This window comes from Cyanistes caeruleus, chromosome 38, assembly GCF_971803275.1.
Source record: "Cyanistes caeruleus chromosome 38, bCyaCae1.hap1.1, whole genome shotgun sequence".
Classification (NCBI taxonomy): Eukaryota; Metazoa; Chordata; class Aves; order Passeriformes; family Paridae; genus Cyanistes; species Cyanistes caeruleus.
The window spans coordinates 1,344,683-1,481,478 of NC_141739.1; the positions used below are offsets into that span (position 1 = coordinate 1,344,683).

The window sequence follows — 136,796 nt, forward strand, 5'->3', positions numbered from 1 at the left end:
CGTTGGCAATTCCCCAAATTCCCGTTTTCCATCCCCAGTTTTGTTGGAAATTCCCCAATTTCTCTCTTTTTATCCCAAAATTTTGGGGAGAATGCCTCAAATTCCCACTTTTCATCCCAAATTTCATTGGGAATTCCCCAAATTCCCACTTTTTATCCCAAATTTTTGAGGGCAATTCCTCAAATTCCCACTTTTTATCCCAAAATTTCGTTGGGAATTCCCCAAATTCCCATTTTCCATCCCCAATTTCATTGGGAATTCCCCAATTTCTCTCTTTTTATCCCAAATTTTTGCGAGAATTCTCCAAATTCCCGTTTTCCATCCCAAATTTTGGGGATAATTCCCCAAATTCCCATTTTCCATCCCAATTTCATTGGGAATTCCCCAATTTCTCTCTTTTCATCCCAAATTTTTTGCGAGAATTCCCCAATTTCTCTCTTTTTATCCCAAATTTTGGGGATAATTCCTCAAATTCCCGTTTTCCATCCCCAATTTTGGGGAGAATTCCCCAAATTCCCGTTTTCCATCCCGAATTTCCTTGGGAATTCCCCAAATTCCCGTTTCCCATCCCCAATTTTGGGGATAATTCCCCAAATTCCCGTTTCCCACCCCAATTTTGGGGATAATTCCCCAAATTCCCGTTTCCCACCCCAATTTTGGGGATAATTCCCCAAATTCCCATTTCCCACCCCAATTTTGGGGATAATTCCCCAAATTCCCGTTTCCCATCCCAATTTTGGGGATAATTCCCCAAATTCCCGTTTTCCATCCCAAATTTCATAGAGAATTCCCCAAATTCCCGTTTCCCACCCCAATTTTGGGGAGAATTCCCCAAATTCCCGTTTTCCACCCCAATTTCCTTGGGAATTCCCCAAATTCCCGTTTCCCATCCCAATTTTGGGGATAATTCCCTAAATTCCCACTTTTTATCCCAAATTTCATTGGGAATTCCCCAAATTCCCGTTTTCCACCCCAAATTTTGGGGATAATTCCCTAAATTCCCGTTTTCCACCCCAAATTTTGGGGATAATTCCCCAAATTCCCGTTTCCCACCCCAATTTTGGGGATAATTCCCCAAATTCCCGTTTTCCACCCCAATTTTTGGGGATAATTCCCCAAATTCCCACTTTTCATTCCAAATTTTGGGGAGAATTCCCCAAATTCCCGTTTTCCATCCCAATTTCCTTGGGAATTCCCCAAATTCCCGTTTTCCATCCCCAATTTTGGAGATAATTCCTCAAATTCCCGTTTCCCACCCCAATTTTGGGGAGAATTCCCCAATTTCCCGTTTCCCACCCCAATTTTGGGGATAATTCCCCAAATTCCCGTTTCGCACCCCAAATTTCTTTGGGAATTCCCCAATTTCTCTCTTTCCACCCCAAATTTCGTTGACAATTCCCCAATTTCCCGTTTCCCACCCCAATTTCGGTGGCTGGGTGGGGGCGGGGCGGCCCCGGGGATTATCCCGGATTTTCGGGCGCTCCTGACATCCCGGGATAAATTTATCCCGATAATCGGGATTAGGGTGGGGGAGGGGCGGCCACCCCAGCCCCCGGGAAAAGGGGGGGGAGGGGCGGGGGGGGAGGGGCGGGAAAATCCAGCGGCTGGGGGAGGGGTTTGATATCAAAATCCAATTATTTGATATAAAAACCGGGATTTTTCAACAACGAGAGGATTTTCCATGGGATTTTCCCGGGTTTTATCCAAAAAATTAAATTATTTTGATATAAAAATCCAATTTTTGCCCACTTGGGAGGGATTTTGATAAAGAATTCCCGGGTTTTGATAAAAAAATCCCGATTTTTGATTAAAAATCCCGATTTTTGATAAAAAAATCCCGATTTTTGATATCAAATTTAAGGGTTTTGATAACAAATTCCCGATTTTGGTAAAAAATTCCCCATTTTTTATCACAAATTCCCATTTTTGATAACAAATTCCCATTTTTAATATCAAATTCTCGATTTTTGATAACAAATTCCCATTTTTAATATCAAATTCTCGATTTTTGATAACAAATTCCCATTTTTAATAACAAATCTAAGATTTTTGATAACAAATTCTCCACTTTGATAACAAATTCCCGGCTTTTGATATCAAAATCCAATTATTTGATATAAAACCCGGGATTTTTCAACAACGAGAGGATTTTCCATGGAATTTTCCCGAATTTTATCCCAAAAATTGAATAATTTTGATATAAAAATCCGATTTTTCCCCACTTGAGAGAGATTTTGATAAAGAATTCCCGGGTTTTGATTAAAAAATTCCGATTTTTGATAAAAAAATCCGATTTTTGATATCAAATTTAAGGGTTTTGATAACAAATTCCCGATTTTGGTAAAAAAAAATCCCATTTTTTATCACAAATTCCCGATTTTGATAAAAAATTCCCCATTTTTTATCACAAATTCCCGATTTTTGATTAAAAAATTCCCATTTTTATCACAAATTCCCGATTTTTGATAAAAAAATTCCCATTTTTAATAACAAATTTAAGATTTTTGATAACAAATTCTCCATTTTGATAACAAATTCCCGGGTTTTGATATCAAAATCCAATTATTTGATATAAAAACCGGGATTTTTCAACAACGAGAGGATTTTCCATGGGATTTTCCCGGGTTTTATCCAAAAAATTAAATTATTTTGATATAAAAATCCGATTTTTCCCCATTTGAGAGGGATTTTGATAAAAAAATCCCGATTTTTGATAAAAAATTCCGATTTTTGATATCAAATTTAAGGTTTTTGATAACAAATTCCCGATTTTGGTAAAAAATTCCCCATTTTTTATCACAAATTCCCATTTTTGATTAAAAAATTCCCATTTTTAATAACAAATTTAAGATTTTTGATAACATATTCTCCACTTTGATAACAAATTCCCGGGTTTTGATATCAAAATCCAATTATTTGATATAAAAACCGGGATTTTTCAACAACGAGAGGATTTTCCATGGGATTTTCCCGGGTTTTATCCAAAAAATTAAATTATTTTGATATAAAAATCCGATTTTTCCCCACTTGAGAGGGATTTTGATATCAAAATTCCCATTTTTGATAAAAAAATCCCGATTTTTGATATAAAATTTAAGGTTTTTTATAACAAATTCCCGATTTTGATAAAAAATTCCCCATTTTTTATCACAAATTCCCGATTTTTGATAAAAAATTCCCCATTTTTTATCACAATTTCCCGATTTTTGATAAAAAAATTCCCATTTTTAATAACAAATTTAAGATTTTTGATAACAAATTCTCCACTTTGATAACAAATTCCCGGTTTTTGATATCAAAATCCAATTATTTGATATAAAAACCGGGATTTTTCAACAATGAGAGGATTTTCCATGGGATTTTCCCGAATTTTATCCAAAAATTGAATAATTTTGATAAAAAAATCCGATTTTTCCCCACTTGAGAGGGATTTTGATATCAAAATTCCCATTTTTGATAACAAATTCCCGATTTTTGATAACAAATTCCCCATTTTTGATATCAAATTTAAGATTTTTGATAACAGAATCCCAATTTTAATAAAAAATTCCCAATTTTTAACAACAAATTCCCATTTTTAATAACAAATTCCGCGTTTTTGATCAAAAATTCCCGATTTTGATAACAAAATCCCAATTTTTGATAAAAAATTCCCCATTTTTTATAATAAATTCAGGTTTTTTATATAAATTTCCCGATTTTTAATAACAAAATTATGATTTTGATAAAAAAAACCCGATTTTTAATATCAAATTCCCGATTTTTGATAACAAATTCCCATTTTTAATATCAAATTCCCCATTTTTGATATCAAAATTCATTTTTTGATAACAAAATTCCGATTTTTGATATCAAATTCACGATTTTTTATATCAAATTCCCATTTTTAATAACAAATTCCCAATATTTGATATCAAATTCCTGATTTTTGATAACAAATTCCCGATTTTTGATATCAAATTCCCCATTTGGATAAAAAATTCCCGGTTTTTGATATCAAAATCCCCATTTTTGATATCAAAATCCCCATTTTTGATATCAAATTCCCCATTTTTGATATCAAAATTCAGATTTTGATAACAAAATTCCGATTTTTGATATCAAATTCACGATTTTTTATATCAAATTCCCATTTTTAATAACAAATTCCCAATATTTGATATCAAATTCCCCATTTTTGATATCAAATTCCTGATTTTTGATAACAAATTCCCGATTTTTGATATCAAATTCCCCATTTGGATAAAAAATTCCCGGTTTTTGATATCAAAATCCCCATTTTTGATATCAAAATCCCCATTTTTGATATCAAATTCCCCATTTTTGATATCAAAATTCAGATTTTGATAACAAAATTCCGATTTTTGATATCAAATTCACGATTTTTTATATCAAATTCCCATTTTTAATAACAAATTCCCAATATTTGATATCAAATTCCCCATTTTTGATATCAAATTCCTGATTTTTGATAACAAATTCCCGATTTTTGATATCAAAATCCCCATTTGGATAAAAAATTCCCGGTTTTTGATATCAAAATCCCCATTTTTGATATCAAAATTAAGATTTTGATAACAAAATTCCGATTTTTGATATCAAATTCACGATTTTTTATATCAAATTCCCATTTTTAATAACAAATTCCCAATATTTGATATCAAATTCCCCATTTTTGATATCAAATTCCTGATTTTTGATAACAAATTCCCGATTTTTGATATCAAATTCCCCATTTGGATAAAAAATTCCCGGTTTTTGATATCAAAATCCCCATTTTTGATATCAAAATCCCCATTTTTGATATCAAATTCCCCATTTTTGATATCAAAATTCAGATTTTGATAACAAAATTCCGATTTTTGATATCAAATTCACGATTTTTTATATCAAATTCCCATTTTTAATAACAAATTCCCAATATTTGATATCAAATTCCCCATTTTTGATATCAAATTCCTGATTTTTGATAACAAATTCCCGATTTTTGATATCAAAATCCCCATTTGGATAAAAAATTCCCGGTTTTTGATATCAAAATCCCCATTTTTGATATCAAAATTAAGATTTTGATAACAAAATTCCGATTTTTGATATCAAATTCCCGATTTTTGATATCAAAGTCCCGATTTTTTATATCAAATTCCCATTTTTAATAACAAATTCCCCATTTTTGATATCAAATTCCTGATTTTTGATATCAAAATCCCCATTTTTGATATCAAATTCCCCATTTTTGATATCAAAATTCAGATTTTGATAACAAAATTCCGATTTTTGATATCAAATTCACGATTTTTTATATCAAATTCCCATTTTTAATAACAAATTCCCAATATTTGATATCAAATTCCCCATTTTTGATATCAAATTCCTGATTTTTGATAACAAATTCCCGATTTTTGATATCAAAATCCCCATTTGGATAAAAAATTCCCGGTTTTTGATATCAAAATCCCCATTTTTGATATCAAAATTAAGATTTTGATAACAAAATTCCGATTTTTGATATCAAATTCACGATTTTTTATATCAAATTCCCATTTTTAATAACAAATTCCCAATATTTGATATCAAATTCCCCATTTTTGATATCAAATTCCTGATTTTTGATAACAAATTCCCGATTTTTGATATCAAATTCCCCATTTGGATAAAAAATTCCCGGTTTTTGATATCAAAATCCCCATTTTTGATATCAAAATCCCCATTTTTGATATCAAATTCCCCATTTTTGATATCAAAATTCAGATTTTGATAACAAAATTCCGATTTTTGATATCAAATTCACGATTTTTTATATCAAATTCCCATTTTTAATAACAAATTCCCAATATTTGATATCAAATTCCCCATTTTTGATATCAAATTCCTGATTTTTGATAACAAATTCCCGATTTTTGATATCAAAATCCCCATTTGGATAAAAAATTCCCGGTTTTTGATATCAAAATCCCCATTTTTGATATCAAAATTAAGATTTTGATAACAAAATTCCGATTTTTGATATCAAATTCCCGATTTTTGATATCAAAGTCCCGATTTTTTATATCAAATTCCCATTTTTAATAACAAATTCCCCATTTTTGATATCAAATTCCTGATTTTTGATATCAAATTCCCCATTTTTGATATCAAAGTCCCATTTTTAATAATAAATTCCCCATTTTTGATATCAAATTCCCCATTTTTGATATCAAAATCCCCATTTTTGATATCAAATTCCCCATTTTTGATAACAAATTCCCCATTTTGATAACAAATTCCGGATTTCAAAAGCTAATTAGTGAGGTTTGAGCACAAATAATCAATTTTTCCTCATTAATTAATGAGATTTTGGCACAAATAATCAATTTTTCCCCATAATTAATGAGATTTGAGCACAAATAATCAATTTTCCCCCATAATTAATGAGATTTGAGCACAAATAATCAATTTTTCCTCATTAATTAATGAGATTTTAACGCAAATAATCAATTTTTCCTCTTTAATTAATGAGGTTTTGCCACAAATAATCAATTTTTCCTCATTAATTAATGAATTTTTGGCACAAATAATCAATTTTTCCTCATTAATTAATGAGATTAGAGCACAAATAATCAATTTTTCCATGCTAATTAATGAGATTTTAGCATAAATAATCAATTTTTCCTCATTAATTAATGAGATTTGAGCACAAATAATCAATTTTTCCTTATTAATTAATGAGATTTGAGCACAAATAATCAATTTTTCCCCATAATTAATGAGATTTGAGCACAAATAATCAATTTTTCCTTATTAATTAATGAGATTTTAACACAAATAATCAATTTTTCCTCATTAATTAATGAGATTTGAGCACAAATAATCAATTTTTCCTCATTAATTAATGAGATTTGAGCACAAATAATCAATTTTTCCTCATTAATTAATGAGATTTTAACGCAAATAATCAATTTTTCCTCTTTAATTAATGAGGTTTTGCCACAAATAATCAATTTTTCCCCATAATTAATGAGGTTTGAGCACAAATAATCAATTTTTCCTTATTAATTAATGAGATTTTGCCACAAATAATCAAATTTTCTTCATTAATTAATTAGATTTGAGCACAAATAATCAATTTTTTCTTATTAATTAATGAGATTTGAGCACAAATAATCAATTTTTCCCCATAATTAATGAGATTTTGGCCATTGTCACCCCCCATTGTCACCCCCCATTGTCACCCCCGTGTCCCCCCGGTGTCCCCTCCATGTCTCCCCATTGTCCCCTGCATGTCCCTTGGTGTCCCCCCGTGTCCCCCCGGTGCCACCACCCGTGTCCCCCCCCCCATTGTCCCTCCCTTGTCCCTTGGTGTCCCCCCCGTGTCCCCCCCGTGTCCCCCATTGTCCCTTGGTGTCCCCCCCGTGTCCCCCCCGTGTCCCCCATTGTCCCCTCCATGTCCCTTTGTGCCCCCCCGTGTCCCCCCCGGTGCCACCCCCCGTGTCCCCCCATTTTCCCCCCTCGTGTCACAGTCATTGTCCCCTCCGTGTCCTGCCATTGTCCCCCCGGTGCCATCCCCGGTGTCCCCCCGGTGTCCCCCCATTGTCCCCCCCGGTGTCCCCTCATTGTCCCCCCCCGTGTCCCCCCGGTGCCATCCCCGGTGTCCCCCCATTGTCCCCCCCGCTGTCCCCTCATTGTCCCCCCCGTGTCCCCCCGCTGTCCCCCCGGTGTCCCCTCATTGTCCCCTCATTGTCCCCCCGGTGTCCCCTCATTGTCCCCTCATTGTCCCCCCGGTGTCCCCTCATTGTCCCCTCATTGTCCCCCCCGTGTCCCCCCCCGCTGTCCCCCCGGTGTCCCCCCGCTGTCCCCTCATTGTCCCCCCCGTGTCCCCCCGCTGTCCCCCCGGTGTCCCCTCATTGTCCCCTCATTGTCCCCCCCGTGTCCCCCCCGGTGTCCCCCCGCTGTCCCCTCATTGTCCCCCCGGTGTCCCCTCATTGTCCCCCCGCTGTCCCCTCATTGTGTCCCCCCCGTGTCCCCCCCCGCTGTCCCCCCGGTGTCCCCGCGTGTCCCCGCGGCCCAGACGTGGCAGCTGGCCCGGGATTAGTGTCCCCTCCCCTCCCCTCCCCCACCCGCGAGGGGACAGCGCGACTCGGGACCCCCCAGTGTCCCCCGGGAGCCGCGGCCGCGTCACCCCCGTGTCACCCCCGTGTCCCCATTGTCACCCCCGCGTCACCCCCGTGTCACCCCCATTGTCACCCCCGTGTCCCCCCCGTGTCACCCCCATTGTCACCCCCGTGTCACCCCCATGTCCCCCCGTGTCACCCCCGTGTCCCCCCCGTGTCACCCCCGTGTCACCCCCATTGTCACCCCCGTGTCACCCTCATTGTCCCCCCCGTGTCCCCCCGTGTCCCCACCGTGTCCCCCCCGTGTCACCCCCGTGTCCCCATTGTCACCCCCGTGTCCCCCCCGTGTCACCCTCATTGTCACCCCCGTGTCCCCCCCATGTCTCCCCGTGTCCCCACCGTGTCCCCCCCGTGTCACCCGCGTGTCCCCCCCGTGTCCCCCCCGTGTCACCCCCGTGTCCCCACCGTGTCCCCCCCGTGTCACCCCCGTGTCACCCCCGTGTCACCCCCGTGTCACCCCCGTGTCACCCCCGTGTCCCTCCCGTGTCCCCCCGTGTCCCCCCGTGTCACCCCCGTGTCCCCCCCGTGTCACCCCCGTATCCCCATTGTCACCCCCGTGTCCCCCCCGTGTCCCCCCGTGTCCCCCTCCGTGTCACCCTCATTGTCACCCCCATTGTCAACCCCGTGTCCCCCCCGTGTCACCCCCGTGTCTCCCCATTGTCACCCCCATTGTCCCTCATTGTCACCCCCGTGTCACCCCCATTGTCCCCCCATGTCACCCCCCGGTGTCCCCCCCCACTGTCCCCCCATGTCCCCCCCATTGTCCCTCATGTCCCCCCCGGTCCCCCCCATTGTCCCCCCATGTCCCCCCCGTGTCCCCCCCATTGTCCCCTCATGTCCCCCCCGTGTCCCCCCCATTGTCCCCTCATGTCCCCCCCGTGTCCCCCCCGTTAATTGGCGCGCTCGGGATTAGCGGTCCCTGGCCAATGTCACCTTTGTCCCCCCGGATTAGGGGGTGACATCACGCGGGTGCTACTTAAGGCTCCCCCCGCGCCGGGGGTGCCTCCCCTGCTGCCACTGCCGCTGTCCCCTGTCCCTGTCCCCTGTCCCCTGCTGCCACCGCCGCTGTCCCCTGTCCCCTGTCCCCTGTCCCCTGCTGCCACCGCCGCTGTCCCCTGTCCCTGTCCCCTGTCCCCTGCTGCCACCGCCGCTGTCCCCTGTCCCCAACACCCCTGTCCCCTGCTGCCACCGCCGCTGTCCCCTGTCCCTGTCCCCTGTCCCCTGCTGCCACCGCCGCTGTCCCCTGTCCCTGTCCCCTGTCCCCTGCTGCCACCGCCGCTGTCCCCTGTCCCCAACACCCCTGTCCCCTGCTGCCACCGCCGCTGTCCCCTGTCCCCTGTCCCCTGCTGCCACCGCCGCTGTCCCCTGTCCCCTGTCCCTGTCCCCTGCTGCCACCGCCGCTGTCCCCTGTCCCCTGTCCCCTGCTGCCACCGCCGCTGTCCCCTGTCCCCTGTCCCTGTCCCCTGCTGCCACCGCCGCTGTCCCCTGTCCCTGTCCCCAACACCCCTGTCCCCTGCTGCCACCGCCGCTGTCCCCTGTCCCTGTCCCCTGTCCCCTGCTGCCACCGCCGCTGTCCCCTGTCCCTGTCCCCAACACCCCTGTCCCCTGCTGCCACCGCCGCTGTCCCCTGTCCCTGTCCCCAACACCGCTGTCCCCTGTCCCCTGTCCCCTGTCCCCTGTCCCCTGTCCCCTGTCCCGTGTCCCCTGTCCCCAACACCGCTCCTGTCCCCAGCACCGCTGTCCCCTGTCCCCAGCACCGCTGGCTCCGTGTCACCAGGGCAGGTACGGCCGGGCGGGGGCGGCTGGGGGGGTCACCGCGACCCTGGGGACACGGGGACAGGGCCACCGCGACCCTGGGGACATCCCGGGGTGGGGACAGGGCCACCGCAGCCCTGGGGACATCCCGGGGTGGGGACAGGGCCACCGCAGCCCTGGGGACATCCCGGGGTGGGGACAGGGCCACCGCAGCCCTGGGGACACGGGGACAGGGCCACCGCAGCCCTGGGGACATCCCGGGGTGGGGACAGGGCCACCGCGACCCTGGGGACACGGGGACAGGGCCACCGCGACCCTGGGGACATCCCGGGGTGGGGACAGGGCCACCGCAGCCCTGGGGACACGGGGACAGGGCCACCACAGCCCTGGGGACATCCCGGGGTGGGGACAGGGCCACCACAGCCCTGGGGACATCCCGGGGTGGGGACAGGGCCACCGCAGCCCTGGGGACATCCCGGGTGGCAGCAGCTGGCGGGTGGGGACGCGATGGGGACACGGTGGCCAGCCCCGGGGCGATGTCCCCTGGCAGGGGTGGCCCTGTCCCCCGGGCTGTCCCCAAGGCCGTGCCGGTGCCACCCTGTCCCTCTGTCACCGGGGACCGTGGGGGACACAGGGACACGGCGGGGGTGGCAGCCAGGTGTGCCGGGGGGGCTTGGGGACACCGGGGGGACACTGAGGGGGACATCGAGGGGTTTGGGGACACCGGGGGGGGCTCCAGGGGACACCGGGGGGCTTGGGAACACTGGGGGACACCGGGGGGACACTGGGGGGACACTGGTGGGGACAGCGTGGGGACACCGGGGGACACGCGGCTCTGGGGGTTGACAGGGACAGCTCAGTGTCGCCCCGGTGCCATCGCTGTCCCCGAGCTGTCCCCGCACTGTCCCCCCGGTGCCATCGCTGTCCCCCCGGTGCCATCTCTGTCCCCGAGCTGTCCCCACGCTGTCCCCGCGCTGTCCCCCCCTGTCCCCGCGGTGCCATCGGTGTCCCGCCGGTGCCATCGCTGTCCCCGCGGTGTCCCCGTGTCCCCGCAGCCCCCCGGTGCCATCGCTGTCCCCCCGGTGCCATCGCTGTCCCCCCGGTGCCATCGCTGTCCCCGTGTCCCCGCAGCCCCCCGGGTGCCATCGGTGTCCCCGCGGTGTCCCCCCGGGTGCCATCGCTGTCCCCCCGGTGCCATCGCTGTCCCCGTGTCCCCGCGGTGTCCCCCCGGTGCCATCGCTGTCCCCCCGGTGCCATCGCTGTCCCCGCGGTGTCCCCCCGGTGCCATCGGTGTCCCCGTGTTCCCGCAGCCCCCCGGGTGCCATCGCTGTCCCCCCGGTGCCATCTCTGTCCCCCCGTGTCCCCGCAGCCCCCCGGGTGCCATCGGTGTCCCCGCGGTGTCCCCACGGTGTCCCCTCTGTCCCCGTGTCCCCGCAGCCCCCCGGTGCCATCGGTGTCCCCGCGGTGTCCCCACGGTGTCCCCACGGTGTCCCCACGGTGTCCCCTCTGTCCCCGCTGTCCCCGCGGTGTCCCCACGGTGTCCCCTCGGTGTCCCCGTGTCCCCGCAGCCCCCGGCCATGATGTCGTACCTGAAGCAGCCGCACTACGGAGTCAGCGGGCTGGGCCTGGAGCTGCTGCCCCCGCCCGTGGGGTACCCGGGTACCCCGAAACCGGGGGGACCCCGAAACCGGGGGGACGGGGGGATGGGGGACCCCGAAACCGGGGGGACCCCGAAACCGGGGGGACGGGGGGATGGGGGACCCCAAAACCGGGGGGACCCCGAAAGCGGGGGGACGGGGGGATGGGGGACCCCAAAACCGGGGGGACCCCGAAAGCGGGGGGACGGGGGGATGGGGGACCCCAAAACCGGGGGGACGGGGGGATGGGGGACCCCAAAACCGGGGGGACCCCGAAACCGGGGGGACCCCAAAACCGGGGGGGAGCCCGAAACCGGGGGGACGGGGGTGGGGTACCCCAAAACCGGGGGGACCCCGAAACCGGGGGGACGGGGGGATGGGGGACCCCAAAACCGGGGGGACGGGGGGATGGGGTACCCCAACACCGGGGGGGAGCCCGAAACCGGGGGGACGGGGGGCAGAGGGGACCCCAAAACCGGGGGGATGGGGGACCCCAAAACCGGGGGGACCCTGAAACCGGGGGATGGGGGACCCCGAAACGGGGGGGACGGGGGGATGGGGGACCCCGAAACCGGGGGGACGGGGGCATGGGGTACCCCAAAACCGGGGGGACGGGGGACCCCGGGGACCCCAAAACCGGGGGGACGGGGGGCGGAGGGACTCCCCCGTGGGGTACCCCAAATCCCGGGGGCCCCTCCCCAAATCCCGGGGGTCTCTCCCCAAATCCCGGGGGTCTCTCCCCATTCCCGGGGGTCCCGAGAGTCCCTCCCCACTCCAGGGGGTCCCGGGGGTCCCTCCCCAAATCCCGGGGGTCCCGAGGGTCCCTCCCCAAATCCCGGGGGTCCCGGGGGTCCCTCCACACTCCCGGGGGTCCCGAGGGTCCCTCCCCACTCCCGGGGGTCCCTCCACACTCCCGGGGGTCCCGGGGGTCCCTGCTCAACGCGGGGGTCCCTCCCCACTCCCGGGGGTCCCGGGGGTCCCTCCCCAAATCCCGGGGGTCCCGGGGGTCCCTCCCCACTCCCGGGGGTCCCGAGGGTCCCTCCCCACTCCCGGGGGTCCCTCCACACTCCCGGGGGTCCCGGGGGTCCCTGCTCAACGCGGGGGTCCCTCCCCACTCCCGGGGGTCCCGGATGTCCCTCCCCAAACTCCGGGGGTCCCTCCCCACTCGAGGGGTCCCTCCCCAAATCCCGGGGGTCCCGGGGGTCTCTCCCCACTCCCGGGGGTCCCGGGGGTCCCTCCCCACTCCCGGGGGTCCCGGGGGTCTCTCCTCACGGCCGGGGGTCCCGGGGGTCTCCGCAGGGACCCCCCGCAAGCAGCGGCGGGAGCGCACCACCTTCACCCGGGCCCAGCTGGACGTGCTGGAGGCGCTGTTCGCCAAAACGCGGTACCCGGACATCTTCATGAGAGAGGAGGTGGCGCTGAAAATCAACCTGCCCGAGTCCCGCGTGCAGGTGAGGGACACCTGGGGACACTGGGGACACTGGGGACACTGGGGACACTGGGGACACTGGGGACACTGGAGACACTGGGGACACTGGGGACACTGGGGACACTGGGGACACTGGGGACACGGTACCCGGACATCTTCATGAGAGAGGAGGTGGCGCTGAAAATCAACCTGCCCGAGTCCCGCGTGCAGGTGAGGGACACCTGGGGACACTGGGGACATTGGGGACATTGGGGACACTGGGGACACCTGGGGACATTGGGGACATTGGGGACACGGTACCCGGACATCTTCATGAGAGAGGAGGTGGCGCTGAAAATCAACCTGCCCGAGTCCCGCATGCAGGTGAGGGACACCTGGGGACACTGGGGACACTGGGGACACCTGGGGACACTGGGGACATTGGGGACATTGGGGACATTGGGGACACGGTACCCGGACATCTTCATGAGAGAGGAGGTGGCGCTGAAAATCAACCTGCCCGAGTCCCGCGTGCAGGTGAGGGACACCTGGGGACACCTGGGGACACCTGGGGACACCTGGGGACACTGGGGACATTGGGGACATTGGGGACATTGGGGACATTGGGGACACGGTACCCGGACATCTTCATGAGAGAGGAGGTGGCGCTGAAAATCAACCTGCCCGAGTCCCGCGTGCAGGTGAGGGACACCTGGGGACACCTGGGGACACTGGGGACACTGGGGACATTGGGGACATTGGGGACACGGTACCCGGACATCTTCATGAGAGAGGAGGTGGCGCTGAAAATCAACCTGCCCGAGTCCCGCGTGCAGGTGAGGGACACCTGGGGACACTGGGGACATTGGGGACACTGGGGACATTGGGGACACTGGGGACACTGGGGACATTGGGGACACCTGGGGACACTGGGGACACTGGGGACATTGGGGACACTGGGGACACTGGGGACATTGGGGACACTGGGGACACTGGGGACATTGGGGACATTGGGGACATTGGGGACATTGGGGACATTGGGGACACTGGGGACACCTGGGGACACTGGGGACACGGTACCCGGACATCTTCATGAGAGAGGAGGTGGCGCTGAAAATCAACCTGCCCGAGTCCCGCGTGCAGGTGAGGGACACCTGGGGACACCTGGGGACACTTGGGACACCTGGGGACACCTGGGGACACTGGGGACACTGGGGACATTGGGGACACTGGGGACACCTGGGGACATTGGGGACATTGGGGACACTGGGGACATTGGGGACACTGGGGACACTGGGGACACTGGGGACACTGGGGACACCTGGGGACACCTGGGGGGACACTGGGGACACTGGGGACATTGGGGACATTGGGGACACTGGGGACACCTGGGGACACCTGGGGACACTGGGGACATTGGGGACATTGGGGACACTGGGGACACTGGGGACACTGGGGACACCTGGGGACACCTGGGGACACCTGGGGACACTGGGGACATTGGGACACTGGGGACATTGGGGACATTGGGGACACTGGGGACACCTGGGGACACTGGGGACACTGGGGACATTGGGGACACTGGGGACACTGGGGACACTGGGGACACCTGGGGACACCTGGGGACACTGGGGACATTGGGGACATTGGGGACATTGGGGACACTGGGGACACTGGGGACATTGGGGACACTGGGGACACTGGGGACACCTGGGATACCTGGGACACCTGGGGACACCTGGGACACCTCTGGGGACACCTGTGGGGACACCTGTGGGGACACCTGGGACATTGGGGACATTGGAGACACCTGAGGGGACACCTGAGGGGACACCTGAGGGGACACCTGGGACAGTGGGGACATTGGGGACATTTGGCACACCTAGGACACCTCTGGGGACACTGGGGACACCTGTGGGGACACCTGTGTGGACACCTGGGACATGGGGGACACCTGAGGGGACACCTGGGACAGCTCTGGGGACACCTGGGACAGCTCTGGGGACACCTGGGCACACCTGTGGGGACACTGGGGACACCTGTGGGGACACTGGGGACACGGGTGGGGACACGGGGGACAGGAAGGTGGGGTCACCTGGGGGCCGCGGGGGGAGCAGGTGAGTCCCAGGTGGGGACACGGGAGGGGGGGGCGGGGCTCGTTATGGCCGCGTGTCCCCATGTCCCTTTGTCCCCCCGTGCCTCAGTTTCCCCGTGTCCCCCCCGTGCCTCAGTTCCCCCCGGTGCCTCAGTTTCTCCCCGTGCCTCAGTTTCCCCGTGTCCCCCCGTGTCCCCCCCGTGCCTCAGTTTCCCCCCCGTGCCTCAGTTTCCCCCCGTGCCTCAGTTTCTCCCCCGTGTCCCCCCGTGCCTCAGTTTCCCCCCATGCCTCAGTTTCCCCGTGTCCCCCCGTGCCTCAGTTTCCCCCCGTGCCTCAGTTTCCCCCCGTGCCTCAGTTTCCCCCCCGTGCCTCAGTTTCCCCCCCGTGCCTCAGTTTCTCCCCCGTGTCCCCCCGTGCCTCAGTTTCCCCCCATGCCTCAGTTTCCCCGTGTCCCCCCCGTGCCTCAGTTTCAACCCCGTGCCTCAGTTTCTCCCCCGTGTCCCCCCGTGCCTCAGTTTCCCCCCCGTGCCTCAGTTTCTCCCCCGTGTCCCCCCGTGCCTCAGTTTCCCCCCATGCCTCAGTTTCCCCGTGTCCCCCCGTGCCTCAGTTTCCCCCGTGCCTCAGTTTCCCCCCATGCCTCAGTTTCCCCGTGTCCCCCCCGTGCCTCAGTTTCAACCCCGTGCCTCAGTTTCCCCGTGTCCCCCCGTGCCTCAGTTTCCTCCCCGTGCCTCAGTTTCCCCCCGTGCCTCAGTTTCCCCGTGTCCCCCCGTGCCTCAGTTTCCCCCGTGCCTCAGTTTCCCCGTGTCCCCCCGTGCCTCAGTTTCCCCGTGTCCTCCCGTGTCCCCCCGTGCCTCAGTTTCCCCCCGTGCCTCAGTTTCCCCCCGTGTCCCCCCCTCCCCCGCCAGGTGTGGTTCAAGAACCGCCGCGCCAAGTGCCGCCAGCAGCAAGCCCAGGGCTCGGGCCCCCCCAAACCGCGCCCGCCCCCCAAAAAGAAGAGCTCCCCCCCCCGAGACCCCCCCCCGGAACCCCCCCCGCTCCCCTTCACCCCTCCCCCCGCCCCCCCCGGCCCCCCCAGCGCCCCCCCCGTCTCCATCTGGAGCCCCGCCGCCCTCTCCCCCCTGCCCGACCCCGCCGCCTTCCGCGGCTTCGGGGGCTCGGGGGGCTTCGGCCAGAGCTACCCCGCCTATTTCGGGGGGCTCGACCCCTACCTGTCCCCCCTGGCGCCCCCCCAGGTGGGCGGGCTCAGCCCCCTGGGACCCCCCGCGGCTTTCGGGGGGACCCCCGGGCTGGGCTTCGGGGGCGCCGGCGATTGCCTGGAGCTGAAGGAGCCGGGCGGCGCCTGGAAGGGGAACCTGGGCGGCGCCGATTGCCTGGAGTACAGGGAGCAGAGCACCTGGAAGTTCCAGGTGTTGTAGGGGGGAGCTCCGGGAGGGGCGGAGGATCCCCGGGAGGGGCGGAGAATCCCCGGGAATACCGAGAATCCCCGGGAATAACACCGGGAATCCCCGGGAGCGCCCAGAATCCCCGGGAATAACACCGAGAATCCCCGGGAATAACACCGAGAATCCCCGGGAATAACACCGAGAATCCCCGGGAATAACACCGAGAATCCCCGGGAATAACACCGAGAATTCCCGGGAATAACACCGGGAATCCCCGGGAGCGCCCAGAATCCCCGGGAATAACACCGAGAATCCCCGGGAATAACACCGAGAATCCCCGGGAATACCGAGAATCCCCGGGAATAACACCGAGAATCCCCGGGAGCGCCGAGAATGCCCGGGAATAACACCGAGAATCCCCGGGAATAACACCGAGAATCCCCGGGAATACCGAGAATCCCCGGGAATAACACCGACAATTCCCGGGAATACCGAGAATCCCCGGGAATAACACCGAGAATTCCCGGGAATAACACCGAGAATCCCCGGGAATAACACCGAGAATTCCCGGGAATAACACCGAGAATCCCCGGGAACACCGAGAATCCCCGGGAACGCCGACAATTCATTACCGGGGGGCCGATAATTAATTACCGGGACTACCGACAATTCCCGGGAACACCGAGAATTCCGGGGAGCACCGACAATCCCCGGGAACACGGACAATTCCCGGGACCACCGACAATTCATTACCGGGGGGCTGATAATTAATTACCGGGACCACGGGCAATTCCCGGGACCATGGACAATTAATCCCCAGGAACGCGGATAATTAATTCCCAGGAACGCGGACAATTCATTACCGGAGCGCGGATAATTAAATCCCGGGGGTGCGGATAATTAATTACCGGGACCACGGACAATTCCTGGGACACGGATAATTCCGGGGGTGCGGATAATTAATTACCGGGGGGCCGATAATTAATCCCCGGGACCACGGACAATTCCCGGAGCGCGGATAATTAATTACCGGGGGGCTGATAATTAATTACCGGGGGGCCGATAATTCCCGGGACACGGATAATTAATTACCGGGACGTGGATAATTAATCCCCGGGACCACGGACAATTCCGGGGGTGCGGATAATTAATTACCGGGGGGCCGATAATTAATCCCCGGTACCACGGACAATTTCCGGGGCGCGCGGATAATTCCCGGGGGGCCGATAATTAATTACAGAGATAATTAAATCCCGGGACCACGGACAATTCCTGGGACACGGACAGTTCCGGGGGTGCGGATAATTAATTACCGGGGGGCCGATAATTAATCCCCGGGGCACAGACAATTTCCGGAGCGCGGATAATTAATTACCGGGGGGCCGATAATTAATCCCCGGGACCACGGACAATTCCCGGAGCGCGGATAATTAATCACCGGGGCGCGGATAATTAATTACCGAGACACCAATAATTAAATCCCGGGACCACGAGCAATTCCCGAGGCACGGATAATTAACTACCGGGGGGCCGATAATTAATTCCCAGGGCGAGGATAATTAACTACCGGGGCACCGATAATTAATCCCCGGGGCACCGATAATTAATTCCCGAGGCACCGATAATTAATTCCCGAGGCACCGATAATTAATCCCGAGGCACCGATAATTAATTCCCGGAGCGCGGATAATTAATTCCCGAGGCACCGATAATTAATCCCGAGGCACCGATAATTAATTCCCGAGGCACCGATAATTAATTCCCGAGGCACCGATAATTAATCCCGAGGCACCGATAATTAATTCCCAAGGCACCGATAATTAATTCCCGAAGTACCGATAATTAATCCCGAGGCACCGATAATTAATTCCCGAAGCACCGATAATTAATTCCCGAAGCACTGATAATTAATCCCGGAGCGCCGATAATTAATTCCCGAAGCACCGATAATTAATACCGATGCATCGATAATTAATCCCGGAGCGCCGATAATTAATCCTCGAGGCACCGATAATTAATCCCCGAGGCACCGATAATTAATTCCCAAGGCACCGATAATTAATTCCCGAGGCACCGATAATTAATTCCCGAGGAACCGATAATTAATTCCCGAGGCACCGATAATTAATTCCCGGGGCACCGATAATTAATTCCCGAGGCACCGATAATTAATCCCCGAGGCACCGATAATTAATCCCGAGGCACCGATAATTAATTCCCGAGGCACCGATAATTAATCCCGAGGCACCGATAATTAATTCCCGAGGCACCGATAATTAATCCCCGAGGCACCGATAATTAATCCCCGAGGCACCGATAATTAATTCCCGAGGCACCGATAATTAATTCCCGAGGCACCGATAATTAATTCCCGAGGCACCGATAACTAATTACCAGGCGCGGATAATCAATCCCCGGAGCGCCGATAATTAATCCCGAGGCACCGATAATTAATCCCCGAGGCACCGATAATTAATTCCCGAGGCACCGATAATTAATTCCCGAGGCACCGATAATTAATTCCCGAGGCACCGATAATTAATCCCGGAGCGCCGATAATTAATCCCGAGGCACCGATAATTAATTCCCGAAGCACCGATAATTAATCCCGGAGCGCCGATAATTAATCCCGAGGCACCGATAATTAATTCCCGAAGCACCGATAATTAATCCCGCAGCGCCAATAATTAATCCCGGAGCGCCGATAATTAATCCCCGGGGCACCGATAATTAATTCCCGAGGCGCCGATAATTAATCCCCGGGGCACCGATAATTAATCCCGAGGCACCGATAATTAATCCCCGAGGCACCGATAATTAATTCCCGAGGCACCGATAATTAATCCCGGGGCACCGATAATTAATCCCCGAGGCACCGATAATTAATCCCGAGGCACCGATAATTAATCCCGGAGCACCGATAATTAATTCCCGAGGCACCGATAATTAATTCCCGAGGCACCGATAATTAATTACCAGGCGCGGATAATTAAGATTACCAGAGGGAATCCCGGCGGGATGGAGCATTCCCCGATCCTCGGGGGATCCCCGGATTTTTGGGGGACCCCAGAACCCCAAGGGATCCCAGGATTATTGGGGGACCCCGAGAGATCCCCAAATTTTTGGGGGTCCCCGAGGGATCCCGGATTTTTGGGGGACCCCAGGGGATCCCAGGATTTTTGGGGACCCCAAGACCATTCCCGGGGGATCCCCGGATTTTTGGGGGACCCCAGGGGATCCCCGGATTTTTGGGGGTCCCCAGGACCGTTCCCGGGGGATCCCCGGATTTTGGGGGACCCCAGGGGATCCCCGGATTTTTGGGGGACCCCGGGGGATCCCCGGATTTTGGGGGGACCCCGAGGGATCCCCGGATTTAGGGGGGACCCCGAGGGATCCCCGGATTTATTTGGGACCCCGGGGGATCCCCGGATTTTTGGGGACCCCAGGGGATCCCGGATTTATTTGGGACCCCGGGGGATCCCCGGATTTTTGGGGACCCCAGGACCGTTCCCGAGTGATCCCCGGATTTTTGGGGACCCCGGGGGATCCCGGATTTTTGGGGGACCCCGAGGGGATCCCCGGATTTATTTGGGACCCCGGGGGATCCCCGGATTTCTGGGGGGACCCCGAGGGATCCCCGGATTTATTTGGGACCCCGGGGGATCCCGGATTTTTGGGGACCCCAAGACCATTCCCGGGGATCCCCGGATTTTTGGGGGACCCCAGGATTTCTGGGGGACCCCAGGGGATCCCCGGATTTTGGGGGACCCCAGGACCATTCCCGGGGATCCCCGGATTTTTGGGGGACCCCAGGATTTTTGGGGGACCCCGAGGGATCCCCGGATTTTTGGGGGTCCCCGGGACCGTTCCCGGGGGATCCCCGGATTTTGGGGGACCCCAGGGTTTGTGTGGGACCCCGGGGGATCCCCGGATTTTGAGGGACCCCAGGGTTTGTGGGGGACCCCCCTTTTTTGGGAGGGGGGATCCCCTCCCCCCGCCGCGCTTCTCCCGCGCTTCCCGGAAGGAAAAAAGCCGGAAAAGCGGGAATTTCAATTAAAAACCGAAAGTGCGATAATTGGGGGGGGAAATTAGAGTTAATTAACGCTAATGAGGGGAAATGCGGGGGGGGGCGGCCTGGGGGGCTTTGGGGAGCTGGGGGAGCTCTGGGGGTCGGGGGGGGGGGTTTGGGGGGGTTCAGGGGGGGATCTGGGGGGGTTTGGGGGGTTCAGGGGGGTCCGGGGGGGATCTGGGGGGGTTTGGGGGCGTTCAGGGGGGATCTGGGGGGGTCTGGGGGGGTTCAGGGGGGTCCGGGGGGGATCTGGGGGGGTTCAGGGGTGATCTGGGGGCGTTTGGGGGGGATCTGGGGGGGTCTAGGGGGGTTCAGGGGGGGTTCGGGGGGGGTCTGGGGGGGATCTGGGGGGTTCGGGGGGGATCTGGGGGGGTTCACGGGGGGGTCTGGGGGGATCTGGGGGGATCTGGGGGGGTTCAGGGGGGTCTGGGGGGGTCTGGGGGGGTTCAGGGGGGGTTCGGGGGGGTTCAGGGGGGATCTGGGGGCGTTTGGGGGGGATCTGGGGGGGTCTAGGGGGCTTCAGGGGGGATCTGGGGGGGTTTGGGGGGTTCAGGGGGGGATCTGGGGGGGTTCAGGGGGGGATCTGGGGGGATCTGGGGGCGTTCGGGGGGTTCAGGGGGGTTCAGGGGGGGTCTGGGGGGGATCTGGGGGGGTTCAGGAGGGATCTGGGGGCGTTTGGGGGGGATCTGGGGGGGTCTAGGGGGGTTCAGGGGGGATCTGGAGGGTCCGGGGGGGATCTGGGGGGTTCAGGGGGGATCTGGGGGCGTTTGGGGGGGATCTGGGGGGGTCTGGGGGGGTTCGGGGGGGTTCAGGGGGTATCTGGGGGGATCTGGGGGGGGGTTCAGGGGGGATCTGGGGGCGTTTGGGGGGTTCAGGGGGGGTCTGGGGGGGGTCTGGGGGGGATCTGGGGGGTTCGGGGGGGATCTGGGGGCGTTTGGGGGGTTCAGAGGGGTCCGGGGGGGATCTGGGGGCGTTTGGGGGGGATCTAGGGGGGTCTGGGGGGTTCAGGGGGGATCTGGGGGGGTTTGGGGGGTTCAGGGGGGTTTGGGGGGGTTCAGGGGGGATCTGGGGGGGTTTGGGGGGTTCAGGGGGGTCAGGGGGGGATCTGGGGGGGTCTGGGGCGGTTCAGGAGGGCTTGGGGGTTTAAGGGGGGTCTGGGGGGGATCTGGGAGGGTTCAGGGGGGCTTCGGGGGGGTCAGGGGGGTTCAGAGGGGTCTGGGGGTCTTTGGCCCCCCCAAATCCTCCCCAGTTCCCCTCCAGGCCGCCAGGGGGCGACACCCGGGGAAGCGGAGTGGGCGTGGTCACAGCGGAGTAGGCGTGGTCACGACGGAGTGGGCGTGGCCATGGCGCGGCGGGAACCCCGCGCGGGTCACGTGGTGCGCGCGGCCGCGTGACTCCCCCGCGCGTCACGTGGTGCGGACAAGATGGCGGCGCTGAGGGCGGTGAGCGGCCCGGGGTCACCTGAGGCGGGGGAAGGGACGGGAGAGCCCCCAGACCCCCCCAGTGACCGCGGGACCCCCAAAAACACCCCCGGGTTTGGGGAGGGGGCGGTTCTGGGGGGTCCTGAGCGTTTCCCCACAGGCGCGTCCTTCCCTCCAGGTGTGCCCCCCTCACCTGTCCCCTTCCCCGGGGGCCCCTCAGTCACCCCCCGCTTCCCTCCCTCCCCCAGATCGGGGGGTCCCGGGGCGCCCCCGCCCTTCGGCCCCGCCTGGGGCAGAGCCGGGGGGGCTCCGGGGGGCTCCGGGCTCACCTGGACAGGTGGAGGCAGCACCTGGAGGGGGCCGCGGGCTGGGCCGAGCGGTGGCGGCTGCGGAACCTGAACGCGTGAGACTCGAAAATGGGGAGGGGGCGGAGTCTGGGGTGGGGAGGGGTCTCACCTGGCCTGGGGGAGGGGTCTCACCTGGCCTGGGGGAGGGGTCTCACCTGGCTGGGAGGGTCTCATCTGGCCTGGGGGGTCTCACCTGGCTGGGAGGGGAGGGGTCTCACCTGGCCGGGAGGGGTCTCACCTGGCCGGGAGGGGGAGGGGTCTCACCTGGCTGGGGGAGGGGTCTCACCTGGCCGGGAGGGGTCGGGGTCTCACCTGTCTGGGGGAGGGGTCTCACCTGGCTGGGAGGGGTCTCACCTGGCTGGGGAGGGGTCTCACCTGTCTGGGGGAGGGGTCTCACCTGTCTGGGGGAGGGGTCTCACTGGGCTGGGAGGGGAGGGGTCTCACCTGGCTGGGAGGGGAGGGGTCTCACCTGGCTGGGGAGGGGTCTCACCTGGCTGGGAGGGGAGGGGTCTCACCTGGCTGGGAGGGGGAGGGGTCTCACCTGGCTGGGGGAGGGGTCTCACCGGGCTGGGAGGGGAGGGGTCTCACCTGGCTGGGAGGGGAGGGGAGGGGTCTCACCTGTCTGGGGGAGGGGTCTCACCTGGCTGGGGGAGGGGTCTCACCTGGCTGGGAGGGGAGGGGTCTCACCTGGCTGGGAGGGGAGGGGAGGGGTCTCACCAGGTGTGCCCCCCCAGGTACCGCCGCTCCCTCAGGGAATCCCTCGGGCCGGACGCGGCGGCGGCCGAGTTCACCTTGGCCTGCGGGGGGGGCGTCAGGTGAGACCCCCACCCCTTTTGGGGGGTCCCTGCCCCACCCTGGGGGGGTGTGACCCCCAGGTGACCCCACAGGATTGGGGTGTGACCCCAGGTGACCCCACAGGATTTGGGGTGTGACCCCAGGTGACCCCACAGGATTTGGGGTGTGTGACCCCCAGGTGACCCCACAGGTTTTTGGGGTGTGACCCCCAGGTGACCCCACACGATTTGGGGTGTGACCCCAGGTGACCCCACAGGATTGGGCTGTGACCCCCAGGTGACCCCACAGGATTTGGGGTGTGACCCCAGGTGACCCCACAGGATTGGGGTGTGACCCCCAGGTGACCCTGCAGGATTGGGGTGTGACCCCAGGTGACCGCACAGGATTTGGGGTGTGACCCCCAGGTGACCCCACAGGATTGGGGTGTGACCCCAGGTGACCCCACAGGATTTGTGGGGGTGGTCTGACGCCAGTTGACCCCGCAGGTTTTTGGGGTCCTGACCCCAGGTGACCCCACAGGTTTTTGGGTGTGACCCCACAGGTTTTGGGGTGTGACCCCACAGGTTTTTCAGGGGTTGTGACCCCAGGTGACCCCACAGGATTTTGGGTGTAACCCCACAGGTTTCGGGGTCCTGACCCCAGGTTGACCCCACAGGTTTTTGGGGTGTGACCCCACAGGATTTTGGGGTGTGACCCCACAGGTTTCGGGGTCCTGACCCCAGGTTGACCCCGCAGGTTTTTGGGGCAGCAGCGCTGGATCCGCCCCGGGAGCCGCTCGGAGCTGCCCCGGCTGCGGCACCTGCCCGTGGTGGGCATCGACCTGAGCGGGACCCCCGTCACCTACGGGGGGCTGGACAACCTGGGTGAGAGCCTGGCACCCCGAAACACCCTGAAACACCCCAAAAACACCTGAAAATACCCAAAAACCACCTGAAAATACCCCGAAACACCCTGAAAATACCCCCAAACACCTGAAAATACCCCAAAAACACCCTGAAACACCCCAAAAACACCCTGAAAATACCCCAAAACACCTGAAAATACCCCAAAACACCTGAAAATACCCCAAAAACACCTGAAAATACCCCAAAACACCTGAAAATACCCCAAAACACCTGAAAATACCCTGAAACACCCCAAAAACACCTGAAACACCCCAAAACACCTGAAAATACCCCAAAAACACCTGAAAATACCTCTGAAATACCTGAAAATACCCCCAAAACACCTGAAAATACCCCAAAACACCCTGAAACACCCCAAAACACCTGAAAATACCCCCAAAACACCCTGAAACACCCCAAAACACCCTGAAAATACCCCCAAAACACCCTGAAACACCCCAAAAACACCTGAAAATACCCCCAAAACACCTGAAAATACCCCGAAACACCCTGAAAATACCCCCAAACACCTGAAAATACCCCAAAAACACCTGAAAATACCCCAAAAACACCTGAAAATACCCCAAAAACACCCTGTAACACCCCAAAAACACCTGAAAATACCCCAAAAACACCCTGAAAATACCCCAAAAACACCTGAAAATACCCCCAAAACACCCTGAAACACCCCAAAAACACCTGAAAATACCCCAAAACACCTGAAAATACCCCAAAACACCTGAAAATACCCTGAAACACCCCAAAAACACCTGAAACACCCCAAAACACCTGAAAATACCCCAAAAACACCTGAAAATACCTCTGAAATACCTGAAAATACCCCCAAAACACCTGAAAATACCCCAAAACACCCTGAAACACCCCAAAACACCTGAAAATACCCCCAAAACACCCTGAAACACCCCAAAACACCTGAAAATACCCCCAAAACACCCTGAAACACCCCAAAAACACCTGAAAATACCCCAAAACACCTCAAAAATATCCTGACACACCCTGAAAATACCCTGAAACTCCTGAAAATACCCCCAAACACCCCGAAAATACCTTGAAACACCCTGAAAATACCCTGAAACATCTGAAAATACCCCAAAACACCCCAAAAATACCCTGAAACACCCTGAAACACCTGGAAATACCCCAAAACACCTGAAAATACCTCCAAAACATCCTGAAACACATGGAAATACCCCAAAAACACCCTGAAAATACCCCAAAACACCCCAAAAATACCCGAAAGACCCCAAAACCACCCTGAAACTCCTGAAAATACCCCAAACACCCCGAAACTCCTGAAAACACCCTGAAAATACCCTAAAACACCATGGAACACCTGGAAATACCCCAAGATGCCCTGAAAATACCCCAAAACACCCTGAAACTCCTGAAAATACCCCAAAACATCCTGAAACTCCTGAAAATACCCCAAAACCACCCTGAAACACCTGAAAATACCCCCAAACACCCTGAAACTCCTGAAAATACCCCCAAACACCCTGAAACTCCTGAAAACACCCTGAAAATACCCTAAAACACCATGGAACACCTGGAAATACCCCAAGATGCCCTGAAAATACCCCAAAACACCCTGAAACTCCTGAAAATACCCCAAAACACCCTGAAACTCCTGAAAATACCCCAAAACATCCTGAAACTCCTGAAAATACCCCCAAACACCCTGAAACTCCTGAAAATACCCCCAAACACCCTGAAACACCTCAGAACACTTTGTCACACCTGTCCCGCAGTGTCCCTGTCACACCTGTGTCACACATGTCACACTTTTGTCACACCTGTGTCACACCTGTCACACCTGTGTCCCACCTGTCACACCTGTGTCACACCTGTCCTGTCCCGCAGTGTCCCTGTCACACCTGTGTCACACCTGTGTCACACCTGTCACACCTGTGTCACACATGTCACACTTGTGTCACACCTGTCACACCTGTCACACCTGTCACACCTGTGTCACACATGTCACACCTGTCACACCTGTCACACCTGTGTCACACATGTCACACCTGTCCCGCAGTGTCCCTGTCCCAGCTGTCACACCTGTGTCACACCTGTGTCACACCTGTCACACCTGTGTCACACCTGTGTCACACCTGTCACACCTGTGTCACACCTGTCACACCTGTGTCACACCTGTGTCACACCTGTCACACCTGTGTCACACCTGTGTCACACCTGTGTCACACCTGTCACACCTGTCACACCTGTGTCACACCTGTGTCACACCTGTGTCACACCTGTCACACCTGTGTCACACCTGTGTCACACCTGTCACACCTGTGTCACACCTGTCACACCTGTCACACCTGTCCTGTCCCGCAGTGTCCCTGTCCCAGCTGTCACACCTGTGTCACATCTGTCACACCTGTGTCACACCTGTCACACCTGTCCTGTCCCGCAGTGTCCCTGTCACACCTGTGTCACACCTGTCACACCTGTGTCACACCTGTGTCACACCTGTCACACCTGTGTCACACCTGTCTACACCTGTGTCACACCTGTGCTGTCCCGCAGTGTCCCTGTCCCAGCTGTCACACCTGTGTCACACCTGTGTCACACCTGTCACACCTGTGTCACACCTGTCACACCTGTGTCACACCTGTCACACCTGTCCCAGCTGTCACACCTGTCACACCTGTGTCACACCTGTCACACCTGTGTCCCAGCTGTCACACCTGTGTCACACCTGTTCCGCAGTGTCCCTGTCCCAGCTGTCACACCTGGACCTCTCCGGTTGTCCCCACGTGTCCGACTGGCTCCTGGCCCGGCTCCACGTCTTCGAGGCCACCCTGCAGCACCTGGCGCTGGCCCGGTGTCCCCAGGTGAGCGAGCGGGGCCTGGCCACGCTGCACCACCTCAGGTGAGACACCTGTGTCACCCTGTGTCACCCGTGTGTCACTCAGTGTCACCCTGTGTCACCCTGTGTCACCCGGTGTCACCTGTGTGTCACCCAGTGTCACCCAGTGTCACCCAGTGTCACCCTGCAGCACCTGGCGCTGGCCCGGTGTCCCCAGGTGAGCGAGCGGGGCCTGGCCACGCTGCACCACCTCAGGTGAGACACCTGTGTCACCCTGTGTCACCTGTGTCACCCTGTGTCACCTCAGTGTCACCCTGTGTCACCCTGTGTCACCTGTGTCACCCTGTGTCACCTCAGTGTCACCCCAGTGTCACCCAGTGTCACCTCAGTGTCACCCAATGTCACCCCAGTGTCACCCAGTGTCACCTCAGTGTCACCCAGTGTCACCCTGTGTCACCCTGTGTGTCACCCTGTGTCACCCCAGTGTCACCCTGTGTCACCCTGCAGCACCTGGCGCTGGCCCGGTGTCCCCAGGTGAGCGAGCGAGGCCTGGCCACGCTGCACCACCTCAGGTGAGACACCTGTGTCACCCTGTGTCACCCTGTGTGTCACCCTGTGTCACCCCAGTGTCACCTGTGTCACCTGTGTCACCCTGTGTCACCCCAGTGTCACCCCAGTGTCACCCAGTGTCACCCTGTGTCACCCCAGTGTCACCCCAGTGTCACCCAGTGTCACCCAGTGTCACCCAGTGTCACCCTGTGTCACCCTGTGTCACCTCAGTGTCACCTGTGTCACCCGGTGTCACCCGTTGTGTCACCCTGTGTCACCCAGTGTCACCCTGTCACCCTGTGTCACCTGTGTCACCCAGTGTCACCCAGTGTCACCCTGTGTCACCCAGTGTCACCTGTGTGTCACCCCAGTGTCACCCAGTGTCACCCTGTGTCACCTGTGTGTCACCCAGTGTCACCCTGTGTCACCCTGTGTCACCTGTGTCACCTCAGTGTCACCCAGTGTCACCTGTGTGTCAGCCAGTGTCACTCTGTGTCACCCAGTGTCACCCAGTGTCACCCCAGTGTCACCCTGTGTCACCCAGTGTCACCTCAGTGTCACCCTGTGTCACCCCAGTGTCACTCAGTGTCACCCTGTGTCACCCTGCAGCACCTGGCGCTGGCCCGGTGTCCCCAGGTGAGCGAGCGGGGCCTGGCCACGCTGCACCACCTCAGGTGAGACACCTGTGTCACCCTGTGTCACCCTGTGTCACCCTGTGTCACCCCAGTGTCACCTGTGTCACCTGTGTCACCCTGTGTCACCCCAGTGTCACCCCAGTGTCACCCTGTGTCACCCAGTGTCACCCGGTGTCACCCGTGTGTCACCCTGTGTCACCCTGTGTCACCCCAGTGTCACCCCAGTGTCACCCTGTGTCACCCGGTGTCACCCTGTGTCACCTCAGTGTCACCCCAGTGTCACCCTGTGTCACCCTGTGTCACCCCAGTGTCACCCAGTGTCACCCTGTGTGTCACCCTGTGTCACCCCAGTGTCACCTGTGTGTCACCCTGTGTCACCTGTGTGTCACCCAGTGTCACCCTGTGTCACCCTGTGTTACCCAGTGTCACCCCAGTGTCACCTCAGTGTCACCCTGTGTCACCTGTGTCACCCTGTGTCACCCTGTGTCACCCAGCGTCACCTCAGTGTCACCTGTGTGTCACCCTGTGTCACCCTGTGTCACCCTGTGTCACCTGTGTGTCACCCTGTGTCACCCCAGTGTCACCCTGTGTCACCCAGTGTCACCCTGTGTCACCCTGCAGCACCTGGCGCTGGCCCGGTGTCCCCAGGTGAGCGAGCGAGGCCTGGCCACGCTGCACCACCTCAGGTGAGACACCTGTGTCACCCGGTGTCACCTGTGTCACCCTGTGTCACCTCAGTGTCACCCTGTGTCACCTGTGTCACCTCAGTGTCACCTGTGTGTCACCTGTGTGTCACCCTGTGTCACCCTGTGTCACCCTGTGTCACCCAGTGTCACCCGGTGTCACCCGGTGTCACCCGTGTGTCACCTCAGTGTCACCCTGTGTCACCCATGTGTCACCCAGTGTCACCCGGTGTCACCCAGTGTCACCCTGTGTCACCCGGTGTCACCTGCGTGTCACCCCAGTGTCACCTGTGTGTCACCCTGTGTCACCCTGTGTCACCCGGTGTCACCTGCGTGTCACCCCAGTGTCACCTGTGTGTCACCCTGTGTCACCCAGTGTCACCCAGTGTTACCTGTGTGTCACCCGTTGTTTCCCCAGTGTCCCGCTGTCTCTCTCCGGTTGTTCCCTACAGGCACTCACGCTGTCTCTCCGGTTGTTTCCCCGGCACTCACGCTGTCTCTCCGGTTGTTCCCTACAGGCGGCTGCGCTCTCTGGACCTGGCGGGGCTGTCCCGGTGTCTCTCCGGTTGTTCCCTACAGGCACTCACGCTGTCTCTCTCCAGTTGTTCCCTACAGGCAGTCACACTGTCTCTCCGGTTGTTTCCCCGGCACTCACAGTCTCTCTCCGGTTGTTCCCTACAGGCACTCACAGTCTCTCTCCGGTTGTTCCCTACAGGCACTCACGCTGTCTCTCCGGTTGTTTCCCCGGCACTCACAGTCTCTCTCCGGTTGTTCCCTACAGGCTGTCCCGGTGTCTCTCCGGTTGTTCCCTACAGGCACTCACAGTCTCTCTCCGGTTGTTCCCTACAGGCACTCACAGTCTCTCTCCGGTTGTTCCCTACAGGCGGCTGCGCTCCCTGGACCTGGCGGGGCTGTCCCGCTGTCTCTCCGGTTGTTTCCCCGGCACTCACGGTGTCTCTCCGGTTGTTCCCTACAGGCACTCACAGTCTCTCTCCGGTTGTTCCCTACAGGCACTCACGGTGTCTCTCCGGTTGTTCCCTACAGGCACTCACGGTGTCTCTCCGGTTGTTCCCTACAGGCGGCTGCGCTCTCTGGACCTGGCAGGGCTGTCCCGCTGTCTCTCCGGTTGTTTCCCTGGCACTCACAGTCTCTCTCCGGTTGTTCCCTACAGGCGGCTGCGCTCTCTGGACCTGGCGGGGCTGGCGGTGCCGAGCCCGGCGCGGCTCCGGGCGCTGCTGGAGGCGGCGCTGCCGCACTGCCGGATCCTGGGCATGGAATAACCCCGGGGATCCGCCGCACGGGATCCACCGGGATCCGCCTGGGATCAACCCCCGATCCTCCTGGGATCAACCCCCGATCCTCCTGGGATCCGCTCTGAACCAACCCCTGATCCTCCTGGGATCAACCCCCAATCCTCCTGGGATCCTCCCGGATCTGGGAACCGCCCTGAACCAACCCCCGATCCTCCTGGGATCCTCCTGGGATCTGGGAACCGCCCTGAACCAACCCCTGATCCTCCTGGGATCCTCCCAGGATCTGGGATCTGCCCTGAAACAACCCCTGATCCTCCTGGGATCCTCCCAGGATCTGGGATCCGCCCTGAACCAACCCCCGATCCTCCTGGGATCCTCCCATGACCTGGGATCCGCCCTGAAACAACCCCTGATCCTGTGGGATCCTCCCAGGATCTGGGATCCACCCTGAACCAACCCCTGATCCTGTGGGATCCTCCCGGGATCTGGGATCCGCCTGGGATCAACCCCTGATCCTCCTGGGATCCTCCTGGATCTGGGATCCGCCCTGAACCAACCCCTGATCCTCCTGGGATCCTCCTGGGATCTGGGAACCGCCCTGAACCAACCCCTGATCCTGTGGGATCTGAATGGGATCCTCCGGGATCCACCCTGAACCAACCCCTGATCCTCCTGGGATCCTCCCATGACCTGGGATCCGCCCTGAACCAACCCCCGATCCTCCTGGGATCCTCCCAGGATCTGGGATCCGCCCTGAACCAACCCCTGATCCTGTGGGATCCTCCCTGGATCTGGGATCCTCCCAGGATCGATCCCTGCTCCTCCCGGGATCTGGGGTTTTTGGGATCCCCCCTGAACCAACCCCTGATCCTCCTGGGATCCTCCCATGACCTGGGATCCACCCCGGATCAATCCCTGATCCTCCCAGGATCCTCCCAGGATCGATCCCTGCTCCTCCCGGGATCTGGGGTTTTTGGGATCCCCCCAGGATCAATCCCCGATTCTCCCAGGATTTGGGATCCGCCCTGAACCAACCCCTGATCCTCCTGGATTTGGGATCCTCCCTGGATCAGTCCCCGATCCTCCTGGGATCCTCCCTGGATCAGTCCCCGATCCTCTGGGATCTGCCCTGGATCAGTCCCCGATCCTCCTGGGATCCTCCCTGGATCAGTCCCCGATCCTCCTGGGATCCTCCCTGGATCAGTCCCCGATCCTCCTGGGATCCTCCCGGGATCAGTCCCCGATCCTCCTGGGATCCTCCCGGGATCAGTCTCTGCTTCTCCTGAGATTTGCGGGGTTTGGGATCCTCCCGGGATCCGGGATCCTCCCGGGATCAATCCCTTCTCCTCCCAGATTTGGGATCTGCCCTGAACCAATCCCTGCTCCTCCTGGGATCCTCCTGGGATCCTCCCGGATTCGGAATCCTCTCTGAATCAATCCCAGCTCCTCCTGGGATCTGCCCAGGATCAATCCCTGCTCCTCCCGGGATCTGGGATCCGCCCTGAGCCAACCCCTGCTCTTCCCGGATTTGGGATCCGCCCTGAACCAATCCCTGCTCCTCCCGGGATCCTCCTGGGATCTGCCCACGATCAACCCCTGCTCCTCCCGGGATCCTCCTGGGATCCTCCCAGATTTGGGATCCACCCTGAATCAACCCTTGATCCTCCTGGGATCCTCCCTGGATCAACCCCTGCTCCTCCCGGGATCTGGGGTTTTTGGGATCCTCCCTGAACCAACCCCTGATCCTCCTGGGATCCTCCCTGGATCTGGGATCCTCCCTGGATCAACCCCTGCTCCTCCCGGGATCTGGGGTTTTTGGGATCCCCCCTGAACCAATCCCTGATCCTCCCGGGATCCTCCCGGGATTTGGGACCCTCCCAGGATCCTCCAATATCTGGGATCCGCCCTGATCCTCCTGGGATCCTCCCATGACCTGAGATCCACCCTGGATCAATCCCCGATCCTCCCAGGAACCTCCCAGGATCGATCCCTGCTCCTCCCGGGATCTGGGGTTTTTGGGACCCTCCCGGGATCCTCCCAGATTTGGGATCCGCCCTGAACCAACCCTTGATCCTCCCGGGATCCTCTGGGATCTGCCCACGATCAATCCCTGCTCCTCCTGGGATCCTCCTGGGTTTGGGATCCCCCCTGAACCAACCCCTGATCCTCCTGGGATCCTCCCTGGATCAACCCCTGCTCCTCCCGGGACCCTCCCGGGACCCTCCCTGGATCCGGGATCCTCCCTGAACCAACCCCTGCTCCTCCCAGGATCTGGGGGTTTTGGGATCCCCCCTGAACCAATCCCTGATCCTCCCGGGACCCTCCCGGGATCTGGGATCCACCCTGGATCCTCCCTGGATCCGGGATCCGCCCTGAACCCTCCCGGGATCCGGAGTTTTTGGGATCCCCCCTGAATAAATCCCTTCTTTTCCCACTGATTCTGTTTTATTTTTTTGGGGTGTTTGGGTCATTCCCGGAGCCCTCAAATCCCGCCGGATCCTCCCCTAAAAAAAATTCCCAAAATCCCCAAAATCCCCAAAATTCCGAGGCTCTTTCCTTCCCAGATCTGATTTTATTGGGGGATCCGGGAATTCCGGGATCGCTTCCCGCTGCCCCGGGATCCCGGCGGGAATTTGGGGGGGGAACCCCGGGGGAATCCCTGGGAATTCCCGGGAATTCCCGGATGGGCTCATCCCTGCTGGGGCGGGAGGGGCTCCCCGGGACGCTCCAGGTGGATTCTGGGGCGGATTCCAGCGGGACTGGGAGGCGGAGAGGGGATTCCCGGGAATGCTGAGGGATTCCTGGGGGATTCCCGGGGGATTCCCGGGAATGCTGAGGGATTCCTCGAGAATTCCTGGGATTCCCGGGGGTGCTGAGGGATTCCCGGGGGATTCCTGGGAATGCTGAGGGATTCCCGGGGGATTCCTGGGGGATTCCCGGGAATGCTGAGGGATTCCTCGAGAATTCCTGGGAATGCTGAGGGATTCCTGGGGGATTCCCGGAAAATTCCTGGGATTCCCAGGGGTGCTGAGGGATTCCCGGGGGATTCCCGGGGGATTCCCGGGAATGCTGAGGGATTCCTCGAGAATTCCTGGGATTCCCGGGGGTGCTGAGGGATTCCCGGAAAATTCCTGGGATTCCCGGGAATGCTGAGGGATTCCCGGGGGATTCCCGGGGGATTCCTGGGATTCCCGGGGGTGCTCAGGGATTCCCGGGGGGTTCCCGGAATTCCCGGGGGTGCTGAGGGATTCTCGGGGGATTCCTGGAGAATTCCCGGGATTCCTGGGGGTGCTGAGGGATTCCCGGGGGATTCCTGGGATTCCCGGGAATGCTGAGGGATTCCCGGGGGATTCCCGGGGGATTCCTGGGATTCCCGGGGGTGCTCAGGGATTCCCGGGGGGTTCCCGGAATTCCAGAGGGTGCTGAGGGATTCCCAGGGGATTCCCAGGAATTCTGAGGGATTCCTGGAGAATTCCTGGGATTCTCGGGAACACTGAGGGATTCCCAGGATTCCCGGGGGATTCCCGGGGGTGCTGAGGGATTCCCGGAAAATTCCCGGGATTCCCGGGGGTGCTGAGGGATTCCCGGGAGATTCCCGGAATTCCTGATGGTGCTGAGGGGTTCCCAGGGGATTCCTGGAATTCCCCAGGGGTTTCCCATGGAATTCCCGAGGGATTCCCGGAATTCCCAGGGGTTTCCTGGAATTCCCAGGGGTGCTGAGGGATTCCCGGGGGTTTCCCGGAATTCCCAGGGGATTCCCAGAATTCCCAGGGGTGCTGAGGCATTCCCGGGGGTTTCCCGGAATTCCCAGGGGTTTCCTGGAATTCCCGATGTTGTTGAGGGATTCCCAGAGGATTCCCAGAATTCCCGGGGGTGCTGAGGGATTCCTGGAGAGTTCCCGTGGGATTCCCGTGATTTCCCGTGGGATTCCTGGAATTCCCAGGGGTTTCCCGGGATTCCCGTGGAATTCCCATGGAATTCCCAGATTTCCCAGAATTCCAAGGGTGCTGAGGGATTCCTGTGGGATTCCCGGAATTCCTGAGGGTGCTGAGGGGTTCCCAGGGGTGCTGAGGGATTCCCGGGGGGTTTCCCGGAATTCCCGAGGGATTCCCAGAATTCCCAAGTGTGCTGAAGGATTCTCAGGGGATTCCCGGAATTCCCAGGAGTTTCCCGGGATTTCCGTGGAATTCCCGTGGTTTTCCCATGGAATTCCTGTGGGATTCCTGGTATTCCCAGGGATTTCTGAGGGTGCTGGGGGATTCCTGGAATTCCCAGGGGATTCCCAGGGGATTCCCGTGGTTTCCCAGGGGATTCCCATAATTCCCATGGGATTCCCGCAGGATTCCCGTGCTTTCCCCCTGGAATTCCCGGGGGATTCCCGGGATTTCCCAGGGGATTCCTGGAATTCCCGTGGGATTCCCGTGAGTTTCCCCCTGGGTTTCCCATGGAATTCCCGTGGTTTCCCCGTGGTTTCCCCCTGGAATTCCCGTGGTTTCCCCCTGGAATTCCCGTGGGTTTCCCGCAGGATTCCCGTGGTTTCCCCCTGGGTTTCCCGCAGGATTCCCGTGGTTTCCCCCTGGGTTTCCCGCGGGATTCCCGTGGTTTCCCCCTGGAATTCCCGTGGGATTCCCGTGGTTTCCCCCTGGAATTCCCATGGGATTCCCGTGGTTTCCCCCTGGGTTTCCCGCGGGATTCCCATGGTTTCCCCCTGGAATTCCCGTGGGATTCCCGTGGTTTCCCCCTGGAATTCCCATGGGATTCCCGTGGTTTCCCCCTGGGTTTCCCGTGGGATTCCCATGGTTTCCCCCTGGGTTTCCCGCAGGATTCCCGGGGGATTCCCCTGAGTTTCCCCCTGGAATTCCCGCGGGATTCCCGTGGTTTCCCCCTGGGTTTCCCGTGGGATTCCCGGCATTCCGGGCTCACTTCTGGAAGTTCTGGAGCGGGTAGTGCTCCCCGTAGGTCTCCAGGTGCCGCTGCAGCTCCTCCCGCTGCCGCCGCAGCCGCGGGGGCATCTCCCGGTAAACGTCGGAGAAGAGCAGGTGGGGAGGGGGCTTCGGCTCCCGCTCCGCCTGCTCGAACGCCTCCAGCACCTGCGGGAGCGCCGGACACAATTCCCGCTTTTCCAGCCCCAAATTCCCGCTTTTCCGGCTCCAAATTCCCGCTTTTCCAGCCCCAAATTCCCGCTTTTCCAGCCCCAAATTCCCGCTTTTCCGGCCCCAAATTCCCGCTTTTCCGGCTCCAAATTCCGGCTTTTCCGGCCCCAAATTCCCGCTTTTCCAGCCCCAAATTCCCGCTTTTCCGGCTCCAAATTCCCGTTTTTCCGGCTCGAAATTCCCGCTTTTCCAGCCCCAAATTCCGGCTTTTCCAGCCCCAAATTCCGGCTTTTACAGCTCCCAATTCCCGCTTTTCCGGCCCCAAATTCCGGCTTTTCCGGCCCCAAATTCCGGCTTTTACAGCCCCAAATTCCGGCTTTTCCGGCCCCAAATTCCCGCTTTTCCAGCCCCAAATTCCCGCTTTCCGGCCCCAAATTCCCGCTTTTCCGGCCCCAAATTCCGGCTTTTCCAGCCCCAAATTCCGGCTTTTCCAGCCCCAAATTCCCGCTTTTCCGGCCCCAAATTCCGGCTTTTCCGGCCCCAAATTCCCGCTTTTCCAGCCCCAAATTCCCGCTTTTCCAGCCCCAAATTCCGGCTTTTCCAGCCCCAAATTCCCGCTTTTCCGGCCCCAAATTCCGGCTTTTCCGGCCCCAAATTCCCGCTTTTCCGGCCCCAAATTCCGGCTTTTCCAGCCCCAAATTCCGGCTTTTCCGGCCCCAAATTCCCGCTTTGCCGGCCCCAAATTCCGACTTTTCCGGCCCCAAATTCCGACTTTTCCGGCCCCAATTTCGGCTTTTCCAGCCCCAAATTCCCGCTTTTCCAGCCCCAAATTCCGGCTTTTACAGCCCCAAATTCCGGCTTTTCCGGCCCCAAATTCCCGCTTTTCCGGCCCCAAATTCTCGCTTTTCCCAGCCCAAAATTCCCGCTTTTCCAGCCCCAAATTCCCGCTTTTCCGGCCCCAAATTCCCGCTTTTCCAGCCCCAAATTCCCGCCTTTCCAGCCCCAAATTCCGGCTTTTCCGGCCCCAAATTCCCGCTTTTCCAGCCCCAAATTCCGGCTTTTCCGGCCCCAAATTCCCGCTTTTCCGGCCCCAAATTCCCGCTTTTCCAGCCACAAATTCCGGCTTTTCCGGCCCCAAATTCCCGCTTTTCCGGCTCCAAATTCCCGCTTTGCCAGCCCCAAATTCCGGCTTTTCCAGCCCCAAATTCCCGCTTTTCCGGCCCGAAATTCCCGCTTTTCCGGCCCCAAATTCCCGCTTTTCCGGCCCCAAATTCCCGCTTTGCCGGCCCCAAATTCCCGCTTTTCCGGCCCCAAATTCCCGCTTTTACAGCCCCAAATTCCGGCTTTTCCGGCCCCAAATTCCCGCTTTTCCAGCCCCAAATTCCCGCTTTGCCGGCCCCAAATTCCCGCTTTTCCGGCCTCAAATTCCGGCTTTTCCGGCCCCAAATTCCCGCTTTTCCAGCCCCAAATTCCGGCTTTTCCAGCCCCAAATTCCCGCTTTTCCAGCCCCAAATTCCCACTTTTCCAGCCCCAAATTCCGGCTTTACCGGCCCCAAATTCCCGCTTTTCTGGCCCCAAATTCCGGCCCCAAATTCCCGCTTTTCCGGCCCCAAATTCCCGCTTTTCCGGCCCCAAATTCCGGCTTTTCCAGCCCCAAATTCCCGCTTTTCCGGCCCCAAATTCCGGCTTTTCCAGCCCCAAATTCCGGCTTTTCCGGCCCCAAATTCCCGCTTTTACAGCTCCCAATTCCAGCTTTTACAACCCAAATTCCAGCCTTTTACAGCCCCCAATTCCAGCCTTTTCCAGCCCCCAATTCCGGCTTTTCCGGCCCCAAATTCCAGCCCCAATTCCCGCTTTTCCGGCTCGAAATTCTGGCTTTTTCAGCCCGAAATTCCAGCTTTTTCCAGCCCCCAATTCTGGCTTTTCCCAGCCCCAAATTCCGGCTTTTCCAGCCCAAAATTCCGGCTTTTACAACCCAAAATTCCAGCCTTTTCCAGCCCCAAATTCCAGCTTTTCCCAGCCCAAAATTCCATCTTTTCCAGCCTGAAATTCCAGCTTTTCCAGCCTGAAATTCCAGCTTTTCCAGCCTGAAATTCCAGCTTTTCCAGCCTTTTCCAGGCCCAATTCTGGCTTTTCTGGCTCCAAATTCCGCCTTTTCCAGCCCCCAATTCCGGCTTTTCCAGCCTTTTCCAGCCCAAAATTCCAGCTTTTTCAGCCCCAAATTCCAGCTTTTCCAGCCTCTTCCAGCCCCCAATTCTGCCTTTTCCAGCCCGAAATTCCCCGGGCATTTCCCACCCCAAATCCCGAATATTTCAAACCCCAAATCCCAAATATTCCAAAAACCCTGAATATTTCAAACCCCAAACCCCAAATATTTCAAACCCCAAACCCCAAATATTCCCCAGCCCAAATCCTGAATATTCCAAACCCTGAATATTTCAAACCCCAAACATTTCCCAAACCCTGAACATTTCCCACCCCAAACCCCAAATATTCCAAACCCCAAACCCCGAACAATTCCCACCCCAATCCCCGCTTTTTCCCACCCCAATTCCCGAACATTTCCCACCCCAATTCCCATTTTCCCCACCCCAATTCCCATTTGTTCTCACCCCAATTCCCATTTTTCCCACCCCAATCCCCGTTTCCCCATGCCTAATCCCCATTTTTCCCCACCCCAATTCCCGTTTTTTCCCCATGCCTAATCCCCATTTTTTCTCACCCCAAATCCCCATTTTTCCCCACCCCAATCCCCGTTTTTCCCACCCCAATCCCCATTTCCCCATCCCAATCCCCGGTTTTCATCCCCCAAATCCCATTTTTCCCCCCCAATCCCCGTTTCCCCACCCCAATCCCCGTTTCCCCACCCCAATTCCCATTTTTCCCCACCCCAATCCCCGTTTTCCCACCCCAATCCCCGTTTTCCCCACCCCAATCCCCATTTTTCCCCACCCCAATCCCCGTTTTTCCCGGAACCCCGCCGGGAGTGACCATTTTCCGGGAGCTCTTCCTCCCCACCCCAATCCCCGTTTTTCCCCCCAATCCCCGTTTCCCCACCCCAATCCCCGTTTTTCCCCATCCCAATTCCCGTTTCCCCACCCCAATCCCCGTTTTCCCCACCCCAATCCCCGTTTCCCCATCCCAATCCCCGATTTTCCCGGAGCCCCGCCAGGAGTGACCATTTTCCGGGAGCTCTTCCTCCCCACCCCAATCCCCGTTTTTCCCCACCCCAATCCCCGTTTTCCCACCCCAATTCCCGTTTTCCCCACCCCAATTCCCGAGTATTCCCCATCCCAATCCCCGTTTTCCCCACCCCAATCCCCGTTTCCCCACCCCAATCCCCGTTTTCCCCCACCCCAATCCCCGTTTCCCCACCCCAATCCCCGATTTTCCCGGAACCCCGCCGGGAGTGACCATTTTCCGGGAGCTCTTCCTCCCCACCCCAATCCCCGTTTTCCCCCCCCAGACCCCCGTTTTTCCCACCCCAATCCCCGTTTTCCCCACCCCAATCCCCGTTTCCCCCATCCCAATCCCCGTTTTCCCACCCCAATTCCCATTTTTCCCCACCCCAATCCCCGTTTTTCCCGGGAACCCCGCCGGGAGTGACCATTTTCCGGGAGCTCTTCCTCCCCACCCCAATCCCCGTTTTCCCCCCCCAATCCCCGTTTCCCCACCCCAATTCCCACTTTTTCCCCCCCAGACCCCCGTTTTTCCCCATCCCAAACCCCCGTTTTTCCCCTCCAATTCCCGTTTCCCCATCCCAATCCCCGTTTCCCCCCCCCAATCCCCATTTTTCCCATCCCAATCCCCGTTTTCCCCCCCCATCCCCGTTTTCCCCATCCCAATCCCCGTTTTCCCCACCCCAATCCCCGTTTCCCCACCCCAATCCCCGTTTTCCCCACCCCAATCCCCGTTTCCCCACCCCAATCCCCGTTTTTCCCCATCCCAATCCCCGTTTTCCCCACCCCAATCCCCGTTTCCCCACCCCAATCCCCGTTTTTCCCCATCCCAATCCCCGTTTTCCCCCATCCTAATTCCCGTTTTTACCCACCCCAATTCCCATTTTTCCCACCCTGAACATTTCCCACCCCAAACCCCAAATATTCCAAACCCCAAACCCCGAACATTTCCCACCCCAATCCCCATTTTTCCCACCCCAAACCCCCGTTTCCCCACCCCAATCCCCGTTTTTCCCCACCCCAATCCCCGTTTTTCCCCACCCCAATCCCCGTTTTCCCCCACCCCAATCCCCGTTTTTCCCGGGAACCCCGCCGGGAGTGACCATTTTCCGGGAGCTCTTCCTCCCCACCCCAATCCCCATTTTTCCCCATCCCAATCCCCGTTTTCCCCACCCCAATCCCCGTTTCCCCACCCCAATCCCCGTTTCCCCACCCCAATCCCCGTTTTTCCCGGGAACCCCGCCGGGAGTGACCATTTTCCGGGAGCTCTTCCTCCCCACCCCAATCCCCGTTTTCCCCGGGAACCCCGCCGGGAGTGACCATTTTCCGGGAGCTCTTCCTCCCCACCCCAATCCCCGTTTTTCCCCATCCCAATCCCCGTTTTCCCCCCCAATCCCCGTTTTCCCCACCCCAATCCCCGTTTTCCCCATCCCAATCCCCGTTTTTCCCGGAGCCCCGCCGGGAGTGACCATTTTCCGGGAGCTCTTCCTCCAGGCCTTCTCCTGCTCCTCGTCCCACCAGCCCCGGCGGGCCATGTAGTGCCGGAGCCGGGAGATGGGGTGGTCCTGCTTGTCCCAGTAATTCACCTCGTCCACCGAGCGGTACGCAGAGCTGTCGTCACTCGTGCTGTGGTGCCCGATCCTGCGGGGAAGCACCGGGAATGGGGAGAAATCCATGGGAAAACACCGGGAATGGGGAGGATCCGGGGGGAAAACACCGGGAATGGGGAGAAATCCGGGGGAAAAACACCGGGAATGGGGAGAAATCCATGGGAAATGGGGAAAAATCCATGGGAATGGGGAAAAATCCATGGGAAAACACCGGGAATGGGGAGGATTTGGGAGAAAAACACCGGGAATGGGGAAAAATCCATGGAAAAACACCGGGAATGGGGAAAAATCCATGGGGAAACCACCGGGAATGGGGAAAAATCCATGGGAAATGGGGAGAAATCCATGGGAATGGGGAAAAATCCATGGAAAAAACACCGGGAATGGGGAAAAATCCATGGGAAATGGGGAAAAACCACCGGGAATGGGGAGAATTTGGGGGAAAAACACCGGGAATGGGGAAAAATTCATGGGAAATGGGGAAAAAAACACCGGAAATGGGGAGAATCCAGGGGAAAAACACCAGGAATGGGGAAAAATCCATGGAAAAAACACCGGGAATGGGGAAAAATCCATGGGAAATGGGGAAAAAACACCGGGAATGGGGAGGATTTAGGGGAAAAAACACTGGGAATGGGGAAAATCTGGGGAAAAATCCATGGGAATGGGGAAAAATCCATGGAAAAAACACCGGGAATGGGGAAAAATCCATGGGAAACCACCAGGAATGGGGAGGATCCGGGGGAATAACACCGGGAATGGGGAAAAATCCATGGGAATGGGGAGGATCTGGGGGAAAATCCATGGGAATGGGGAAAAACCCATGGGAATGGGGAGGATTTGGGGAAAAAACACCGGGAATGGGGAAAAATCCATGGGAAACCACCGGGAATGGGGAGGATCCGGGGGAAAAACACCGGGAATGGGGAAAAATCCATGGGAAATGGGGAAAAAACACCGGGAATGGGGAGGATCCGGGGGGAAAACACCGGGAATGGGGAGAAATCCATGGGAAATGGGGAAAAATCCATGGGAATGGGGAAAAATCCATGGAAAAAACACCGGGAATGGGGAGGATCCGGGGAGAAAACACCGGGAATGGGGAGAAATCCATGGGAAATGGGGAAAAAACACCGGGAATGGGGAAAAATCCATGGGAAATGAGGAAAAATCCATGGGAATGGGGAGGATCTGGGGGAAAAAACAACGGGAATGGGGAAAAATCCATGGGAAAAACACCGGGAATGGGGAAAAATCCATGGGAATGGGGAAAAATCCATGGGAAAAACCACCGGGAATGGGGAAAAATCCATGGGAATGAGGAAAAATCCATGGAAAAAACACCAGGAATGGGGAAAAATCCATGGGAAATGGCGAAAAACCACCAGGAATGGGGAGGATTTGGGGGAAAAACACAGGGAATGGGGAAAAATTCATGGAAAAACACCGGGAATGGGGAAAAATCCATGGGAAATGGGGAAAAATCCATGGGAAATGGGGAAAAACACCGGGAATGGGGAGAATCCGGGGGAAAAACACCGGGAATGGGGAAAAATCCATTGAAAAAACACCGGGAATGGGGAAAAATCCATGGGAAAAACACCGGGAATGGGTAAAAATCCATGGGAAATGGGGAAAAATCCATGGGAAATGGGGAAAAACACCGGGAATGGGGAGAATCCGGGGGAAAAACACCGGGAATGGGGAAAAATCCATGGGAAAAACACCGGGAATGGGTAAAAATCCATGGGAAATGGGGAAAAATCCATGGGAAATGGGGAAAAATCCATGGGAAATGGGGAAAAATCCATGGGAAATGGGGAAAAGTGGGAGAAAAATCCACGGGAAATAGGAAAAAATCCATGGGAAATGGGGAAAAATCCATGGGAAACCTGCTGGAAATGGGGAAAACGGGAGAAAAATCCATGGGAAATAGGGAAAAATCCATGGGAAATGGGGAAAAGTGGGAGAACGGGAGAAAAATCCACAGGAAACGGGGAAAGACAGGATGGAAATCCACGGAAAATGGGGAAAGACAGGTGGGAAATCCACGGGAAATGGGGAAAAATTGGTAAAAAACCAACGAGAAACGGTGAAAAAATCCACAAGAAACGGGAATTTCTCCTGGATTCCCGCGAGGACGAGGAGAACGAGCCGGGAAAGGGGGAAAAGGGGTGGGAAAAGGAGGGGAATGGGGGATTTTGTTGGGAATTGTCACCGGTAGGTCATGGCCTCGATGAGGAAGGGCTGGTTCTCGGCCACGGCGCGGCGCCGCGCCTCCCGCGTGGCGTTGTACACGGCGAAAACGTCGTTACCGTCCACGCGGATGGACAGCAGCCCGTAACCGGGACCCCGCGCCGCTGCCGGGAGAACACCGTGGCACCCCGGGAAAAACCCTCGGGGAAGCCGTCCTGCCGCTCCCAGGGATCCCCAAAATCCCAGGGATCCCCAAAATCCCAGGGATCGCCATCCCCAAAATCCCAGGGGTTTTCCTCAAAATCTCACGGGTTTTTTCCCCAAAATCCCAGGTTTTTTCCCCAAAATCCCAGGTTTTTTCCCCAAAATCCCAGTTTTTTCCCCAAAATCCCAGTTTTTTTCCCCAAAATCCCAGGTTTTTTCCCCAAAATCCCAGTTTTTTGCCCAAAATCCCAGGTTTTTCCCCCAAATCCCAGGATTTTCCCCAAAATCCCAGGTTTTTCCCCACATTCCCGGGGTTTTTCCGGCACAGCCCACGCGGATGGACAGCAGCCCGTAACCGGGACCCCGCGCCGCTGCCGGGAGAACACCGTGGGGAAAATCCATGGGAAAAACCCTCGGGGAAGCCGTCCTGCCGCTCCCAGGGATCCCCAAAATCCCAGGGATCCCCAAAATCCCAGGTTTTTCCCCAAAATCCCAGGATTTTTCCTCAAAATCCCAGGGTTTTTCCCCAAATCCCAGGGTTTTTCTTCAAATTCCCAGGGTTTTTCCTCAAAATCCCAGGTTTTTTCCCCAAAATCCCAGGTTTTTTCCCCAAAATTCCAGGTTTTTTCCCCAGAATCCCAGGTTTCTTCCCCAAAATCCCAGGGATGTCTTTCCCTAAAATCCCAGGAATCTCCTTCCTCAAAATCCCGGGTTTTTTCCCCAAAATCCCAGGTTTTTTCCCCAAATTCCCAGGAATTTCCTTCCCCAAAATCCCAGGGTTTTTCCCCAAAATCCCAGTTTTTTCCCCCAAATTCCCAGAATTTTCCCCAAAATCCCAGGTTTTCCCCAAAACTCCCAGGTTTTTTCCCCAAATTCCCAGGTTTTTCCCCACATTCCCGGGGTTTTTCCGGCACCGTCCACGCGGATGGACAGCAGCCCGTAACCGGGACCCCGCGCCGCTGCCGGGAGAACACCGTGGGGAAAATCCATGGGAAAAACCCTCGGGGAAGCCGTCCTGCTGCTCCCAGGGATCCCCAAAATCCCAGGGATCCCCAAAATCCCAGGTTTTTTCCCCAAAATCCCAGGGTTTTTCCCCAAAATCCCAGGGATCCCCAAAATCCCAGGTTTTTCCCCAAAATCCCAGTTTTTTTCCCCAAAATCCCAGTTTTTTCCCCAAAATCCCAGGTTTTTCCCCCAAAATCCCAGTTTTTTTCCCCAAATTCCCAGGTTTATTCCCCAAAATCCCAGTTTTTTTCCCCAAAATCCCAGGTTTTTCCCCACACTCCCGGGGTTTTTCCGGCACCGTCCACGCGGATGGACAGCAGCCCGTAACCGGGACCCCGCGCCGCTGCCGGGAGAACACCGTGGGGAAAATCCATGGGAAAAACCCTCGGGATTTGGCTGATTCCCTCCCCCTGGGGCGGTGGGATCCGTCCCCAAAATCCCAGGATTTTCCCCAAAATCCCAGGGGTTTTCCCCAAAATCCCAGGTTTTTTCCCCAAAATCCCAGGTTTTTCCCCAAAATCCCAGGTTTTTTCCCCAAAATCCCAGAATTTTCCCCAAAATCCCAGGTTTTTCCCCAAAATCCCAGGGTTTTTGCCCAAAATCCTGGGTTTTTTCCTCAAAATCCCAGGTTTTTTCCGTCCCCAAAATCCCAGGTTTTTTTCCCTAAAATCCCAGTGTTTTTCCTCAAAATCCCAGGGATGTCTTTCCCTAAAATCCCAGGAATCTCCTTCCCCAAAATCCCAGGTTTTTTCCTCAAATTCCCAGGAATTTCCTTCCCCAAAATCCCAGGGTTTTTCCCCAAAATCCCAGGGATCTCTTTCCCCAAAATCCCAGGTTTTTCCCCAAAATCCCAGGTTTTTCCCCAAAATCCCAGGTTTTTTCCCCAAAATCCCAGGTTTTTCCCCAAAATCCCAGGGTTTTTCCCCAAAATCCCAGTTTTTTTCCCCAAAACTCCCAGGTTTTTTCCCCAAAATCCTAGGTTTTTCCCCAAATTCCCAGGTTTTTCCCAAAATCCCAGGGTTTTTCCCCAAAATCCCAGGAATTTCCTTCCCCAAAATCCCAGGGGTTTCCCCAAAATCCCAGTTTTTTACCCCAAAATCCCAGGGCTTTTCCTCAAAATCCCAGAGATTTCCTTCTTCAAAATCCCAGGGTTTTTCCCCCAAATCCCAGGAATCTCCTTCCCCAAAACCCCAGGTTTTTTCCCCAAAATCCCAGGTTTTTTCCCAAAAATCCTGGGAATCTCTGTCCCCAAAATCCCAGGTTCTTTCCCCAAAATCCCAGGGTTTTTTGCCCAAAATCCCAGGTTTTTCCCCAAAATCCCAGTTTTTTTCCCCAAAATCCCAGGTTTTTTCCTCAAAATCCCCCAAAATTCCAGGTTTTTTCCCCAAATTCCCAGGATTTTCCCCAAAATCCCAGGTTTTTCCCCAAAATCCCAGTTTTTTTCCCCAAAACTCCCAGGTTCTTTCCCCAAAATCCCAGGTTTTTCCCCAAAATCCCAGGTTTTTTCCCCAAAATCCCAGGGTTTTTTTCCAAAATCCCAGGGTTTTTCCCCAAAATCCCAGGTTTTTCCCCAAAATCCCAGGTTTTTCCCCAAAATCCCAGGTTTTTTCCTCAAAATCCCAGGAATCTCCTTTCCCAAAATCCCAGGTTTTTTTCCAAAATCCCATGAATCTCCTTCCTCAAAATCCCAGATTTATTGCCCAAATTCCCAGGGTTTTTCCTCAAAATCTCAGGAATCTCCTTCCCCAAAATCCCAGGTTTTTTCCCAAAAATCCTGGGAATCTCTGTCCCCCAAAATCCCAGGTTTTTTCCCCAAAATCCCAGGTTTTTCCCCAAAATCCCAGGGGTTTTCCCCAAAATCCCAGGTTTTTCCCCAAAATCCCAGGTTTTTCCCCAAAATCCCAGGTTTTTCCCCAAAATCCCAGGTTTTTCCCCACATTCCCGGGGTTTTTCCGGCACCGTCCACGCGGATGGACAGCAGCCCGTAACCGGGACCCCGCGCCGCTGCCGGGAGAACACCGTGGGGAAAATCCATGGGAAAAACCCTCGGGGAAGCCGTCCTGCTGCTCCCAGGGATCCCCAAAATCCATGGGATCCCCAAAATCCCAGGGATCCCCAAAATCCCAGGTTTTTCCCCAAAATCCCAGGATTTTTCCTCAAAATCTCACGTTTTTTTTCCCCAAAATTAAAGGTTTTTTTCCCTAAAATCCCAGTGTTTTTCCTCAAAATCCCAGGGATGTCTTTCCCTAAAATCCCAGGAATCTCCTTCCCCAAAATCCCAGGGTTTTTCCCCAAAATTCCATTTTTTTTCCTCAAAATCCCAGGTTTTTTTCCTCAAAATCCCAGGAATCTCCTTCCCCAAAATCCCAGGTTTTTTTCCAAAATCCCATGAATCTCCTTCCTCAAAATCCCAGATTTATTGCCCAAATTCCCAGGGTTTTTCCTCAAAATCTCAGGGATCTCCTTCCCCAAAATCCCAGGTTTTTTCCCCAAAATCCCAGTTTTTTTCCCAAAATCCCAGGGTTTTTCCCCAAAATCCCAGGTTTTTCCCCCAAAATCCCAGGTTTTTTCCCCAAAATCCCAGGTTTTTCCCCAAAATCCCAGGATTTTCCCCAAAATCCCAGGTTTTTTCCCCAAAATCCCAGGTTTTTCCCCACATTCCCGGGGTTTTTCCGGCACCGTCCACGCGGATGGACAGCAGCCCGTAACCGGGACCCCGCGCCGCGGCCGCGAAAACACCGTGGGACCCCGGGAAAAACCCTCGGGGAAGCCGTCCTGCTGCTCCCAGGGATCCCCAAAATCCCAGGGATCCCCAAAATCCCAGGGATCCCCAAAATCCCAGGGTTTTTTCCCCAAAATCCCAGGGTTTTTCCTCAAAATCTCACGGTTTTTTTCCCCAGAATCCCAGGATTTTTCCTCAAAATCTCACGGTTTTTTCCCCAAAATTCCAGGTTTTTTTCCCTAAAATCACAGGGTTTTTCCTCAAAATTCCAGGTTTTTTTCCCTAAAATCCCAGTGTTTTTCCCAAAATCCCAGGGATGTCTTTCCCTAAAATCCCACGAATCTCCTTCCCCAAATTCCCAGGTTTTTTCCCCAAATTCCCAGGGTTTTTCCTCAAATTCCCAGGAATCTCCTTCCCCAAAATTCCAGGGTTTTCCCCCAAAATCCCAGGTTTTTTCCCCCAAAATCCCAGGTTTTTTCCCCAAAATCCCAGGTTTTTCCCCAAAATCCCAGGGTTTTTCCCCAAAATCCCAGTTTTTTTCCCCAAAATCTCAGGTTTTTTCCCCAAAATCCCAGGTTTTTCCCCAAAATCCCAGGGCTTTTCCCCCAAATCCCAGGGTTTTTCCCCAAAATCCCAGGTTTTTTCCCCAAAATCCCAGGGTTTTTCCCCAAAATCCCAGGGTTTTTCCCCAAAATCCCAGGTTTTTCCCCAAATTCCCAGGTTTTTCCCCACATTCCCGGGGTTTTTCCGGCACCGTCCACGCGGATGGACAGCAGCCCGTAACCGGGACCCCGCGCCGCTGCCGGGAGAACACCGTGGGACCCCCTAAAATCCCCCTAAACCCCCCCTAAACCCCCCCGAACCCCCCAAAACTCCCCCTAAACCCCCCCAAAACACCCCCAGACCCCCACCCAAACCCCCCTGAACTCCCCCAAACTCCCCGGAATTCCCCCTAAACCCCCCCAGACCCCCCAGACCCCCACCCAGACCCCCCAAAACTCCCCCTAAACCCCTCAAAACTCCCCTAAACACCACGAAATTCCCCCCAAATTCCCCATAACTCCCCCCAAACCCCCCAGACCCCAAATAAACCCCACCCAGACCCCCCCAAACTCCCCCAGACCCCCACCCAGATCCCCACCCAGACCCCCAATAAACCCCCCCAGACCCCCAATAAACCCCCCAGACCCCCCCAGACCCCCCCAGCCCCCCAAGCCCCCAGACCCCCAATAAACCCCCCCAGAACCCCCCCAAACCCCCCCAGCCCCCCAAGCCCCCTGACCGATGCCGTCCCCCCGGTACTGCTCGGAGGTGGGGGTGGAGATGGCGTAGCCTAAACCCCCCAAACCCCCCCAGACCCCCAATAAACCCCCCAATAAACCCCCCCAGACCCCCAATAAACCCCCCCAGACCCCCCCAATAAACCCCCCCAGACCCCCAATAAACCCCCCCAGACCCCCCCAATAAACCCCCCCAGACCCCCAATAAACCCCCCAGACCCCCAATAAACCCCCCCAGACCCCCCAATAAACCCCCCCAGACCCCCCAGCCCCCCAAGCCCCCCAAGCCCCCTGACCGATGCCGTCCCCCCGGTACTGCTCGGAGGTGGGGGTGGAGATGGCGTAGCCTAAACCCCCCAAACCCCCCCATAACCCCCAATAAACCCCCCAATAAACCCCCCCAGACCCCCCAATAAACCCCCCCAGACCCCCAATAAACCCCCCCAGACCCCCACCCAAACCCCCCCAGACCCCCCCAGACCCCCGAGACCCCTGACCGATGCTGTCCCCCCGGTACTGCTCGGAGGTGGGGGTGGAGATGGCGTAGCCTAAACCCCCCAAACACCCCCAGACCCCCAATAAACCCCCCAATAAACCCCCCCAGACCCCCAATAAACCCCCCCAGACCCCCCCAAACCCCCCCAGCCCCCCGGAGCCCTGACCGATGCCGTCCCCCCGGTACTGCTCGGAGGTGGGGGTGGAGATGGCGTAGCCTAAACCCCCCAAACCCCCCCATAACCCCCACCCAGACCCCCAATAAACCCCCCCAGACCCCCAATAAACCCCCCCAGACCCCCCAGACCCCCACCCCAGCCCCCCAAGCCCCCTGACCGATGCCGTCCCCCCGGTACTGCTCGGAGGTGGGGTTGGAGATGGCGTAGCCTAAACCCCCCAAACCCCCCCAGACCCCCAATAAACCCCCCAATAAACCCCCCCAGACCCCCAATAAACCCCCCCAGACCCCCCCAATAAACCCCCCAATAAACCCCCCCAGACCCCCAATAAATCCCCCCAGACCCCCCCAAACCCCCCCAGCCCCCTGGAGCCCTGACCGATGCCGTCCCCCCGGTACTGCTCGGAGGTGGGGTTGGAGATGGCGTAGCCTAAACCCCCCAAACCCCCCCAGACCCCCAATAAACCCCCCAATAAACCCCCCCAGACCCCCAATAAACCCCCCCAGACCCCCAATAAACCCCCCAATAAACCCCCCAATAAACCCCCCCAGACCCCCCGGACCCCCCCAGCCCCCCGGAGCCCTGACCGATGCCGTCCCCCCGGTACTGCTCGGAGGTGGGGGTGGAGATGGCGTAGCCTAAACCCCCCCAAACCCCCCCAGACCCCCAATAAACCCCCCAATAAACCCCCCCAGACCCCCCAATAAACCCCCCCAGACCCCCCCAAACACCCCCAGACCCCCAATAAACCCCCCAATAAACCCCCCCAGACCCCCAATAAACCCCCCCAGACCCCCAATAAACCCCACCCAGACCCCCACCCAAACCCCCCCAGACCCCAAATAAACCCCCCAATAAACCCCCCCAAACCCCCCCAGCCCCCCGAGACCCCTGACCGATGCCGTCCCCCCGGTACTGCTCGGAGGTGGGGGTGGAGATGGCGTAGCCTAAACCCCCCCAACCCCCCCAGACCCCCAATAAACCCCCCAATAAACCCCCCCAGACCCCCAATAAACCCCCCCAGACCCCCCAATAAACCCCCCCAGACCCCCCAGACCCCCACCCCAGCCCCCCAAGCCCCCTGACCGATGCCGTCCCCCCGGTACTGCTCGGAGGTGGGGGTGGAGATGGCGTAGCCTAAACCCCCCAAACCCCCCCAGACCCCCAATAAACCCCCCAATAAACCCCCCCAGACCCCCAATAAACCCCCCCAGACCCCCCCAGCCCCCCGGAGCCCTGACCAATGCCGTCCCCCCGGTACTGCTCGGAGGTGGGGGTGGAGATGGCGTAGCCGTTGTTGCGGCAGAAGAAAACGATCGGGCACTCGAGGGTGGCGGCGAAGTTGAAGCCGGCGTGGGCGTCGCCCTCGCTCGCAGCCCCCTCCCCGAAATAGCAGACCACCGCCCGGCTGGCGTCGGCGCGCTTGATGGCGTAGGCCGCGCCCACCGCTGCGGGGGGGAATAAAAAGGGCGGGAAAAAAAGGGCGGGAAAATGAATGGCGGGAAATTGAATGGCGGGAAAATAAATGGCGGGGAAATAAATGGCAGGGAAAAAACGGCGGGAAAATAAATGGCGGGAAAATGAAAGGCGGGGAAATGAAAAGGTGAGAAAATAAAAGGCGGGAAATAAAAAGGGGAGGAAAAAAAGGGCGGGAAAATGAATGGCGGGAAAATAAATGGCGGGAAAATGAATGGCGGGGAAATAAATGGCGGGGAAATAAATGGCGGGGAAATGAATGGCGGGGAAAAAACGGCGGGGAAATAAACGGCGGGGAAATGAATGGCGGGAAAATAAATGGCGGGAAAATGAATGGCGGGGAAAAAACGGCGGGGAAATGAATGGCGGGAAAATAAATGGCGGGAAAATGAATGGCAGGGAAATAAATGGCGGGAAAATGAATGGCAGGGAAATAAATGGCGGGGAAAAAACGGCGGGAAAATGAATGGCGGGAAAATAAATGGCGGGAAAATGAAAGGCGGGGAAAAAACGGCGGGAAAATGAAAGGCGGGGAAATGAAAAGGTGAGAAAATAAAAGGCAGGAAGTAAAAAGGGCGGGAAAAAAAGGGCGGGAAAATGAATGGCGGGAAATTAAAGGTGGAGAAATAATAAAAGGCAGGGAAATAAAAGGGTGAGAAAAAAAAGAGCGGGAAAATAAAAAGGCGGGAAAATAATAAAAGGCAGGGAAGTAAAAGGGCGGGGAAATAGAAGGCGGGAAAATAAAAGGGCGGGAAAATGAATGGCGGGAAAAAAATGCTGGGAAAATGAAAAGGTGAGCAAATAAAAAGGCGGGAAAATAAAAAGGTGGGGAAATGAAAGGGCGGGAAATGAAAATGGCGGGAAAATAAAAAGGTGAGAAAATAAAAGGCGGGAAAATAAAAAAATATAAATAAAAAAAAATTAAAAAGATGAGAAAATAAAAGGCGGGAAATAAAAAGGGCGGGGAAATAAAAGAGCAGGGAAATAAAGGGCAGGGAAATAAAAGGTGGGAAAATAAAAAGGCGGGAAAATAAAAAGGCGGGAAAACAACAGGCGGGGAAATAAAAGGCAGGGAAAAAACGGTGGGAAAATAAAAGGCGGGAAATGAAAAGGGCGGGGAAATAACTGGGCAGGAAAACAAAAGGCGGGGAAATAAAAAGCGGGAAAATAAAAGGCGGGAAAATAAAAGGGTGGGAAAATGAAAGGGCGGGAAAATAAAAAGGCAGGAAAATAAAAGGAGGGGAATGAAAAATCGGGAAAAAAGGCGGGAAAGAAAGGTGGGAATTTGGGGAGGGGTGGGGGAGGATGCGAGGGGGAAGGGGGAAGGGGGAGGGGGAGGGGGAGGCTGGAGGGAGGGGAGGGGGAGTTTCGGGATGGGATGGGGACAGGGATGGGGACACGGGGACAGGACAGGGGGACACAGGGACAGGGATGGGGACACAGGGACAGGGATGGGGACACGGGGACAGGACAGGGGGACACAGGGACAGGGACAGGGGGACACAGGGACAGGGATGGGGACACGGGGACAGGGATGGGGACAGGGGGACAGGAAGACAGGGACAGGGGGACAGGGATGGGGACAGGGGGACAGGGATGGGGACAGGGACAGGAGGACAGGGACAGGACACGAAACAAAGACAGGGGGACACAGAGCAGGGACAGGGGGACAGGAGGACAGAGGTACAGGGACAGGAGGACAGGGGGACAGGGGGACAGGAGGACAATGGGACAGGGATAGGACAGGAGGACGGGGGGACAGAGAGACAGGAGGACAGGAGGACAGGGACAGGGGGACAGGGACAGGAGGACAGGAGGACAGGGGGACAGGACAGGGACAGGAGGACAGGAGGACAGGAAGACAAGGGGACAGGGATAGGACATGAGGACAGGGGGACAGGGGGACAGGGACAGGAGGACAGGGACAGGAGGATAAGGGGACAGGGGCAGGACATGAGGACAGGGGGACAGGGACAGGGAAACAGGGGGACAGGGACAGGAAGACAAGGGGACAGGGGGACAGGGGGAGAGGGACAGGGATAGGACATGAGGACAGGGGGACAGGGACAGGGGGACAGGGACAGAGGGACATGAGGACAGCGGGACAGGGACAGCGCTCCAGGCAGCACCACGGGGTCCCTGGAGCGGGTGACACCTGCAGCAGGTGTCCGCGGGCCCGGGGGCGTCACCTTGCGGGATCTGCGTGGCCAGCGGGGACGAGATGGTGACAAAGTGACGCTCGGGACAGCCGTAGTGCACCGGCATCTGCCGGCCCTTGCCGGGGTCGCTGGCGTTGCCGTAGCACTGCGCCATGAACAGCTCCAGGGGGTAACCCCGGTACAGCAGCACACCTGGGGACAGGGGGACACACCTGGGTCACACCTGTCACACCTGGGGACAGGGGGACACAGCTGGGTCATACCTGGGGACACACCTGGGGACACACCTGGGGACACCTGGGGACAGGGGGGACACAGCTGGGTCACACCTGTCACACCTGGGGACAGGGGGGACACACCTGGGGACAGGGGGGACACACCTGGGTCACACCTGGGGACACCTGGGGACAGGGGGGACACACCTGGGGACAGGGGGGACACACCTGGGTCACACCTGGGGACACCTGGGGACAGGGGGGACACAGCTGGGTCACACCTGTCACACCTGGGAAACACCTGTCACACCTGGGGACAGGGGGGACACACCTGGGTCACACCTGTCACACCTGGGAAACACCTGGGGACACCTCTCACACCTGTGCACAGGGCAGGGACACACCTGGGTCACACCTGAGTCACACCTGGGTCACACCTGTCACACCTGCTCACAGGGCGGGGACACACCTGGGTCACACCGGGGGACACCTGTCACACCTGAGAAACACCTGGGAACACCTGTCACACCTGGGTCACACCTGGGTCACACCTGGGGACACCTGTCACACCTGGGAAACACCTGGGAACACCTGTCACACCTGCGCACAGGGCAGGGACACACCTGGGTCACACCTGTCACACCTGGGTCACACCTGTCACACCTGTGGACAGGGAGGGGACACACCTGGGTCACACCTGGGGACACCTGTCACACCTGGGGACACCTGTCACACCTGGGAAACACCTGGGAACACACCTGGGTCACACCTGTCACACCTGGGTCACACCTGTCACACCTGGGGACAGGGTGGAGACACACCTGTCACACCTGTCACACCTGGGGACACCTGGGTGTCACCTGGGTGTCACCTGTCACACCTGCGGACACACAAGGGGACACACCTGTCACACCTGGGTCACACCTGGGTCACACCTGGGTGTCACCTATGTGTCACCTGTCACATCTGGGGACACAGGTGGGGACACCTGTCACGGGTGTCACCTGTCACAGCTGGGGACACGGGCGGGGGCACACCTGTCACATCTGTTTAACATCTGTCATACCTGGGGACACAGGTGGGGACACACCTGTCACACATGGGTCACACCTGAGTCACACCTGGGTCACACCTGTCACACCTGGGGACATGGGTGGGGACACACCTGTCACACATGGGTCACACCTGAGTCACACCTGGGTCACACCTGTCACAGCTGGGGACACAGGTGGGGACACACCTGTCACATCTGTTTAACACCTGTCACACCTGGGTCACACCTGTCACACCTGGGTCACACCTGTCACAGCTGTGCACAGGGCGGGGACACACCTGAGTCACACCTGGGTCACACCTGTCACAGCTGGGGACACGGGCGGGGACACACCTGTCACACCTGGGTCATGCCTGGGTCACATCAGGGTCACACCTGTCCCCTCACCTGTCCCTACCTGTCCTCACCTGTTACACCTGTCACACCTGTGTCACACCTGTGTCACACCTGTGTCACACCTCTCCCCTCACCTGTCCCATCTGTCTCACCTGTCCCACCTGTCCCCTCACCTGTCCCACCTGTCCCACCTGTCCCCTCACCTGTCCCACCTGTCCCCACCTGTCCTCACCTGTCCTCACCTGTCCCACCTGTCCTCACCTGTCCCACCTGTCCCCACCTGTCCTCACCTGTCCCACCTGTCCCCACCTGTCCTCACCTGTCCCCACCTGTCCTCACCTGTCCCACCTGTCCCCACCTGTCCCCACCTGTCCTCACCTGTCCCCACCTGTCCCACCTGTCCTCACCTGTCCCCACCTGTCCTCACCTGTCCTCACCTGTCCTCACCTGTCCCACCTGTCCCCACCTGTCCTCACCTGTCCCCTCACCTGTCCTCACCTGTCCCACCTGTCCTCACCTGTCCTCACCTGTCCCACCTGTCCTCACCTGTCCCCACCTGTCCCCTCACCTGTCCCCTCACCTGTCCCACCTGTCCCCACCTGTCCTCACCTGTCCTCACCTGTCCCCACCTGTCTCCCCACCTGTCCTCACCTGTCCCCACCTGTCCCCTCACCTGTCCCCTCACCTGTCCCCACCTGTCCTCACCTGTCCCACCTGTCCTCACCTGTCCCCACCTCTCCCACCTGTCCCCACCTGTCCTCACCTGTCCTCACCTGTCCTCACCTGTCCCCACCTGTCCCCTCACCTGTCCCCTCACCTGTCCCCACCTGTCCCACCTGTCCCACCTGTCCTCACCTGTCCCCACCTCTCCCACCTGTCCCCACCTGTCCTCACCTGTCCTCACCTGTCCTCACCTGTCCCACCTGTCCTCACCTGTCCCACCTGTCCCCTCACCTGTCCTCACCTGTCCCCACCTGTCCCCACCTGTCCCCACCTGTCCTCACCTGTCCCCACCTGTCCTCACCTGTCCTCACCTGTCCCCACCTCTCCCACCTGTCCCCACCTGTCCCCTCACCTGTCCTCACCTGTCCTCACCTGTCCCCACCTCTCCCACCTGTCCCCACCTGTCCTCACCTGTCCTCACCTGTCCTCACCTGTCCCCTCACCTGTCCTCACCTGTCCTCACCTGTCCCCACCTCTCCCACCTGTCCCCACCTGTCCCTTCACCTGTCCCACCTGTCCCCACCTGTCCTCACCTGTCCCACCTGTCCCCACCTGTCCTCACCTGTCCCCACCTGTCCCACCTGTCCCACCTGTCCTCACCTGTCCCACCTGTCCTCACCTGTCCCACCTGTCCCCACCTGTCCCCTCACCTGTCCCACCTGTCCCACCTGTCCTCACCTGTCCTCACCTGTCCCACCTGTCCTCACCTGTCCCACCTGTCCCCACCTGTCCCCTCACCTGTCCCACCTGTCTCCCCACCTGTCCCACCTGTCCTCACCTGTCCCACCTGTCCCCACCTGTCCTCACCTGTCCCCACCTGTCCCACCTGTCCTCACCTGTCCCCACCTGTCCTCACCTGTCCCACCTGTCTCCCCACCTGTCCCACCTGTCCTCACCTGTCCCCTCACCTGTCCTCACCTGTCCCACCTGTCCCCACCTGTCCTCACCTGTCCTCACCTGTCCCACCTGTCCCCACCTGTCCTCACCTGTCCCCACCTGTCCTCACCTGTCCTCACCTGTCCCACCTGTCCTCACCTGTCCCACCTGTCCCACCTGTCCTCACCTGCCTCCCGGTACTGCCCAAAGACGAGGTCGGAGGCGTCGAGCGCGGCGGCGCTGCCCACGTGCGTCCCCTCCTCGCCGTAGTTGGTCATGTAGAACGAGATCCGGCCCTGGGGGAACACACACCTGAGGCTGACAGGTGAGACCCCCAGGTGTGACCCTCCCCCCCAGGTGTGACCCTCCCCCCCAGGCGTGACCCTCTCCCCCAGGTGTGACCCTCCCCAGGTGTGACCCTCCCCCCCACATGTGACCCCCCCCCCAGGTGTGACCCCCCACGTGCGTCCCCTCCTCGCCGTAGTTGGTCATGTAGAACGAGATCCGGCCCTGTGACAGTGACACACCTGAGACCGACAGGTGAGACCCCCAGGCGTGACCCTCCCCAGGTGTGACCCTCCCCAGGTGTGACCCCCCACCCAGATGAGACCCCCCCCCAGGTGTGACCCCCCACGTGCGTCCCCTCCTCGCCGTAGTTGGTCATGTAGAACGAGATCCGGCCCTGTGACAGTGACACACCTGACCTGACAGGTGAGACCCTCCCCTCCAGGTGAGACCCCCCAGGTGTGAGATCCCCACAGGTGAGACCCCCCAGGTGACCCCACAGGTGAGACCCCCCCAGGTGACCCCACAGGTGAGACCCCCACAGGTGAGACCCCCACAGGTGAGACCCCCACCCCCGGTGAGACCACCCAGGTGACCCCACAGGTGAGACCCTCCCCCAGGTGAGACCCCCACAGGTGAGACCCCCACCCCCGGTGAGACCACCCAGGTGACCCCACAGGTGAGACCCTCCCCCAGGTGAGACCCCCACAGGTGAGACCCCCACCCCAGGTGAGACCCCTCCAGGTGAGCCCCAGGTGTGCCCAGGTGACCCCCAGGTGTCCCAGGTGAGCCCCAGGTGTCCCCCAGGTGTTCCCAGGTGTTCCCCAGGTGTCCCCAGCTGTCCCCCAGGTGTACCCCAGATGAGCCCCTCCTCCCCAGGTGTCCCCAGGTGTCCCCCGGCCGTACCTGGCGCTGGGATTCGTACAGGATCCTGTCCATGGTGTTGAGCAGCGTCATCGTCTTGTAGAGCTTCAGCACCTGCTCCTTGGGCAGCTGTGGGGACAGGGACACACCTGGGTCACCTGGGCAGGTGGGACACACCTGGGGACACACCTGGGGTCACCTGGGGACACCTGGGACACACCTGGGGTCACCTGGGACACACCTGGGGTCACCTTGGCACACCTGGGAGACACCTGGGGTCACCTGGGGACACCTGGGACACACCTGGGGTCACCTGGGGACACCTGGGAGACACCAGATGTCCCAGATGCGTCCCCTGCCCGCTCACCTGTCCCAGGTGTGTCCCAGGTGTGTCCCTTGTCCTGTGTCCCCTGCCCTAGGTGTGTCTGCTGTCCCACTCATCTGTCCCAGGTGCATCCCCAGGTGTGTCCAGGTGTCCCCAGCTGTGTCCCCCCCCGTGCTCACCTGTCCCCAGGTGTGTCCCCAGGTGTGTCTCCTGTCCCCAGGTGTGTCACCTGTCCCACACTCACCTGTGGGTCCTCGCTGGCTCTCAGGACGTGTCCCTGCCGGTCCATCACCCGGTACACCGGGATCCCGGCCAGCACCTGCCTGTCCCAGCTGTCCCCAGGTGTGTCCCAGGTGTGTCCCAGGTGTGTCCCCAGGTGTGTCCCAGGTGTCCCCAGGTGTGTCACCTGTCCCCTGCTCACCTGAGGATCCTCGCTGGCTCTCAGGACGTGTCCCTGCCGGTCCATCACCCGGTACACCGGGATCCCGGCCAGCACCTGTGGCTGGATGAACTCGAGGCGCTCGGCGAACTCGGCCGAGGCTCCCGGGAACTGCGGCCGCTCCTCGGGGGATTCCTGACGGGACAGCGGGACAGCGGGACAGATGGGACACCGGGACAGACGGGACACCGGGACAGCGGGACAGCAGGACAGCAGGATTGGGGACAGTGGGACACCGGGACAGCGGGAGTGGGGACAGTGGGACACCGGGACAGTGGGACACCGGGACAGATGGGACAGCGGGACAGTGGGACACCGGGACAGATGGGACAGCAGGACAGTGGGACACCAGGACAGCGGGACAGTGGGACAGTGGGACACCGGGACAGATGGGACAGCAGGACAGTGGGACACCAGGACAGTGGGACACCGGGACAGCGGGATTGGAGACAGTGGGACACCGGGACAGTGGGACACCGGGACAGTGGGACAGCGGGACAGACGGGACAGCGGGGATGGGACAGTGGGACAGCGGGATTGGGGACAGTGGGACAGACAGGAATGGGACACCAGGACACCGGGACAGCGGGACAGCGGGGGTGGGGACAGTGGGACACCGGGACAGACGGGTCACGGGGACTGGGGACACCTGGACAGTGGGACACCGGGACAGCGGGAGTGGGGACAGCGGGACACCGGGATTGGGGACACCGGGATTGGGGACACCGGGACACCAGGACAGCCGGACACAGGGACAGCCGGACACCGGGGTTGGGACATCGGGGTCGGGGACACCAGGACAGCGGGACACCGGAACAGCGGGATTGGGACATCGGGACAGTGGGACACGGGGACAGAGGAACTGGGGACAGAGGGACACCGGGACTGGGGACACTGGGACAGAGGGATTGGGGACACCGGGACTGGGGACACCGGGACACCGGGACTGGGGACACCGGGACTGGGACACTGGGGACACCGGGACTGGGGACACCGGGACACCGGGACTGGGGACACTGGGACAGAGGGATTGGGGACACCGGGACTGGGACACTGGGGACACCGGGACTGGGGACACTGGGACTGGGACACTGGGGACACCGGGACTGGGACACCGGGATTGGGGACACCGGGATCGGGACACCGGGACAGCGGGAGGGGCCATCGGGAGCGGGACACGGGGACACCGGGAGGTGACCCGGTAAAACCGGGGCCACGGCGCGGCGGGGACAGGGGGCGGGACAGAACGGGCTGAGGGGACACGGGAAGGGCGGGACAGGGGACAGGGGGCAGGGGACAGGACACGGTCCCCGCCCGGTGCCCGTGTTCCACTCACGGCCGTGCTCAGGAGCCGCCGCGGGACGAGCCCCGGGAGCCGCCGCCACCGCAGCGCCCGCAGCGCCGCCATCTTCGCCAGGGGGGCGTGGCCCAACAGCGGCGCGAGCGCTGATTGGCTGCGCGGGGGGGCGGTGGCGCGGTGGCGGGACCCGATTGGCCGGGAGGGGGCGCGCGCGCGGCGGCGCCGTAACGAGCGGCGAGGCCACGCCCACGCCGAGCCATATATGGAGCGTGCGCTGCTAGCCCCGCCCATCCTGACCATATAAGGGAGTCCCCCCTTGCCACGCCCCCCGCTGACCATATAAGGGAGGTCGCTGTGCTGGCCACGCCCCTTGAGTGACATCGGGGGGAGGGGGTTCCCCCAAATCCCCCCCGCACCCCCCACGGGGACCCCAAAACCCCCCCGCGCCCCCCCACTCACCACGGGGACCCCAAAACCCCCCGGCGCCCCCCCACTCACCACGGAGACCCCCAAAACCCCCCCGCGCCCCCCACTCACCACGGGGACCCCCAAATCCCCCCCGCACCCCCCACGGAGACCCCAAAACCCCCGGCGCCCCCCCACTCACCATGGGGACCCCCAAGCCCCCCCGCGAACCCCCCGCGCCCCCCCACCCCCCACGGGGACCCCCAAACCCCCCCGATGCCCTTCCCCCCCCAACCCCCCCCCCCAACACCACAGGGACCCCAAAAATCCCCCCCCCCTCAAAACCCCCCCGCAACCCCACGGGGACCCCAAACCCCCCCCCTCCCCCCCCGATCCCCCCCCACCACGGGGACCCCAAACGCCCCCCCACCAAAACCCCCCCGCACCCCCCACGGGGTCCCCAAACCCCCCCCCCTCCCCCCCCCTTCCCATGGGGACCCCAAAACCCCCCCCTCCCCCCCCCCTTCCCACGGGGTCCCCAAACCCCCCCGCCCCCCCGCACACACACAGGGGTGGGGGTCCCTATGTTTATTTTGGGGGGGGTCGGGTCGGGGGGGACAGATCGGGGCAGGAATAACTTAAAAATGGGGAGGGGTCGCGGCGGGGGGGCTGGGGGGGGCCCAGGGCCGTATTTACAGACTGTACAAGGTGGGGGGAGGGGCACGCGGGGACCCCCGGAGGGGGCGGGGCGGGGGAGGGGGGGTCCCCAAAATCTTGGCACCGAAATCCTGGAGCCGCCGGAGACCCCCCCCCCAAAAAAATCGCCCCGGGGTCCCCACGGGGGGGTCCCGGTTCCGCTGGTCCCAAATTGAGGGGGGGTCCCGGGGTGGCCGAACCCTTGGGGGGCTCCGGGGAGGTCCCGGGGGGGCTCCGGAGGGGGGTCCCGGGGGGGTCCCCGGTTCTGCCGGAGGTGTTGAGTGGGGTCCCCCCTCCCCCCGGGAAGGTTCTGGGGGTCCCGGGGGGCGTTCCCGGGGGTCCCGATTCGGTTCTGGGGGTCCCGGGGGTCCCGATTCGGTTCTGGGGGTCCCGGGGGGCGTTCCCGGGGGTCCCGATCCAGTTCTGGGGGTCCCGGGGGGGTTTCCCGGGGGTCCCGATCCGGTTCTGGGGGTCCCGGGGGGCGTTCCCGGGGGTCCAGATCCGGTTCTGGGGGTCCCGGGGGGGTTTCCCGGGAACTGCGGCCGTGATGGTTCTGATCCGGTTCTGGGGGTCCCAGTGCGGTTCTGGTCCGGTTCTGGGGGTCCCAGTGCGGTTCTGGTCCGGTTCTGGGGGTCCCAGTGCGGTTCTGGTCCGGTTCTGGGGGTCCCAGTGCGGTTCTGGAGTTCCCGGTGCAGTTCCGGGGGTCCCGGTCCGGTTCCGGGGGTCTCGGTTCAGTTCCGGGGGGGGTCCCGGTCCAGTTCCGGGGGTCCCGGTCCAGCTCTGGGGGTCTCGGTTCGGTTCCGGGGGGGATCCTGATCCAGTTCCGGGGTCCCGGTGCAGTTCCGGGGGTCCCGGTGCAGTTCCGGGGGTCCCGGTTCGGTGCCGGGGGGGTTCCCGGTGCAGTTCTGGAGGTCCCGGTGCAGTTCCGGGGGGGGTCCCGGTTCGGTGCCGGGGGGGTCCCGGTTCGGTGCCGGGGGGGTCCCGGTTCGGTTCCGAGTGTCCGGGGGGTCCCGGGGGGGTCCCGGGGGGTCCCGGGGGGGTCCCGGGGGGGGTCCCGGGGGTCCCTACAGCCGCAGCCGGGCGTTCCCGGTGGTCCCGGTGCCTCCCCCCCCGCGCGGGGCCAGCAGCGGGGGGGGGGGGGGAGGGGCGGCCCGGGGGGTCCGGGGGGGTCCCGGGGAGGGGGGGGAGGGGCGGGGGGAGCCCCCCCGTCACAGCCCCCCCCCCTCGGAGCAGCCGGGGGGCGGCTTCCGCTTGATCCCCAGGTAGATGGCAACTGGGGGGAGGGGACAGGTGGGTCTGGGGTCCCCCGGGGGGGTCCCCGGGCCCGGGGGGGGAGGGGGGAGGGGGGGAGGGGGCGGTACCCACCTTGTGAGCGCAGGTCCCCCGATTCCCGCAGGTTCGTCTGCGACCCTGGGGGGCAGCGGGGGGGTCAGCGGGGGGAGATACACCCCAAAATCCAGCCCAAATCACCCCAAAATCACCCCAAAATTCACCCCAAAATCCAGCCCAAATCACCCCAAAATCCACACAAAATCACCCCAAAATTCACCCCAAAATCCAGCCCAAATCACCCCAAAATCCAGCCAAAATCACCGCAAAATCCAGCCAAAATCACCCCAAAATTCACCCAAAATTCACCCCAAAATCCAGCCCAAATCACCCCAAAATCCAGCCAAAATCACCGCAAAATCCCCACAAAATCACCCCAAAATTCACCCCAAATTCACCCAAATTCACCCAAAATCACCCCAAAATCCAGCCAAAATCACCCCAAAATCCACCCAAAATTCACCCCAAAATTCACCCCAAGATCCAGCCAAAATCACCCCAAAATCCAGCCAAAATCACCCCAAAATCCACACAAAATCACCCCAAAATCCACACAAAATCACCCCAAAATCCAGCCAAAATCACCCCAAAATTCACCCAAAATCACCCCAAAATCCACACAAAATCACCCCAAGTCCAGCCAAAATCAACCCAGAATCCACCTGAAATTTAACCCAAATCCACCCAAAATCCCACCCAAAATTTACCCCAAATCCAACCGAAATCCCCCAAAATCCCCCAAAATCAACCCAAATTCCCCAAAATCCCCCAAAATCCATCCAAAATGCCCCAAAATCCCCAAAAATCCCCCCAAATCAACCCAAATTCCCTCCAAAATCCCCCAAAATCCCCCCAAATCCCCCCAAAATCCCCCCAAATCCCCCCAAAATCCCCCCAAATCCCCCCAAAATCTCCCCGAATTCCCCCAAAATCCCCCCAAATCCCCCCAAAATCTCCCCGAATTCCCCCTGTCAGCAGCAAAGGCTGAAGGACAGAAGGGACAGAAGGGACAGAGAAACGGGGGTGGCACTGGGACAGGTGACACAGGTGACACAGGTGACACAGGTGACACAGGTGACACTGGGACAGGTGACACTGGTGACACAGGTGACACCGGTGACACCGGTGACACCGGGACAGGTGACACTGGGACAGGTGACACTGGGACAGGTGACACAGGTGACACCGGGACAGGTGACACCGGGACAGGTGACACAGGTGACACAGGTGACACCGGGACAGGTGACACTGGGACAGGTGACACAGGTGACACCGGGACAGGTGACACTGGGACAGGTGACACTGGGACAGGTGACACAGGTGACACCGGGACAGGTGACACCGGGACAGGTGACACAGGTGACACCGGGACAGGTGACACTGGGACAGGTGACACTGGTGACACAGGTGACACCGGTGACACCGGGACAGGTGACACTGGGACAGGTGACACAGGTGACACTGGGACAGGTGACACTGGGACAGGTGACACTGGTGACACAGGTGACACCGGTGACACCGGGACAGGTGACACTGGGACAGGTGACACAGGTGACACTGGGACAGGTGACACTGGGACAGGTGACACTGGTGACACAGTGACACAGGTGACACTGGGACAGGTGACACTGGGACAGGTGACACAGGTGTCCCAGGTGTCACCGGGACAGGTGCCCCGGGTGCCCCAGGTGTCCCAGGAGACACGGGTGACATGGGTGCCCCAGGTGCCCCAGGTGTCCCAGGTGACACCGGGACAGGTGACATGGGTGCCCCAGGTGACACAGGTGCCCCAGGTGTCCCAGGTGCCCCAGGTGCCCCAGGTGTCCCAGGTGTCCCAGGTGTCCCAGGTGTCCCAGGTGTCCCAGGTGCCCCAGGTGACACTGGGACAGGTGCCCCAGGTGTCCCAGGTGCCCCAGGTGCCCCAGGTGTCCCAGGTGTCCCAGGTGTCCCAGGTGTCCCAGGTGCCCCAGGTGTCCCAGGTGTCCCAGGTGCCCCAGGTGCCCCAGGTGCCCCAGGTGCCCCAGGTGTCCCAGGTGACACGGGTGACACTGGAACAGGTGTCCCAGGTGACACAGCTGCCCCAGGTGTCCCAGGTGTCCCAGGTGTCACTGGGACAGGTGCCCCAGGTGTCCCAGGTGCCCCAGGTGTCCCAGGTGTCCCAGGTGCCCCAGGTGCCCCAGGTGTCCCAGGTGCCCCAGGTGTCCCAGGTGTCCCAGGTGTCCCAGGTGCCCCAGGTGCCCCAGGTGTCACTGGGACAGGTGCCCCAGGTGTCCCAGGTGCCCCAGGTGCCCCAGGTGTCACTGGGACAGGTGCCCCAGGTGCCCCAGGTGCCCCAGGTGTCCCTTACGGATCTTGGTGGCGCCGGGGGCGGGCGTGGCCGAGACGCAGCGATTGGAGCTCTGGCGCCGGGAGGGGTCGAGGGACACCCTGGAACAGACGGGGACAAGGTGAGGAGGAGGAAGGCTCAGGTGAGGAGGAGGAGGAGGAGGAGAAAGGCTCAGGTGAGAGAGAGAACGGCCACAGGTGAGGAGGAGGAGGAAGGCTCAGGTGAGGAGGAGGAGGAAGGCTCAGGTGAGGAGGAGGAGGAGGGGGAGGAAGGCTCAGGTGAGGAGGAGGAGGAGGAGGAAGGCTCAGGTGAGGAGGAGGAGGAGGAGGAGGAGGAAGGCTCAGGTGAGGAGGAGGAGGAAGGCTCAGGTGAGGAGGAGAAGGAGGAGGAGGAGGAGGAAGGCTCAGGTGAGGAGGAGGAGGAGGAGGAGGAGGAAGGCTCAGGTGAGGAGGAGGAGGTGGAGGAAGGCTCAGGTGAGGAGGAGGAGGAAGGCTCAGGTGAGGAGGAGGAGGAGGAGGAGGAGGAAGGCTCAGGTGAGGAGGAGGAGGAAGGCTCAGGTGAGGAGGAGGAGGAGGAGGAGGAGGAGGAAGGCTCAGGTGAGGAGGAGGAGGAGGAGGTGGAGGAAGGCTCAGGTGAGGAGGAGGAGGTGGAGGAAGGCTCAGGTGAGGAGGAGGAGGAGGAGGAAGGCTCAGGTGAGGAGGAGGAGGTGGAGGAAGGCTCAGGTGAGGAGGAGGAGGAAGGCTCAGGTGAGGAGGAGGAGGAGGAGGAGGAAGGCTCAGGTGAGGAGGAGGAGGTGGAGGAAGGCTCAGGTGAGGAGGAGGAGGAGGAGGAAGGCTCAGGTGAGGAGGAGGAGGGGGAGGAGGAGGAAGGCTCAGGTGAGGAGGAGGAGGTGGAGGAAGGCTCAGGTGAGGAGGAGGAGGAGGAGGTGGAGGAAGGCTCAGGTGAGGAGGAGGAGGGGGAGGAAGGCTCAGGTGAGGAGGAGGAGGAGGGGGAGGAAGGCTCAGGTGAGGAGGAGGAGGTGGAGGAAGGCTCAGGTGAGGAGGAGGAGGAGGTGGAGGAAGGCTCAGGTGAGGAGGAGGAGGAGGTGGAGGAAGGCTCAGGTGAGGAGGAGGAGGTGGAGGAAGGCTCAGGTGAGGAGGAGGAGGTGGAGGAAGGCTCAGGTGAGGAGGAGGAGGTGGAGGAAGGCTCAGGTGAGGAGGAGGAGGTGGAAGGCTCAGGTGAGGAGGAGGAGGAGGTGGAAGGCTCAGGTGAGGAGGAGGAGGTGGAGGAAGGCTCAGGTGAGGAGGAGGAGGTGGAAGGCTCAGGTGAGGAGGAGGAGGTGGAGGAAGGCTCAGGTGAGGAGGAGGAGGTGGAGGAAGGCTCAGGTGAGCGCGAGTACGGCCCCAGAGGAGCAGGGGAGGAGGAAGAAGAAGGTTCAGGTGAGCAGGAAAAGGGGTGAACCCCTCAGGTGAGGAGGAGGAGGAGGAGGAGCCCCCAGGTGATCCCGAACCCTCCCAGGTGATCCCGAGTCCCCCAGGTGAGGTTGAAGCCCCCCAGGTGATCCTGAACCCCCCCAGGTGCCCCCCAGGTGATCCTGAACCCCCCCCAGGTGAGGCTGAAGCCCCCCAGGTGATTCTGAACCCCCCCAGGTGCCCCCCAGGTGATCCTGAACCCCCCCAGGTGCCCCCCAGGTGATCCTGAACCCCCCCCAGGTGAGGCTGAAGCCCCCCCAGGTGCCCCCAGGTGCCCCCCAAGACCCCCAGGTGAGGTTGAAGCCCCCCAGGTGATTCTGAACCTCCCCCAGGATGAGGTTGAGGAGGACCAGGACCCCCCCAGGTGCCCCCAAACCCCCCCAGGTGAGGTTGAACATGCCCAGGTGATCCCAAGGCCCCCCTAGGTATCCCCAGATGCCCCCAGGTGTCCCCCAGGTGCCCCCCAAGCCCCCCAGGTGTCCCCCAGGTGTCCCCCAAGCCCCCCAGGTGTGCCCAGGTGCCCCCCAGGTGTCCCCAGGTGCCCCCCAAGACCCCAGGTGCCCCCAGGTGTGCCCAGGTGCCCCCCAAGCCCCCCAGGTGTGCCCAGGTGCCCCCAGGTGAGGTTGAACCCCCCAGGTGTGCCCAGGTGCCCCCCAGGTGTGCCCAGGTGTGCCCAGGTGAGGTTGAACCCCCCAGGTGTGCCCAGGTGCCCCCAAGCCCCCCCAGGTGTGCCCAGGTGTGCCCAGGTGTGCCCAGGTGTGCCCAGGTGTGCCCAGGTGCCCCCCAAGCCCCCCAGGTGTGCCCAGGTGCCCCCAGGTGAGGCTGAACCCCCCAGGTGTGCCCAGGTGTGCCCAGGTGAGGTTGAACCCCCCAGGTGCCCCCAGGTGAGGTTGAACCCCCCAGGTGCCCCCAGGTGAGGTTGAACCCCCCAGGTGTGCCCAGGTGTGCCCAGGTGCCCCCCAGGTGTGCCCAGGTGTGCCCAGGTGAGGTTGAACCCCCCAGGTGTGCCCAGGTGCGTGCCCAGGTGTGCCCAGGTGTGCCCAGGTGTGCCCCAGGTGTGCCCAGGTGTGCCCAGGTGCGTGCCCAGGTGCCCCCCAGGTGCCCCCCAGGTGTGCCCAGGTGCCCCCAGGTGAGGTTGAACCCCCCAGGTGTGCCCAGGTGTGCCCAGGTGTGCCCAGGTGTGCCCAGGTGCCCCCCAGGTGTGCCCAGGTGTGCCCAGGTGTGCCCAGGTGTGCCCAGGTGTGCCCAGGTGTGCCCAGGTGCGCTCACCTGCGGCTCAGTTTGGAGGTGATCTTGCTCAGCAGCGTGGCCGTGGGGCGGGGCCGGGGGGAGGCGGCGGCGGGGGCGGGGGGGGGCGAGGCGGGGGGAGGGGCACCCGCCGCCCCTCCCCCACGGCGCTCCCGGGACCCCCCCCCGGCCCCTCCCCCACCGCCGTGGAAGGTGCTGCGGGCGGAGCAGCCCCGGGCCAGGTGAGCCAGGTGAGCCCCGCCCAGGGAGTGGCTGGAGGGGGACGGCGGCGGCCGGGATGACAGGCTGGGGACACAGGTGTGACACAGGTGTGACACAGGTGTGACACAGGTGTGACACAGGTGTGACACTCAGGTGTGACACTCAGGTGTGACACAGTGACACACAGCGACACACAGGTGACACCCAGGTGAGCCAGGTGAGCCCCGCCCAGGGAGTGGCTGGAGGGGGACGGCGGCAGCCGGGATGACAGGCTGGGGACACAGGTGTGACACAGGTGTGACACTCAGGTGTGACACAGTGACACACAGGTGAGCCCCGCCCAGGGAGTGGCTGGAGGGGGACGGCGGCGGCCGGGATGACAGGCTGGGGACACAGGTGTGACACAGGTGTGACACAGGTGTGACACTCAGGGACACACAGTGACACACAGGTGAGCCCCACCCAGGGAGTGGCTGGAGGGGGACGGCGGCGGCCGGGATGACAGGCTGGGGACACAGGTGTGACACAGGTGTGACACAGGTGTGACACAGGTGTGACACAGGGGACACAGGTGTGACACAGGTGTGACACTCAGGTGTGACACAGGTGACACACAGGTGACACACAGGTGACACAGTGACACCCAGGTGAGCCCCGCCCAGGGAGTGGCTGGAGGGGGACGGCGGCGGCCGGGATGACAGGCTGGGGGTGACACAGGTGTGACACAGGTGTGACACAGGTGTGACACAGGTGACACACAGTGACACACAGGTGACACCCAGGTGAGCCAGGTGAGCCCCGCCCAGGGAGTGGCTGGAGGGGGACGGCGGCGGCCGGGATGACAGGCTGGGGGTGACAGAGGTGTGACACAGGTGTGACACTCAGGTGTGACAGGTGTGACACAGGTGTGACACTCAGGTGTGACACAGGTGTGACACAGGGGGGACACAGGTGTGACACAGGTGTGACACAGGGGACACAGGTGTGACACAGGTGTGACAGGTGTGACACAGGTGTGACACAGGTGACACACAGTGACACACAGGTGACACACAGTGACACACAGGTGTGACACAGTGACACCCAAGTGAGCCCCGCCCAGAGAGTGGCTGGAGGGGGACGGGGGCGGACGGGATGACATAATGGGGGTGACACAGGTGTGACACAGATGTGACACAGGTGTGACACAGGTGTGACACGGGACACAGGTGTGACACAGGTGTGACACAGGGGGGACACAGGTGTGACACGGGACACAGGTGTGACACAGGTGTGACACAGGGGGGACACAGGTGTGACACTCAGGGGCACACAGGGGACACACAGGGGACACCCAGGTGAGCCCCGCCCAGGGAGTGGCTGGAGGGGGACGGCGGCGGCCGGGACGACAGGCTGGGGGGGACACAGGTGACAATCAGGGGACACACAGTGACACTCAGGTGACCCCCAGGTGACACACAATGACACGGAGTGACACACAGGTGAGACACACATGTGAGACACAGGTGACACAGGTAACTCAGGTGACACAGGTGACACGCAGGTGACACAGGTGACACACAGGTGACACAGGTGACACAGGTAACTCAGGTGACACAGGTGACACGCAGATGACACAGGTGACACGCAGGTGACACAGGTGACCCCCAGGGGATCCCCCCACCCCCATGCTGGGACGGGCACTGGTGGCACTGGTGGCACTGGTGGCACTGGGACAGGTGTTACTGGGGGAACAGGTGGCTTTGGGAAGGGGTCTCAGGTGTATTTGGGGAGGGGTCCCAGGTGTGTGTGTGTATTTGGGGAGGGGTCTCAGGTGTATTTGGGGAGGGGTCTCAGGTGTATTTGGGGAGGGGTCCCAGGTGTGTATTTAATTTGGGGAGGGGTCTCAGGTGTATTTGGGGAGGGGTCCCAGGTGTGTATTTAATTTGGGGAGGGGTCTCAGGTGTATTTGGGGAGGGGTCCCAGGTGTGTATTTAATTTGGGGAGGGGTCTCAGGTGTATTTGGGGAGAGGTCTCAGGTGTATTTGGGGAGGGGTCTCAGGTGTATTTGGGGAGGGGTCCCAGGTCTGTATTTAACTTGGGGAGGGGTCTCAGGTGTATTTTGGGGAGGGGTCTCAGGTGTGTATTTAATTTGGGGAGGGGTCTCACCTGTCCTTGCCGTTGGGCAGCAGCAGGTGGCGCTCTCCCTGAGGTGTGTGTGTGTATTTGGGGAGGGGTCTCAGGTGTATTTGGGGAGGGGTCCCAGGTGTGTATTTATTTTGGGGAGGGGTCCCAAGTGTGTATTTAATTTGGGGAGGGGTCTCACCTGTCCTTGCCGTTGGGCAGCAGCAGGTGCCGCTCTCCCTGAGGTGTGTGTGTGTGTATTTGGGGAGGGGTCTCAGGTGTATTTGGGGAGGGGTCCCAGGTGTGTATTTAATTTGGGGAGGGGTCTCAGGTGTATTTGGGGAGGGGTCCCAGGTGTGTATTTAATTTGGGGAGGGGTCTCACCTGTCCTTGCCGTTGGGCAGCAGCAGGTGCCGCTCTCCCCCAGGTGTGTGTGTGTATTTGGGGAGGGGTCCCAGGTGTATATTTAATTTGGGGAGGGGTCTCAGGTGTATTTGGGGAGGGGTCTCAGGTGTATTTGGGGAGGGGTCCCAGGTGTATATTTAATTTGGGGAGGGGTCCCAGGTGTGTATTTAATTTGGGGAGGGGTCTCACCTGTCCTTGCCGTTGGGCAGCAGCAGGTGGCGCTCTCCCCAAGGTGTGTGTGTGTGTATTTGGGGAGGGGTCCAAAGTGTGTATTTATTTTGGGGAGGGGTCTCAGGTGTATTTGGGGAGGGGTCTCAGGTGTATTTGGGGAGGGGTCCCAGGTGTGTATTTAATTTGGGGAGGGGTCTCACCTGTCCTTGCCGTTGGGCAGCAGCAGGTGCCGCTCTCCCCCCGGGCGCTCCGAGCACACGAACGTGTTCCTGCGGCCCATCACGCTGGGGGGAACGTGGGGCTGGGGAGGGGGCAGCGGGGGGGGGGGTCACGACCCCAGACCCATATAGAGACCCCAGACCCACAGAGAGACCCCAGACCCAAATAGAGACCCCAGACCCCCATAGAGACCCCAGACCCACAGAGAGACCCCAGACCCACAGAACGTGTTCCTGCGGCCCATCACGCTGGGGGGCACGTGGGGCTGGGGAGGGGGCAGCGGGGGGGGGGGGGTCACGACCCCAGACCCATACAGAGACCCCAGACCCATATAGAGACCCCAGACCCATATAGAGACCCCAGACCCACACAGAGAGACCCCAGACCCATATAGAGAGACCCCAGACCCACAGAGACCCCAGACCCACACAGAGAGACCCCAGACCCATATAGAGACCCCCATAGAGACCCCAGACCCACAGAACGTGTTCCTGCGGCCCATCACGCTGGGGGGCACGTGGGGCTGGGGAGGGGGCAGCGGGGGGGGGGGTCACGACCCCAGACCCATATAGAGACCCCAGACCCATATAGAGACCCCAGACCCACAGAGAGACCCCAGACCCATATAGAGACCCCAGACCCATATAGAGACCCCAGACCCACAGAACGTGTTCCTGCGGCCCATCACGCTGGGGGGCTCGTGGGGCTGGGGAGGGGGCAGCGGGGGGTCACGACCCCAGACCCATATAGAGACCCCAGACCCACAGAACGTGTTCCTGCGGCCCATCACGCTGGGGGGCACGTGGGGCTGGGGAGGGGGCAGCGGGGGGTCACGACCCCAGACCCACAGAGACCCCAGACCCACAGAGAGACCCCAGACCCATATAGAGACCCCAGACCCACAGAGACCCCAGACCCACAGAGAGACCCCAGACCCACACCCAGACCCCCATAGAGTCCTCAGACCCACATAGAGACCCCAGACCCACCTGAAGCCCCCAGCCCCTCATTTCGAGCCCCCAGGCCCACATTCCCCCCCCCGAAGCCCCCATCCCCACATTCCCCCCCCGAAGCCCCCAGCCCCACATTTCCCCCCCAGCCCCCCCCGAAGCCCCCAGCCCCACATTTCCCCGGTGCCCACCGCGCTGTCCGGGTGCCTCTCGGGGATCTCGGCCTTGTTGGGGTTGTGGGCGCTGCTGACCAAGGGGCTGGAGGGGGGGGGCGCGGCCCCGGGACCCCCCCGGGACCCCCCCGGGACCCCCCCGGTGCCGCCGCTGCCCCGCCGGGGGGGGGGAGCGACCCCCGGCCCCTCCCGCAGCTCCGAGGCGCCGGCGCTGGTGGGGCTGCGCTTGGGGGGCGCCGGGGTGGGCGTGGGGCCACCTGGGGGGACAGTGGGGACAGTGAGGGGACAATGGGGACAGTGGGGACAGTGAGGGGACAATGGGGACACCGAGGGGACAGCGGGGACATGGGGGGGACAGTGGGGACAGTGAGGGGACAATGGGGACATGGGGGGGACAGTGGGGACAGTGAGGGGACAATGGGGACAGTGGGGACAGTGAGGGGACAATGGGGACACCAAGGGGACAGCGGGGACATGGGGGGGACAGTGGGGACAGTGAGGGGACAATGGAGACAATGCGGGGGACATGGGGGGGACAGTGGGGACAGTAAGGGGACAATGGGGACACCGAGGGGACAGGGGGGACATGGGGGGGACAGTGGGGACAGTGAGGGGACAATGGGGACACCGAGGGGACAGGGGGGACATGGGGGGGACAGTGGGGACAGTGAGGGGACAATGGGGACAGTGGGGACACCGAGGGGACAGCGGGGACATGGGGGGGACAGTGGGGACAGTGAGGGGACAATGGGGACATGGGGACAGTGGGGACAATGGGGACAATGGGGACACCGAGGGGACAGCGGGGACATGGGGGGGACAGTGGGGACAGTGAGGGGACAGGGGGGACATGGGGGGGACATGGGGGGGACATGGGGGGACAGTGGGGACATGGGGGGGGACAATGGGGACATGGGGACAACGGGGACATGGGGGGGACATGGGGGGGACATGGGGACAATGGGGACATGGGGACAGTGGGGACAATGGGGGACACCGAGGGGTCAGGGGGGAAATGGGGACATGGGGACAATGCGGACATGGGGACAATGGGGGGACAATGGGGGGACAATGGGGACAATGGGGACAATGGGGGGACATGGGGGGACAATGGGGGGTACAATGGGGACAATGGGGACAATGGGGGGACATGGGGGGACAATGGGGGGACAATGGGGGGAAAATGAAGACATGGGGGGACACGGGGGGGGAACAACAATGGGGGGACATGGAGGAGACAATGGGGACAATGGGGGGACAATTGGGGGGACACAGGGGGACAATGGGGGGGTCAGGGTGGGTCCCCAGTGTCACTCACAGAAGTCGCTGTGTCCCCCCAATGTCCCCCAGTGTCCCCAACGTCCTCCCAATGTCCCCATTGTCACTCACAGAAGTCACTGTGTCCCCCCAATGTCCCCCAGTGTCCCCCAGTGTCCCCAGTGTCCCCAGTGTCCCCCCAGTGTCCCCAGTGTCACTCACAGAAGTCGCTGTGTCCCCAGTGTCCCCAGTGTCCCCAGTGTCACTCACAGAAGTCGCTGTGTCCCCAGTGTCCCCAGTGTCCCCAGTGTCCCCAGTGTCACTCACAGAAGTCGCTGTGTCCCCCCAGTGTCCCCAGTGTCCCCCCAGTGTCCCCAGTGTGCCCATTGTCACTCACAGAAGTCACTGTGTCCCCCCAGTGTCCCCAGTGTCCCCCAGTGTCCCCAGTGTCCCCCCAATGTCCCCAGTGTCCCCAGTGTCCCCCCCAGTGTCCCTCACAGAAGTCACTGTGTCCCCCCAGTGTCCCCAGTGTCCCCAGTGTCCCCCCAATGTCCCCAGTGTTCCCCAGTGTCCCCAATGTCCCCAGTGTTCCCCAGTGTCCCCAATGTTCCCAGTGTCACTCACAGAAGTCGCTGTGTCCCCCCAATGTCCCCCAGTGTCCCCAGTGTCCCCAGTGTCCCCAATGTCCCCCCAGTGTCCCCAGTGTCCCCAGTGTCCCCCAGTGTCCCCAGTGTCCCCAGTGTCCCCCAGTGTCCCCCAGTGTCCCGTGTCCCCCAGTGTCCCCAGTGTCCCCAATGCCCCCCAGTGTCCCCCAGTGTCCCCCAGTGTCCCCAATGTCCCCCCAGTGTCCCCAGTGTCACTCACAGAAGTCGCTGTGTCCCCCAGTGTTCCCCAGTGTCCCCAATGTTCCCAGTGTCACTCACAGAAGTCGCTGTGTCCCCCCAGTGTCCCCAGTGTCCCCAGTGTCCCCCAGTGTCCCCGTGTGTCCCCAGTGTCCCCAGTGTCACTCACAGAAGTCGCTGTGTCCCCAGTGTCCCCAGTGTCCCCAGTGTCACTCACAGAAGTCGCTGTGTCGCCGTTGCCGGTGGTGGCCCCCCCCGCGCTGTCCCTTCCCGTGGGTCCCCGACGTCCCCGACTTGGTGGCACCGTTGGGGGCCTCGGCCGGGCCCCGCAGCCGTGACAGGGACAGAGCACTGCCACCCTCGGGCTGTCACCAGGGTCACAGTGTCACCAGGGTCACAGTGTCACCAGGGTCACAGTGTCCCCAGGGACAGAGCACTGCCACCCTCGGGCTGTCACCAGGGTCACAGTGTCACCAGGGTCACAGTGTCACCAGGGTCACCAGGGTCACAGTGTCACCAATGTCACCAGGGTCACAGTGTCACCAATGTCACAGTGTCACTGCCACCCTCGGGCTGTCACCAGGGTCACAGTGTCACCAGGGTCACAGTGTCACTGCCACCCTCGGGCTGTCACCAGGGTCACAGTGTCACCAGGGTCACAGTGTCACTGCCACCCTCGGGCTGTCACCAGGGTCACAGTGTCACCAGGGTCACAGTGTCACTGCCACCCTCGGGCTGTCACCAGGGTCACAGTGTCACCAGTGTCACCAGGGTCACAGTGTCCCCAGGGACAGAGCACTGCCACCCTCGGGCTGTCACCAGGGTCACAGTGTCACCAGGGTCACAGTGTCACCAGGGTCACAGTGTCACTGCCACCCTCGGGCTGTCACCAGGGTCACAGTGTCACCAGGGTCACCAGGGACAGAGCACTGCCACCCTCGGGCTGTCACCAGGGTCACAGTGTCACCAGTGTCCCCAGGGACAGAGCACTGCCACTCTCGGGCTGTCCTCAGGGTCACAGTGTCACCAGTGTCACCAGGGTCACAGTGTCACCAGGGTCACAGTGTCACTGCCACCCTCGGGCTGTCACCAGGGTCACAGTGTCACCAGGGTCACAGTGTCACCAGTGTCCCCAGGGACAGAGCACTGCCACTCTCGGGCTGTCCTCAGGGTCACAGTGTCCCCAGGGTCACAGTGTCACCAATGTCACCAGGGTCACAGTGTCACCAGGGTCACAGTGTCACCAGAGCCACCCCTGCCACCCTCGGGGTGTCCCCAAGATCACAAGGCCATCAACAACCCCAGCGTCCCCAATATCCCCTCAAGGTCCCCAACCCCCAAATGTTCCCAATCCCCCCAATGTCCCCTCAGTGTCCCCTCAGTGTCCCCAATGTCCCCTCAGTGTCCCCCACCTCCCCAACCCACCCCAGCAGCAGGGTGGCCGTGTCCCCCATGTCCCCAATGTCCCCAGTGTCCCCAGTGTCCCCAATCCCCCCCATGCCCCTGGTGTCCCCAATGTCCCCAGTGTCCCCAATGTCCCCAATGTCCCCAATGTCCCCAGTGTCCCCGATGTCCCCAGTGTCCCCAATGTCCCCAGTGTCCCCAATGTCCCCAATGTCCCCAGTGTCCCCCAGTGTCCCCAATGTCCCCAGTGTCCCCAGTGTCCCCAATGTCCCCAATGTCCCCAGTGTCCCCAGTGTCCCCAGTCCCCCCCACACCCCTGGTGTCCCCAATGTCCCCAGTGTCCCCAATGTCCCCAGTGTCCCAATGTCCCCAATGTCCCTCAGTGTCCCCAATGTCCCCAGTGTCCCCAATCCCCCCCACACCCCTGGTGTCCCCAGTGTCTCCAGTGTCCCCAGTGTCTCCAGTGTCCCCAATGTCCCCGATGTCCCCAGTGTCCCCAATGTCCCCAGTGTCCCCAATGTCCCCAGTGTCCCCAATGTCCCCAATGTCTCCAGTGTCCCCAATGTCCCTCAGTGTCCCCAATGTCCCCCCGGTGTCACCCACCTCTCCGCGCCGCCCCAGCAGCAGGTAGGTGGCTGTGTCCCCAATGTCCCCAATGTCCCCAGTGTCCCCGATGTCCCCAATGTCCCCAGTGTCCCCCGGTGTCACCCACCTCTCCGCGCCGCCCCAGCAGCAGGTAGGTGGCTGTGTCCCCAATGTCCCCAATGTCCCCAGTATCCCCAGTGTCCCCAATGTCCCCAATGTCCCCAGTGTCCCCAGGTGTCCCCAGTGTCCCCAGTGTCCCCAGGTGTCACCCACCTCTCCGCGCCGCCCCAGCAGCAGGTAGGTGGCTGTATCCCCAATGTCCCCAATGTCCCCAATGTCCCCCTGACCCCCCAATGTCCCCAGTGTCCCCAGTGTCCCCCGGTGTCACCCACCTCTCCGCGCCGCCCCAGCAGCAGGTAGGTGGCCGTCACCTCGTTGTACTTGTGCGTGCTCAGGGCCTCCTTGATCTCCTCCCTCGTGTAGCCCATGCCCACCATCACCTCTGGGGACACGCCGGGGCTGTCACCGCGCCGGCCACGCCCCCGCCGCTGTCCCCAGCGTCCCCAAGGTCCCTCACCGATGCGTTTGGTGTCCCCAAAGTCCTCCTGGGGCTCCGTGTAGGGCGTCAGCTCGTCCCCCTCGTAGCCGATGTTGATCCATTTGTCCTTCATGATTTGCTGGAGTGGGGACACGTGGGGACATCAGTGGGACAGCGGGGGTGGCGCTGGGTGGGACGTGGGACGTCCCCAGATCTCCCCAAAAAACCCCGAGGAGCTTTCAGGACCTCCCAGATCCTTTGTGGGACATCACAAAACCACAGAGACCGCCCCAAAACCTCTCAAAACCGCCCCAAAACCTCTCAAAACCGACACAAAACCTCTCAAAACCACCCCAAAACCTCTCAAAACCGACCCAAAACCTCTCAAAACCACCCCAAAACCTCTCAAAACCGACCCAAAACCTCTCAAAACCACCCCAAAACCTCTCAAAACCGACCCAAAACCTCTCAAAACCACCCCAAAACCTCTCAAAACCACCCCAAAACCTCTCAAATCCACCCCAAAACCTCTCAAAACCCCACAAAACTGCCCCAAAACCTCTCAAAACCGACCCAAAACCTCTCAAAACCGACCCAAAACCTCTCAAAACCGACCCAAAACCTCTCAAAACCGACCCAAAACCTCTCAAAACCGATCCAAAACCTCTCAAAACCGCCCCAAAACCTCTCAAAACCACCCCAAAACCTCTCAAAACCACCCCAAAACCTCTCAAAACCGACCCAAAACCTCTCAAAACCGCCCCAAAACCTCTCAAAACCACCCCAAAACCTCTCAAAACCGACCCAAAACCTCTCAAAACCGACCCAAAACCTCTCAAAACCGCCCCAAAACCTCTCAAAACCGCCCCAAAACCTCTCAAAACCGCCCCAAAACCACCCCAAAACCTCTCAAAACCTCTCAAAACCACCCCAAAACCTCTCAAAACCTCTCAAAACCGCCCCAAAACCGCCCCAAAACCTCTCAAAACCGACCCAAAACCTCTCATGGGACCCCTCAGGAGCCCCCCAGGCCCCCCCAAGCGCCCCCTAAGCCACCCAAGAACCCCCCAAGGACCCCCCACGCCCCCCCCGAGCCCCCCCAGGACCCCTCCAGGACCCCCCGAGCACCACCAGGACCCCCCAGGCCCCCCAAGCACCCCCCAAGCCCCTCCAGAACCCCCCAGAACCCCCCAGGACCCCCAAACCCTCCCCAGGCCCCCCCCAGGACCCCCCCAGGTCCCCCAAGCCCCCCCCAGGACCCCCCAAGGACTCTCCATGCCCCCCCCCAGGACCCCCCCAGGGCCCCTCCAAGCACCCCCAGGACCCCCCAGGGGCCTCCCAAGCTCCCCCTGAGCTCCCCCAGAACCCCCCCAGGACCCCCCCAGGATCCCCCAAGGACCCTCCAAGCCACCCCCAAGCCCCCCCAGAACGCCCCCCAGGACCCCCCAAGCCCCCCCCAGGACCCCTCCAAGCCCCCTGAGGACACCCCCAGGACCCCCCAAGCACCCCCAGGACCCCCCAAGGACCTCCCAAGCACCCCCCAAGCCCCCCAAGACCCCCCAGGACCCCCCCAGGCGCCCCCAAACCCTTCCCAGGACTCCCCAAAACCCCCCCCCCCCCCAGGACACCCTGAGACCCCCAAGACCCCCCCAGGACCCCCCCCCCAGGACACCCTGAGACCCCCAAGACCCCCCAAGCCCCCCCAGACCCCCCCAGGACCCCCCAAGCCCCCCAGGACCCCCCCAAGACTCTCCCCCCAGGACCCCCCAAGCCCCCCCAGACCCCCCCAGGACCCCCCCCCAGGACCCCCCAAGCCCCCCCAGACCCCCCCAGGACCCCCTGAGACCCCCAAGACCCCCCCAAGGCCCCCCCAGACCCGACCCCCAGGACCCCCGAGACCTCCAGGACCCCCCCAAGCCCCCCCCCAGCCCCCCCAGGACCCCCCCCAGGACCCCCCAAGCCCCCCCAGGACCCCCCCCGGGACCCCCCAAGCCCCCCCAGGACCCCCCCCGGGACCCCCCAGGCCCCCCAGGACCCCCCCCGGACCCCCGGACCTCGAGGGTGCAGCGCTTGGCGGGGTTGAGCACCAGGAAGCGGCGCAGGATGTTCTCGCAGTCCGTGGACATGTAGAACGGGACGCGGTACTTCCCCCGCAGGACGCGCTCCCGCAGCTCCTGCCGACACCTGGGTCACCTGGGGGCACCTGGGGACACCTGGGGACACCTGGGGGGGCCTGGGGGCGCCTGGGGACACCTGGGGGCACCTGGGGACACCTGGGGGGGCCTGGGGGGGCCTGGGGGGGCCTGGGGACACCTGGGGACACCTGGGGGGGCCTGGGGACACCTGGGGGGGCCTGGGGACACCTGGGGGCACCTGGGGACACCTGGGGGGGGCTTCTGGGGACACCTGGGGGCACCTGGGGGGGCCTGGGGGCACCTGGGGGGGCCTGGGGGGGCCTGGGGACACCTGGGGACACCTGGGGACAGCTGGGGGGGCCTGGGGGGGCCTGGGGGCACCTGGCGTCACCTGGGGGGGCCTGGGGACACCTGGGGGGGCCTGGGGACACCTGGGGACACCTGGGGGCAGCTGGGGGGGCCTGGGGGGGCCTGGGGGCACCTGGGGACACCTGGGGGCACCTGGGGGGGCTTCTGGGGGCAGCTGGGGACACCTGGGGGCACCTGGGGACACCTGGGGGGGCCTGGGGACACCTGGGGGGGGCTTCTGGGGACACCTGGGGACACCTGGCGTCACCTGGGGGCACCTGGGGACACCTGGGGACACCTGGGGACACCTGGGGGGGGCTTCTGGGGACACCTGGGGACACCTGGCGTCACCTGGGGGCACCTGGGGACACCCGGGGACAGCTGGGGGCACCTGGGGACAGCTGGAGGCACCTGGGGACAGCTGGGGACACCCTGGGGATACCTGGGGTACACCTGGGCACACCTGGGGGGGGCAGCTGGGGACACCTGGGGACACCTGGGGGCACCTGGGGATACCTGGGGATACCTGGGGACAGCTGGGGACACCTGGGCACACCTGGGGGCAGCTGGGGATACCTGGAGTCACCTGGGGACACACCTGAGGGTACCTGGGGGACACCTGGGGGACACCTGGGGGACACCTGGGGGACACACCTGAGGGCACCTGAGATCACCTGGGGACACCTGGGGACACACCTGAGGGTACCTGGGGACATCTGGGGACACCTGGGGACACACCTGAGGGCACCTGAGATCACCTGGGGACACCTGGGGGACACCACCGTCACCTGGGGACACCTGGGGGCTTCTGGGGGCAGCTGGGGACACCTGCGGGCATCTGGATACACACCTGGGGGGCACCTGGGGTCACCTGACATCACCTGGGGACACCTGGGGACACCTGACATCACCTGGGGGGCTTCTGGGGACACCTGGGGGCACCTGGGGTCACCTGAGATCACCAGGGGACACCTGGGGACACACCTGACATCATCTGGGGGCACCTGGGGGGCTTCTGCGGTCACCTGGGGTCACCTGGGGTCACTCGGGGTCAGGGGGATTTGGGGTGGGGGGCACCGAGGGGACACAAGGGGGGAGGGGACGCTGTGGTGGCCCTGAGGCTCCTGGAGGTGACAGCAGGTGACAGCAGGTGACCATAACGGTGACTCCTGCCCCTCAGGGGGTGGTGACCGCTGGCCAGGGGCTCAGGGTGACCCCAGGACATTCAGGGTGACCCCAGGGGGCTCAGGGTGAGCCCAGGACGTTCAGGGTGACCCCAGGGTGATCCCAGAAGGTTCAGAGCGTCCCCAGGAAGTTCAGGGTGACCCCAGGATGTTCAGAGTGACCCCAGAGTGTCCCCAGGACATTCAGGGTGACCCCAGGGTGACCCCAGGGCGTTCAGAGTGACCCCAGGGTGACCTCAGGATGTTCAGGGTGACTCCAGGGTGTCCCCAGGACATTCAGAGTGACCCCAGGGTGACCTCAGGATGTTCAGGGTGACCCCAGGGTGACCCCAGGGGATTCAGAGTGACCCCAGGGTGACCCCAGGAGATTCAGAGTGACCCCAGGACGTTCAGGGTGACCCCAGGGTGACCCCAGGGTGTCCCCAGGACATTCAGGGTGACCCCAGGGGGCTCAGTCACCTTGAGGTTGTGTCCATCGAAGGGCAGCGAGCCGCTGACCAGCGTGTACAGGATGACCCCCAGGCTCCAGATGTCCACCCCAGGGTGACCCCAGGACATTCAGAGTGACCCCAGGGTGACCCCAGGGGGCTCAGTCACCTTGAGGTTGTGTCCATCGAAGGGCAGCGAGCCGCTGACCAGCGTGTACAGGATGACCCCCAGGCTCCAGATGTCCACCCCAGGGTGACCCGAGGGTGACCCCAGGACATTCAGGGTGACCCCAGGACATTCAGGGTGACCCCAGGGTGACCCCAGGGGGCTCAGTCACCTTGAGGTTGTGTCCATCGAAGGGCAGTGAGCCGCTGACCAGCGTGTACAGGATGACCCCCAGGCTCCAGATGTCCACCCCAGGGTGACCCCAGGGTGACCCCAGGGGATTCAGAGTGACCCCAGGGTGTCCCCAGGACGTTCAGGGTGACCCCAGGGGGCTCAGTCACCTTGAGGTTGTGTCCATCGAAGGGCAGCGAGCCGCTGACCAGCGTGTACAGGATGACCCCCAGGCTCCAGATGTCCACCCCAGGGTGACCCCAGGGTGACCCCAGGGGATTCAGAGTGACCCCAGGGTGTCCCCAGGACGTTCAGGGTGACCCCAGGGGGCTCAGTCACCTTGAGGTTGTGTCCATCGAAGGGCAGCGAGCCGCTGACCAGCGTGTACAGGATGACCCCCAGGCTCCAGATGTCCACCTCGGGCCCGTCGTACTTCTTGCCCTGGAAGAGCTCGGGGGCGGCGTAGGGCGGTGACCCGCAGAACGTGTCCAGCTTGGAGCCGCGGCAGAACTCGTTACTGAACCCAAAATCCGCGATCTTGATGTTGGCGTCCGCGTCCAGCAGCAGGTTCTCGGCCTGGGGACACCGGGGGACATGGTGGGGACATGGTGGGGACATGGTGGGGACATTGTGGGGACATTGTGGGGACATGGGGGGGACATGGGGATATCTATGGGGACATCGGGGGGACGTCGTGGGGACATCATGGGGACATGGGGATATCAATGGGGACATGGGGGGGACGTCATGGGGACGTCATGGGGACATGGGGACATCGGTGGGGAGGTGGGGACATTGTGGGGACATGGGGATATCAATGGGGACATCGGGGGGACATGGGGACATGGTGGGGACGTCGTGGGGACGTCGTGGGGACATGGTGGGGACACAGGGATATCAATGGGGACATCGGGGGGACATGGTGGGGACATGGGGACATGGTGGGGACGTCGTGGGGACGTCGTGGGGACGTCGTGGGGACGTGGGGATATGGTGGGGACATGGTGGGGATATGGTGGGGACGTGGTGGGGACGTGGTAGGGACATGGGGACATCATGGGGACATGGGGATATCATGGGGACATTGTGGGGACATTGTGGGGACATGGTGGGGACATGGTGGGGACATGGTGGGGACGTCATGGGGACATCATGGGGACATGGGGATATCATGGGGACATCGTGGGGACATTGTGGGGACACGGGGACATGGTGGGGGCATCGGTAGAGACATGGGGACATCGTGGGGACGTCAGTGGGGACATCAGGACATCGGTGGGGACATCAGTAGGGACATCAGGACATTGGTGGGGACATGGTGGGGACATGGTGGGGACATCAGGACATTGGTGGGGACAGGGACATGGGTGGGGCCACGGGGACATCAGTGGGGACATTGTGGGGACATGGGTGGTGACATCAGAGGGGACACTGCCAGAGAGACAGGACAGGGACAGGGCCACCAGGACACGGACACCGGGATGGACACGGGGACAGTGGGTGAGGGACACTGGGATGGACACAGGGATGGACACATGGACACCAGGATGGACACGGGGATGGACACAGGGACACCAGGACGGACACACGGACACCAGGATGGACACGGGGATGGACACTGGGATGGACACAGGGATGGACACAGGGATGGACACATGGACACGGGGATGGACACGGGGATGGACACAGGGACACCAGGATGGACACAGGGATGGACACGGGGATGGACACACGGACACCAGGATGGACACAGGGATGGACACTGGGATGGACACCAGGATGGACACTGGGATGGACACACGGACACAGGGATGGACACGGGGATGGACACAGGGATGGACCCCAGGACACAGGGATGGACACCAGGATGGACAGACGGACACACACCAGGATAGACACACAGACAGCAGGACGGACACCAGGACAGACACCGGGATGGACACACGGACACTGGGATGGACAGATGGATACACACCGGGATGGACAAGGGGACAGCGGGATGGACACAGTGACACCAGGACAAGGACACCAGGATGGACACCGGGATGGACACCGGGATGGACAGACGGACACACGGATGGACACACGGACACCAGGATGGACAGCAGGATGGACACAGGGACGGACACAGGGACACCAGGATGGTCAGAGGGACACCAGGACGGACACCAGGATGGACAGACGGACACCAGGACGGACACCAGGACCTCACTCCCCCCCCCCCCAGGCAGTGCCACCCCCCGTGTCCCCTCCCCGTGTCCCCTCCCCGTGTCCCCTCCCCGTGTCCCACCTTGAGGTCCCTGTGCACGATGTTCTTCTGGTGGCAGTAGTGCACGGCCGAGACGATCTGGGGACACGAGGGGACACTGTCACTGCCGTGTCACCAACACCCCCTGCCGTGTCCCCAGTGCCACCAACACCCCCTGCCGTGTCCCCAGTGCCACCAACACCCCCCAGTGTCACCAACACCCCCTGCCGTGTCCCCAGTGTCACCAACACCCCCAGTGTCACCAGCACCCCCTGCCGTGTCCCCAGTGCCACCAACACCCCCTGCCCTGTCCCCAGTGCCACCAACACCCCCCAGTGTCACCAACACCCCCTGCCGTGTCCCCAGTGCCACCAACACCCCCCCAGTGTCACCAACACCCCCTGCCGTGTCCCCAGTGCCACCAACACCCCCTGCCGTGTCCCCAGTGTCACCAACACCCCCCAGTGTCACCAACACCCCCTGCCATGTCCCCAGTGCCACCAACACCCCCTGCCGTGTCCCCAATGTCACCAACCCCCCCCAGTGTCACCAACACCCCCTGCTGTGTCCCCAGTGCCACCAACACCCCCCAGTGTCACCAACACCCCCTGCCATGTCCCCAGTGCCACCAACACCCCCTGCCGTGTCCCCAATGTCACCAACCCCCCCCAGTGTCACCAACACCCCCTGCTGTGTCCCCAGTGCCACCAACCCCCCCCAGTGTCACCAACACCCCCTGCCGTGTCCCCAGTGTCACCAACCCCCCCCAGTGCCACCAACACCCCCTGCCATGTCCCCAGTGTCACCAACACCCCCTGCCGTGTCCCCAGTGTCACCAACCCCCCCCAGTGTCACCAACACCCCCTGCCGTGTCCCCAGTGTCACCAACCCCCCCCAGTGTCACCAACGCCCCCTGCTGTGTCCCCAGTGTCACCAACACCCCCTACTGTGTCCCCAAAGTCACCAACACCTCCCCAATGTCACCAACACCCCCAGTGTCACCAATACCCCCTGCTGTGTCCCCAATGTCCCCAACACCCCCCAATGTCACCAACACCCCCTGCTGTGTCCCCAATGTCCCCAACACCCCCCAATGTCCCCAACACCTCCCCAATGTCACCAACACCCCCCAATGTCACCAACACCCCCAGTGTCACCAACACCCCCTGCCGTGTCCCCAGTGTCACCAACACCCCCCAATGTCCCCAACACCTCCCCAATGTCCCCAACACCTCCCCAATGTCACCAACACCCCCTGCTGTGTCCCCAATGTCCCCAAACACCCCCCCAGTGTCACCAAAACCCCCCAATGTCACCAACACCCCCTGCTGTGTCCCCAATGTCCCCAACACCCCCAGTGTCACCAATACCCCCTGCTGTGTCCCCAATGTCCCCAACACCTCCCCAATGTCACCAACACCCCCTGCTGTGTCCCCAATGTCCCCAAACACCCCCCCAGTGTCACCAACACCCCCCACCATGTCCCCAACGTCCCAAAACCCCCTCAATGTCCCCAACACCCCCCGGATGTCCACAAACCCCCCCCATTGTCACCAACACCCCCTGCCGTGTCACCAGCCTGTCCCCAAAGCCCCCAATGTCCCCAACACCCCCCAATGTCACCAACACCCCCCCACATTGTCCCCAGCCCATCCCCGATGTCCCCAACCCCTCACACGTGTCCCCAACACATCCAGGATGTCCCCAAGTGCCCCCAATGTCCCCAAGCCCCCCCAGGATGTCCCCAAATCCCCCCAACGTCCCCAAACCCCCCCCAGGATGTCCCCAAACCCCCCCCAGTATGTCCCAAACCCCCCCCAGTATGTCCCAACCCCCCCCAGGATGTCCCCAACCCCTCCCAGGATGTCCCCAAGCCCTCCCAGGATGTCCCCAAGCCCCCCCAGGATGTCCCCAACCCCTCCCAGGATGTCCCCAAACCCCCCCAGGACGTCCCCAAGCCCCCCCCAGTATGTCCCCAAGCCCCCCCAGGATGTCCCCAAACCCCACCTATGTCCCCAAACCCCCCCCCAGGATGTCCCCAAGTGCCCCCAATGTCCCCAAACCCCCCCCCAGGATGTCCCCAAGTGCCCCCAATGTCCCCAAACCCCCCCCCAGGATGTCCCCAAGTGCCCCCAATGTCCCCAAACCCCCCCCCAGGATGTCCCCAAACCCCCCCAATGTCCCCAAGTGTCCCCACCTGTCTGAACTTGGCCCGCGCCTCCTTCTCCTTCATCCTCCCGTGGGACACCAGGTAATCGAACACCTCACCTGGATGGGGGGACACACCTGGGGTGACCCCAAAATCCACACCTGGGGGGGCTGGGAACCCCAAAATCCACCCCAAACACCCCAAAACACCCAAAATCCACCCCAAAATCCACCCTGGGGGGGCTGGGAACCCCAAAATCCACCCCAAAATCCACTCTGGGGGGGCTGGGAACCCCAAAATCCACCCCAAACACCCCAAAATCCACCCCAAAATCCACCCCAAAACCCACCCTGGGGGGGCTGGGAACCCCAAAATCCACCCCAAACACCCCAAAATCCACACCTGGGGGGGCTGGGAACCCCAAAATCCGCCCCAAACACCCCAAAACACCCAAAATCCACCCCAAAACCCACCCCAAAATCCACACTGGGGAGGCTGGGAACCCCAAAATCCACACCTGGGGGGGCTGGGAACCCCAAAATCCACCCCAAACACCCCAAAATCCACACCTGGGGGGGCTGGGAACCCCAAAATCCGCCCCAAACACCCCAAAACACCCAAAATCCACCCCAAAATCCACCCTGGGGGGGCTGGGAACCCCAAAATCCACCCCAAAACACCCAAAATCCACCCAAAAACCCACCCTGGGGGGGCTGGGAACCCCAAAACACCTCAAAATCTACACCTGGGGGGCTGGGAACCCCAAAATCCACCCCAAACACCCCAAAACACCCAAAATCCACCCCAAAACCCACCCCAAAATCCACCCAGGAGGGGCTGGGAACCCCAAAATCCACACCTGGGGGGGCTGGGAACCCCAAAATCCACCCCAAACACCCCAAAATCCACACCTGGGGGGGCTGGGAACCCCAAAACACCCCAAAATCTACACCTGGGGGGGCTGGGAACCCCAAAATCCACCCCAAACACCCCAAAATCCACACCTGGGGGGGCTGGGAACCCCAAAATCCGCCCCAAACACCCCAAAACACCCAAAATCCACCCCAAAACACCCCAAAATCCACACCTGGGGGGGCTGGGAACCCCAAAATCCACCCCAAACACCCCAAAATCCACACCTGGGGGGGCTGGGAACCCCAAAATCCACCCCAAAATCCACACCTGGGGGGGCTGGGAACCCCAAAATCCACCCCAAACACCCCAAAATCCACACCTGGGGGGGCTGGGAACCCCAAAATCCACCCCAAACACCCCAAAACACCCAAAATCCACCCCAAAACACCCCAAAATCCACACCTGGGGGGGCTGGGAACCCCAAAATCCACCCCAAACACCCCAAAACACCCAAAATCCACCCCAAAACCCACCCCAAAATCTACACCTGGGGGGGCTGGGAACCCCAAAATCCACACCTGGGGGGGCTGGGAACCCCAAAATCCACCCCAAAATCCACACCTGGGGGGGCTGGGAACCCCAAAATCCACCCCAAAATCCACACCTGGGGGGGCTGGGAACCCCAAAATCCACCCCAAACACCCCAAAACACCCAAAATCCACCCCAAAACACCCCAAAATCCACCCTGGGGGGGCTGGGAACCCCAAAACACCCCAAAATCCACACCTGGGGGGGCTGGGAACCCCAAAATCCACCCCAAACACCCCAAAATCCACACCTGGGGGGGCTGGGAACCCCAAAATCCACCCCAAACACCCCAAAATCCACACCTGGGGGGGCTGGGAACCCCAAAATCCACCCCAAACACCCCAAAATCCACCCCAAAATCCACCCCAAAATCCACCCCAAAACCCACCCTGGGGGGGCTGGGAACCCCAAAATCCACCCCAAACACCCAAAAATCCACACCTGGGGGGGCTGGGAACCCCAAAATCCACCCCAAAACCCACCCTGGGGGGGCTGGGAACCCCAAAATCCACCCCAAACACCCCAAAATCTACACCTGGGGGGGCTGGGAACCCCAAAATCCACCCCAAACACCCCAAAATCCACACCTGGGGGGGCTGGGAACCCCAAAATCCGCCCCAAACACCCCAAAACACCCAAAATCCACCCCAAAACACCCCAAAATCCACACCTGGGGGGGCTGGGAACCCCAAAATCCACCCCAAACACCCCAAAATCCACACCTGGGGGGGCTGGGAACCCCAAAATCCACCCCAAAATCCACACCTGGGGGGGCTGGGAACCCCAAAATCCACCCCAAACACCCCAAAATCCACACCTGGGGGGGCTGGGAACCCCAAAATCCGCCCCAAACACCCCAAAACACCCAAAATCCACCCTGGGGGGGCTGGGAACCCCAAAATCCGCCCCAAACACCCCAAAACACCCAAAATCCACCCCAAAACCCACCCCAAAATCCACCCAGGGGGGCTGGGAACCCCAAAATCCACACCTGGGGGGACTGGGAACCCCAAAATCCACCCCAAAACAGCCCAAAATCCACACCTGGGGGGCTGGGAACCCCAAAACACCCCAAAATCTACACCTGGGGGGGCTGGGAACCCCAAAATCCACCCCAAAACACCCCAAAATCCACACCTGGGGGGGCTGGGAACCCCAAAATCCACCCCAAACACCCCAAAATCCACACCTGGGGGGGCTGGGAACCCCAAAATCCACCCCAAACACCCCAAAATCTACACCTGGGGGGGCTGGGAACCCCAAAATCCACCCCAAACACCCCAAAACACCCAAAATCCACCCCAAAACCCACCCCAAAATCTACACCTGGGGGGGCTGGGAACCCCAAAATCCACCCCAAACACCCCAAAACACCCAAAATCCACCCCAAAACCCACCCCAAAATCCACACCTGGGGGGGCTGGGAACCCCAAAATCCACCCCAAAATCCACACCTGGGGGGGCTGGGAACCCCAAAATCCACCCCAAACACCCCAAAACACCCAAAATCCACCCCAAAACACCCCAAAATCCACCCTGGGGGGGCTGGGAACCCCAAAACACCCCAAAATCCACACCTGGGGGGGCTGGGAACCCCAAAATCCACCCCAAACACCCCAAAATCCACACCTGGGGGGGCTGGGAACCCCAAAATCCGCCCCAAACACCCCAAAATCCACACCTGGGGGGGCTGGGAACCCCAAAATCCACCCCAAACACCCCAAAATCCACACCTGGGGGGGCTGGGAACCCCAAAATCCACCCCAAACACCCCAAAATCCACCCCAAAATCCACCCCAAAATCCACCCTGGGGGGGCTGGGAACCCCAAAATCCACACCTGGGTGTCCCCTGGGTGTCCCAGAGTGTCCCCAGGTGTCCCCAGGGTGTCTTGGGGTGTCCCTTGGGTGTCCCCAGGGGTGTCTGGATGTCCCCAGCTGTCCCTTGGGTGTCCCCAGGGGTGTCTGGATGTCCCCAGCTGTCCCTTGGGTGTCCCCAGGATGTCCCCAGGTGTCCCCTGCTTGTCCCCAGGATGTCCCCAGGTGTCCCAGGGCGTTCCCAGCTGTCCCTTGGGTGTCCCAGGGTGTCCCCAGGGGTCTCTGGGTGTCCCCAGGGTGTCTTGGGGTGTCCCTTTGGTGTCCCCAGAATGTCCCCAAGTGTCCCCAGGTGTGTCTGGGTGTCCCCAGAAGCCCCCCAGGTGTGTCCCCAGCTGTCCCCAGGTGTCCTCAGGTGTCCCCAGGGTGTCCCCGGGATCTCTGGGTGTCCCCAGGTGTCCCTATGTCCCCCCATGTCCCCCCAGGTGTCCCCATGTCCCCCCATGTCCCCCAGGTGTCCCCATGTCCCCCCATGTCCCCCAGGTGTCCCCATGTCCCCCCATGCCCCCCAGGTGTCCCCATGTCCCCCCATGTCCCCCAGGTGTCCCCATGTCCCCCCATGCCCCCCCAGGTGTCCCCATGTCCCCCCATGTCCCCCAGGTGTCCCTATGTCCCCCCATGCCCCCCAGGTGTCCCCCCATGTCCCCCCATGTCCCCCAGGTGTCCCCATGTCCCCCCATGCCCCCCAGGTGTCCCCCCATGTCCCCCCATGTCCCCCAGGTGTCCCCATGTCCCCCAGGTGTCCCCCCAGGTGTCCCCCCATGTCCCCCCAGGTGTCCCCCCATGTCCCCCCCATGCCCCCCAGGTGTCCCCATGTCCCCCCCATGTCCCCCCAGGTGTCCCCCCATGTCCCCCCATGCCCCCCAGGTGTCCCCCCATGTCCCGCAGGTGTCCCCATGTCGCCCCATGTCCCCCCAGGTGTCCCCATGTCCCCCCAGGTGTCCCCAGGTGTCCCCCCATGCCCCCCAGGTGTCCCCATGTCCCCCCATGTCCCCCCAGGTGTCCCCATGCCCCCCCATGTCCCCCCAGGTGTCCCCATGTCCCCCAGGTGTCCCCATGTCCCCCCATGTCCCCCCAGGTGTCCCCATGCCCCCCAGGTGTCCCCCCATGTCCCCCCAGGTGTCCCCATGCCCCCCAGGTGTCCCCCCATGCCCCCCAGGTGTCCCCATGTGCCCCCAGGTGTCCCCATGCCCCCCAGGTGTCCCCCCATGCCCCCCATGTCCCCCCATGTCCCCCAGGTGTCCCCATGTCCCCCCATGTCCCCCAGGTGTCCCCATGTCCCCCCATGCCCCCCAGGTGTCCCCCCATGCCCCCCCATGTCCCCCAGGTGTCCCCATGTCCCCCCATGTCCCCCAGGTGTGTCACCTGCGCTGGCGTACTCCATCACCAGGTACAGCGTCTTCTCCGTCTCGATCACCTCAAACAGCTTCACTGGGGGGGGACAGGGGGGTCACCAGAGACCCCTCCCCAATTCAGGACCCCTCCCCAATTCAGAGACCCAACCCTGGGACCCCTCCCCAATTCAGAGACCCCTCCCCAATTCAGAGACCCAACCCTGGGACCCCTCCCCAATTCAGAGACCCCTCCCCACCCCCGGGACCCCTCCCCAATCCTGGGACCCCTCCCCACCCCCCAGGACCCCTCCCCACCCCGGGACCCCTCCCCACCCCCCAGGACCCCTCCCCACCCCGGGACCCCTCCCCACCCCCCAGGACCCCTCCCCACCCCGGGACCCCTCCCCAGCCCCGGGACCCCTCCCCAGCCCCGGGACCCCTCCCCAGCCCCAGGACCCCTCCCCAATCCTGGGACCCCTCCCCAATCCTGGGACCCCTCCCCACCCCAGGACCCCTCCCCACCCCCCAGGACCCCTCCCCACCCCGGGACCCCTCCCCACCCCCCGGGACCCCTCCCCACCCCCGGGACCCCTCCCCACCCCCCAGGACCCCTCCCCACCCCGGGACCCCTCCCCACCCCCCGGGACCCCTCCCCACCCCCGGGACCCCTCCCCACCCCCCGGGACCCCTCCCCACCCCCGGGACCCCTCCCCAGCCCCAGGACCCCTCCCCACCCCCCAGGACCCCTCCCCACCCCGGGACCCCTCCCCACTGACCGATGTTGGGGTGGTTCAGCCCCTTCATGATCCGAACTTCCCGAAACAGCTGGGGGGGGAGGGGAAGGGTCAGCAGGGGGGGCTCAGGACCCCTCCCCAAATGAGGGGAACCCCCCCGGGGCACCCCCGGGACCCCTCCCCACCTTCTGAAGGCTGGTGGGGTTCAGCTGGGTCTTGTCGATGATTTTGATGGCCACCTACGGGGGGGGGACACTGAGGTGACACCCGGAGACCCCCCCCGGGTGTCCCCATTTCACCCGAGACCCCTCCCCAACACCCAGAGACCCCCCTGTGTGTCCCCAATTCACCCGAGACCCCTCCCCAACACCCAGAGACCCCTCCCGGGTGTCCCCAATTCACCCGAGACCCCTCCCCAACACCCAGAGACCCCCCTGTGTGTCCCCAATTCACCCGAGACCCCTCCCCAACACCCAGAGACCCCCCCGGGTGTCCCCAATTCACCCGAGACCCCTCCCCAACACCCAGAGACCCCCCCTGTGTGTCCCCAATTCACCCGAGACCCCTCCCCAACACCCAGAGACCCCCCCTGTGTGTCCCCAATTCACCCGAGACCCCTCCCCAACACCCAGAGACCCCCCCCGGGTGTCCCCAATTCACCCGAGACCCCTCCCCAACACCCAGAGACCCCCCCCGGGTGTCCCCAATTCACCCGAGACCCCTCCCCAACACCCAGAGACCCCCCCTGTGTGTCCCCAATTCACCCGAGACCCCTCCCCAACACCCAGAGACCCCCCCCGGGTGTCCCCAATTCACCCGAGACCCCTCCCCAACACCCAGAGACCCCCCCTGTGTGTCCCCAATTCACCCGAGACCCCTCCCCAGCCCCCCACCACCCCCCACAGCCGCCCCCAGACCCCAAACCCCCCCTGCTCGCCCTCCCCAGACCCCCGAGTCCCCTCCCACCATCCCAGACCCCCTCAGCCCCCTCCCCAAATCCCCCTGAGCCCCCTCCCACTGCCCCAAACCCCCCCTGCTCGCTCCCCCAGACCCCTAAGCCCCCTCCCCAGCCCCCCCGAGCCCCCTCCCCCTGCCCCAAACCCCCTGAGCCCCCTCCCCAGACTCCTCAGCCCCCTCTCACCACCCCAAAGCCCCCCTGAGCCCCCTCCCCAGCCCCCCGAGCCCCCTCTCACCACCCCAAATACCCCTCAAGCCCCCTCCCCAGCCCCCCGAGCCCCCTCTCACCACCCCAAATCCCCCCTGAGCCCCCTCCCCAGCCCCCCGAGCCCCCTCCCACCACCCCAAAGCCCCCCTGAGCCCCCTCCCCAGCCCCCCGAGCCCCCTCCCACCACCCCAAAGCCCCCCTGAGCCCCCTCCCCAGACCCCCGAGCCCCCTCCCACCACCCCAAAGCCCCCCTGAGCCCCCTCCCCAGACCCCCGAGCCCCCTCTCACCACCCCAAATCCCCCCTGAGCCCCCTCCCCAGCCCCCCGAGCCCCCTCCCACCACCCCAAAGCCCCCCTGAGCCCCCTCCCCAGACCCCCGAGCCCCCTCCCACCACCCCAAAGCCCCCCTGATCCCCCTCCCCAGCGCCCCCAAGCCCCCTCCCCAAACTCCGAGCCCCCTCCCACTGCCCCAAACCCCCCCAAGCCCCCTCCCCAGTCCCCCTGAGCCCCCTCCCCAAACTCCGAGCCCCCTCCCACTGCCCCAAACCCCACCAAGCCCCCTCCCCAGACCCCTCAGCCCCCTCCCCAAACCCCCCGAGCCCCCTCCCCAGACCCCTCAGCCCCCTCCCCAAACCCCCCGAGCCCCCTCCCCAGACCCCTCAGCCCCCTCCCACTGCCCCAAACCCCCCGAGCCCCCTCCCCAGACCCCTCAGCCCCCTCCCACTGCCCCAAACCCCCCGAGCCCCCTCCCCAGACCCCTCAGCCCCCTGCCCCAAACCCCCCGAGCCCCCTCCCCCTGCCCCAAACCCCCCGAGCCCCCTCCCCAGACCCCTCAGCCCCCTCCCCAAACCCCCCGAGCCCCCTCCCCAGACCCCTCAGCCCCCTCCCCGTGCCCCAAACCCCCCCAAGCCCCCTCCCCAGACCCCTCAGCCCCCTCCCCAAACCCCCCGAGCCCCCTCCCCAGACCCCTCAGCCCCCTCCCCAAACCCCCCGAGCCCCCTCCCACTGCCCCAAACCCCCCCAAGCCCCCTCCCCAGACCCCTCAGCCCCCTGCCCCAAACCCCCCGAGCCCCCTCCCCCTGCCCCAAACCCCCCGAGCCCCCTCCCCAGACCCCTCAGCCCCCTCCCCAAACCCCCCGAGCCCCCTCCCCAGACCCCTCAGCCCCCTCCCCGTGCCCCAAACCCCCCCAAGCCCCCTCCCCAGACCCCTCAGCCCCCTCCCCAAACCCCCCGAGCCCCCTCCCCAGACCCCTCAGCCCCCTCCCCGTGCCCCAAACCCCCCCGAGCCCCCTCCCCACCTCTCTGCCGGTCAGCACGTGCCGGGCCAGTTTGACCTTGGCGAAGTTGCCCTTGCCGATGGTCCTCAGCAGCCGGTAGTTGCCCACGTGGGGGGGCTCCTCGGCCCCCAGCGAGTTCCGGCCCCGGGGGGCTCCGGACCCCCGCCCCGACCACCCCCCCCCGCCCTTCTCGGGGCGGCCGCTGCCCCCCGGGCCCGCCAGCTGGGGGGGGGGAGAGGGGGGCGTCAGACCCCTCCCCAAATTGTGGGGTCAGCCCTGAGACCCCTCCCCCCCAAAAACATCGCAGTGAGACCCCTCCCCAAATTGTGGGATCAGCCCTGAGACCCCCCCCAAAAACATCGCAGTGAGACCCCGGCCCTGAGACCCCTCCCCAAATTGTGGGGTCAGCCCTGAGACCCCCCCCCAAAAACATCACAGTGAGACCCCTCCCGAAATTGTGGGGTCGGCCCTGAGACCCCTCCCCAAAACATCACAGTGAGACCCCGGCCCTGAGACCCCTCCCCAAATTGTGGGACCCCGGCCCTGAGACCCCTCCCCAAAAACATCACAGTGAGACCCCTCCCCAAATTGTGGGGTCAGCCCTGAGACCCCCCCAAAAACATCACAGTGAGAGCCCGGCCCTGAGACCCCTCCCCGAATTGTGGGACCCCGGCCCTGAGACCCCTCCCCAAAACATCACAGTGAGACCCCGGCCCTGAGACCCCTCCCCAAATTGTGGGGTCAGCCCTGAGACCCCTCCCCAAAAACATCACAGTGAGACCCCTCCCCAAATTGTAGGGTCAGCCCTGAGACCCCCCCCAAAAACACCACAGTGAGACCCCTCCCCAAATTGTGGGGTCAGCCCTGAGACCCCCCCCCCCAAAAACATCACAGTGAGACCCCTCCCCAAATTGTGGGGTCAGCCCTGAGACCCCCCCCAAAAACATCGCAGTGAGACCCTGGCCCTGAGACCCCTCCCCAAATTGTGGGACCCCGGCCCTGAGACCCCTCCCCAAAAACATCACAGTGAGACCCCTCCCCAAATTGTGGGGTCAGCCCTGAGACCCCTCCCCAAAACATCACAGTGAGACCCCGGCCCTGAGACCCCTCCCGAAATTGTGGGGTCAGCCCTGAGACCCCCCCCAAAACATCGCAGTGAGACCCTGGCCCTGAGACCCCTCCCCGAATTGTGGGGTCAGCCCTGAGACCCCTCCCCAAAACATCACAGTGAGACCCCTCCCCAAATTGTGGGGTCAGCCCTGAGACCCCTCCCCCCCAAAAACATCACAGTGAGACCCCGGCCCTGAGACCCCTCCCCGAATTGTGGGACCCCGGCCCTGAGACCCCCCCCCAAATTGTGGGGTCAGCCCTGAGACCCCTCCCCAAATTGTGGGGTCAGCCCTGAGACCCCCCCCAAAAATCACAGTGAGACCCCGGCCCTGAGACCCCTCCCCGAATTGTGGGACCCCGGCCCTGAGACCCCTCCCCAAATTGTGGGGTCAGCCCTAAGACCCCCTCCCCCAAAATCTGATGAGACCCCGACCCCCCCCTCTTCACCGCACGGGGGGGTGAAACCACTGAGACCCCTCCCCAAATCATCCCAGCCTCATCAGGCCCGAGACCCCCGAGACCCCGGATCCATTCCCGGGGGTCCCGGTGATCCCGGATCCATTCCCGGGGGTCCCGAGACCCCCCGGATCCATTCCCGGGGTTCCCGGTAATCCCGGATCCATTCCCGGGGGTCCCGAGACCCCCGAGACCCCCCGGATCCATTCCCGGTGACCCCCGAGCCCCCCCCGGATCCATTCCCGGGGGTCCCGGTGATCCCGGATCCATTCCCGGGGGTCCCGAGACCCCCGAGCCCCCCCGGATCCATTCCCGGGGGTCCCGAGACCCCCGAGCCCCCCCGGATCCATTCCCGGTGGTCCCGGTGACCCCGAGCCCCCCCCGGGACCCCTCCCCCGCCGCTTTACCGAGACCCCCAGTGCCCCCCCCACCCCCGGTACCACCCCAGCGCCCCGCGGTGTCCCCAGCCCCTCTGGGACCCCTCCCGGTGCTCCCGGTGCTCCCAAACCGCTCCCGGTGCCCCCCCCGCCCCTCCCGGTGCCCCCCCGGTCCCGCCCAAGCCCCCCCCCCGGTATCCCCGGTACCCCCCAGCCCCCTCCCGGCACCAACCCACCCGCACCCGGTGCCCGCACGGTTCCTCCCCATCCCCTCCCCGGGCCCCCCCCGGTGCCCCACCCGGGCCTGCCCCCGGTGCCGTCCCCCCCTCACCGTGTCCGCGTTGCGCTCGTTCCCCGCCGCCAGGGCGGAGCGCGAGGACATGGTCCCGGCCCGGGGGGCACCGGGGGGCACCGGGAGGGGCGGTCCCGTTGCCGGGGGTCCCGTTCCCGGGGGGCTCCCGTTACCGGGGGGGGCGGAGGGGCCGGGCCATGGCGGCCATGGCGCCGGAACCGGAACCGGGGCGCGCCGGGGGCGGGGCCAAGCCCATATAAGGAGCGTGGCGGGCGGGTTTGCCCCGCCCACGACGCGGAGCGGACCAATCAGAACGCGTCGCCCGAGCATGGAGACAGCTGGACTCGCCCTAGGAGGGGGCGTGGCCGAGCGCGGGCGGCGCGTTGTGATTGGCTGAGCGCCGGCCAATAGGAGGAGAGAGCCGGGTTTAACCCGCGAGTGACCGGGGAAGGGCCACGTGGGTCGCGAGGTCACGTGGGAGGGCACGTGATCCGTCCCTGTCACACCCGGGGTCCCCACTGTCACCCGTGTCCCCTCCGGGTCACACCCGGGGTCCCCACTGTCACCCGTGTCCCCTCCCGTGTCCTCTCCCTGTCACACCCGGGGTCCCCACTGTCACCCGTGTCCCCTCCCTGTCACACCCGGGGTCCCCAGTGTCACCCGTGTCCCCTCCCTGTCACACCCGGGGTCCCCAGTGTCACCCGTGTCCCCTCCGGGTCACACCCGGGGTCCCCACTGTCACCCGTGTCCCCTCCGGGTCACACCCGGGGTCCCCACTGTCACCCGTGTCCCCTCCCGTGTCCCCTCCCTGTCACACCTGCGGTCCCAGAGTGTCACCCGTGTCCTCTCCCTGTCACACCCGGGGTCCCCAGTGTCACCCGTGTCCCCTCCCTGTCACACCCGGGGTCCCCAGTGTCACCCGTGTCCCCTCCCGTGTCCCCTCCCTGTCACACCTGCGGTCCCAGAGTGTCACCCATGTCCTCTCCCTGTCACACCCGGGGTCCCCAGTGTCACCCGTGTCCCCTCCGGGTCACACCCGGGGTCCCCAGTGTCACCCGTGTCCCTTCCCTGTCACACCTGGGGTCACACCTGACACACCTGTCCCCTCCCGTGCCATCCGTGTCACACCCGGGGTTCCCAATGTCCCCTCCCGGTCACACGTGGGGTCCCCTGTGTCACACCTGTCCCCTCCCGGTCAACCACAGGGTCACTTGTAGGGTCTCCAGTGTCACCCGTGATGTCCCTCGTGTCACCCGTGTCCCCTCCCTGTCACCCGTGAGGTCCCAGGTGTCCCTGCACCCTGTCCCTGTGCCATCCCCTGCTGTCACTGCGGTCCCCTCCCGTGTCCCGTGTCCCCCAGTGTCACCTCGTCCTGCCCCGTGTCCCCCAGTGTCACCGTGTCCTGTCCCCCAGTGCCACCGTGTCCTGTCCCCGTGTCCCCCAGTGTCACCTCGTCCTGTTCCCGTGTCCCCCAGTGTCACCTCGTCCTGTCCCCGTGTCCCCCAGTGCCACCGTGTCCTGTCCTTGCGCCATCCCCGTGTCCCCCAGTGTCACTGTGTCCTGTCCCCGTGTCCCCCAGTGTCACCGTGTCCTGTCCCCGTGTCCCCCAGTGCCACCGTGTCCTGTCCTTGCGCCATCCCCGTGTCCCCCAGTGTCACTGTGTCCTGTCCCCGTGTCCCCCAGTGTCACCGTGTCCTGTCCCCGTGTCCCCAAGTGTCACCTCGTCCTGTCCCCGTGCCCCCAGTGTCACCGCGTCCTGTCCCCGTGTCCCCCAGTGCCACCGTGTCCTGTCCCCGTGTCCCCCAGTGTCACCGTGTCCTGTCCCCCAGTGTCACCTCGTCCTGTCCCCGTGCCCCCCAGTGCCACCGTGTCCTGTCCCCGTGTCCCCCAGTGTCACCTCGTCCTGTTCCCGTGTCCCCCAGTGCCACCGTGTCCTGTCCCCGTGTCCCCCAGTGTCACCGTGCCCTGTCCCTGCGCCATCCCCGTGTCCCCCAGTGTCACCTCGTCCTGTTCCCGTGTCCCCCAGTGTCACCGTGCCCTGTCCCTGCGCCATCCCCGTGTCCCCCAGTGTCACCTCGTCCTGTTCCCGTGTCCCCCAGTGTCACCTCGTCCTGTCCCCGTGTCCCCCAGTGTCACCGTGTCCTGTCCCCGTGTCCCCCAGTGTCACCGTGTCCTGTCCCTGCGCCATCCCCGTGTCCCCCAGTGCCACCGTGTCCTGCCCCGTGTCCCCCAGTGCCACCGTGTCCTGTCCCCGTGTCCCCCAGTGCCACCGTGTCCTGTCCCCGTGTCCCCCAGTGTCACCGTGTCCTGTCCCCGTGTCCCCCAGTGTCACCGTGTCCTGTCCCCCAGTGTCACCGTGTCCTGTCCCTGCGCCATCCCCGTGTCCCCCAGTGTCACCGCGCTCCCCTCCCGGTTCTCTTGGATCGTCTGTGTCACCCACGGGGTCCCTTCCCGGTGTCCCCGATGTCCCCGGTGTCCTCAGAGTCCCCTCCCGGTGTCCCCAGAGTCCCCTCCCGGTGTCCCCGGTGTCCCCAGGGTCCCCTCCCGGTGTCCCCAGGGTCCCCTCCCGGTGTCCTCGGTGTCCCCGATCCCCCCAGGATCCCATCCCGGTGTTCCCAGAGTCCCCATCCCGGTGTCCCCGGTGTCCCCAGAGTCCCCTCCCGGTGTCCCCGATGCCCCCGGTGTCCCCCGCCCCCGCCGCGATGTCCGCCCGTTCCCCCCGCCCCGTCCCGGTGCCCGAGCGGAACCGGGGCTGACCCTGCCCGGCCGGGGAGGCCCCACCGGGGCGGCGCTTCCTCAGGAAACCCCCGGCCAGCGCCAGTGTCACCGCCGCCACCGCCAGTGTCACCGCCGCCACCGCCGGTGTCACCGCCGCCACCGCCGGTGTCACCGCCGCCACCACCGCCACCGCTTCCAGCGCCGCCGGTGCCGCCGGTGCCGCCGCCGCGGGGACCGCGCCGGTCCGGGGGGCTCCGCGCACCCTCGTGTCGCGTCCCCGCCGTGTCCCCTCGCCCTCCGGCCGCCAGCCCGGTGGCCCCCGGTGGCCCCCGGCGATGCCGCTGCTCCGGAGACCCCCGGGGGGGGCGGCGGGGGGCGGCCAGGAGGACGGGGACCCCTTCGCCACCAACCCCGAGAGCCGGCGGCGGCGCCGCGCCACCCTGGGGGGGCTGGTGGGGCTCGGGGGACAGCTGGGGGGACACCTGGGACACCTGGGGGGACACCTGGGACAGCTGGGGGGACCCTTCGGCCGCGCCCGCCGCCCCCGAGACCCCGCCGGGCCCCGCGGCCGCCGCCGCTCCGAGGACTCGGGGGTCCCGCGGAGACCCCCGGAGGAGGCGGGCGGGGGCAAGCGGGGGTCGCTGCTGCGGCTGGCCCTGGGGACGTGGGGACAGCGGGGCACCGAGAAGGTGTCGCCGGTGGAGGGACAGGCGGGGGACAGCGCGGACGGAGCGGGACAGCGGCCGGAGAGCGGCGGGAAGGACAAGGACGGCGACCGGGAGCCGCTGTCGGGTGAGTGGGGACAGCGGGGGACACCAGAGGGACAAGGGGGGGGGGGCTCGGGGACACCGAGGGGGTGCGGGGGGCTTGGGGAGGGGGACAGAGGCCGCAGGGACGCGGGGACGGTGACAAGGGAGGAGGGGATGGGGACTTCGGGAGATGGGACGTGGGGACAGGGATGGGGACAGGGACTTGTGGCTACAGGGACTCGGGAGTGGCGACTTCGGGAGGCGGGATGGAGCTGCGGGCTGGGGACGGGGGACATGGGGACACGGGGACAGACAGGGGGACAGGGGGACAGACAGGGGGACAGGGGGACAGAGACACAGGGACAGGGGGACAGGGGGACAGAGGGACACGGGGACAGAGACGGGGGATAGAGACACGGAGACGGGGGACACGGGGACGGGGGGACAGGGGAAACGGGGACAGGGGGACACGGGCACACGGGCACACGGGCACACGGGGACAGGGGGACACGGGGACAGTGGGACATGGAGACACGGGGACAGGGGGACACGGGCACACGGGGACAGGGGGACACGGGAACAGTGGGACATGGAGACACGGGGACAGGGGGACACGGGCACACCGGGACACGGGGACAGAGGGACACGGGGGACAGGGGAACACGGGGGACAGGGGGACACGGGGACAGAGACACGAGGATAGAGACAGGGAGACGGGGGACACGGGGACAGGGGGACACGGGGACAGGGGGACAGACAGGGGGACACGGGGACAGGGGGACAGGGGGACACGGGGACAGGGGGACACGGGGACAGGGGAACAGGGGGACACGGGCACATCGGGACAGGGGGACAGACAGGGGGACAGAGACACGGGGACAGGGGGACACGGGGACAGGGGGACATGGGGACACGGGAACAGGGGGACACGGGCACACAGGGACACGGGGGACAGGGGGACAGACAGGGGGACAGAGACACGGGGACACGGGGACACGGGGACAGGGGGACACGGGGACAGGGGGACACGGGGGCACGGGGACAGACAGGGGGACAGAGACACGGGGACACGGGGACACGGGGACAGGGGGACACGGGGACAGGGGGACACGGGGACACGGGGACAGACAGGGGGACAGAGACACGGGGACACGGGGACAGGGGGACACGGGGACACGGACCCCACGCGTCCCCCCGGTGTCCCCGCAGTGCTGGAGATCCTGGAGCTGATCCAGCGCCGGGACCTGGTGGCGGCGGACGCTCAGATCATCGCGCTGGAGGCCGAGTGCGCGCTGGCCCCGTCGCGGCCGCCGTCCCCGTGTCCCCCGGTGTCCCCCTCCTCCGCGGGCTCCCCGCCGCCCTCACCGGGCCCCGCGGGCGGGCGGCGGGCGCGGGACGTGGCGCTGCTGTACCGGGCGCTGCTGGCGCAGCTCTGGGCCGTGGTGGCCGAGGCGGTGGCCGCGGGGCGAGCGGTGGCCCCGCTGCGGGCGGTGGTGGCCGTGCTGGAGCAGGAGGAGGCGGCGGACGCTCGGAGCCCCCCCGGGACGGTGCCGGGGCGGCCGCGGGGGCTGCGGCGCCGCTGGCACGAGGCGGTGGCCAGGGCGGCGAGCGAGCGGCTGGCGCAGGTGGCCCCGGCGGGCGGGCTGGGGGCCCGGCTGGCCGCGCTGGCCGCGAGGGTCGTGGGGGACCTGGGGGTCGTGCGGAGCCACGTGGCCCCCGCGTACCCCCCCGAGTACGGAGCGCTCGGGGTCTACGCCCGCGGCTACCACCGAGCGCTGGCCCAGCAGCTGCGGGCGCTGGCCCAGAGACCCCTGGCCGTGCCCGACCTGTACCTGCTGCTCGACTGGCACAGCAACGCCTACCCCAGGTGAGACCCCTGCCGGGACCCCCGAGATGGCCGCAGACGCCCCTGAGCACACCTGGGACACCCAGGGGACCCCCACGCTCCTCCTGGCACCTGTGGGACCCCCACCCAGAGCCCCGCGACACCCGTGGGACCCCAAACATCTGCCCCCACTGGGCACCCCGTGTCCCCGCGTGTCCCCTTCGTGTCCCCCCGTGTCCCCAGACACCCACCGGGGCTGTTCCCCCGTGTCCCCCCGTGTCCCCTCGTGTCCCCCTCGTGTCCCCGCGTGTCCCCCCGTGTCCCCAGACACCCACCGGGGCTATCCCCCCGTGTCCCCTCGTGTCCCCCTCGTGTCCCCCTGACACCCACCGGGGCTATCCCCCCGTGTCCCCCCGTGTCCCCTCGTGTCCCCCCGTGTCCGCAGACACCCACCGGGGCTGTCCCCCCGTGTCCCCCCGTGTCCCCTCGTGTCCCCCCGTGTCCCCCCGTGTCCCCCCCGTGTCCCCCCGTGTCCCCAGACACCCACCGGGGCTGTCCCCCCCCCAGGGAGGTTTTGGGGCACCCCGAGGTGGGGGCTCTGCTGCGGACACAGGAGCTGGGACCCCTCCTGCCCCCGGAGACCCAGCGCGACCTCGAGAGCTCCTGCATCGCTGCCGTCAAGGTGGGCACCGGGGACACCGGGCTGGGGACACCGGGCTGGGGACACCGGGCTGGGGACACCGGCTGGCACCGGGGACACCGGGCTGGGGACACCGGGCTGGGGACACCGGGCTGGGGACACCGGCTGGCACCGGGGACACCGGGCTGGGGACACCGGGCTGGGGACACCGGCTGGCACCGGGACTGCCACTGCTGCCCAGGACGGTCCCGGGGCGGGGGGCTGCGGGGGGCTGCGGGGGGCTGCGGGGGGCTGCGGGGGGCTGCGGGGGGCTGCCCGCTCCCGGTGTCCCCACACCCGCGCCGTGTCCCCACGCCGTGCCAGGCCAAGGTGGAGGTGGCCGTGGCGCAGGAGCTGCAGCTCAGCGAGGACACCTGGCCCGAGGATGTCACCAGCCAGGACATGGAGGAGGGACTGGCCACGCGTGTCACCGGGGTACGGCCGCGCCGGGCACCCCCTCACCTTTCCCTGTCCCCCGGGGTGGCCCCGAGGGCCAGCGGCGGCTCAGGGGACGCTGCGGCGGTGGCCGTGTCCCCAGGCCCGCGGTGGCTGTGTCCCCGTGTCCCCAGGCCCGCGGTGGCCGTGTCCCCAGGCCCGCAGTGGCCGTGTCCCCGTGTCCCCACGCCCGCGGTGGCCTTGTCCCCGTGTCCCCACGCCCGCGGTGGCTGTGTCCCCAGGCCCGCAGTGGCCGTGTCCCCGTGTCCCCGGGCCCGCAGTGGCCGTGTCCCCGTGTCCCCAGGCCCGCGGTGGCCGTGTCCCCGTGTCCCCAGGTCCGCGGTGGCCGTGTCCCCAGGCCCGCGGTGGCTGTGTCCCCAGGCCCGCGGTGGCCGTGTCCCCGTGTCCCCACGCCCGCGGTGTCCCCACAGCTGCTGCGGGCGCACGTGGACCGAGCCCCCCAGGTGACCCCCGAGTTCGGGCGGGAGATGGCCCACAGCCTGCTGGGCGTGCTGGTGGCCTTCCTGCTCAGGTGGGGACCCGCGGGGACACCGGGCTGTGACACAGCGCGGGGACACGGGGACACGCGGGGCGGAGCTGCGGTGCCACAGGAGCCGCGTCCCCCCCCGTGTCCCCCGGCTGTCACCGCGGTGACCGGAGCTGTCCCCAGCTTCCAGAGGAAGGTCGAGCGCTTCCTGGAAGCCCCCGGCGAGCTCCCCCCACCCGACGGCTCCCCCGGCCGTGCCATCGCCTTGGCCAACTGCTGCCCCCCGTTCAGGTGAGGCCAGCCCGGGCTGTCCCCGCGTCACCGGGGGGTCCCCGCGGAGCCCTGACCCCCCTCGCTGTCCCCCCGGGCAGGGCGTTCGCAGAGCGGCTGGCGCAGTTCGGGCACCCCGAGAGCGAGGAGCCGCGGCGCCAGGCCCACGCCGCGCTGGACCGGGTCACCCGCGCCTGCGGCCACGTCCTCAGCCGCCGCCTCTTCGAGGACCTCAAGGTGTCCCCAGGGCGGGTGGTGGCGTGACGAGGACCTTCGCTGGGTGACACCCCCGGGGACAGGGCGGCCAGGTGTCCCCTCCCGGTGTCCCCAGGGTCCCTTCCCGGTGTCCCCGGTGTCCCCAGGATCCCATCCCGGTGTCCCCAGGGTCCCATCCCGGTGTCCCCGGTGTCCCCAGAGTCCCATCCCAGTGTCCTCAGAGTCCTCTCCCAGTGTCCCTAGGGTCCCCTCCCGGTGTCCCCAGGATCCCATCCCGGTGTCCCCGGTGTCCCCAGAGTCCCCTCCCGGTGTCCCCGGTATCCCCAGGATCCCATCCCGGCGTCCCCGGTGTCCCCAGAGTCACATCCCGGTGTCCCCAGGGTCCCCTCCCGGTGTCCCCGGTGTCCCCGGTGTCCCCGGTGTCCCATCCCGGTGTCCCCAGAGTCCTCTCCCGGTGTCCCCGGTGTCCCATCCCGGTGTCCCCAGAGTCCTCTCCCGGTGTCCCCGGTGTCCCATCCCGGTGTCCCCAGGGTCCCCTCCCGGTGTCCCCAGGTGTCCCCTCCCGGTGTCCGCGGGTCACTGCGGGTGACGCCCCTGCCGCCCCCAGCCCCATTTCGGCAAGCTGATGAAGCGCAAGTGGCTGACGAGCTCGGACGCCTTCGACTCCATCGTGATGCTCATCACCGGCTTCGCGCAGACGCTGCGCCCGCTGCACCCCGAGCCCCACCAGGTGTGCGGGACACGCGTGGGGACACGGGGACACGCGGGGGGACACGCGGGGGACACGCGTGGGGACACGGGGACACGCGGGGGACATGCGGGGGACACGGGGGACACGGGGGACACGCGAGGAAGATGCTGGGAACGCGCTGGGGACACGTGGGGGGACACGCGGGGGACACGCTGGGGGACACGCGGGGGACACGCGGGGGGACACGGGGGACACGCGTGGGACACACGGGGACACGCGTGGGGACACGCTGGGGGACACACGGGGGAGATGCTGGGGAGACACCGGGGGGACACGCGGGGGACACGCTGGGGGACACGCTGGGGGACACGGGGGACACACGGGGGAGATGCTGGGGAGACACGGGGGGGACACGCGGGGGGACACGCTGGGGACACGCGGGGGGACACACGGGGGAGATGCTGGGAACGCGCTGGGGACACGCGGGGGGACACGCTGGGAACGCGCTGCGGACACGCGGGGGACACGCGGTGCCGCTGCCGTGTGGCGCTGAGGGGACATTTTCGGGGTGTCGCCGGTCGCGGTGGCAGGTGCTGGTCAGCGAGCTGCACCGCCGGGTGCTCATCGAGTACGTGCGGCCGCTGCTGCAGGGGCGCCTGGTGTGCGCCTCGGCCAAGGCGCGCTCACGCGTGGCCGCCCGCCTGGGCGACGAGGCCCGGCAGCTCCGCGAGCTCTTCACGCGCCTGGTGAGACCCCCGGGACCCCCCTCCGGTTGGGGTCGGGTGGCACCCGCGCTCCCGGCGGCCGTGGAGCGGCGCTGAGCTGTCCCCAGAGTGTCACCACCCCACGGCTCCCCCGCCAGGACTCGGCGTCGCCCTGGCTGGACTCGGTGGTGCCGCGGCTGCGGGAGCTGCTGGTGCTGGAGGACACGGCCGCGCTGCAGATGGAGGTCGGCGCCCTGGCCAGGGACTTCCCCGACGTGCGGTGGGTGCGGGGACCCCGCGGGGGTGACACAACGCGGGGGTGACACAACGCGGGGGTGACACAACGCGGGGTGACACAAAGCGGGAGGGACGCTCTGCCGGTGGTGGCCGCGGACAGGACGCGGCGAGCCCGCGGGGACCGAGCGGGGTGACCGGACGTGGCCTCCGGCCCTTCCCGGCAGCCCCCGCCCCGCTCCTCCCGCCGGGAAGCGGCCGCGGCCCCGCGCCAGGTCCCCTCCCCTGTCCCCTCCCCTGTCCCGGTCCCGGTCCCGGGGGACCGGTGGCACGCGCGGCCACCCCGGGACGGGGCGGGGAGGGGAACACCGGTTAAACCGGGCAGGGGGGACCGTGTGAAGCGCGGGGCCCTCCCCGGAGCCGCAGCCGGGGGTCCGGGGGGTTCTGTCCCCGCTCACCGCCGCTCCCCGCTGTCCCCGCAGGCGGAGACACGTGGCCGCGCTGCTGGACGCGCGGGGGCTGCGGGCGCAGGGCCCTCGGCGCGAGATCCTGGGGGTGCTGCAGGATCTGGGGGGGTCGGAGGCCGAGGCGGGGCCCCCCCGGCACCGAACGTTCTTCTCGGAGCTGCCGGCGCCGCGCCCCGTGCGCTGCCTCCCGTTCCACCTGCCCCGGCTGCGCCTCCCGCGCCGCAGCCCCGCCAGGCCCCCCCCGTGACACCCCCGGGACCCCCGCGGGGCCGGCGACACCCTCGGAACCCGCAGCGCGTCCCCAAGGGGCTGGGGACACCCCCGAGCTCGGGTCTGTCACCTCCCGGGGCTGGGGACCCCCCGAGCTCGGGTCTGTCACCTCCCGGGGCTGGGGACACTCTCAGCCCAGGGTCTGTCACCTCCCGGGGCTGGGGACACCCCCGAGCTCGGGTCTGTCCCCTCCCGGGGCTGGGGACACTCTCAGCCCAGGGTCTGTCACCTCCCGGGGCTGGGGACACCCCCGAGCTCGGGTCTGTCCCCTCCCGGGGCTGGGGACACTCTCAGCCCGGGGTCTGTCCCCTCCCGGGGCTGGGGACACTCTCAGCCCGGGGTCTGTCCCCTCCCGGGGCTGGGGACACTCTCAGCCCCGGGTCTGTCACCTCCCGGGGCTGGGGACACTCTCAGCCCCGGGTCTGTCACCTCCCGGGGCTGGGGACACTCTCAGCCCGGGGTCTGTCACCTCCCGGGGCTGGGGACACTCTCAGCCCGGGGTCTGTCCCCTCCCGGGGTTGGGGACACTCTCAGCCCGGGGTCTGTCACCTCCCGGGGCTGGGGACACTCTCAGCCCCGGGTCTGTCACCTCCCGGGGTTGGGGACACTCTCAGCCCCGGGTCTGTCCCCTCCCGGGGTTGGGGACACTCTCAGCCCCGGGTCTGTCCCCTCCCGGGGCTGGGGACACTCTCAGCCCGGGGTCTGTCCCCTCCTGGGGCTGGGGACACTCTCAGCCCGGGGTCTGTCCCCTCCCGGGGCTGGGGACACCCCCGAGCTCAGGTCTGTCCCCTCCCGGGGCTGGGGACACCCCCGAGCTCCGGTCTGTCCCCTCCTGGGGCTGGGGACACTCTCAGCCCGGGGTCTGTCCCCTCCCGGGGTTGGGGACACCCCAAATCTGGGCGTGTCCCCCCCCGGTCCCCCCCAGTGTATAAACGACGCTGTAAATTGGCACCAGGAGAGGTGTCCTCGTCCTTGGGGACAGGGCTGGGGGCACCGAGGGGTCCCGTGGGACACCCGGGGGAGGGGACAGGGAGGGCAGCGCCACCCCCGTGTCCCCACGGGGACTCGGGGCGGGGGGGCTCTGGGTGGGTCCCCCCTCCCCGGGTCAGAAATAGTCGGGATCCGGCCAGGAAGAGGCGACAGCTAAAAATAAGTGACCGCGGCGGGAGCGGGGCCAGGGGTCACCGTGTCACCCCCGGCCCTGGGAAGGGACCGGCGGCGGCGGAAGCGACAGCGCCGGGCGGGGACCGGGGGGCGCCGGGGGGGGCGCACGGGGGGGACCCCGGCGCTGGGAGGGAGCGAGGGACAGCGTGGGGACACTCGGGACAGCGTGGGGACACTCGGGGACGGAGGTGGCAGCGCGTGCGGGGGGACAGGGGGGCGACAGTGGCGTGTCCCCGCCGGTGCCCGGTGCCAGCCCCGGTGAATCACCGGGAGCCTGACGTCAAGGCGGGGGGGGAGGAAGGAAACCCCCCCAAAGGGAGGAGTGAGGGGGTCGGGGGGAGCCCCCAAAGCTGGAACGGGGGGCAGCAGCACCGCGGTGACCCCCGAACTGGGAAAGGACCCCCTAAACTGGGAGAGGACCCCTCCCAAACTGGGAGAGGACCCCTCCCAAACTGGGAGAGCACCAACAGCGAACCGGGAGCGGATCCCCCAAACTGGGCGGGGACCTCCCAAACTGGGAAAGGACCCCCTAAACTGGGAAAGGAGCACCTAAACTGGGAAAGGAGCCCCTAAACTGGGAAAGGAGCACCTAAAGTGGGAAAGGAGCCCCTAAACTGGGAAAGGACCCCCTAAACTGGGAAAGGATTCCCCAAATTGGGCAGGGACCCCCTAAACTGGGAGAGAACCCACATCAAACTGGGAAAGGATTCCCCAGACTGGGAGGGGACCCCCTAAACTGGGAGTGGATCCCCTAAACTGGGCAGGGACCCCCTAAACTGGGAGAGAACCCACATCAAACTGGGAAAGGACCCCCTAAACTGGGAAGGGACCCCCTAAACTGGGAGTGGATCCCCTAAACTGGGAGAGAACCCACATCAAACTGGGAAAGGACCCCCTAAACTGGGCAGGGACCCCCTAAACTGGGAGAGAAGCCACATCAAACTGGGAAAGGATTCCCCAAATTGGGCAGGGACCCCCTAAACTGGGAGAGAAGCCACATCAAACTGGGAAAAGATTCCCCAGACTGGGAAGGGACCTCCCAAACTGGGAAAGGACCCCCAATACTGGGAAGGGACCCCCTAAACTGGGAGTGGATCCCCTAAACTGGGCAGGGACCCCCTAAACTGGGAGAGAACCCACATCAAACTGGGAAAGGATTCCCTAAACTGGGTTAGGACCCCCTAAACTGGGAGAGAACCCACATCAAACTAGGAAAGGACCCCCTAAACTGGGCAGGGGCCCCCCAAACTAGGAAAGGACCCCCTAAACTGGGTAGGGACCCCCTAAACTGGGAGAGAACCCACATCAAACTGGGAAAGGACCCCCTAAACTGGGCAGGGGCCCCCCAAACTAGGAAAGGACCCCCTAAACTGGGCAGGGGCCCTCCCAAACTGGGAAAGGACCCCCTAAACTGGGCAGGGGCCCCCCAAACTGGGAAAGGACCCCCTAAACTGCGCAGGGGCCCCCCAAACTGGGAAAGGACCCCCTAAACTGGGCAGGGGCCCCCCAAACTGGGAAAGGACCCCCTAAACTGGGCAGGGGCCCCCCAAACTGGGAAAGGACCCCCTAAACTGGGAGTGGATCCCCTAAACTGGGAAAGGACCCCCTAAACTGGGCAGGGCCCCCCCAATCTAGGAAAGGACCCCCTAAACTGGGCAGGGGCCCCCCAAACTGGGAAAGGACCCCCTAAACTGGGCAGGGCCCCCCCAATCTAGGAAAGGACCCCCTAAACTGGGCAGGGGCCCCCCAAACTGGGAAAGGACCCCCTAAACTGGGCAGGGGCCCTCCCAAACTGGGAAAGGACCCCCTAAACTGGGCAGGGGCCCCCCAAACTGGGAAAGGACCCCCTAAACTGGGCAGGGGCCCCCCAAACTGGGAAAGGACCCCCTAAACTGCGCAGGGGCCCCCCAAACTGGGAAAGGACCCCCTAAACTGGGCAGGGGCCCCCCAAACTGGGAAAGGACCCCCTAAACTGGGCAGGGCCCCCCCAATCTAGGAAAGGACCCCCTAAACTGGGCAGGGGCCCCCCAAACTGGGAAAGGACCCCCTAAACTGGGCAGGGGCCCCCCAAACTGGGAAAGGACCCCCTAAACTGGGCAGGGGCCCCCCAAACTGGGAAAGAACCCCCTAAACTGGGCAGGGGCCCCCCAAACTGGGAAAGGACCCCCTAAACTGGGCAGGGGCCCCCCAAACTGGGAAAGGACCCCCTAAACTGGGCAGGGCCCCCCCAATCTAGGAAAGGACCCCCTAAACTGGGCAGGGGCCCCCCAAACTGGGAAAGGACCCCCTAAACTGGGCAGGGGCCCCCAATCTAGGAAAGGACCCCCTAAACTGGGCAGGGGCCCTCCCAAACTGGGAAAGGACCCCCTAAACTGGGCAGGGGCCCCCCAAACTGGGAAAGGACCCCCTAAACTGGGCAGGGGCCCCCCAAACTGGGAAAGGACCCCCTAAACTGCGCAGGGGCCCTCCCAAACTGGGAAAGGACCCCCTAAACTGGGCAGGGGCCCCCCAAACTGGGAAAGGACCCCCTAAACTGGGCAGGGGCCCCCCAAACTGGGAAAGGACCCCCTAAACTGGGCAGGGGCCCCCCAAACTAGGAAAGGACCCCCTAAACTGGGCAGGGGCCCCCCAAACTAGGAAAGGACCCCCTAAACTGGGCAGGGGCCCCCCAAACTGGGAGACGCCCCCGCGTTTCGCGCCCCGCGCTCCTCCTGGCGGTCACCGCCGGAACTGCAGCCGAGCAGGGGGCGGGGCTTATGGAAGGCGTGATCTCAGGCCCCGCCCATTCCCCGTTGATTGACAGGTGATTGAGTAACGGGGCCGCGCCCCCGCTGTCCCCGTGTCCCCCCCGGTGTCCCCCCCAGCCCCAAAAAAGCCACCGGGAACCGCGGAGCCGCTGGAAGCTGCTTTATTGGCCACGTTTGGGGCGGGACGAGCGCGGACGGGGGGCCCGGGGGGGTCCCCGGACAGGCACGAACACGGCACAGGGCGACAATAATTATCCTCGTTATAATAATAATAAAAAATTAAACATCTCCCGCGCAACAAAAATAGATTTATATACCGGGGGGGGTGGGGGAGGGGAGGGGAGGGGGGAGGGGCGCAGCCAAGGCCGGCGAAGCTGAAGGGGACAGGCGGGGACAGGCGGGGACAGGCGGGATGGGAGCCCACCTGGAGGGGTCACCTGGAGGTGTCACCTGGAGAGGTCACCTGGAGGGGTGACCCTGGAGGGGGAGGAGGACGGCACGCGGGGGGGTCCCGGAGGTGACACAGCTCCAAAGAGGGGGAGGTGACCTGGAGGGGTCACCTGGAGAGGCCCAGGGACCCCCGAGGTGGGGACATGGAGGTGACAAAGTGGCACCTCCGAGAGGGGGGAGACCCCACAGGGACACCTGGAGGGGGGGGAGACGGCCCGTGGAGCCCCTCGGAGCGCTGGCGAGGGGGACACAGGACGTCTCCAGTGGGACAGAAATGACCCCAGAGGGGCGGAGATGGCACCAGAACCCTCCTGGGGATCCGGGATCGGGCACAGGGACCTTCAGCGGGGGACTGGGGACACCTCAGGTGTCACAGGTGCCGCCAGGACCAGGCTGGGACATCTCCAAAGGGATGGAGATGCGGCAGGAACCCCCTGGACGGGGGGACAGACACCTCCAGGGTGACAGGGACACCACGGAGACCTTCTCCGGGTGGCGGGAATCGCACAGGGACGTCACCAAAGGGACGCAGACTCTGCCCAAAGTGCCACAGGATGGCGGGGATCGAGGACAGGGACCTCGAAATGTGACGGGGAGGACAAAAAGACCTTCCCGGGGGGATGGAGGTGGGGCAGCGACATCTCCAGAGGGGTGGAGACGCCGGATGAGCCCCATGAAATGAGGGACGGACACCTCCGAGGTGACAGGGACACCACCAGAGGCTTCTCCGGGCGCTGGGGACAGGGCGGGGACATCTCCAGAGGGCCGGAGATGCAGCAGGAACCCCATGAAATGAGGGACGGACACCTCTGAGGTGACACTGACCCTTCTCCGGGCGCTGGGGACAGGGCGGGGACATCTCCAGAGGGCCGGAGATGCAGCAGGAACCCCATGAAATGAGGGACGGACACCTCTGAGGTGACACTGACCCTTCTCCGGGCGCTGGGGATGGGACAGAGATCCGGGGTGAACCCCATGAAATGAGGGACGGACACCTCTGAGGTGACAGGGACACCACCAGAGGCTTCTCCGGGCGCTGGGGACAGGGCGGGGACATCTCCAGATGGGCGGAGATCGGGGGTGAACCCCGAGAAATGAGGGACGGACACCTCTGAGGTGACAGGGACACCACCAGAGGCTTCTCCGGGAACTGGGGACAGGATAGGGACATCTCCAGAGGGACGGAGATGCAGCAGGAACCCCATGAAATGAGGGACGGACACCTCTGAGGTGACACTGACCCTTCTCCGGGCGCTGGGGACAGGACAAGGACATCTCCAGAGGGACAAAAATCCTGGACGAACCCGCACGGGGTGACGGGGACCGGGAGCAGACAACTCCGAACAGCCACGGGAACGCTGGAGCCTCATCACGGCCACCACCTCCAGGCGCCAAAACCCCCCCCAAAAAAACCCAAACCCCTCCCGACCTCCCTAAAGGAGAAAAAAAAACCCCACTGGAGCCGGAAAAAAAAAAAATCCCAAAAAAGCGGAGCGGGCAAAGGCCAGCCCCGAGGCGCGGCGGGGGCAGGGAGGAGGTGCCCGGTTTTGGGGGGCTCGAGAGGGGGAGGCGGGCCTGGGGCAGAGGGGGGGGACACCCCGTTCACAACGCGAGGAGCGAGGGAGAATTCAAGGAGTCCGAGGACTGGTCGCTGCTGCTGCTCCGCTGGTGCGAGGCTCCACACGTGGCTCCCTCTGGGTGGGTGAACACAAACGCGGGGGTCGCGTTAGGGGGTCCCGCGGGGACCCCGGGCGGGAGGCAGCAGCCGGGGAAGGGACCCTGCGGGCCCTGGAACGGCGCCGGGGGCAGGAAAGCGACGGTCCCCGCCTTGCCCGGGCTGCTCACCTCGGCGGGGCCGGCACCCACGGCGCCGATGTCCTCGAAGGGGACCTTGCAGGCGGGCGCGTGGGCCACCAGCACGAATTCCAGGCGCTCCTTCTCCTTGCGCAGCTCCGCGATCTCGGACTCCAGCTCCGCCTTCTCCTCCTCCAGCTGGTCCGTCTCCTGCGGGGACACCTCTGTCACACACCCTGGCGCTGCCACCCCCCCGCTCCGGGGGCTCGGGGATGTCCCCAAGTGTCCCCGTGCGCACACGGTGTCCCCAAGGCTGAGCGCGGCGTTGTCGCCCTCTGGTGTCCCTGAGTGTCCGTCTGTCCGTGCTGCTGCTGTTGCAGCGCTCCTGGGTGTCCCCTCGGATGTCCCCAAACGTGGGGACATCCCGCAGGCTCCTCCAGAGTCCCCAAGTGTCCGTGTGTCCCCTGTGCTGTCCCCGTGTCAGGGGACATCCCTGAGTGTCCGCTATTCCCATGGAGGGCATCGTCCTCCTCCTCCTCCTCCTGCGGGTGTCCCCTGTGCTGTCCCCAAGCCTGGCGACACCTCTGGGTGTCCAGCTGTCCCCTCCCTTGTCCCCAGCTCTCAGGGGTGGCACTGTCCCTCTCTGTCACTACCGGCCGTCGCTCTGTCCCCTCTGGTGTCCCCAGCTCCTGGGGACACGCCGTCGATTCTCTGCGCTGCCACCACCCCTGTGAGGTCCCCAGGTCCTGGGGACATCGCCACCTCCCCCAGCGGCCCCGAGGGCAAACGAGCCCTGATTGTCGCCAGGGATGTCATTGTCCCTTACATGGTGCTGGGGACACCGCTGCGCCCAGCTCTGAGAGGAGCAGCGACTTCCTCCTCCTCCTCCTCCTCATCCTCCTCCTCATCCTCCTCCTCCTCATCATCCTCCTGCTCCTCCTCATCACGGCTGTCCCCACCTGATGTCCCCAACTCCCCGCCCGATGTTCCCAGCTCCGAGGACATCGCCACCACCGCCCCCTCGATGGGGACACCCGTGTGTCCCCAGCTCCCTCCGGGGACGCGTCCGCTCCACAGCGGAGCATCGCCCGCCCCTTGGGGACAAGGCCACCCCCGCGGTGTCCCCGTGTCCCCGCACTCACCGCCTGCAGCCGGTCCGTCAGCTCCCGGCGCCGGTTGCGACATTTGGCCGCCGCCAGTTTGTTCCTCTCCCGCCGCACGCGGCGCTTCTCCTCCTCCTCCGGCGTCAGCTGCCACACGGACGGGATTGTCACCCTCTGTCACCCTCTGTCACCCGCTGCCACCCGCTGCCACCCGCTGCCACCCGCTGCCACCCCCCGAGCTCCCGCTGCCGCCCGCTGCGTCCCCAAAACCCCGCTGTCTGTCCCCAAAACCCCTCTGTGTCCCCAAAACCCCTCTGTGTCCCCAAAACCCCTCTGTGTCCCCAAAACCCCGCTGTCTGTCCCCAAAACCCCTCTGTGTCTCCAAAACCCCTCTGTCTGTGTCCCCAAAACCCCTCTGCCTGTGTCCCCAAAACCCCTCTGTCTGTGTCCCCAAACCCCCTCTGCCTGTGTCTCCAAAACCCCTCTGCCTGTCCCCAAAACCCCTCTGCCTGTGTCCCCAAAACCCCCCTGTCTGTCCCCAGAACCCCTCTGTCTGTCCCCAAAACCCCTCTGCCTGTCCCCAAAACCCCCCTGTCTGTCCCCAAAACCCCTCTGTCTGTCCCCAGAACCCCTCTGTCTGTCCCCAAAACCCCTCTGTCTGTCCCCAAACCCCCTCCGTGTCCCCAAAACCCCCCTGTCTGTCCCCAAAACCCCTCTGCCTGTCCCCAAAACCCCTCTGTGTGTCCCCAAGACCCCTCTGCCTGTGTCCCCAAAACTCCTCTGTCTGTGTCCCCAAAACCCCTCTGTGTCCCCAAAACCCCTCTGTCTGTGTCCCCAAAACCCCTCTGTCTGTGTCCCCAAAACCCCTCTGTGTCCCCAAAACCCCTGTGTCTGTCCCCAAAACCCCTCTGTCTGTCCCCAAAACCCCTCTGTGTCCCCAAAACCCCTCTGTGTCCCCAAAACCCCTCTGCCTGTGTCCCCAAAACCCCTCTGTCTGTCCCCAAAACCCCTCTGTGTCCCCAAAACCCCTCTGCCTGTCCCCAAAACCCCCTGTGTCCCCAAAACTCCTCTGTCTGTCCCCAAAACTCCTCTGTCTGTCCCCAAAACCTCTCTCCTCGCTACAGGTGAGCGTGGTGGGGATGTCACCAAGTGTGGTGTCCCCAAGGTGCCACCACCCGGGCTGTCCCTCAGGCTCCTGTCACTCATGATGTCCCCAAGGTGCCACCACCTGGGTTGTCCCTTAAGTTCCTGCTGCTCATGATGTCCCCAAGGTGCCATCGGTGCCACCACCCGGGGTGTCCTTCAAGCTCCTGCCGCTCATGATGTCCCCACGGTGCCACCACCTGGAGTGTCCCTCAGGCTCCTGCCACTCATGATGTCCCCAAGGTGCCACCACTTGGGCTGTCCCTCAAGCACCTGCTGCTCATGATGTCCCCAAGGTGCCACCGGTGCCACCACCTGGGCTGTCCCTCAGGCTCCTGTCACTCATGGTGTCCCCAAGGTGCCACCACCCGGGCTGTCCCTCAGGCTCCTGTCACTTACGACACCCCCAAACTCCCCGAGCCCCCGTCACGTCCCCGAAGTGCCACCACCCCCGCTGTCCCCGAAGTGCCACCACCCCCGCTGTCCCCAAGGTCTCACCGTCTCCTCGCGGCTGCGCCGGGGGCGGGCGCGGGGGGCCCGGGCGGGGGTCGGGGCCGGGGGTCCCGCGAAGGCGCCCAGGCCGGGGGCGGAGTAGCTGGGCCCGGGGAGGTCGTAGGGGTCGAGGGGGGGCGGCTGAGCCATGGGAGCCCCCGGGGCCACCGAGGAGATGAGCGTGGGCTGCACCAGCCACTGCAGGTCCTGGCTGGTGGTGATGGCCGTCACCGTGGGCACGAAGGAGCCGGGCATGTCCCCCAGGGCGCTGCACTCCTGCGGGGGACACGGGTCAGAGCGGCCGGGGACAGCGGCGACACGGCCCGGGACCCGACACGGCCCGGGGACAGCGGGGACACGGCCCGGGGACAGCGGCGACACGGCCCGGGACCCACAACAGCCCGGGGACAGCGGCGACACGGCCCGGGACCCACAACAGCCCGGGGACAGCGGAGACACCGCCCGGGGACAGCGGGGACACCGCCCGGGGACAGCGGCGACACGGCCCGGGGACAGCGGGGACACGGCCCGGGGACAGCAGGGACACGGCCCGGGGACAGCGGCGACACGGCCCGGGACCCACAACAGCCCGGGGACAGCGGCGACACGGCCTGGGACCCGACACCGCCCGAGGACAGCGGGGACACGGCCCGGGGACAGCGGCGACACCGCCCGGGGACAGCGGTGACGCCGCACGGGGACAGCGGTGACACCGCCCGGGACCCCCAGCCGCCCGCGATGTGGCGAGTGGAAAGGGCTGGGTGGGCTCGCGGGTGGCACCGGGGTGGCACTGTCACCCCCCGGTGGTGGCCGTCGCTGCCGTCCCTGCGGGGTGCCTTGGTTTGGGGACAGCGCTGTCCCCAGCTGGTGGCACTGGGGTGAGGGTGTGACTGTGATGTCCCCGGCTCATCATCATCACCGCCATCATCATCATCATCATCATCATCATCATCATCATCACCGTGCACGGGCTGCCGAGCAACCACGAGCGGCACCCTCGTGTCCCTGTCACCCGCCAGTGACACCCTCGTGTCCGTGTCACCCGCCAGTGTCCCCCGCCAGTGACACCCGCCAGTGACACCCGCCAGTGACACCCTCGTGTCCGTGTCACCCGCCAGTGTCACCCGCCAGTGTCACCCGCCAGTGACATCCGCCAGTGTCCCCCGCCAGTGACACCCGCCAGTGACACCCTCGTGTCCGTGTCACCCACCAGTGTCACCCGCCAGTGTCACCCTGGCGTCCCTGTCACCCCAACCCGAGGGTCCCTGCCCCCGTGCCGGAGCTCCAAGCGCGTGCAGGGACCCCCAAACCCATCTCGGGCGGATTTGGGGGGGGGTGAGGGGTGGTCGCACCCCCCCCCCACCCCAAAAAGCCTCCGGTCACCCCCGCCCCCCCAAATCTCTGCCATTGGGGGGGACATCGCGGGTCCCCAGGGGACACCGCCACCCTCTGGGGACACCGCCACCCTCTGGGGACACCGCCACCCTCTGGGGACCCCCGCCCCGAGACCCCCATTCCGGGAGTCGCCACCGCGATCGTAGCGGGGGGCGTGGCCTAAGCGCTAGGGGGCGTGGCCACGCAGCGAGGGGGCGTGGCCTCCCCGCCGCTCTCCCAGCGCATGTGGGCGTGGCCTCGCCGGCCGAGGGGGCGTGTCCCTCCTCCTCCTCCCGTCTCCCTTAGCAACGGCGCGCGGGGAAGGGCGGGCGGGGGGGTGGGAACACCCCAAAAATAACCCGCGCGCTTTGCGTGCGTGCCGCGTCACCGGCGGCGGCGTCACTGCGCGCGCTTACGCACGGCCCCGCCCCCCGGCGTCCGCCCCCCCCCCACACCCCCCGCCACCCCCCGCGCGCGCCCCCGCCGCTCCCGGCGCTCACCTGCGCGGCCCCGGCGGCCGCGGGGCTCCCGAAGGAGTCGAGCGGCGACAGGTACTGGGACTCGGCCGAGGGCGAGGAGCTGCAGCGGGACCCCGAGTCGTAGTCCCCGGGGAAGCCCTGGAACATGGCCCCGGGGGCGCGGGGGCCGCCCCGCCGCGACAAGGCTGCGGGTCACGCCGCTACCGGCATCACGGGCACGGCGGGTTGAGGGCTCGGGGAAGCGGGGGGAGGCCCGGAGGGGCTCGCTGCGGGGTCTGTGGCGATCCCCGGTTCGGTGCGGTGAGCCCCGGCTTGTCCGGTCAAGCTCCGGCTGGCCGGTCCGAGCTCCTGTCCGCTGCTAGAGCCGGCGGCGCGTCCGTGCCGGGCTCCGGCGTGCCGGTGCAACGTCCCGGTGAGCCGCTATGAGCTCCGGTATATCCGTGCCGGGCTCCGGTGCGCCTCCGCGAGCCTCGGTTTGCCGGTACCAAGCGCCGCCGTGCCCGTCCCAGACTCCGGTTGTGCTCTATAAGCTCCGGTACATCCGTCCCAGGCTCCGGTCCGCCGCTCCAAAGCCCCGCTGTGTCCCTTACACGCGCCGGTCCATCCGTCCCAGGCTCCGGTTGCTCCGTAAAAAGTCCCGACGCGCCCGTCCCGGGTTCCAAAGTTGTCCGGTACAAAGCCCCCCGGTGCGCCCGTGCCTGGCTCCGATTCGCCGCTACAAGCCCCGGTACATCCGTCCCAAGATCCCCGACACAAAGTTCCGCTCGGCCGCCGCAAGCTCCGGTAAATCCCTTGCCAGGCTCCGGCACGTCCGCTCCGAGCCCCGGTGACGCTCCCGCCGCTCCCCCGGTCTCCGGTTTTATGAATGAACTGCTCACGGCAGCCCCGCCGCTTTATACGGCGGGACCCCGCCCCCCTTCGCTGACGTCACGGCAGCCGCCGCCGCTGCTCCGGGACCCCCGGGACCCCCCCGAGACTCCCCGGACCCCGCAGCCGCCGTGGCCTCGGTCGCCGCCGCCGTTTGAGGCTCCGGGAGCCGCCGCCGCCGTTAAGAGGCCCCTGGGCGGGCCGGGAGCGGGGGGGATCCCTGTCCCCGCCCCCCGGAGTTCCTGTGACGCAATTAGCCATATATGGGCTTGTCTGGAGTGTTTGTTTGGTATCCTAGCAATGACGTCACAGGGATTCCCTCCGCCGCCGCCGCCGCCGCCGCCGCCGCCGCCCGGGCGCGTATTAATAGAAACGGGACCGACCGCGGTTCTAGAAACGGCCTGAACCGTCCGGGCCGCGGCTCCGGGACCCGGGAACTCCCCCGGGAGCCCCCCCGAGACCCCCCCCCACCACCACGGGACCCCCCCCGGGAACCAGCCCGGGGCACCCCCGCCCCCTCCGGTGCATCTCCCGGGCTCTCCCCGGTGACCTCACGGGATCCCGACCGGGAGCGCTCCCCGGATCCCCCATCGGGAGCCCCGGGATCCCCTGCTGTCCTCGAGGACCCCCGGGACCTCCGGTAACCCCTCAGGGCATCTCCCGGGAGCCCCGGGACCCTCGGGAGACCCCCGTTATCCCTCCCGATACGTCCGTGAGCCTTCGGGAGCTCTCCCGGGACCCTCGGGACATCCCGGTGACCTTTCGGGACCCCCCCAGCACCGTCCGGGGTCCCGTCCGGGGGTGCCCGGTACCGGAGCGATGGGAACTTCTCCCCGGAGGATTCCCGGGACCGGGGCAAAGCGACCCCCACTTCCCCCCGCACCGGTGTCACCGGGACCGGGCTGAGGAGCTCGGCGGGGTCCCGGTGGTGGGTGGTGACACACCGGGGGTGGGGACGGTCCCGGTACCGGAGTGCGGGGACCCCGCACTCCCTGGGGGGCCCGGGACGGGGCTCCGGAGGGTCCCGGTCCCTTTCCAGCACCGGGACTGACACCGGAAGCTGATGTCACCGGCGGGAACCGGCGCTGAGTCACGGCGGGAGCACGGGGACCGGAGGGGGGGGCGGTTCCCACGCCCTTGGGGTCATTCATTCATTCATTCATTCATGCAGGCCCCGCCCCCTCCGGTGTCCCCGTCCGGTGTCCCCGTCCGGTGTCCCCGTCCGGTGTCCCCGCTGGCAGCGGGCACGGCACGGCTCGGGAGTCCCGGCCGGGCTGTCCCAGGGTCCCGGTGTGCCGGTCCCGGTGTTCTGTTCGGGCTCCCTACGGTGCTCCTGAGTCCCGGTCCCGGTGTCCCGGTCCCGGTCCCGGTGTTCTGTTCGGGCTCCCTACGGTGCCCCTGAGTCCCGGTCCCGGTGTCCTGGTACCGGTGTCCCAGCCAGGCTCTCAGGGGGTCCCGGGTGTCCCAGCCAGGCTCTCAGGGGGTCCCGGGGTCCCGGCCGGGCTCTCGGACTGTTCCAAGCCCCATTCCCGGTGTCACGGGAATCCCAAACGGGCTCTCGGGGGTTCCCAGCCCCGTTCCCGGGGTCCCTGGGGTCCCAGCCTCGTTCCCGGGGTCCTTGGGGTCCTAGCCCCGTTCCCGGGGGTCTCCGCCGGGCTCTCGGACTGTTCCAAGCCCCGTTCCCGGGGTCCCGGGGGTCCCGGCCGGGCTCTCGGAGGGTTCCCAGCCCCATTACCGGGGTCCTGGAGGTCCCAGCCCCGTTCCCGGTGTCACGGGAGTCCCAGCCGGGCTCTCGGGGGGTTCCCAGCCCCGTTCCCGGGGTCCCGGCCGGGCTGTCGGGGGGTTCCCAGCCCCATTACCGGGGTCTCGGGGGTCCCGGCCGGGGTCTCGGGGGTTTCCCAGCCCCGTTCCCGGGGTCTCGGGGGTCCCGGCCGGGCTCTCGGGGGTTCCCAGCCCCGTTCCCGGGGTCCCGGGGGTCCCGGCCGGGCTCTCGGGAGTTCCCCGCCCCTCTCGCCGTGGCCCCGTCCCGTCCCGGTAAACACTGCGCGGGTCGCCCCGGTTACGGCGTTCCCCGGCGCTGACGTCACCACGTCCGGCGTCCCGTGTTTACGTCGCGCGGCAACGGCCGTGACCATGGCAACAGGGGCGGGGCAGGGGCGAGGCATCGCCAATGAGGGCTGGGAGGGGCGGGGCCAAAACTGAGGGGGCGGGGCTTGCGCCTCCGGGTTCCCGCGCATTTCGCGGAGCGGGGGGACACGGGGGGGACATTGGGGGACACGAGGGACATTGGGGGGACACGGGGGGACACGGGGGACATTGGGGGACACGAGGGACATTGGGGGGACACGGGGGACATTGGGGGACACGAGGGGACATTGGGGGACACGGGGGAACACACGGGGGGACACAGGGGGACATTGGGGGACACAGAAGGACACAGTGGGACACTGAAGGATACGGTGGGACATTGGGGGACACGGGACACACCGAGGGGACATTGGGGGCACACGGGGGGACATTGGGGGACACTGGGGGGACACAGGGGGCACACCGAGGGGACATTGGGGGATAAAGGTGTGACATCGGAGGACATTGGGGGACACGGGGGGGATAGTGGGGGACATTGTGGGACACGGGGGGACAGTGGGGGGACATTGGGGGACACCAGGGGACACTGGGGGACACAGAAAGACAAGGGGACACGGCGAATCACAGTGACAGAGGGACACGGAGGAACACTGAAGGACACAGTGGGACACTGGGGGACATTTGGGGACACTGGGGGACATTTGGGGACACTGGGGGACATCTGGGGACACGGGGGGACATTTGGGGACACTGGGGGACATTTGGGGACACGGGGGGGACATTTGGGGACACGGGGGGGACATTTGGGGACACTGGGGGACATTTGGGGACACGGGGGGGACATCTGGGGACACGGGGGGGACATTTGGGGACACTGGGGGACATTTGGGGACACGGGGGGGACATGGCGAATCACAGACACGCGTCAGGGGGTCCTCGCGGCCCCCCAGGACACCCTGTCCCCCCTGATGTCCCCCCCGCTGTCCCCTCGCCACCACACCTGGCTGTCACAAGAGTTTTTATTAAAGTGTGACCCCCCCGTGCGGGGGACAAGGACACGGGGGGGGGCGACACGCGCCCCCCGAGTGGGGTCCCCAAGGTGTCACCTCGGAGCGGGGGACAGGCGGGGACAGAGGTGTCACTGCGGCTTCACTTTGGCACTTGGGAGCTTGGCCAGGACCCTGCGGGCACAGGGGGGTCGGGGGGGGCCGGGGACACCCCCCGGGACCCCCCGGGGGGAGGGGACAGAGGGGAGGGGGACACGGGGACACTCACCTGGCTCGCAGGTGGCTCAGGTGGCTCCGCACCAGACTCATGTACTGGTCGATCTGGGCCTGGGGACAGGGAGGACACGGGGACAGTTGGGGACATGGGGGGAACTGGGGACAGGGAGGTTGGGGGGTGACAACTGGGGACAAAGCGGGAGGGGACAGGGGACACACACAGCCTGGCCACCCCCGCAGTGTCCCCGCTGTCCCCGTACCTGGTGGCGCCGGTAGAGCACGGGGAAGGTGAATGCGCAGACGACACCTGGCCAGGGAGCGCTGTGTCACCTCGGGTCACCACCCTGTCACCCTCCTGTCCCCAGACTGTGTCCCTGTCCCACTTCCCTTGTCCCCTATCCCCTGTCCCCGTGTCCCCTCCATGTCCCCCCATGTCCCCCCGTGTCCCCTCCATGTCCCCACCGTGTCCCCCCCGTGTCCCCTCCATGTCCCCGTGTCCCCTCCATGTCCCCGTGTCCCTGTATCCCCCCATGTCCTCCCCATGTCCCCACCGTGTCCCCGTGTCCCCTCCATGTCCCCGTGTCCCCCCCGTGTCCCCTCCATGTCCCCGTGTCCCTGCCGCGTCCCCCCATGTCCCCATGCCCCCAATGTCCTCCCATGCCCCCACCATGTCCCCGTGTCCCCCCATATCCCCCAATGTCCCCCCATATCCCCATATCCCCATGTCCCCCATGTCCCCCCGTGTCCCCATGTCCCCCCGTGTCCCCATGTCCCCCCATGTCCCAGTGTCCCCATGTCCCCCCGTGTCCCCAATGTCCCCAGTGTCCCCGCTCCGTACCCGCTCCCAGCAGGGTCAGCCCGTTGCACACGGCCCCCACGTAGGTCAGCAGGTAGAACAGGAAGGCGAACTGCGGCCACCGCGGTGCCACCGCCACTGTCACTGTCACTGTCACCGGCACCCGCCCCAGGGCCCCCGCGTGCCACCCACAGCCTCGGGGCCCCCCGTGTCCCCTGTGCCCCCCATGTCCCCCTGTGCCCTCCGTGTCCCCCTGTGCCCCTGTGTCCCCAACACACCCTGTGCCCCCCTGTGTTCCCCTGTGCCCTCCGTGTCCCCCTGTGCCCCCCGTGTCCCCCTGTGCCCCCGTGTCCCCTGTGCCCCCCTGTGTCCCCAACACCCCCTGTGCCCTCCATGTCCCCCTGTGCCCCCGTGTCCCCCTGTGCCCTCCGTGTCCCCTGTGCCCTCCGTGTCCCCTGTGCCCCCGTGTCCCCTGTGCCCCCGTGTCCCCTGTGCCCCCCTGTGTCCCCAACACCCCCTGTGCCCTCCGTGTCCCCCTGTGCCCCCGTGTCCCCCTGTGCCCCCGTGTCCCCTGTGCCCCCGTGTCCCCTGTGCCCCCGTGTCCCCCTGTGCCCTCCGTGTCCCCTGTGCCCCCGTGTCCCCTGTGCCCTCCGTGTCCCCCTGTGCCCTCCGTGTCCCCCTGTGCCCCCATGTCCCCTGTGCCCTCCGTGTCCCCCTGTGCCCTCCGTGTCCCCTGTGTCCCCGTGTCCCCTGTGCCCCTGTGTCCCCTGTGCCCTCCGTGTCCCCCTGTGCCCCTGTGTCCCCTGTGCCCCCCTGTGTCCCCAACACCCCCTGTGCCCTCCGTGTCCCCCTGTCCCCCTGTGCCCCTGTGTCCCCTGTGCCCTCCGTGTCCCCCTGTGCCCTCCGTGTCCCCCTGTGCCCCCGTGTCCCCTGTGCCCTCCGTGTCCCCTGTGCCCCCCATGTCCCCAACACCCTGTGTGTCCCCAGGATCCCCAATGCCACTGTGTCCCCAGTGTCCCCGATACCCCTGTGTCCCCAACACCCTCTGTGTGTCCCCAGAGTCTCCAGTGTCCCCATGTCCCCTGTGCCCCCCAGGTCCCCAATGCTCTCCACGTGTCCCCAGGGTGTCCCCAATGTCCCCCTGTGCCCCCTATGTCTCCAATGCTCTCAATGGCCCCCTTGTGTCCCCAATGTCCCCATGTCCCTGTGTCCCCCCCGTGTCCCCGATCCTCCCCGTGTCCCCCTGTGCCCCCTGTGTCCCCCAGGTCCCTGTGTCCCCCATGTCCCCCGTGCCCCACCGTGTCCCTATGCCCCCCTGTGTCCCCAATCCTCCCTGTGTCCCCCATGTCCCCACGCCCCCCCCATGTCCCCCGTGTCCCCCATGTCCCCATGCCCCCCCTGTGTCCCTGTGCCCCCCCGTGTCCCCACACCCCCCCCCGTGTCCCCGGTGTCACCTTGAGGGACTCGGGGACGCTGTGGACGAGGAAGAGGCGGGTGAGGGTGCGGGTGGCTGTCACCACGTGTCGCGCCAGGTACCGCGCCCAGCGCTGCTGCTGCTCCGGGCTCAGCACCCCCGGCACCTCCGGCCTGGGGACACACGGGGACAGGGACAGGGGACAGGGACAGCGTCAGGGGGACAGGGACAGCATCAGGGGACAGCACGGGGATGGGGACAGGGACAGCGTCAGGGGACAGGGACAGGGGACAGGGACAGCGTCAGGGGGACAGGGACAGCATCAGGGGACAGGGACAGGGACAGCGTCAGGGGGACAGGGACAGCATCAGGGGACAGGGACAGGGACAGCGTCAGGGGGACAGGGACAGCATCAGGGGACAGGGACAGGGGACAGGGACAGCGTCAGGGGGACACCATGGGGACAGGGACAGGGGACAGGGACAGGGGACAGGGACAGTATCAGGGGACAGGGACAGGGGACAGGGACAGCGTCAGGGGGACACCACGGGGACAGGGACAGGGGGACAGGGACAGCGTCAGGGGGACAGGGACAGTGCCATGGGGACAGCATGGGGACAGGGACAGGGGGACAGGCATGGGGACAGGGACAGCGTCAGGGGACAGGGACAGGGGGACAGGGACAGCATCGGGGGACAGGCATGGGGACAGGCATGGGGACAGGGATAGGGACAGAGTAGGGAGAAGCAGGACAGGGACAAAGCGACATGGAACAAGGGACACGGCAACAGCCCCAGGATGGTGACAAAGCCACCAGCGCCACCCAGACGTCCCCGGGGGTGGCAGGGAGGGGACAGCGGGCGCGTCCCCGGTGTCACTCACCGCACGGGGGGCTCCGGGGGGGGTGGGCTCAGCGCCCTCAGGGCCAGCTGGCGCAGGCGCAGGGGGACGGTGACAGCCAGCACCGCCAGCGCCCCGTAGGCGCCCACCGAGACGGCGCTGAAGCGCGACAGGCACCCCAGTGCCACCAGTGCCACCAGTAAGGCCAGCGCCGAGCGCTGGGGCGCCCGCCAGTACAGCAGCTCCCACACTGAGGGACACGGGGGACACGCGGGTGTCACTGCTGTCCCCTCCAGGGCTCCTCCCAGTGTTCCCAGTGCTCCCAGTCCCAGCCCAGTGCTCCTCCAGAGTCCCTCCCAGTGCCCGCCCAGTGGCTCCCAGTTTCTCCCAGTCCCCCCGCAGTGCCTCCCAGTCCCAACCCAGTGCTCCCAGTCCCAACCCAGTGCTCCTCCAGAGTCCCTCCTGTCCCTCCCCGTGCCCCCCCAGTGGTCCCCAGTTACTCCCAGTCCCTCCCAGTGCCCGCCCAGTGGCTCCCAGTTTCTCCCAGTTCCCCCGCAGTGCCTCCCAGGGCTCCCAGTCCCAACCCAGTGCTCCTCCAGAGTCCCTCCTGTCCCTCCCAGCGCCCTCCCAGTGGTTCCCAGTTTCTCGCAGTCCCTCCCAGCGCCCACCCAGTGGTTCCCAGCGCCCACCCAGTGGTTCCCAGTTTCTCTCAGTCCCTCCCAGTGCCCCCCCAGTGATTCCCAGTCCCTCCCAGTGCCCCCCCAGTTTCTCCCAGTGCCTCCCAGTACCCACCCCGGAGTCCCCCGGTGCTCCCGGTGCCCTTCCCGGTGCCTCCCAGTGCCCCCCCAGTGGTTCCCAGCGCCTCCCCAGTGATTCCCAGTTTCTCCCAGTGATTCCCAGTTTGTCCCAGTGCCTCCCAGTTCCCACCCCGGAGTCCCCCGGTGCTCCCGGTGCCCTTCCCGGTGCCTCCCAGTGCCCCCCCAGTGATTCCCAGTTTCTCCCAGTGCCCCCCCAGTTTCCACCCCGGAGTCCCCCGGTGCTCCCGGTGCCCTTCCCGGTGCCTCCCAGTGCCCCCCCAGTGATTCCCAGTTTCTCCCAATGCCCCCCCAGTTTCTCCCAGTGCCTCCCAATTCCCCCTCTGGAGTCCCCCGGTGCTCCCGGTGCCCTTCCCGGTGCCTCCCGGTGCTGCACCTGCCCCCTCCATGGCTCCGCGGCTGTTGCCGGGTTTTTTGGGGGGGGTCACTCCCTATTTTTACCCGCCAATGGCGGCGGGGGCCGCGGGACCCTCCCCGAAATTGGACCCCGGGGGCCGCCCCCACCCCGTTCGGTCCCGCCCCCTCGCGCCGATTGGTCGCTCACCCTGTCCGTCAGCGCCCACCGCGCTCGTTGATTGGTCCGGAGGCGGCGGGGGCGGGGCCGAGGCTGGAGGGGGCTCCGGGAGGGGCGGGCGCGTGGCGCCCCCTGGCGGAGGGGAGGGGAGGGGCGCGGGGGCTGCTGGGAGAAAAAATGGGGGGGAGGAGTCAGAGGGGTCCAGATGGACCCCCCCAGGGACCCCCAAATCCACCCAGGGACCCCCAAACCCACCCGGGGACCCCAAAATCTCCTCCGGGGACCCCCAAATCCACCCAGAGACTCCCAAATCCCCCCCAGGGACCCCCAAATCCACCCAGGGACCCCCAAACCCACCCGGGGACCCCCAAACCCACCCGGGGACCCTAAATCACCCCCAGGGACCCACAAACCCACCCCAGGGACCCCCAAACCCACCCGGGGACCCCAAATCACCCCCAGGGACCCCCAAACCCACCCCAGGGACCCCCAAATCCACCCCGGGGACCCCCAAATCCCCCCCAGGGATGTCCCCGGACCCTTCCTGTCCCCGACCCCCCCGTGGGGGCTCCCCCCGATGATGCCCAGACCCCCCCCCCCACCATGGACCCCCCATCCCCTCCCCCATCCTCACCCGGGCTCCTGGGGGGCTCCTCCACCTCGGGCTCCCCCAAATCCGCCAGGGCCCCCCCCGCCTCCAGCCTCGCCTCGGGGGGGGCCGGGGGCTCCCCGGGACGTTTTGGGGGGGCCCTGGCGGCCGCTCGGGGGTCCGGCCCCCGGGGGGACCCCCCCGAGCTCAGGCGGGGGGCGCGGCCCCGGCGGGGCTCGCGGCGGCCGCGGGGTCCCGGTTCGGTTTGGGGGGGGCCGCCCCCGGCCCGGAAGGCGATGTAGGAGAAGGTGAGTTCCCGGGGGGGGGGTCCCCGGGGACCCCCCCACGCCGCCGCCCGCTCCTCGTCTTCATCCTCATCCTCCTCCTCCTCCTCGGGGGGCTCCGGCGCCGGCAGCTCGGGGAAATCCGAGTCCTCGTTGGCACCTGCGGGGGGTTCGGGGGGTTCGGGGTTCAGTGGGGGGGGTCGGGGTTTGGGGGGGTTCGGGGGGTTTGGGGTTCAGTGGGGGGGTCGGGGTTTGGGGTTCACTGGGGGGGTTTGGGGTTCACTGGGGGGGTGTTTGGGGTTCACTGGGGGGGTTCGGGGAGGGTTTGGGGTTCGGGGGTGTTTGGGGTTCACTGGGGGGGTTTGGGGTTCGGGGGGTGTTTGGGGTTCATTGGGGGTGTTTGGGGGGGTTTGGGGTTCGGGGAGGGTTTGGGGTTCGGGGGTGTTTGGGGTTCACTGGGGGGGGGTTTGGGGTTCGGGGGGGTTTGCGGTTCGGGGAGGGTTTGCGGTTCACTGGGGGGGTTTGGGGTTCGAGGAGGGTTTGGGGTTCATTGGGGGTGTTTGGGGTTCGGGGAGGGTTTGGGGTTCATTGGGGGTGTTTGGGGTTCACTGGGGGGTGGTTTGGGGTTCACTGGGGGGGGGTTTGGGGTTCGGGGAGAGTTTGGGGTTCACTGGGGGGGTCGGGACAGCCCCCGGCCCGGGAGGGGTCCCCGCTCACCCTCGGTGGAGTCCGGTGTGGTGGAGGCCGTGGACGGAGCCTCTTCTGGGGGGGGGGGGGGGCGGCACGGGGGGACCCCCAAACTTGGTCCGCACTTCCCGGGACCCCCCGAGCGCGCCCCGTGTCCCGGTCCCGGTCAGTTCCGGACCCTCCATCCCGGTTCGTGCATCCCCGGGACCTCCCGGTCCCCCCATCCCCGGCGTCACATCCCCGGTGTTCCCGGTGCCTTCAAGTCCCGGTCCCCGCGTCCCCGGCGCCTCCCGGTACCGTCGCCCCCGGTACCTCCCTGCATCCCATCCCCGGCCGTGCCCGGTTTCTCCATCCCGGTTCCCGCAGCCCCGGACCCTCCCGGTGCCCGGTCCCGCTATCCCCGGTAACTCCCGGACCCCTCATCCCGGCCACTCCCAGTCCTCCCGTGCCCGGTTCCTCCCGGTTCCCGCAGCCCCGGACCCTCCCGGTGCTGCCCCGATCCCCGGGCACTCCCGATCCCCCCATCCCCGGTTCCCGGTGCCGGATCCATCCCCGGTTCCCGGTGCCTCCATCCGCGGCCACTCCCAGTCCTCCCGTGCCCGGCTCCTCCCGGTTCCCGCAGCCCCGGTCCGCTCGGTCCGCCCCGGTGCCCCCATCCCCGGTTGTCCCTGGCCCCTCCCTGTTCTCTGCTGCCGGTACCGATTCCCGGTACCGATTCCCGGTACCGATCCCCGGTACCTCCCGCATCCCGCAGCCCCTCCCGCACCCTCCATCCCCAGCCCCACCCCGCGCCCCGTTCCCGGTGCCCGGTGCCCGGTACTCCATCCCCAGCCCCTCCCGGTGCCGCCGCCCCTTCCCCGCTCCCCGGTGCCGGTTCCCGGTGCCGGTTCCCGGTCCGTACTGCAGTGGGCGAAGCCCAGGACCTGCCCCATGGCGGCGGCCCCCGCATGGGGCTCCCGGTCGCGCTCGGCCCCGCCGCCCCCGGGCCGGCCCCGCCGCGCATCACCGCAGCGCCATGGCGGGGCCCGAGGCCACGGACAAAGGGCGGCGGCGGCAGCGGCGGCGGCGGCGGAGAGGGGCGGGGCGGGGGGCGGGACCGCACCGGAGAGCCGGGAATGGGGAACCGGCACCGGAGAGCCGGCAATGGGGAACCGGCACCGGGACCCGACACGGGCACCGGGAACCGGCACCGGAGAGCCGGCAATGGGGAACCGGCACCGGGATCCGACACGGTCACCGGGAACCGGCACCGGAGAGCCGGGAACCGACACCGGGACCTGATACGGGCACCGGGAACCAAGAACCGCGAACCGGCACCGGAGAGCCGGGAACCGACACCGGGACCTGATACGGGCACCGGGAACCAAGAACCGCGAACCGGCACCGGAGAGCCGGGAACCGGCACCGGAGAGCCGGGAATGGGGAACCGGCACCGGGACCCGACACGGGCACTCGGAACCGCGAACCGCGCACCGGGAAGCGACACTGGGAACCGGGCACCGGGCACCGGGAACAGACATCGGGCACCAGGAACCGAGAATGGGGATCTGGAATCGGCACCGGAACCCGGGCACCGACTCCGGGGCTCCCCGGTTCCCCTCGGAGTCGCCGGGACCTCCCAGTGCCCCCCCCCAGTGTCCCCCCAGTTCCTCCCAGTGCCCCCCAGTGTACCCCCAGTGCCCCCCAGTGCCCCCCAGTGTACCCCCAGTGCCCCCCAGTGTCCCCCCAGTCCCTCCCAGTGTCCCCCCCAGTGTCCCCCAGTGTCCCCCCAGTCCCTCCCAGTGCCCCCCCCAGTGTCCCCCAGTGTCCCCCCAGTTCCCCCCCCAGTGTCCCCCCAGTCCCTCCCAGTGCCCCCCCAGTCCCTCCCAGTGCCCCCCCAGTGTCCCCCAGTGTCCCCCCAGTCCCTCCCAGTGCCCCCCCAGTGTCCCCCCAGTCCCTCCCAGTGTCCCCCCAGTGTCCCCCCAGTCCCTCCCAGTGCCCCCCCAGTGTCCCCCCAGTTCCTCCCAGTGCCCCCCCAGTGTCCCCTCAGTCCTTCCCAGTGTCCCCCAGTGTCCCCCAGTGTCCCCCAGTCCCTCCCAGTGTCCCCCCAGTCCCTCCCAGTGTCCCCCAGTGTCCCCCAGTGTCCCCCAGTCCCTCCCAGTCGCTCCCAGTGCCCAGAATGGGATAGCTCGGGGTGACACCGGATGGACACGGGTGGGGGGACCCCGGGGGGGTTCGGTTGGGGGACCCTGGGGGGACACTGGGGGGGGCACTGGGCGTTACTGGTCCCACGCGCCGCCGTTGCCGCTTTAAGGAGCCCCGGGGGCGCCTCCCGGCCGCCGCCGCCGCCGTTACCGGGAGGGGAGGGGCGGGGCGGGGCCCATGGGGGGCGGGGCCTCTCGCCGGCACCGGCGGGTCCGGCCCCCGCCGCCACCGGAAGGGCCCGGACCGGCCGCCGCCGCCAGCATGAGGTGAGCGGGGATCGGTACTGGGAGCAACTGGGAGCAACTGGGAGCGCTGGGAGAACCGGGGGAAGGGGTAACGGGCGCGGGGGGCACCGGGGATCGGTACCGGCGGCGCTGGGAGCGCCGGGGATCGGTACTGGGCGAGCTGGGAGAGCCGGTAACGGGTACCGGGGGCACCGCGGGCACCGGTAACGGGCGCTGGGCGCGCCGGTAACGGGCGCTGGGGGAACTGGAACCGGGGGTTGCGGGCGCTGGGCAGCACCGGGTGAGCCGGGATCCGGAACGGGGAGCACCGGGAAGCGGTACTGGGAGCGCTGGGAAAACCGGGAAGTGGCACTGGGAGCGCTGGGAAAACCGGGAAGTGGGGCTGGGGGCACCGGGAGCACCGGGAATTGGGGCTGGGGGCACCGGGAGCACCGGGAATTGGGACTGGGGGCACCGGGAATTGGGACTGGGGGCACCGGGAATTGGGGCTGGGGGCACCGGGAGCACCGGGAATTGGGGCTGGGGGCACCGGGAATTGGGGCTGGGGGCACCGGGAGCACCGGGAAGTGGGGCTGGGGGCACCGGGAGCGCTGGGATGGGCACTGGGATGGGCACTGGGATGGACTCTGGGATGGACTCTGGGATGGACTCTGGGAGCACTGGGATGGGCACTGGGATGGGCACTGGGATGGCACTGGGATGGGCACTGGGAGCACTGGGATGGGCGCTGGGATGGGCACTGGGATGGGCACTGGGAGCACTGGGATGGGCACTGGGAGGGCACTGGGATGGGCACTGGGATGGGCACTGGGATGGCACTGGGATGGGCACTGGGAGCACTGGGATGGGCGCTGGGATGGGCACTGGGAGGGACACTGGGAGCACTGGGATGGGCACTGGGAGGGCACTGGGAGGGACACTGGGATGGGCACTGGGATGGGCACTGGGATGGGCACTGGGATGGGCACTGGGAGCACTGGGATGGGCGCTGGGATGGGCACTGGGAGGGACACTGGGAGCACTGGGAGGGCACTGGGATGGGCACTGGGAGGGACACTGGGAGCACTGGGAGGGCACTGGGAGCACTGGGAGGGCACTGGGAGCACTGGGATGGGCACTGGGATGGGCACTGGGAGCACTGGGAGCACTGGGAGCACTGGGATGGGCACTGGGATGGGCACTGGGAGCACTGGGATGGGCACTGGGGGCACTGGGATGGGCACTGGGAGGGCACTGGGATGGGCACTGGGATGGGCACTGGGAGGGCACTGGGATGGGCACTGGGATGGGCACTGGGAGGGCACTGGGAGGGCACTGGGAGGGCACTGGGAGCACTGGGATGGGCACTGGGATGGGCACTGGGAGGGCACTGGGAGGGCACTGGGAGGGCACTGGGATGGGCACTGGGATGGGCACTGGGATGGGCACTGGGAGCACTGGGATGGGCACTGGGAGGGCACTGGGAGGGCACTGGGATGGGCACTGGGATGGGCACTGGGAGGGCACTGGGAGGGCACTGGGATGGGCACTGGGATGGGCACTGGGAGGGCACTGGGAGGGCACTGGGATGGGCACTGGGATGGGCACTGGGATGGGCACTGGGAGCACTGGGATGGGCACTGGGAGGGCACTGGGAGGGCACTGGGATGGGCACTGGGATGGGCACTGGGAGGGCACTGGGATGGGCACTGGGATGGGCACTGGGATGGGCACTGGGATGGGCACTGGGAGGGCACTGGGAGCACTGGGATGGGCACTGGGATGGGCACTGGGATGGGCACTGGGATGGGCACTGGGAGCACTGGGATGGGCGCTGGGATGGGCACTGGGATGGGCACTGGGAGCACTGGGATGGGCACTGGGAGGGCACTGGGATGGGCACTGGGATGGGCACTGGGATGGCACTGGGATGGGCACTGGGAGCACTGGGATGGGCGCTGGGATGGGCACTGGGAGGGACACTGGGAGCACTGGGATGGGCACTGGGAGGGCACTGGGAGGGACACTGGGATGGGCACTGGGATGGGCACTGGGATGGGCACTGGGATGGGCACTGGGAGCACTGGGATGGGCGCTGGGATGGGCACTGGGAGGGACACTGGGAGCACTGGGAGGGCACTGGGATGGGCACTGGGAGGGACACTGGGAGCACTGGGAGGGCACTGGGAGCACTGGGAGGGCACTGGGAGCACTGGGATGGGCACTGGGATGGGCACTGGGAGCACTGGGAGCACTGGGAGCACTGGGATGGGCACTGGGATGGGCACTGGGAGCACTGGGATGGGCACTGGGGGCACTGGGATGGGCACTGGGAGGGCACTGGGATGGGCACTGGGATGGGCACTGGGAGGGCACTGGGATGGGCACTGGGATGAGCACTGGGAGGGCACTGGGAGGGCACTGGGAGGGCACTGGGAGCACTGGGATGGGCACTGGGATGGGCACTGGGAGGGCACTGGGAGGGCACTGGGATGGGCACTGGGATGGGCACTGGGATGGGCACTGGGAGGGCACTGGGATGGGCACTGGGATGGGCACTGGGAGGGCACTGGGAGGGCACTGGGATGGGCACTGGGATGGGCACTGGGAGGGCACTGGGAGGGCACTGGGATGGGCACTGGGATGGGCACTGGGAGGGCACTGGGAGGGCACTGGGATGGGCACTGGGATGGGCACTGGGATGGGCACTGGGAGCACTGGGATGGGCACTGGGAGGGCACTGGGAGGGCACTGGGATGGGCACTGGGATGGGCACTGGGAGGGCACTGGGATGGGCACTGGGATGGGCACTGGGATGGGCACTGGGATGGGCACTGGGAGGGCACTGGGAGCACTGGGATGGGCACTGGGATGGGCACTGGGATGGGCACTGGGATGGGCACTGGGAGGGCACTGGGAGCACTGGGATGGGCACTGGGAGGGCACTGGGAGCACTGGGATGGGCACTGGGAGCACTGGGAGGGACACTGGGAGCACTGGGAGGGCACTGGGAGCACTGGGAGCACTGGGATGGGCACTGGGAGCACTGGGATGGGCACTGGGAGGGCACTGGGAGCACTGGGAGGGCACTGGGAGGGCACTGGGATGGGTACTGGGATGGGCACTGGGATGGGCACTGGGATGGGCACTGGGAGCACTGGGAGCACTGGGAGCACTGGGATGGGCACTGGGATGGGCACTGGGAGCACTGGGATGGGCACTGGGGGCACTGGGATGGGCACTGGGAGGGCACTGGGATGGGCACTGGGATGGGCACTGGGAGGGCACTGGGATGGGCACTGGGATGGGCACTGGGAGGGCACTGGGAGGGCACTGGGAGGGCACTGGGAGCACTGGGATGGGCACTGGGATGGGCACTGGGAGGGCACTGGGAGGGCACTGGGAGGGCACTGGGATGGGCACTGGGATGGGCACTGGGATGGGCACTGGGAGCACTGGGATGGGCACTGGGAGGGCACTGGGAGGGCACTGGGATGGGCACTGGGATGGGCACTGGGAGGGCACTGGGAGCACTGGGATGGGCACTGGGATGGGCACTGGGAGGGCACTGGGATGGGCACTGGGATGGGCACTGGGAGCACTGGGATGGGCACTGGGAGGGCACTGGGAGGGCACTGGGATGGGCACTGGGAGGGCACTGGGATGGGCACTGGGATGGGCACTGGGATGGGCACTGGGATGGGCACTGGGAGGGCACTGGGAGCACTGGGATGGGCACTGGGAGGGCACTGGGAGGGCACTGGGATGGGCACTGGGATGGGCACTGGGATGGGCACTGGGAGCACTGGGAGGGCACTGGGAGGGCACTGGGATGGGCACTGGGATGGGCACTGGGATGGGCACTGGGAGCACTGGGATGGGCACTGGGAGGGCACTGGGATGGGCACTGGGATGGGCACTGGGATGGGCACTGGGATGGGCACTGGGAGGGCACTGGGAGCACTGGGATGGGCACTGGGATGGGCACTGGGATGGGCACTGGGATGGGCACTGGGAGGGCACTGGGAGCACTGGGATGGGCACTGGGAGGGCACTGGGAGCACTGGGATGGGCACTGGGAGCACTGGGAGGGACACTGGGAGCACTGGGAGGGCACTGGGAGCACTGGGAGCACTGGGATGGGCACTGGGAGCACTGGGATGGGCACTGGGAGGGCACTGGGAGCACTGGGAGGGCACTGGGAGGGCACTGGGATGGGTACTGGGATGGGCACTGGGATGGGCACTGGGAGCACTGGGAGGGCACTGGGAGCACTGGGATGGGCACTGGGAGCACTGGGATGGGCACTGGGATGGGCACTGGGAGGGCACTGGGATGGGCACTGGGATGGGCACTGGGAGCACTGGGATGGGCACTGGGAGGGCACTGGGAGGGCACTGGGAGCACTGGGATGGGCACTGGGATGGGCACTGGGATGGGCACTGGGAGGGCACTGGGAGCACTGGGATGGGCACTGGGAGGGCACTGGGAGCACTGGGATGGGCACTGGGAGCACTGGGAGGGACACTGGGAGCACTGGGAGGGCACTGGGAGCACTGGGAGCACTGGGATGGGCACTGGGAGCACTGGGATGGGCACTGGGAGGGCACTGGGATGGGTACTGGGATGGGCACTGGGATGGGCACTGGGATGGGCACTGGGATGGGCACTGGGATGGGCACTGGGAGGGACACTGGGAGCACTGGGATGGGCACTGGGATGGGCACTGGGATGGGCACTGGGATGGGCACTGGGAGCACTGGGAGGGCACTGGGAGGGCACTGGGATGGGTACTGGGATGGGCACTGGGATGGGCACTGGGATGGGCACTGGGAGCACTGGGAGGGCACTGGGAGGGCACTGGGATGGGCACTGGGATGGGCACTGGGATGGGCACTGGGAGAACTGGGAGGGCACTGGGAGCACTGGGATGGGCACTGGGAGCACTGGGATGGGCACTGGGATGGGCACTGGGAGGGCACTGGGATGGGCACTGGGAGGGCACTGGGATGGGCACTGGGATGGGCACTGGGAGCACTGGGAGGGACACTGGGAGCACTGGGATGGGCACTGGGAGCACTGGGAGCACTGGGATGGGCACTGGGAGGGCACTGGGAGGGCACTGGGAGGGCACTGGGATGGGCACTGGGATGGGCACTGGGATGGGCACTGGGAGCACTGGGAGGGCACTGGGATGGGCACTGGGAGGGCACTGGGATGGGCACTGGGATGGGCACTGGGAGGGCACTGGGAGGGGCACTGGGATGGGCACTGGGAGGGCACTGGGAGCACTGGGAGGAGGGAGTGGGGGAGGGGCCGCCCCGGGGAGAAGAGGAAGGAAAAGGGGGGGGGGACGGGGAGAGGTTTTGGGGTGCAGGGGGCGGTTTTGGGGTGTCCGGCGGGGGAGGGGAGGGGGAGGCAGCAGCCAGGGGTGCCCCAGGGTTCGGGGGAGGGAGTCCCCAACTCGGGGGGGGGGTCCCCAAATTCCCACCCCGGGGGGGTCCCCAAATTCCCACCCCAAGGGGTGTCCCAATGTCACCCCCGGGGGTCCCCAAATTCTCATCCCGGGGGGGTCCCAGTGCCACCCCCAAATCCGGGGGGTGTCCCTGGGCCACACCGAGGGGTCCCTAAAGGAGGGGAGGGGTCCCTGGACCACCCTGAACCCCCAGAGATCCCACATTGGGGGGGGGTCGCACACCCTGGGGGGGGATCCCCATGGAAGGGGGGGAGGATCCCCAAGCTCTGGGGGGGATCCCCAAGGAAAGGGGGGGGTCAGGGGTGACCTCCCCGTGTCCCCCAAACTCGGGGGGGGGGTCAGGGGTGACCCCCCCCGTGTCCCCCAAGCTCCAGGGGGGGGTCAGGGGTGACCCCCCCCCGTGTCCCCCAAGCTGCGGGGGGGGGTCAGGGGTGACCCCCCCGTGTCCCCCAAGCTGCGGGGGGGCTCCGGGGTGACCCCCTCGTGTCCCCCAAGCTGCGGGGGGGCTCCGGGGTGACCCCCCCGTGTCCCCCAAGCTGCGGGGGGGTTCAGGGGTGACCTGTCCGTGTCCCCCAAGCTGCGGGGGGGGTCAGGGGTGACCCCCTCGTGTCCCCCAAGCTGCGGGGGGGGTCAGGGGTGACCTGTCCGTGTCCCCCAAGCTGCGGGGGGGTTCAGGGGTGACCCCCCGTGTCCCCCATGCTCCGGGGGGGTGTCAGGGGTGACCTGTCCGTGTCCCCCAAGCTGCGGGGGGGCTCCGGGGTGACCCCCCCGTGTCCCCCCCCACCCCAGCGAGCGGGTGCTGTGCAGCGCCCGGGCCTCGGTGCTGCTCTACGACGACGCCCAGAAGCTGTGGGTGCCCGCGGGGGGGCCCCCCCAGAGCCCCAGCTGTGTCCAGCTGTTCCACCAGCCCGGCACCCACAGCTTCCGCCTGGTGGGGCGCCGGCTGCACCCCGAGCAGCAGGTGGGGGGCGAGGGGGGGTCTGGGGGGGCACCCGGGGGTGGGGGGAGCCTGGGGGGGCACCCGGGGGGTGGGGGGGGGCTCTGGGGGGGCTCTGAGTGGCACCCGGGGGTGGGGGACGAGCCTGGGGGGCACCCGGGGGGTGCGGGGGGGCTCTGTGGGGCAGCCAAGGGGGGTGGGGGGGGCTCTATGGGGCACCCACGGGGTGGGGGGGCTCTGTGGGGCACCCGGGGGGGTGGGGGGGAGCCTGGGGGGCACCCACGGGGGGCGAGGGGGGAGCCTGGGGGGGCACCCGAGGGGTGGGGGGCGCTCTGTGGGGCAGCCACGGGGGGGTGGAGGGGCAGCGCTTGTTGGGGGAACGCTCGCGGTTTTGGGGAGGGGGCTTCACGTGACCCCTTTGACCCTGGGGGCTTCCTGAGACCCCTTTGGCTCTGGTGAAACACCCGCGGTTTTGGGGAGGGGGCTTCCCGTGACCCCTGTGGCCCTGGGAGAACACCCGTGATTTTGGGGAGGGGGCTTCTTGTTACCCTTTTAACCCTGGGGGCTTCCCGAGACCCCTTTGAAGCAACACCCGCGATTTTGGGGAGGGGGCTTCATGTGACCCCTTTGATCCTGGGGGAAACCCGCGATTTTGGGTGGGTGGGGGTCTCCATCATTCACCGGCAGTTCCGGGGGTGGGTCGGGGGTCTCAGCCCCCTCCCCACGATGCCGCCCCCTCCCCAGGTGGTGCTGAACTGTCCTTTGGGGAGGGGGCTTCGCTACAGCCAGGCCACCTCCCAGTTCCACCAGTGGCGCGAGGGCCGGCGGGTCTGGGGTCTCAGCTTCACCGCGCCCCCCGAGGCCGCCCAGTTCGCCGCCTCCGTGCTGCGGGCGCTGCAGGCGCTCGAGCAGGGTGAGGCTGGGGTCTCCCCCTCCCCAAAATCCCCCCTCCCCCAAATCCCCCCATTCCCTAAATCCCCCCTCCCCAAAATGTCCCCCTCCCCAAAATCCCCCCATTCCCAAAATCCCCCCCTCCCCAAAATATCCCCCTCCCCAAAATCCCCCCTCCCCAAAATCCCCCCTCCCCCAAATCCCCCCATTCCCTAAATCCCCCCTCCCCAAAATCTCTCCCTTCCCAAAATCCCCCCTTCTCATAATCCCCCCTCCACAAAATCCCCCCTCCCCAAAAATCCCTCTATCCAAAATTCCCCCTCTCCAAAATCCACCCCTCCCCAAAATCACCCCCTCCCAAAATCACACCATCCCCAAAATCCCCCCTCCCCAAAATCCCCCATCCTGAAAAATCCCCCCTCCACAAAATCCCCCCTCCCCAAAATCCTCCCCTCCTCAAAATCCCCCTCTTCCCAAAATCCCCCCTCCCCAAAAATCCCCCCTCCCCAAATCCCCCTCCTCAAAATCCCTCCTCCCCAAAAGCCTCCCCCCCGAAATCCCCCCTCTCCAAATTCCCCCTATCCAAAATTCCCCCTCCCAAAAATCAAGGGGGGGATTCCCATCCCGGGGGGGGTCCCCAAATTCCCATCCCGGGGGGATCCCCAAATTCCCATCCCGGGGGGGTCCCAGTGCCACCCCCAGGGGTGTTCCCAAATCCGGGGGATGTTCCCGGGCCACTTGGCAGGGTCTCTAAAGGAGGGGAGGGGTCCCTAAAGGAGAGGAGAGGTCCCTAAAGGAGAGGAGAGGTCCCTAAAGGAGGGGAGGGGTCCCTAAAGGAGGGGAGGGGTCCCTGGACCACCCTGAACCCCCCAGACGAGCCCCGCGCGTGTCGTGCCCCCCCAGGAACGCCCCTGCCGTGGCCGGAGCCCGATGGTTCCGCGGCGGAACCGCCCGAGCCGCAGGACAGGTGAGGGGACCCCAAAACTGGGGCGGGGGACCCCCGAGATTGGGGGGGGGGGGGTCGCGCTCGGAGCCCCTCATTTTGGGGGGGGGGGGGTTCTGGGGGTGCTGATCCTTCCCCCCCCACCCCAGGCCGGTGATGGACGAGCCCGAGCGCCGTGGGACGGCTGCAGGTGCGTGGGGAGGGGGCTTCAACCCCGCGACCCCCCCCTAAAAAAAGGGGGCTCCTCCCCCCCATTGAGCCCCTCTCCCCACAATTCTTTTCCCATCCCGTCCCCCTCCAGGACCCCCGGCTGCGCCGCCCGGAGCCCCCCCCCCACCCCCCGGCCCTCCCCCACCTCCGGGCCCCCCCCCGCCCCCCGGCCCCCCCCCAGCCCCGGGGGTGCCCCCGGCCCCCCCATTACCGGGGGCTCCCGCGGGGGGGGGCTCGGAGGGGGGGCCCGGGGGGGTCCCCGGGGGGGTCTCCGGCTTCGCTGCTGCCATCGCGGGGGCCAAACTCAGGAAAGTCGGGAAGGTGAGTGCGGCACAGTGGGAGTAATTAATTAATTAATTAACTAATTAATTAATCAACGGGGTGGGGGAGGAGGGAAGGGGAGGGGGTCCCCTCCTCACCCCGTTTGTCCCCTCAGGATGAGACCCCGAGTGGGGGCCCCCCCGCCGCCCCCAAATCCGACGGTGCCCCCCGGGCCGGCGGGGGGCTGATGGAGGAGATGAGCGCCATGCTGGCCCGCAGGTGAGGAGGGGGCTGCACACCCTCGGGGGGGGCGCCCCTCAATTCCCACGCTGACCCCCCCCCCCCCCCCTCATTTTATCCCCTCCCCCCCGCAGGAGAAAAGCCACGGAGGCGCCAAAGAAGGACGATGACGTCACCAGCGTCAGTACTAGCCCGTAACGGTTTTGGGGAGGGGGCGTCTCGTCTCCCTCTGGCCCCAGGGCCCCCTCCCCAAATTCCGCCTCCCCCTCCCCCTTTTGGTGTCCCCGCAGGACGAGGCGGAGCCGGGCGCCAGGACGGCGGGGCCGCCGGCGGGTGAGCGCGCGGACCACAACCCCCAGCATGCACCGCGGTGGGGGCGCGCGGCCGGGCACGGTGCGAGCGCGCGGGGCACGCTGGGAACTGTAGTTCTGAACAAGAACTTGGGGTAACCGGGTTTGCGGGGGCGGGGGGGGCTTTCTTGGTGGAGGGGGTGGGGGTGGGTTTTGGGGGTCCAGCCCCCCCCCCCCCCTCACCCCCTGCCCTGTCTCCACAGAGCCTGTACGGAGGCCGTGGGAAAAATCCAGCTCCACCTTGCCCAGGTGGGTTTTGGGGGGAGGGGAGATTTGGGGGGGGGGGGGACTGTGGGGGGTCCCCAATTCATTATTTCACCCCCCCCCAGGATGAAATCGGCTGTTCCAGCTGCCCCCTCCGAGCCCCACAGTGAGCTGGACCTGGAGCGGTTCAAGCTGGTACCGGTTTGAGGGGGTCTGGGCAGGGGGGGGGATTTGGGGGGTGGGGGATTTTGGGGTGCGGGTTTGTGGCTGTGTCCCCCCCCTCCTCACCTCGTGCCCCCCTCCCCACCCCAGGAGCTGCTGGAGGAGGTGCGCAGGGAGCTGCAGAAGATAAAGGAGGAAATCATCGAAGGTGGAAGCGGCTCTGGGGAAACGGCGGGGGGAGGGTCGCTGGGGGGGGGGGTGGGGGGGGTGACAACAACCCCCCCCCCCAACCCTTTTTCTGTGTCCCCCCCCCCTCCCCACAGCGTTTGTGACGGAGCTGCGGAAGCGAAACGCGCCCTGAGCCCTTCACCCCCCATCGCACCACGGGCCCGGATTTTGGGGTGGGGGGGGGTTTGGGGGTGGTGTCCTCCCCCCAAATCCACCCCCCCCAATCAGCCCCCTCCTCACCATTTCACCCCCTCACCGCCCTTGGGGGGGCTCCGGGCCGTGCCCCCCCAGGCTGTGCCTTACCGGCAGGGGGGCCCCGAGCCCCCCACACTGTGCCCCCCCCCTCACCGCCAATGGAGACCCCATTTTCTACACGAGGGGAGGGGGGGGGAAAAGGGGAAGCCCCCCCCCCTTTTCCTCCCCTCCCCCCCCCCCCCGGGGTCTTTTTTAAGCCACTTTGGGTTTTTCACTGTTTTTTTTTTTGATGATTTTGGGGGGGGGGTCGCCCCCACCCAGCACCAATAAACGGTTTTCTACAGGACCCTCGTGGCCTTGGGGGGGACCCTGGGGGGGTCCTGAGTGGGACCAAAATCTTCCCCTCCCCAAAATGCCCCCCATTCCCAAAATGCCCCCCTTCCCCAAAATCTCCCCTCCCCAAAATCCCCCCCCATTACCTAAATCCCCTCATTCCCCAAATCCCCCCCTCTCCAAAATCCCCCCTCCCCAAACCCCCCTCTCCACAATGACCACGCCCCTTTCAGAGGAAGCCACGC

General features: G+C 63.6%; 8 protein-coding genes across 13 annotated transcripts; 4 read left to right on the forward strand and 4 right to left on the reverse strand.

Moving 5' to 3' along the window:
• The first annotated feature begins 11,482 nt into the window (after window positions 1–11,482).
• On the forward strand, window positions 11,483–17,032 carry LOC147647421 (homeobox protein otx5-like). The gene is made up of 3 exons (XM_086872007.1): window positions 11,483–11,564; window positions 12,842–12,993; window positions 15,951–17,032. Exons 1-3 carry the CDS (start codon window positions 11,483–11,485, stop codon window positions 16,458–16,460), a joined length of 744 nt encoding a protein of 247 aa, XP_086728133.1. The 3' UTR covers window positions 16,461–17,032.
• A 4,815-nt stretch (window positions 17,033–21,847) lies between these two features.
• DMAC2 (distal membrane arm assembly component 2) lies at window positions 21,848–32,334 on the forward strand. Of its 2 annotated transcripts, none has more exons than XM_086872003.1 (6): window positions 21,848–21,938; window positions 22,166–22,320; window positions 22,999–23,079; window positions 23,795–23,922; window positions 26,677–26,839; window positions 29,162–32,334. In XM_086872003.1, the coding sequence occupies exons 1-6, from the start codon at window positions 21,921–21,923 to the stop codon at window positions 30,345–30,347; spliced, it is 1,731 nt and encodes a 576-aa protein (XP_086728129.1). In that variant the 5' UTR covers window positions 21,848–21,920; the 3' UTR covers window positions 30,348–32,334. The 2 variants fall into 2 exon arrangements, with proteins under 2 accessions (XP_086728129.1, XP_086728130.1); XM_086872004.1 differs by having other exon boundaries at window positions 29,815–30,270.
• Window positions 32,335–32,448: 114 nt separating this feature from the next.
• BCKDHA (branched chain keto acid dehydrogenase E1 subunit alpha) lies at window positions 32,449–58,054 on the reverse strand. Of its 2 annotated transcripts, XM_086872005.1 has the most exons (9): window positions 57,948–58,054; window positions 56,594–56,746; window positions 55,890–55,976; window positions 54,886–54,994; window positions 51,525–51,686; window positions 49,101–49,307; window positions 41,997–42,138; window positions 39,638–39,809; window positions 32,449–34,986 (listed from the first exon to the last, which is right to left on the reverse strand). In XM_086872005.1, the coding sequence occupies exons 1-9, from the start codon at window positions 58,017–58,019 to the stop codon at window positions 34,816–34,818; spliced, it is 1,275 nt and encodes a 424-aa protein (XP_086728131.1). In that variant the 5' UTR covers window positions 58,020–58,054; the 3' UTR covers window positions 32,449–34,815. The 2 variants fall into 2 exon arrangements, with proteins under 2 accessions (XP_086728131.1, XP_086728132.1); XM_086872006.1 differs by lacking the exons at window positions 32,449–34,986; window positions 39,638–39,809; window positions 41,997–42,138 and adding an exon at window positions 44,362–46,704.
• Window positions 58,055–60,141: 2,087 nt separating this feature from the next.
• On the reverse strand, window positions 60,142–93,320 carry LOC147647423 (MAP/microtubule affinity-regulating kinase 4-like). The gene is made up of 19 exons (XM_086872032.1): window positions 93,145–93,320; window positions 90,892–91,092; window positions 88,614–88,667; window positions 88,471–88,519; window positions 87,726–87,791; window positions 83,092–83,162; window positions 80,937–80,993; window positions 78,986–79,222; window positions 76,269–76,388; window positions 74,254–74,353; window positions 74,069–74,178; window positions 71,905–72,052; window positions 69,607–69,845; window positions 68,447–68,547; window positions 65,730–66,413; window positions 65,388–65,651; window positions 62,689–62,768; window positions 60,378–60,422; window positions 60,142–60,285 (listed from the first exon to the last, which is right to left on the reverse strand). Exons 1-19 carry the CDS (start codon window positions 93,193–93,195, stop codon window positions 60,221–60,223), a joined length of 2,742 nt encoding a protein of 913 aa, XP_086728158.1. The 5' UTR covers window positions 93,196–93,320; the 3' UTR covers window positions 60,142–60,220.
• A 2,608-nt stretch (window positions 93,321–95,928) lies between these two features.
• On the forward strand, window positions 95,929–102,944 carry EXOC3L2 (exocyst complex component 3 like 2). Its single transcript, XM_086872002.1, has 11 exons — window positions 95,929–96,615; window positions 97,782–98,439; window positions 98,965–99,079; window positions 99,401–99,511; window positions 99,943–100,043; window positions 100,182–100,289; window positions 100,370–100,505; window positions 101,092–101,214; window positions 101,766–101,921; window positions 102,038–102,159; window positions 102,596–102,944. Exons 1-11 carry the CDS (start codon window positions 96,159–96,161, stop codon window positions 102,825–102,827), a joined length of 2,319 nt encoding a protein of 772 aa, XP_086728128.1. The 5' UTR covers window positions 95,929–96,158; the 3' UTR covers window positions 102,828–102,944.
• A 5,092-nt stretch (window positions 102,945–108,036) lies between these two features.
• Window positions 108,037–114,463, reverse strand: FOSB (FosB proto-oncogene, AP-1 transcription factor subunit). Of its 2 annotated transcripts, XM_086872097.1 has the most exons (5): window positions 113,618–114,463; window positions 111,750–112,019; window positions 110,148–110,255; window positions 109,057–109,215; window positions 108,037–108,905 (listed from the first exon to the last, which is right to left on the reverse strand). In XM_086872097.1, exons 1-5 carry the CDS (start codon window positions 113,741–113,743, stop codon window positions 108,840–108,842), a joined length of 729 nt encoding a protein of 242 aa, XP_086728223.1. In that variant the 5' UTR covers window positions 113,744–114,463; the 3' UTR covers window positions 108,037–108,839. The 2 variants fall into 2 exon arrangements, with proteins under 2 accessions (XP_086728223.1, XP_086728221.1); XM_086872095.1 differs by having other exon boundaries at window positions 108,722–109,215; window positions 113,618–113,743.
• Window positions 114,464–117,556: 3,093 nt separating this feature from the next.
• Window positions 117,557–124,779, reverse strand: LOC147647426 (reticulon-2-like). Of its 2 annotated transcripts, XM_086872098.1 has the most exons (10): window positions 124,615–124,766; window positions 123,744–123,788; window positions 122,788–123,186; window positions 122,184–122,318; window positions 120,867–121,074; window positions 120,025–120,157; window positions 118,613–118,682; window positions 118,035–118,081; window positions 117,827–117,885; window positions 117,557–117,732 (listed from the first exon to the last, which is right to left on the reverse strand). In XM_086872098.1, the coding sequence occupies exons 1-10, from the start codon at window positions 124,643–124,645 to the stop codon at window positions 117,690–117,692; spliced, it is 1,170 nt and encodes a 389-aa protein (XP_086728224.1). In that variant the 5' UTR covers window positions 124,646–124,766; the 3' UTR covers window positions 117,557–117,689. The 2 variants fall into 2 exon arrangements, with proteins under 2 accessions (XP_086728224.1, XP_086728225.1); XM_086872099.1 differs by lacking the exon at window positions 118,613–118,682 and having other exon boundaries at window positions 124,615–124,779.
• A 1,296-nt stretch (window positions 124,780–126,075) lies between these two features.
• Window positions 126,076–136,564, forward strand: VASP (vasodilator stimulated phosphoprotein). Of its 2 annotated transcripts, none has more exons than XM_086872092.1 (13): window positions 126,076–126,163; window positions 132,387–132,558; window positions 133,279–133,447; window positions 134,329–134,392; window positions 134,518–134,558; window positions 134,670–134,899; window positions 135,015–135,118; window positions 135,214–135,259; window positions 135,370–135,472; window positions 135,633–135,678; window positions 135,759–135,828; window positions 135,946–136,003; window positions 136,119–136,564. In XM_086872092.1, the coding sequence occupies exons 1-13, from the start codon at window positions 126,159–126,161 to the stop codon at window positions 136,154–136,156; spliced, it is 1,146 nt and encodes a 381-aa protein (XP_086728218.1). In that variant the 5' UTR covers window positions 126,076–126,158; the 3' UTR covers window positions 136,157–136,564. The 2 variants fall into 2 exon arrangements, with proteins under 2 accessions (XP_086728218.1, XP_086728219.1); XM_086872093.1 differs by having other exon boundaries at window positions 135,370–135,412.
• Window positions 136,565–136,796: the final 232 nt, after the last annotated feature.

Bases quoted from the DNA above. Each gene is read 5' to 3' on its own strand.
- LOC147647421 (XM_086872007.1), top strand. From the start codon at position 11,483: ATGATGTCGTACCTGAAGCAGCCGCACTACGGAGTCAGCGGGCTGGGC. The intron at 11,565-12,841 runs GTACCCCGAAAC...GGGTCTCCGCAG, and splicing joins CCCGCCCGTGGGGTACCCGG to GGACCCCCCGCAAGCAGCGG. The intron at 12,994-15,950 runs GTGAGGGACACC...CTCCCCCGCCAG, and splicing joins TGCCCGAGTCCCGCGTGCAG to GTGTGGTTCAAGAACCGCCG.
- DMAC2 (XM_086872003.1), top strand. The intron at 22,321-22,998 runs GTGAGACTCGAA...GTGCCCCCCCAG, and splicing joins CGGCTGCGGAACCTGAACGC to GTACCGCCGCTCCCTCAGGG. The intron at 23,923-26,676 runs GTGAGAGCCTGG...CCTGTTCCGCAG, and splicing joins CGGGGGGCTGGACAACCTGG to TGTCCCTGTCCCAGCTGTCA.
- BCKDHA (XM_086872005.1), bottom strand. From the start codon at position 58,019: ATGGCGGCGCTGCGGGCGCTGCGGTGGCGGCGGCTCCCGGGGCTCGTC. The intron at 54,995-55,889 runs GTACGGCCGGGG...GTGTTCCCCCAG, and splicing joins TGTACGAATCCCAGCGCCAG to GGCCGGATCTCGTTCTACAT. The intron at 34,987-39,637 runs GTCACTCCCGGC...GCGCTCCCGCAG, and splicing joins GGAAGAGCTCCCGGAAAATG to GTGCTGGAGGCGTTCGAGCA.
- LOC147647423 (XM_086872032.1), bottom strand. From the start codon at position 93,195: ATGTCCTCGCGCTCCGCCCTGGCGGCGGGGAACGAGCGCAACGCGGAC. The intron at 76,389-78,985 runs GTGACTGAGCCC...AGGTGTCGGCAG, and splicing joins TCGATGGACACAACCTCAAG to GAGCTGCGGGAGCGCGTCCT. The intron at 74,179-74,253 runs GTGAGGGACCTT...GCGTGTCCCCAG, and splicing joins TGGGGACACCAAACGCATCG to AGGTGATGGTGGGCATGGGC.
- EXOC3L2 (XM_086872002.1), top strand. From the start codon at position 96,159: ATGCCGCTGCTCCGGAGACCCCCGGGGGGGGCGGCGGGGGGCGGCCAG. The intron at 96,616-97,781 runs GTGAGTGGGGAC...GTGTCCCCGCAG, and splicing joins CGACCGGGAGCCGCTGTCGG to TGCTGGAGATCCTGGAGCTG. The intron at 99,512-99,942 runs GTACGGCCGCGC...GTGTCCCCACAG, and splicing joins TGGCCACGCGTGTCACCGGG to CTGCTGCGGGCGCACGTGGA.
- FOSB (XM_086872095.1), bottom strand. From the start codon at position 113,743: ATGTTCCAGGGCTTCCCCGGGGACTACGACTCGGGGTCCCGCTGCAGC. The intron at 112,020-113,617 runs GTGAGCGCCGGG...TGTCCCCCGCAG, and splicing joins CGGCCGCCGGGGCCGCGCAG to GAGTGCAGCGCCCTGGGGGA. The intron at 109,216-110,147 runs GTGAGTGCGGGG...GTGTCCCCGCAG, and splicing joins TGACGGACCGGCTGCAGGCG to GAGACGGACCAGCTGGAGGA.
- LOC147647426 (XM_086872098.1), bottom strand. From the start codon at position 124,645: ATGGGGCAGGTCCTGGGCTTCGCCCACTGCA. The intron at 118,683-120,024 runs GTGACACCGGGG...CGGTGGCCGCAG, and splicing joins GCGTCCCCGAGTCCCTCAAG to TTCGCCTTCCTGTTCTACCT. The intron at 118,082-118,612 runs GTACGGAGCGGG...CTCCCTGGCCAG, and splicing joins GCTGACCCTGCTGGGAGCGG to GTGTCGTCTGCGCATTCACC.
- VASP (XM_086872092.1), top strand. The intron at 134,559-134,669 runs GTGCGTGGGGAG...GTCCCCCTCCAG, and splicing joins GCGCCGTGGGACGGCTGCAG to GACCCCCGGCTGCGCCGCCC. The intron at 134,900-135,014 runs GTGAGTGCGGCA...TTGTCCCCTCAG, and splicing joins AACTCAGGAAAGTCGGGAAG to GATGAGACCCCGAGTGGGGG.